At 40.7% G+C, this 143857-nt stretch overlaps 1 protein-coding gene and 1 long non-coding RNA gene across 7 annotated transcripts; one reads left to right on the top strand and one right to left on the bottom strand.

Annotated features, from left to right (window-relative positions):
* Positions 1-43441: 43441 nt before the first annotated feature.
* Positions 43442-127516, bottom strand: EPHB6 (EPH receptor B6). 6 transcript variants are annotated; one of them, XM_032207596.1, is made up of 18 exons: positions 127384-127516; positions 109622-109819; positions 100306-100370; positions 98923-99619; positions 82654-82809; positions 78349-78687; positions 68142-68266; positions 67100-67262; positions 66132-66246; positions 63270-63325; positions 63037-63156; positions 62381-62628; positions 61257-61472; positions 55296-55445; positions 54953-55146; positions 53627-53782; positions 52948-53050; positions 43442-45304 (listed from the first exon to the last, which is right to left on the bottom strand). In XM_032207596.1, exons 2-18 carry the CDS (start codon positions 109713-109715, stop codon positions 45287-45289), a joined length of 3015 nt encoding a protein of 1004 aa, XP_032063487.1. In that variant the 5' UTR covers positions 109716-109819; positions 127384-127516; the 3' UTR covers positions 43442-45286. The 6 variants fall into 6 exon arrangements, with proteins under 6 accessions (XP_032063487.1, XP_032063504.1, XP_032063497.1 ...); XM_032207613.1 differs by lacking the exon at positions 127384-127516 and adding an exon at positions 126887-126906; XM_032207606.1 differs by lacking the exon at positions 127384-127516 and adding an exon at positions 126842-126887.
* Positions 126760-129830, top strand: LOC116501970. The gene is made up of 3 exons (XR_004254532.1): positions 126760-126817; positions 127164-127352; positions 127449-129830. It is a non-coding gene; the product is annotated as an uncharacterized LOC116501970 (long non-coding RNA).
* Positions 129831-143857: the final 14027 nt, after the last annotated feature.

Genomic DNA, 143857 nt, shown 5'->3' with positions numbered 1-143857 from the left:
AAAAGGTAAAGCACTTTTGCTTTAATATTCTGCATGAATGCTCCTTCAGGATTTGATCCAGTGTTTTTCATTTTGTGATGTAGATATAAACTAAAACTCCAAAGCAGTATTGCTCCTTCTTGCTGTTGAAAGGTATCTCCCTTCTCCCTCTTGACAACATTGCAATGATTTCAAAACAAACATTCCTACCTTCCTTGAAACTGTTAACCTCAATCTATCTTCCAAACTACCGAAGTAACTTCTGAGTTTATGATAATGTATCAAGAATGAATGTTCTGATCCAGCTGCATGTATTAAAATGACAAGTATTTTGCTGAAAATAAAAAATTTAAATACATGGACTGTCTTGTCTACTACTTTGTGTCTAAAATAAATATCATGGGATATATATATATATATATATATATATATATATATATTTAATAGCAGTCACAGACATCAACTGACATAATATTTGGATCATCATGTTTGGGTCCAAGTTAAATTTTTGGATTAAATCCCTTTTTCCACAGCAATCTGCTTTGGAAATTCCATTATACAAAATCTGTGCAAAAGTTTTCACTGCAGCGAAAACTGCAGTACAAGCTCTCTTTGAAGAAGCCATGTCTTTACATTGGTGTAATGATGTATATCAGAGGGTGGTGAGGCAATAGTCCTCAAACGTATAGTGAGGGGGAGGCATAGTCCTTGCTATAGCTGCTTACAGTAAAAAATTGTTAACAAATTGAAACATATTAGATATGAGTAGAATTGTTAACAAATTGAAACCGTAGTTTAATCAGGTTTGTGTTTGCACTTTTTTTTTTTCTCATTTGCAATACCTAGCTTTACTTGCAGTAATATGTACTATGTTTCAGATTTTAATAATAAATACAATAACAAAACCATCCTTATCCATGTCTTAATAAACAAGAAAATAAGAAATAAACAAGTTAAAACAAGAAAACAAGAAATAAACAAGTTAAAACTACATGTTACATTTTTTTTGGAAACTTTTCCAAATGAGAATAAACTAATTTAGCAAATACCTGGTTCATATAAGATTGTGATAATACTTACAGCCATTTACTATTGATTTTAAGAATTAGGTTATTTTTATTTCTGTAATGCTAGCATTTTAATCAAAGTCTCCGTTGTGCACAAAGAACTCTTTGGCAAGAGTTTTGAGCCTGCCTTGAGAAAGCTTGCAATGAAATTTGAGAGAAGAAACCTGTGATGATGTAAGCAAGAATTTCTGAGATGAGCGTTATGATCAGCCTCTGGTCTTGCTACTCTTTTGTAATGGGTTGAAAATTGCAAACTGTGTAAGTTCTGCTGCTATTTTTCCCCTGCTGCAATAGAAGCATCTGTCTGCATACATGAAAAACTTGTTCTTAAGACTCATTAACAAAATACAATCTCAGTTAATTCTTTGCAAAGAAGAGGGACTTTAACCAACTAACATATCTCAGAAAGATGTGGAACTGGGAAATGAAATATTACATTGTTTCTCAAGCTCAACCTGTCTATAATATCAGAATGAATGATTTAAAAAAGAAAAACAAAAACACTCTGAGATCTCTAAGCTGATCTATGAGTTTTCATATAATATACTAATAAATTAAAGCTACCAGGTGGACAATATTTGCAACATGTCCTAATTAACTATATTACTGATAAAATAAAGCTGGAGTGACAGCCACCTGGCAAAATCATTCTGTGCATTAATTGTAGCCCCACTTCTATGTGGGAGAAGGAAGGAAAGTTGAAGAAAGTGTAGTAGTTCCTAGACTTTCCAAGGGGGCAGCTGGGAAAATAAAGCATCAACCAGATGAAAAAAGCTACACATTCTTTGTCAGAAACATTGATTTCTGTAGCATCTTGAAAAAGAAATTATCAAACTGCCCAGTTACTTAAATGCAGAATATCGAAAGCTTTGCTTGAGATGAATGAAGAATCTGCTGTAGATGTGGATTAAGGCTTTCTATAAACACATCCAGTTATAAATGTATTAGTTACTCTCTCCTCACTGTTTCTGGCTATGTTCATTTAGAAAAATATAAATTTTTATATCATAGGCAAATATGAGATACGATTCTGCATCAAAAACAATTTCATGGCAAAGGCTATGGATTAGAATAAACAATTGTGCCTTTCAGGAAATAATAGTAAATTACAGAGAGTTCTTTCCTAGTGTAATTCTCATTTCTGTTGTAAATTCTTCTCTGGCTTTTCCTACTATGTGTCCGATACATAATAGAAAATTCAACAACTTGCCATGAAAACCACTGAAAACCAGTTAGAGAGTAAACTGTTTTTTTAAATTGGTAAATTATCTCATTTCTGACCTTCAGAAATGATCATGACTACGAATGACAAGCCTATTATAAGATAAGGAGTGGCAGGTTTGCTTTGTTTTTCCCTACTGCTGTGGAAAATAATCAGTTGTGTCTTCTCACAAATCTAGTCTTTTTAGAATTATGCACAGTGAGGACTACAACAGATGTAGTTTAGTTTGTCTCTTTTTTTTTTTTTTTCTTTTTTTTTTTTTTTGAGTTAGATTCCCTTGCTTATTATTTTAAGCCTATATGTACTATTTTGTATAGCTTTTGTGTAGGGATCGGTGCATAAGTGAAGGTAACCCATAGACAAATACAGTTCTAGACTTCTGAGAACTGTATGTTATTTCAGGAGAAGCCTGTGACTATAGATTAAATTGATGAGTGTAAAGGTATGTGGAAGAAGAATACCTGCTCCTTTAAGGGTAGCTGGTTAAGGGCCTTTTCCAAGGCAGCAAGGGATAGTAAGAGAGGCAGGAAATTATGAGAACCAAGACTGGTCTATCACGCTAATTTACAAGAGCAGGTGAGAATATAGGAATGTTCATACCAACAGGGTTACCTGACTGAGGACTTCCAAGGTGGGAGACAGTCACAAGAAACAAGCCTTCCAGTCACAGTAGTTGATGGTCTAACAAGCTACAGGTGCCACTTCCAGGAAGGATGGAACTTGCAAATGTTGAGATTGCTCACAAAGGTGCCCTGGATTTGAAGGGTGCTGAAGTTATAGAACTCTGAAAAGCCCTTAGAGGGAAAAGGGGGGAAGGACACGGTGGTGATTCCAGAGGTAAGAGGTAGCAGGAGGAACAAAGAGGGGGTACAGGTAGAAAAGGGTACAAGAGAGATGGTGTGTGTAAAAAAAGACTGATCAGTATCCTTCTCTGCCTGAGCCCTGTGCCTTATCACCAGTCTGTCCTACCTTCTTATGTCTCTCATTAAATTGTTTTCCTAACTATCTCTCTGCGTATTTGTACTCTTTCCCATGTGTACACGAGCTGAAAGGATTAAGTGCCAGCTACTGGTAAGACCTGGATGTGAATGACTGAACCTCAGTGCCAGCTACTGGGGCCAGGTCAGGGAACAAACACCCTGCTGGCCTGTGGTGCCAGCTACTGGAGTGAGTGTGGGGGGTCTCAGCACCAGTCGCTGTGGAACCTGTGTGTATGTGAGTGGAATTGTTGCTAGCTACTGGAGTCAGACTAAGTGTAGGCACCCATGGACTGTGGTGCTAGCTACTGGAGCAAATGAAGGTCATAACATCAGTCATTAGAAGGACCCTGGTTGTCTGGATCTGAAAGGGGTCCTACAGACTTTGAGTCTGGAGTGCCAGCTACTGTGGGGATTGGTGTGACTGAAGTGAATGCCAGCTACAGGAGTCAGACTAGCAGAGTAAGTGCCACTGGCATATGGTGTCACTGAAGCGAGTAGCAGGGTCTCAGTGCCAGCTACTGGAATGATCCTATTTCAGCCACTGGGATGGGAGCAGCGTGTGTTCCCAGACCAGCTCCTGAGGGGAAATGTCATAAGTAAGGTGAGTGAGGGGCTCTACATTGGTGGCTGGACTAAGGCATGGGTCACAGACTGGATGCCTAGTGATAATTCCTGGCAGGGAGATGAGTGTCTGTATCTTCCACAGCCCTGGTGTATATGGTTTGTATGTATATATATATATATATATATATATATATATATATGCGTGCTAGCAAATTTCAAGCTGGACTAGCTGGTGAGTAGCAAAGGCCTGGGGTCTGGGCCAGAGTATCAGCAGGGCCAGAGGTGCTCCTTGCTTGTATGCCCAGGGGGACTTGCAAAAGTGGTGTGCATGAGTGCTAAGTGTATGCTTGTTTGCAGCATACTTTATCTCACTTAACGTTGAGATCAAGAGGCAGATATAAGATTACGAGAAGACCCAAGGGTATGTATATGAGAAATAGCTCAGAAAAAATTAGACTCTTTTTTGATTGTTTTTTGTTTTGTTTTGTTTTCTTTTTAGTTTCAGAATAATTCTTTTCTATGAAAGCTCTTTTTCTAACAGTCTACGCACATTGGTTTTATTATCAAGTTCTATATGATGAAAAAAGCAGCTTGTAAGTCATACAATAAAACTAGCAAACATCAGGATAATATATTTTCCTGTCAGGAAGTGCCCTCAGTGCTAATAAATTGTCAAAAGGTAATTTTGGATAAAAATGGAGAGTTTTAAAAGACAAGCATGCAGATTATTCAATACTTAAAAAATTATCTGGAAGTATATAGGGAAGGAACTGCTGGAGTATTAAAGAAAAAGACTAAAATATTGAAATAAAAAAAAAAAAAAAAAACTTCACTCACAATGAATAAAATGAAGATATAAAGAGGTTAAATATTAAGACATTCACATGTAGAACTATTTTTTTCTGAATAGATCAGCAAAAGGGCTATCAGAACTACTAATCACTGACAACACTGATGTGTGTTGTGAATTAAAGCTAATTAGCTATTATCAATATTGTCTGACCAGACAATAGGAAAGCTAGTCTCACATAAGTAGATACATACAAGCTAATAATAACAATAACTTCAGAATTTAACTAATTCCATGTATGTGGGTCTTTAAATCTTCATAAAAAAATGTAATTTTTAATTTTTTTTTTTTTTTTTAAGAAAAGATCTTCTCTTTAGTTATGTAGAAAATCACTTTTCATTATTTATATCTATCCAAGTTTAAATCGGTCACTTGTTTTGTATTGCAAGGAGGTAGTTCTGACACAATATCATTTGGTTTGTACAGATTTTTCTGTTAATAGGAGAAGCACCATTGTGACTGCATTTGTATTTTTCTTAGGGAGTGCTCCTCAAGCTCTTCTAGCACCCACTTCACTGACTACAGGCATTGGAAAGTCCTTGAAATGCTCTTCAAAACACTCTGAAAAGTACATCTAATGATGTTTGCTTTACCTAAGCAGTTTTCAAGACCACAGATCAGATACTCATGTAGAAAAAATGTTGAACAAAGCCATAATTGCAACTCATGTTTGGAATGGCAAAGTGTTTGTAAAAATGTCTGTAAAAAACTTTTATAAATATCTAGTCTTTGCCCTTCACAGAGAAAGGGAAGAAAACATCCAAGCTTGCTGTGAAAAGGTGGTGGCTAAAGATCTTAGCACATCCTAATAACCTGGACTGACCACATGCCTTCTTTGAGTTTGGATTCCACCAGACCATGCATCTGGTGAAACTTATGCTGTAAGTGCATATGGGTTCGCCATATGCAAGCTGGTGAGCCACTCCTTCCATCAGCCCCTCCCTAGTGAGATTAATGTTTGTTAAAGGTCACCTGCTTTTGAATTGTGATTGACATCCAGGTGTGTGTGCAGCCTGCCCAGAGCCAGTGTTGGTTGTTAGCACAATGCCATGAAGGTGACCTTTTGCACTTTGACATTTATGATCCATTCCTGATCCTATCATATGTGGACTATCATGTGGTCTTGCCAATGGGAGTTGGTGAGGCACATCCCAAATCTTGGGACATAGGAGGAATAAGCTTGCCAGTGTCCTCAGATATCTCAGCTACACCCCCATTGTATTACATTAGAGCAAGTAAGTCTCTACCACTTCCACAGTCAAAGGAACTGTCCCCAGAAGACAAAGCGAGGTAATATTACCAAGATATAGTCTTAATAAATAACCCATATCTGAAACAATTAGGTTGTGTTTCTTATCTGATGTAACAAGACGTGTTGAAGCAGCATGCAGCTTGTTTATCTCTGCAGAAGTTGCATAGATTGAGCTCTGGTGAAATTATGAGCAGCTGTGATCTCTTTTCATTGAAAAAACAGTGGAGACTTAGAATTGTAGTTCAAACCTCTTCTTGCATCTTCATAATATCTACTCAAAATTATTCTTGTAATTTTATTATCTTCCAGTTCAAGTGCAAGACAAATAATTATATTCTACTTTTTACCTTTGAAATTTTTGATTTTGTCACATTTAGTTCAAGTTCTGGCATTTGCTATGTAAGTCATCATTGTCTACAGCTAGAACTTTACAGTATGATTCTTCAAAAATCTAGTCAGAACTCACAGTTTATAAGCAATTTAAACAAATGTTTGGAAAACTTTCAGCCTATGATGCAAATTTCCCATGGATTTAGTGTGAAAATTGCTTCAGGAATTGGGTAGCTGTGATACCTTTTTTCCTTTTCTGATTATAGCAGTATTATCAAAGTCCTTCTCTAATAAGAGAGTAAAAAGCCTTTAAGGAGGTTCAAACCTCCATTTCTTATAGAAGCAAAGTGACCCTATGCACCCAGTACCCCTTGCTCCTGAGCCCTGGCAATAAGGTTACTATAACCAATGATAAGACAAATTCTCATAATATGTAACTAGGATGTTACTGTATATCCATGCCCCCTTCTCTCTCCCTGCTTCTGGTCCCAGGGTGTGGGGACACCTGTTGTCAGGGTGATGAGGGTATTGACATTATCAAGACCCAAGTGTTGGGTTGCCAGGATATGGACAGCTGTCCTGGAACAGGGAAGCATAACAGCACAGGGAGTATGGTCTATAAAGTCAAACAGATACAAGTCCCGAGTGTGACTTACACCAGAACTGCTGCTGAATGGCAAAACCTGTGATCCCATGGTGCCCAGGAATGCCTTTGTTAAGTGAGGCAAAAAAGAATGACAAGAGCGAGTGCAGCTGCCTCCTCCAGCCGCTCCAGCCAGGACTGCTCCTGTATGGTTGCTGGGGCCCAGCCTAGTGAAAGGAAACCAGGGTCTCTACCCAGGCTGTGGGACGTGGCTGCTGCTTTCACAGAATCACAGAATTTCTAGGTTGGAAGAGACCTCAAGATCATCAAATCCAACCTCTGACCTAACACTAACAGGCCCCACTAAACCATATCCCTAGGCTCTACATCTCAACGTCTTTTAAAGACTTCCAGGGATGGCGACTCCACCACTTCCCTGGCCAGCCTGTTCCAATGTCTAACAACCTTTTCGGTAAAGAAGTTCTTCCTAAGATCCAACCTAAAGCTCCCCCGGCTCAACTTAAGCCCATTCCCCCTCGTCCTGTCACCAGGCACGTGGGAGAACAGACCAACCCCCACCTCACTACAGCCTCCTTTAAGGTACCTGTAGAGAGCGATAAGGTTGCCCCTGAGCCTCCTCTTCTCCAGGCCGAATAAGCCCAGCTCCCTCAGCCGCTCCTTGTAGGACTTGTTCTCCAGGCCCCTCGCCAGCTTGGTTGCCCTTCTCTGGACCCACTCAAGCACCTCCATGTCCTTCTTGTAGTGAGGGGTCCAAAACTGAACACAGTACTCGAGGTGTGGCCTCACCAGAGCTGAGTACAGGGGGACGATCACCTCCCTAGCCCTGCTGGTCACGCTGTTTCTTATGCAAGCCAGGATGCTGTTGGCCTTCTTGGCCACCTGAGCACACTGCTGGCTCATATTCAGCCCACTATCAACCATCACTCCCAGGTCCTTCTCTGCCTGGCAGCTCTCCAACCACTCATCTCCCAGCCTGTAGCTCTGCTTGGGGTTATTGAACCCCAGGTGAAGGACCTGGCACTTGGCCTTGTTAAACTTCAAGCAGTTGACCTCAGCCCATCGGTCCAGCCTATCCAGATCCTCCTGCAGATCCTGCCTACCCTCGAGCAGACCAACACACTCACCTAACTTGGTGTCATCTGCAAACTTGCTGAGGGTGCACTCAATGCCCTCGTCCAGATCATCGATGAAGATATTAAAGAGGACTCGCCCCAGCACCAAGCCCTGGGGAATGCCACTAGTGACTGGCCTCCAACTGGACTTGACTCCATTTACCACGACTCTTTGGGCCCGGCTATCCAGCCAGTTTCTAACCCAACGAAGCATGCGCCAGTCCAAGTCAAGAGCAGCCAGTTTCTTGAGGACAATGCTGTGGGCGACGGTGTCAAAAGCCTTGCTGAAGTCAAGGTAGACCACATCCACAGCCTTTCCCTCATCCACCCAGCACGTCACTTTGTCATAGAAGGAGATCAGGTTCGTCAAGCAGGACCTGCCTTTCCTATTTGAAGGTTCAGCTGGTAGCAAAGCTGAGCACATATCATAGAATCATAGAATGGCTTGCATTAGAAGGGACCTTAAAGATCATCTAACTCCAACCCCCCTGCCATAGAGAGGGATGAATCCTGGAGACACACAGAGAGAGACAGGACACTGACCTGATTGGCCGCAAAAGTTGCCCCAGCCAAGGGTTGCCTTTTAACAGCAGCAGGACTCAAGCAAAACAGACTGAGACAGCTGAGACACCTTCTTTCTCTCTAGCTGGTAGGGGTACAAGTTCACTACTGAAGGCACACATATATCACTCTATATGTTCAGAAACATGCACACATTTTCAGATATTCAAGTAGCTGGCACAGACCTTCTGTCTGCCCTGTACCCCCCTGGATCCTATGAGCACTACCATGGCCCCTCTATACACCCTGCACACCCGCTCAGATCCTGGGCCCTCTTACTCACTTAATTCTTTCCCTACTCACCAGCTAGTCCAGCTTGAATTTCAATGTAAACACACATTTGCATCTCATTCCTCATTCACAAGTCATCCTGGCTATAACAGCATGAACGCACCACCTGTCCGATACACCAGCCCAGACCCGAGGCCTCTGCTACCCACCAGCTCACTTACCACATATATCTTGATAATAAAAACAATATGCATAGGATGTTAGAAAATGAGCTTTCATAGGAAAGCGAATATACCTGTAGAACCCATGCACAACAGGACTGTGGATATCACAGAATCACAGAACTATAGGGGTTGGAAGGGACCTTGAAAGATCATCAGGTCCAATGCCCCTGCCAAAGCAGGTTCCTCAGAACAGGCTGCCCAGGTAGGCATACAGACAGGCCTTGAGTATCTTTAGAGAAGGAGACTCCACAACATCCCTAGCCAGCCTGTTCCAATGCTCCGTCACCCTCACCCTGAAGAAGTTCTTTCGCATGTCAGTGCAGAACTTCCTGTGCTCTAACTTGCAGCCTATCCCCACAAACGACTGAGAAGAGGTTGGCTACATCATTCTGTTCCCCACCCCTCAGATATTTATATACATTGACGAGATGCCCTCTCAGTCTTCTCTTCTCCAGGCTGAACAGACCCAGGTCTCTCAGCCTTTCTTCACAGGGAAGATGCTCCAGACCCTGTATCATCTTTGTGGCCCTCCACTGGACTCTTTCCAGGAGATTCCTGTCTTTCTTGTATCAGGGAGCCCAGAACTGGGCATAGAACTCCAGGTGAGGCCTGACCAGGGCAGAGTAGAGGGGGGGGATCACCTCCCTTGACCTGATGGCCAGGCTCCTTTTAATGCACGCCAGGATCCCATTAGCCCTCTTGGCCACAAGGGCACAGTGCTGGCTCATGGTCAGCCTGTCGTCCACCAGGACCCCCAGGTCCTTCTCTGCAGAGCTCCTCTCCAGCAGGTTGTCCCCCAGCCTGTACTGATACTTCGGGTTGTTCCTTTCCAGGTGCAGGACTCTACACTTGCTCTTATTCAATCTCATTTGGTTTCCTCCTGCCCATCTCTCCAGCTGGTCCAGGTCTCACTGAATGGCAGCACAGCCTTCTGGCGTGTCAGCCACTCCTCCCAGCTTTGTGTCATCAGCGTACTTGCAGAGGGCAGATACTATTCCCTCATCAAGGTCGTCATTGAAGATGTTGAAAAAGACAAGACCCAGCACCGACCCCTGGGGAACACCACTAGTCACAGGTCTCCAGACAGACTCTACTCTGCCGATCACTACCCTCTGAGCTTGGCCAGTCAGCCAGTTCTCAACCCACCTTGCTGTCCACTCATCTATCCCACACTTTCTCAGCTTTGCTAGTAGGATGTCATGGGAGACAGTATCGAAAGCCTTGCTAAAGTCAAGGTAGATGACATCCACTGCTCTCTCCCATCTACCCAGCCGGTGATGCCATCATAGAAGGCAACGAGATTGCTCAAGCGTGGCTTCCCCTTGGTGAATCCATGTTGACTACTCCTCATAACCTTCTTCTCTTCCAATTGCTTGGAGATGGCATCCAGAACAAGCTGCTCCAATACCTTTCCAGGGACAGAGGTGAGACTGACTGGCCTGTAGTTTCCTGGATCCTCCTTCTTGCCCTTCTTGAAGACCGGAGTGACACTGGCTATCCTCCAGTCTTCATGCATCTCTCCTGTTCTCCAGGACCTTTCCAAGATGATAGAGAGCGGTTCAGTGATCACATCTGCCAGCCCCCTTAGCACACATGGATGCATCCCATCGGGACCAATGGATTTGTGTGTGTTGAGCCCACTCAGACGCTCCCAAACCACTCTCACGTCCACCAGGGGGGAGCCCTCCATTTCCCAGACCCTTTGTCCTATTGCCAGGGGTGAGGAGTCCCAGGGGAGTGTCCTTGAAGCAAAGAAAGCATTCAGTATCTCTGCCTTCTCAGTGTCCACCGTGACCAGGACACCCCCCTCATTCAGCAAGGGACCCACCTTATCCCTAGTCTTCCTCTTGCTGTTTACATGCTTGAAAAATCCCTTCTTATCCGTTATCTCTTTTGCAAGCCTCATCTCTAGGTGGGCTTTAGCCTTCCTCGTTGCATCCCTGCAGGCCCTGATAACACGTCTATACTCCTCCCAAGAGGACAGGCCCTTTTTCTACATTTCATAGACCTTCCTCTTCCTTTTGATCTTATTGATGAGCTCCTTGCTCATCCACGCGGGTTTCTGGCCCCCTTTCCCCGATTTCCTATTCTTTGGGATGCATCGATCCTGAGCATGGAAGAAGTGCTGCTTAAATGAAGCCCAGCTCTCACAAGCACCCTTGCTTTCTAGCAACTTATCCCATGACATACAGCCAAGCAGGTCCTGGAAGAGGTCAAAGTTGGCTCTTTGAAAGTCCAGGCTAGCAATCCTGCTTTTAGCCTTACTTCATTTGCCTAGTCCCATCTGGAACTCCACCATCTCATGGTCGCTGCATCCCAAGCTGCCCCCAACCTTCACATCCCTAACAAGCCCATCCCTGTTGGTAAGAAGGAGGTCCAGGAGCACCCCCCGCCTCATCAGCTCCTCCACCACCTGCATCAGAAAATTGTCCTCAATGCATTGTAGGAACCATTTGGACTGCTTGTGCCTGGCTGAGTTGCTTACCCAGCAGATGTCTGGGTAATTGAAGTCCCCCATGAGGACCAGCACTCATGATTGTGGGGCTACTAGCAGCTGCTCATAGAAGGCCTCCTCCTGATCTGGAGAGTTGTAGTAGACCCCCACCACCATGTCTCCCACACCAGCTCACCCCTTAATTCTTACCCACAAGCTCTCCGCTTGTCCTTCACCCTCCCCCAGCTGGAGCTGGGTACACTCTAATTGCTCCCTCACATAAAGGGCAACCCCACCCCCTCGATTCCCCAGCCTGTCTTTCCTAAAGAGGACAAAGCCCTCAATGACAGCATTCCAGTCATGCAAGCTGTCCCACCATGTCTCAGTGATTGCAACGAGATCGTGGCCCTGCGACCGAACACAGATCTTGAGCTCATCGTGTTTGTTTCCCATGCTCCGTGCATTGGTGTACAGGCACTTTAGGGAAGCAGCAGGTGCAGTTACCCCTGGGGGGATGCAAGAAGATACTGGATGGGGAATCAGGAATGCTACCTTCTCTGAAGAGCCCTCAGACAATCCTATGGGAGAGCTCAGAAGTTTTTCCCTGTCTTCAACAGTGACAGTAGTGACGAGTTCCCCCAGCCCTTCTCTGTCACCTTTAGTTCCCTTCCCTTCCCCCATCAAACCTAGTTTAAAGCCCTGGTAATCAGCCCAGAGAGCTTGCTTCCCAACACACTTGCACCGCACTTGCTCAGTTGGTGTCTGTCTGTAGCCAACATACCCGGCCTCTCAAAGGATGGCCCAAGATCAAAATACTCAAATCCCTGGTCCAGACACCACCCCCTCAGCCAGTCATTTACCTGCCCTGTTCTGCTCCTTCCATCTGCATCCCAGTCACCCAGCAGGGGGACAGAGGAGAACACTACCTGCACTCCCAATCCCCTCAACAACCTCCCCAGGGATACAAAGTCCTTTTTAATGTTCTTCATTTTTCTAATAGCAGCTTCCCGGGATCCAACCTGAATGACTACGAGAGGATAGTAGTCCTCCGGTTTAATGAGTCATGGCAGAGCCTTCCTAACGTCTCTGACATGTGCCCCAGGAAGACAGCACGCTTCTCTGGCTAGGTTATTTGGGTGGCAGATAGGAGCCTCAGTGCCCCTCAGCAAGGAGTCCCCAATCACCAGGACTCTCTGCTCTTTTTTTGTGGCACAGGTTACAGTGTGGTGCTCCATCTGGACCTGATCCTTATGTTTTGCACTTCCCCCAATCTTGACTCTCTTCTCGGGGTTGAGAAGAGTGCTGATAACATTCTGATGTTTTAATTGTTGCAGAGTAGTGCTTACACTAAGCCAAGGACTTTTCAGCTTCTCTCTCTGTCCTGCCAGCGGGCAGGCTCGGGGTGCAGCAGGAGCTGGGAGGGGACAGACCCAGGACAGCTGACCCAAACTGGCTAAATGGGTATTCCGTACCATCTGATGTCATACTGAACAATATATAGGAGTGGCTAGCTGGGGGGGGGAGGGGGCGGAGGCAGCTGCTCAGGGATAAACTGGGCATCGGTCAGTGGATGGTGAGCAATTACATTGTGCATCACTTGTTTCGTGCACATCATTAGTAGTAGTAGTAGTACTACTATTATTATTACATGTATTATTATTATTGTTATTGTTATTATTATTATTATTTTCCTGTCTTAATAAACTGTCTTAATCTCAACTCACAGGCTTCACTTTCCTGTTTCTCTCCCCCATCTCAGAGAGGGAGAGTAGAGGGTGAGCGAACAGCTGTGTGGTGTTTAGCTGCTGGCCGGGTTAAACCACAACAGCCTTCTGCACCCAAAAAAATTTTAGAAGTCTCAGAGTAGTCAAAATTACTTATGTTGCATACTAGTTAGCTCAACATCTGCAAAACACATTTGAGAAGCAGCTGCATGCCCTTGCCAAACATCAGCTTAATCAATGAGTTGGTGATATCTTACTATTTTGGTATCACATTACTTAGTACATATCAAACATTGTCTATCCAAAGCTTTATTTTGCTGAACTGGCAGATGTTTTTTATTGTTGTATTTTCTTCCAAAATAATATCATAGTCATGGTCAAGATCATCATCCTACGCAGCTAAGAACTCCAAAAGATAAAATAAAAGTCATCCTTCACTAAGCTAAAAATCACAGCTGCCCGTCAGGCAGGTACTTCTGGGATGGCATTGCTTAACATCTCCCATATTATTCCATGAGTACAAATCTCTGTAAAATGTGATTCATACCACCACTACCTATTTTTCTTCCAGCTATAGATGTCAGATGCAGAATTGCTCTAATTCTTATATAGTAGAGTTTTGTCATTCTGGTCATTTGCAGCTCTGCCTGGGGGGGATGAAGTGTGAATCAAGAGACTATGGGTGAGGATTAAAGGGCAGGCCAGCAGGGGTGACATTGTGGTGGGTGTTTACAGGCCACTGTAAACTGGATCAGGAACAGAAAGTGCATGAGGCCTTCTACAGGCACCTGCACATTGCCTTCCATTTGCAGGCCCTGCTTCTTACTGGGGACTTCAGCCACCCTGATATTTGCTGGGAAGACAACACAGCTCAGAACAAACAGTATAGGAGGTTACTGCAGAACATTGTGGATAACTTGTTGACGCAGGTGGTAGGTGAGCCAAGGAGGAGAAGCGTGCTGCTGGAAGAAAGAAGAAAGCATACATGATGTGGAAGAAGGGACAGACCACTTGGGTAGAATATAGGAACACTGTCCTATACAGTGTTCCTATACAGTGAGGAAGGCCAAGGCCTGGTTAGAATTAAATTTAGCAAGACACATCAAGGACAACAAGAAGGACTTCTTCAAATACATCAGGCGCAAAGAGTTCTCACCTAAAGTTAGCTATCTCATGATAAAATCCTAATTGAGAGATAATTCTTGCTAGTGTTAGTGTTAAGAGGTAGTACCATATCCCACTTAGGCTTAAATTTTCCTTGTTAACTCCAGTGCAGACTGTAACATCCACAAGACTACATCCTTTCTTCCCCCTACACACTGCAATAGTTCTTAACTTCAGAACAGCAAATTCATTATGTAGTTATTGATATTCTTTCTGTGCCTTGCATGATAACTCTTAGCCTTTCCTAGTATCACTTGCCTACAGAGAAATTACAGATGTCAGGGTCTTAAAAGCTGTTTCCCGTAAAGGTATTTGAAATTATCATTGAAGATTGGGATCTAATTTGTCAGACTAAGATTAATTAAATTTTTGTTCCCGTTTTGCATACGATGAAGTTGAGATACAGAGGTGAACTGCCCAGTGGAATAGTATCAAATAGTTGATAGCACAGCTGTAATGTTAAACTTTATTAATGTTAAACTTTAGTATAATATCTGAACTGCTATAATAAATATAGTACATTGTGTAGTAAGTAAAAAAGTGATCTTTTCCTCAATTCAACCCCCCCCCCCCCCCATATACACAATACATATTGTGTGGAACCAAATCAAATTTTTTTTTTCAGTTGCACTTGTTGGATTGGTGCTAAAGACACATAAAAATTTGAGCACTTAAATCCAAACTCTGATATTAACTGGAAGTTTAGCATAATTATCTTACAGTTCTGAGATGCACAGCTGTGAGGGGGAACGTATTTTAGATGACCAAGAATAGTACTATATAGAGATCACAGAATCACACATAGGTCATTTCATTTCACCAGTATTTTTCAGCTTGATTTTATTTCCATCATGACTTCCCTCTCACTCCAAACATTGAAATTCTCATTAAAAAGTATGCCTTCTCACTCAGTCAAATCGATTCATTAGGCTGCTGCAAAACAGAATTTTCTAGGATGAGAAATAGATGTCAGAAAAATGCTCTACAATACGGAGGAAAAGAGCTAACTGAAACACTGTAAGGACAAAAGCCTGTCTGAATTCAAATAATTAGAACATTTTTTGAAAACACTAGAAAGATATTTTAATATTCTTTATTTTTTTCCCTTCCAACTTTAGGAAAATCAGTCAAACAAATAGTCACCTAAGCATTTGCTACATAAAATTCCTGTTTGGATAAAAAATGCTTCAGCACCATCACACTCTGTAGGAGTTCAACTTTAGTATATGCACCAATGTGCTGTTTACACTATGACATCCAAACCTGTTCATATCCTTTAAGTTTGTTGTTTGTTTTGTTGGCTGTTGAACTGTGTGGAAAACAAATTTTATCTATCTGTTGTCTGATTTGACTATTCTGAGTAAAGATAATAGGCCAGCTCTTTCTAAGCACCCAAATGTCTGATAGGGAGTGAGAGAGAATTTGTCCTAAGAGGACAGTATAGAATTTTACCCCTTCTAAGCCTTTTTCCTGTCAAAAATCAAGTCCTTTATATTTAACCTCTTTTTAAAAGACTACACCTTGAAAAATTGCTGTTTGCCTGGTATCTTTAATATGTGTTCCTGAGAACAAAGGTATTACTGCTGTCCATAAGGGGAAAGCTGGTCACAGTGATCAACAGACGTTATATGTAAAGTAAGTTTGTTGGTGTTCTTATCTAGCCTGTACCCACTTGTGAGACCCTCACGTGAGAAAGATGATAGCCAACTATATAGAGTGAGTTACTTTTGTTCTCCACACCTTTAAAGCCATTCATCTGTTTGCATGAAGACAGATCACTCATCCTGAGTGTCCTTCATGCTAGGACGAAACAAAGGTTTATGTTCTCAGTCACTAAGGTTCTCACACTTGTGCATGTAGCCCCCCAACCCCTTGTAATTCCTTTTAGAGGAAAGCAGCAGTTTTAAAGCCAGCAGGGTGATGAGAATCTCTCAGTTCACTAGGGTCTATCTTCACACAACTCAGCAGACAGGCTGTACCCAGAGACCTAGCTCAAGCCAGCCTGACAAACCTGCAACAGATAACAATCATTCCAACCCATGCTTCATTGATCCTAACAAACTTTCTTTGATTTTTTGTCATGATTAGAGAATGAAGCTGCCTCCTATGGTTTATGGTGATGGCTAGATGACACTGTGGCTTATTTATGTCTATTTAACAAGAGACCTGTTACCTAACTCATCCTTACACTTCAGTTTTCATGCTGTTTTGGTTAAATAACATAAAGAAGAAGAAATAATTGTCTGATTCCTGGGCCTTCACTTTTTTTTTTCCCCTAATATCATGAAATTTTCATTCAGGGATGGCAAATACCTGTTAAGATTTTTTTTTTTTTTTTTTTTTTTTTTTTTTTTTTTGCTGATATACTTTTGGTTTAATGACTCACTCAGGAGAAAAGACTAGCTTAGGATAACCAAAAGGCATGGATAGCTGTTCTCTAGGGACTGGGTTTCAAGCATACACCTGTGAGGTTGCCTGTCATGAAAAGAAATACATAAAGTTTGCCTGAAAAATAAAGCTGAAGACCTTCAAGCAAACCTTAACCATTCAGGATGCTGTCACAATCATTCTTCTTGTCACAATCATTCTAATGAGAAACAAAACATACCTGAAAGAAAAAAAAAAAAAAAAAAAAAAAAAGGAAAAAAAAGAAAGCAAGCAATCTTCTCACAGTCTTTGATATTCTCTTAAATTTCTCTACTGTTTCTCTTAAAATCTGTTCTTCAAAATACTGAAAGTCCCAAGTGGAATATAAGCAGAATACATCAGACTTCACATATCTTTTGAACAAAGCCCTTTCTTTTTAAATCAGGAAGCACTTTGGAAGAGAAGGTGGTGGTGTCTGTCACTCAGCAACTCTGCTGCAGGTTGTCTCTGGAGTGCAGCCAAGTCACCTTCTTTAGCCAAATGTTGCAACACTCTGCCACTCCCATATTGACCTTTTCCACAGAAGCATCAGCTTCCCTCTCAGATTGTTTATTCCAGGTGGAACAAGGAAAGTGCCATTTAGAGACATACATCAGAAGGAGAAAGATGGAAGTGGCACAGAACCATGGAGATGGCCCTGCCTGAGGATCATGGGTTGCTTCTCTGGCTCTGGAGTTCTCTTTTGCACAACTTGCAGGGTGAAAGAACCCAGGCCAGGTTCCTGGATGAAATCAACCTATTGCAGGGAAAAAAATAAAAATAAAAATAAAAAATTATGGCCAGTATTTCCATACTTTCCTGTCTTTTATTTCAGTTTTTGTTGTTGTTGTTGTTGTTGTTTGTTTGTTTGTTTGTTTTTTCCCTTCTTGTCTGTTGTCCTCACCTGGTGTTTAGCTGTTTTCTGCTGTAGGCTTGGATGCAGAGAATAATTGCTGTCTCCAGGCAGCCTGGAAACATTTCAACATTTCTTCATTTCATATATCATTGGTTATTTAAAAATTGGCATTCCAAAGAAAGTAAGGACAAACAAAAGGGCACTACAACAAAATAACACATATGATTTGACTTCAGCAGCTTGAAATTGTCAGGGAAAGCACAACAGACAGTAGTCGTCTTCTGACATCATTAATAGTCTGTGGTCTTGAGGTAGGCATCCTCTAACCTTTGGCCCAATTGCAACCAGAACTTTCATGTGTCACACCCATGATTATTTCATATCCTCTCTGCTATGTCTCTTCTCTGCTGAAACATTTGTGGAGAGGGACATATTTTTAAAATGCTTGTACTTTGTTCCGACTATGCATAAGAAGATTACAGGCTAGCATTAATCTTCTACCATGAACATATAAGGTCCAAGGGAAAAAAAAAAATAAATCAGCCATTGTGAAATTATATAATCTCTTCAGTTAGGCTGAGTTTACGTGGTCACAGTAAACTGACATTATGTGCTTGGCTACCGCTGAAAGTAGAAATATTCCTCTCCCTCTTTTTTCAAAACTTTGCTCTCTAACACCTTGCTTGTGTAAGCACTAATGCTAATGTGACTCTGCTGTGAGTTGGAGGACAAAAAAATGATCTTGCTGAAGACTAGAAACCTGAAGAAAAGGTCTGTTTCCAGCTGGATGGGTTCTTGATGTGTTTGCTGTGTACTGAACAAGCATTAACACATGCAAAAGAAAGTAGGAGCAGAGAGAAGGGTGGTTCAAAATGGTTATGGAGCTGCAGCCCAAGACACTACATGCTAATGTCTCCCTCCTCAGACACTGATGAGGTGGAGGTTAGTCAGCTAGTCACTAAAGGGGTTCCACAGGGCTCCATTTTGGGACCAGCTATCTTTATTGTTTTCATAAATAACTTGGATGCAGGACTTGAAAGAATACTAAGTAGGCTTGCAGATGATACTAAATTGTGAGAAGCTGTTGACTCTTTTGACAGCAGAGAGGCCTTGCAGAAAGATCTTGACAGATTAGAAGGCTGGGCAATCATAAACAATATGAAGTTTAACAAAAGCAAGTGTCAGATTCTGCACCTGGGACAGGGCAACCCAAATATATGTTAAGACTATGGGACAAGAGGCTGGAAAGCAGCCCCACAGGAAGGCATCTGGGAATTTTGGTCAACATCAATTTGAACATGAGTCAACAGCATGATCTAGCAGCCAAAATGGTTCCTGGGGTGCTTCAAACACTGTATTGCAAGCTGGTCAAGGGACATTAGAAATGGTCCAAAGGAGTGCTATGAAGATGGGGAAGGGTCTTGGGGGGCAAGACATATGAGGAGTGACTGCAGTCATTTGGTTTGTTCAGACTGGAGAGGAGAAAATGAAGGGTAGGCCTCATCATGGTCTACAGCTTTCTAATGGGGGGGAGCGGAGGGACAGGTGTTGATCTCTTTTTTTCTGGTGACAGTGATAAGACCCGAAGAAATGGCTTGAAGCTGCAACAGGAGTGGTTCAGGCTGGGTATCTGGAAAAGGTTCTTTACCAAGAGGGTGGTCAGGCATTGGAACAGGCACCCCCAGGGAACTGGTCACAACAACAAGCCTGTTGGAGATCAAGAAGCATTTGGACAGTGCACTTAGACATATGGTCTAATTTTTGGTGGACCTGTGTGGAGCTAGGATTTGAACTTAGTGACCCTTGGATGCCCCAACCCTGGAGGTATTCAAACCCAGGTTGAATGAGGCCTTGGGCAACCTGCTCTAGTGTCACGAGGGTTGGAACTAGATGCTTCTCAAGGTCCCTTCCAACCCAAGCTATTCTATAATTTTATGGCTCTATGATCCTTGTGGGTCCCTTGCAACTCAAGATATTCTGTGATTCTATGATTCCACAATAGGCTGGCAAAGGTACTACCACTTCAAACCCTGGTATGCTTGCTGAATGGATAGCATTTTTTGAATTTTAACTGAGAAATACCTCAGTACTTCCTTGCAGGGAGCTATAAATGACAACAAACATTGTTACAAATGTTAAGGGGCCACAGCATCAATGCTACTTAAATGATATTTAGAACAGGTCATATTCAGCATGACCTGTTGCTCTGTAGGTCAAAATACAGTGAGAGAGAAAAACAAAAAACAAAAAACTTTTTGTCAGGGAAGAAAGCTTTCACAATGCAAGCATAGTAGCCATGGTGGACTCTTGTGAGGTATGTGAGTGAAACAGAGTATTGCACTGTGGATGATAATTACCAAATAGGTAAGTCATAGAACTGGCTTGATCAGTTATTTATGGTACTAAGTCTTAGAGTACACACACTGAAATTTGGTTTGCCTTAACCATGATGGCTTGCACCTAAAGAAATTCATGATCATGAAGTCAATGGACCTCAACCTGAGAACTGAAGTATAAAGGGACAGTAATTATACAGTAACTAGAAGTAACTGCAAACCCATCCTATTCTATTACCTAACAATGTTAATCATCACCTATTTGAAGAATGGTTCAAAGAAAAAAAAAAAAAAAAGTAAAAATTAATGGAATGTGTTTTAAAGCAGGAAAAATATGAGATAATAGACTATTTTAATTATTATTAACTTCTCTTTAAAATTTTAGACTATGTAAAAGTAGGAATAGCACAGCAATATTCTGAAGTTTAGGGCCAGAGGCAGCAGCAGGCTGAATGAGAGGAGTGAACAGTCACAGAATAGGTGGATAGGTAGGCAGGTGTGTGCAGTGTACATAGAGGGAAGATTTCCTAAAATAATGAAATGAATAGAGAATAATGACCCAGTCCTTCATATAATGGAAGAAATATGAGATGTTGCCAACTGAAAATAAGTGATTTTACATAGTGTAATTAACTTCTGGAACAGGATATAGTGAATTAAAAAGTGCAGCATGATCCCCCCTCACCCCCCCCTCCCCCCCAAAAAAAAAAAAAAAAGAAAAAAGAAAAAAGAAAGAGTAGAGAATGTAGATAGGTAGATTGAATTCATAGTTAATATCATAAACCTATTGTTTACCTGTATACAGTCAGAGATGCAGGAGACTTGTTTAATGGCATTCTTAATGTGAAACAGTACCAGGAAAGGGACAATTAAATTTGGTGCACATTCTCCCATCCTCAATACTGTTACACTAGTTTACATGATGCCACCCTCAACATGTGCACTTAACTGCCTCATATATTTCATCGCTGTATCTGATCCTGATACTGGCCTTCAAAAAGCCTCTGGCATCTTTCTCCATCATACATATCATTGTCAATGTTATCTAACAGAACAATGAATTAGTCAGCTGTAATTGTGTCACAATATGGTGTTATCCTAGTTTAACACAATAAAAAAGGAAATTACTGTTCATTGTAAAGAAGTTTATGTTGCACAAGTGTCATGTAACCCTGATTTTTAAACGTGATTCATGAACTTGAATAAGTTGAAATAAGAACTTTCCTCTAGTAATTCATGTCTTCCAGTAGGTCAGTGTTGATTAAAAACTGACTATAGCATAGGGAATAACATATTATAAATCTTAGTTAAATTAAAAATTGGAATGAGTTGATCTTCTAAACATCTTAATTTCTTTATAAGCTGATATACCACTTGATTACGCATTTTTAAATGATTACATATCATTAGATTATGCATATATTTTTGGAAAATACATAGCATTTTTTGACAATATGTGTATTCCTGTTATAGGTAAGGCCACGGGCTATCAGTGGTGTGTTCATGTTTCATGTTAAATCAACTTTGTTTGGTCAGATAGTTAAAAGTGCCCAACTACCTAGCAGGAACTGGAATTTCATGTAGAACTGTCTGGGACATTCTTTTAGATGATTACATAGATAACATGCTGAGGAATGCAGCACTGCTAGCAGAGTATTAGCAACGTAGTCATTACTGTAAAAGAATGACTTTTTCTAACTGGTTTATCTAAAGGTTTATTATGTAACACAAACAGCCCAGAGCCATTGCATTTTTATGAGCTAATTCCTACTGTCAGTGACGCTGTCCAACCCCAATGACCTCAGCCAGCCTGTCCAAGTGGGCCCAAGAATGTATGACCTTTTGACCAATACTAATCTCCCTTCCATTGCCTCAGAGAACTACATAAATTGTTGAGTTTTTATGTTTAAATTCCAATTTGATTTTCTTATTAAATTGTATAAGGTAAATAGAAATATATAGTAAGTACAGTGAATTGAAATAAATAGTGGGGGGAGGGGGGAAATCTGTTTTGTCCTCTGCTGTGTATAAGTGGTGTCTTTAGCAGGTCTAATTTCCTAGCAAAAGTTGAGGGAGAGCTTTATGAGCACCACGTAGATAGTCTGCCGCAGTGATATGGAAAACATCTAATATTGTAATTCTAATATTCATTATCCTTGATTTAAAGTAGAGGTGTGTCTTTCCTTTCAGAACACTTCTTTCATTACTGAACTCTTGGATTTTTACAGATGCAATGGTTCTTCATCTTTTTACCATTTCCATATAATTAATACCCCCCCCCAAAAAAAACAAAACAAAAACAAACAAACAAAAACAACAAAAAAAAACAAAAACAAAACAAACAAACAAAAACAAAAACAAACAAGCAAACAAACAAACAAAAAAAACAGGAAGATTTTTCCACATGGATATTCTGAGAACAGTTAAAGATGGAATACCTAGGAGTCTGGCACAGCCTTTTCCTATGACTGTGATTTAAATCCTGCTTTATGTTATGTATTATATGGATTTAAATTCAGTGTTGCCAGAGTAGGTGAATGAATTGAAAGACATAATTGAGTACTGTTTTCTTTTTCTTTTAATTTTTGCAAATTATAGTTCTGTTTGTTTTTGTCTCAGTCTGAAAGGATAAGTGATTCATACCTTTCAGTTATAAGATAGTTGTAAAATTAGTTCCAAATTTCATTTTCCTTTAAATAAAATATTTGCCAGAAATAACAAAACCATCACCAACAAATAATACATTTCATTAGCTTAAGTGGAGTAAACTCACATATGAAATTAAGACATGTAGAGCATTTTAGTTCTGATAGATTTCAAGTATTTGATGTACCTCAGTACCATCATAGTCAAAAGTTTCTACGAAAGGATACCACAGTTAACTGCAATGATATTCTCTTAATTTGCAAAGCTGCTCCAGGTTCTTTCTGTGACATTCCACCAAATTTGCTCTAGATTACCTTGTGGCCAAAATTAACATAAGGTTGAGTCCTGATTTTAAAAGTATTAGGTGCCAATCTTACCTAAACTAAGGTTTACTCTTAAAAATGAATGAACTCTCCAGGATAACAAACCAAATATCTTAAGGGTGAGACTGTTTTATATGATAGTAATTTGCTCCACAGATTTTTTGTATGTTCATATGTTTTCTTTACTGAAATTAGCCTGATTATAATCTCAAATATTTCCACATCTTTGTTGCATTTATGCATTAGAAGTTCAGTACATGCAAGTACTGAACCCAAAGCTCCATCTTTTGGGGCAAAAGGCAACATTTAAAGTTATAGACACCAGCACTTTATGATGGCATGAAATCCACATTCCTTCTAATAGAACACTCTTTAGCACATTTCTCAAAGCACTCACCCCCTAAAAATTTTAAAACCAAAACATATAAGAGGTGAGATGATCTTCCAGGGGAGAGAAAATCCTTATCTCCTGAGTTACCTATACCTACAACAGAGCAGTATATATGTTTCAAGCCTATCCATACTGTATTTTGGAAAAGAACTCTAGTCTAGCAAAGAAAGAACATGTTTTATTGGATGCTTTCCAGACTGCCAATTTTGATATCCATCATTAAGTGTTATTAGTACCATTTGGTATTATTCCTCAAAATAGCTTTCATGAAATAGATCTGAAATCATAAATATTTTAGTGGTTTTTAAACTTAGACTGTGTCTGGAGTGTTTGAAGCTAAAGAGGCAAATATTCTCTCTGGAAAAGAGAGAAAGCAGGTCTTAGTGGTTACATCAGGGTGCTGAATAACAGGATACCACAGAGGTAGGCATTTTTATTTTTATTTTTCACTTTTATTGGCTTTGGGAAACCTGCAGCATATTTTTTGACTCTCAACCTTTTTTTTTTTTTTTTTTTTGATTATTATTACATAACAAATAGAAGAAAAAACATAGCTTTGATTTGGAAAAGCCTTGAGATACTCTGATGTAATCAGCAACATGAAAATGAAATATGTAATTTCATACCTAGAGTTGAGCTAGAAATAGAAAAATGATAGCTTTCACTGCAGTCTCACAGATAGCAGGACTTACGCTGAGATGGCATGAGTATAACTTGTTTTCAAAAATGTTTAACTTTTTTTGCTCATTTGTGTATGATGACAGCTATAATGGGGATAATGAAGAATGGAAGCAGCTGAGGTAAAAATACAGAAATTGGATTGTTGTAAGTACATCCACACTGATAGTACATTAGGAAAGTAAATGACCTTTCAGCCTATTTGGAAGTGTAGAAGAGTAACTAATTTCAGAATCTCTTTTATTTCCCTAATTTCTTCAAAATTGAGGTTTATTCATTTCACATTTTTTCCTTCAGCACAGATTTCACTATTGTTATCCATATGTTTGTTAGCCTTTTTCTCTCCAAATAATATAAATATTTTGTGCATGTAATTATAGGAGGGCAGATCACTTCCAGATGTACATATATATAGTCTATTTTTATGTTTTTCATTCTTTTCTAATGTCACATGAAAAAGAAAGTGACAGTAGGTCTTCATAGCAAATACATGAGACATGCCATGCTATCAGTCTGTATCCTGCCAAATAATACACAACAGTACAGTTGGACTTTGAGAAAACTGAGGTAAGGGTTCTGATGAGAGGCTCTGATGATACTCTGTGTTGTATGATTCTGAAGAAGGTAAAAGAGTACTCATAGTTAATACCTTGGAAAATAATCTATTCACCTCTGACTATTATTTTGAAACACAGGCTGTGCTTTTAAAGTTTACTGAAATGTCCCTAAAGAATTGCCCCAGATTCATTATTTTCAATAGAACATTGAATATAGTGTGCTAGCAATTATAGTTCCTGTAGAGGTGAAGAAGAGGATGGTAAAAATCAAGTAAATACTATCTTGCTTGGTACTTTGTTCCTTAGGAACTGAAAGGATGAAGTAACAGCTTGGTCATGCAGGGAATTTGACTAAAATAAACACTAATGGATAATCTGCTCTGCACTTACTCTTGAAAGGCTCCTTTTCTTACCAAAGTATGTGTACATTTCCAAAAAAGAATATCTATTTACTCAAGAAAAAGACCTGTTTTAAATATAGACGCCAATAACTGAACTGAAAATAAGATTTTTGATGGGATTAGGTTGATTATTGTAGCAGTGTGTTTAAAAACTGAAACCTAATTCAAATGATTTATATTTAGTTGATGTCACGCATATATCTTCTCTAAACATAAATATGCATTTCTACAATTTAACGTGTGATTATGTGCTAGTTTTATCAAGTCAGTGCAAATAGGTATGGATAATATGATGTTCTCCCTGGCAAATGCAAGGTACATTTCTAGAAGCAGCATTAAACCAATAAAAGAGCACATGTATAAAGGTTTCAGGATATCCAAGGCACTGTTAACATAAGCACCTAAGTGCCACTGTACAAATTAGACTGGATATCACATCAAGTTTATTTACAAATAAAAACCAGCCTACCCTAAGTGTCAGCCTGATATATTTGGACTATATTCTGAATATATCTGAGATCTCTCCCGATTTTCTGTCATTAAAACTTAGCTTTTAGATCCATTTTCCAGGCCAACTGTATGCAGACTGGCAGTTCTTAACAAGCTTATTTAGAGTCATATATGGAGCAAGTCTTCATAACTGAAAAAAAATGACTTAAAGCAGATAGGAATTTCCTCAATGCCCTTTCTGTTTTCCACTTAGATCTCTGCTGCTACCTTGTGATCATTTAGTTTCATTGCAGTAGAATACATAACGGTTTTATATTATATCCTTAACACGAAACTGTTCAGGAATCTTTTAGTAACAATACAGATTGACAGTTTCAAGTCCAGAGAAGCATCTGAGGTAGTTAAATGAGGTAGATCTTTAGTTCTGAGTGATGCTAGGCTTTTCTTAGCTCAGCAAATTCTTTGTAGATTTTAGTGTTAAAAAATAAAATACAACAGATTAATGTTCCTGTCTCAGACCAAATACCAAATTCATGACATTTACTTCCTAAAAAAAACAAACAACAAATAAACAAGCAAACAAACAAAAACACACACACCACCACCACCACTAACAAATTCTCAAAACCTAAATCTTGAGCTAAATGTAAACTGGCATGCAGGATTTCTTTTTGGAGAGTTAGTAAAATAAGGTAGATTTATTAGTATCAGATTTATTCTTATTCATCTTAATTTTTGCTTATATCTTTTAATTCTGTAAGGTGTTTCACATTCAGGCCAAGAAGCCATTAAATCAGACCACATATATTTCCCTGGATGTTATTTCTGCTTCTGTAGCATGGCATCAAATTTATCCATGCAGTCTCCCCAGACCAGTGGGATTCCTTTCTGGGAATACAGGTTTTGTGCAAATTAAGTATACTCCTGTGAAGCTCTCAGGTTAGGTTTTTGCAGTCCTGAGAAGTGCACGTCCATCTACCTGCATCTGATATCTATTCCATCTGGTGTCAGATTTGCTACCATTTCAATGTTGAACTTGTTTTCTCAGGGATAATATTACTAAGTGTTTAAAGAAACCAGATTAAAGCACTGCAATAATATGCTGGTTCATATACATATCCTGCTGCACTTCTTCTGGCAAAATCCATCCTTCTCAGCTCTGTATCCTGGACAAAATTATATGTTTAGCTTTTGCAGGCCACCTAACACACCTGTCAGAACTGTTCTTACCTAAACTGTCAGCTTAGAGTGATGACAGGCCAATCCTTCCTGGATGTCAGGAAGCAGCTGTTTGGGTGAGAGATGGGTGATTGAAGCAACACTACTTCTGAGACTACCACTGAAGTGCTGTGTAGAAAGATGCGACATCTACCAAGGGGAGTAGATCTCCTCTGAACAAGTCAGACAAAAGCAAGGTTAGTCTGTGCAACTCTGGGGGCCTGACATTCTACCACTGTGACCTTGTGACTCTATTTTTGTCTTACAATTGTTTGTACCTGTGTTTAAAATGCTATTCTTTATTCTCAGCAAGTTTTCATAACACTAAAATGTCTAAAATGAAATTTTAAAGTCTATTATTACAATTTTGTGAAATGCAGTAAATGTAATGTGTTTTAATTAAAATGTTAATGAAACTGCTATAAAGTATATTACATACTATTTGGAAAAATTCCTAAAGCAAATTTTCCTGTTTGGATAAGTTCATGTGGGGCTGGATAGCCATACAAATCTGTCGCATGTGTCCAACAGGACTCCATCAGAATAACTGTACTGACCTCATCTGTAAAGAGTCCAGGAATTAAGAAATTACTTTATTTTACTAAGGAAGTAAGCTTATTGTTAGCATGCTAAAGTTTGCTCCAAAGGATTTCATCTATCCTCTCAAAAATAGAAGTGAATGATTGGAAAAAGTGAAAACACAGGGTTTATTAGCTACGCTTCCTCAAGGTTTCTATTCCCACCATTATTCTAGAAGCTGCAGAACCATCGGTGAGAATCTTCACTCTTCAGTGAGAGAGAAAAATTACTTGAACAATCTTCTGACATGCAACTGAAAAGAAAATTTGTTCTGCTGATGAGAGGATTTCTTGCTGCTTCTACCTCTGACTAATACATATATTATGGAAGCAAATGGCTTGGTTATTACTTATATACCAAATAGTCCAATTCCACAATTTTCCTTATGTTTGACATGGTGATCTAACTTTCCAGAAGGGCTAATTGGTCTAACAGCCCTAAAAACCACTGCATTTGTTGAGGTAATTTTCAAATGCAGAGAAAGAAATACACAAGTGTTAATCAAATTCTCTGTGAGAAGACACCAGAAGTTGTCCTATGTTAGCTAAGAGACAGTTCCAGCCAGCTCAAGAAGGTACCTGCTGCTGGCCATAGCAGAGTCAGGGTGATGCTCATTGCACCTCTGTGACAGCATATTTCAGAAATGGAAAAAAATGCTGCACCATATCATCTGGGAGTGAGAAAATGTAGAGAAAGCAATCCTGCAGACACCAAAATCAGTGAAAAATTGGGAGGAGTTGCTCCAGGTTCTGTAGCAGAAGTTTTCCTGCAGCTCATGGAGATGCCCATGGTGGAGCAGCCTGTCCCTCTGCTGCCCATGGTGTACCACACTGGAGCAGATCTCCATGCTGCAGCCCATGGAAAAATCCACAGTGAAAGGAGGTTTCAATACGGTTTCTAATAAGGTTTCCCCCTTTATTCTCTGACTACTGGGGGACACAAAAGCTTAACAGTCCTGTGTGGGTAAAAAAAAAAATATTTAAATAGGTCAAAGTAGAAGATCTGTTGCCTTGATAGAGAGAATATTAGCTAGAGAAGAAAGCTTTTTTTAGTATTTTTTTTTTTTTCTTTTCATTGTCCTCTTTGCATTTTCAAAGCGAATTATATTTGATAATGTGACCTATTTTTGAAGAGTGAGAATTCCCATTTAGGAGATGAATTGGTCTGGGACTGCATTAGTTTTGCAAATACTTTATAATGTGTTCAGAGACTTCTTAGAGTTATGTCTGGAGAAAGCCTAAAAGCAACCTAAGCAGCAAAGACAGTTGGCTCTTGGTCAGCTCTCTGTTATTTCTCACTCTACTTTTAGATGTATAGCAACCTAACGTGTTCGATGAGCCATCTTCCTTCCATGGATTTCAGCCAACAGCCTTAAGGTGTTTCATGTGCACAGTCTGAATCAGGTATTACATTGCTGGTAAAGCTTGAGTAGCTAACAGTGGTATCTAAAATGTTATGGAGTATCAGTGAATGTTAAACAAGTATTGAATCAAGAATAGCCTAGTCCTCTTCTGTACACTTCCTCTTCTTTCATCTTTGGTTTCTGCATTCCATTTTGCAGATGCTGGTCAGCAGACAGTAGTCTAATCTAGTTCTTCAACCCTGTACAGCTCTGGCGTAATACCTATTGGGAAATTATTCTCTCTTACTCCAATCTTGCCCTTCTAGCATGTTTGCCAGTTTGCCATTTGCTTTAGTAGAGCCACTGCACTAAAAGCACGTGGAAAGATTTTCATTCTCTCCTTACAAAAAGCAAGATGCTGCATGTCGTTAGTACATTTCCTTAGGGTATCACCGTCTTTTACTTTAAATCAAGAATCTGACGAGGATTCTTTTTTTTTTTTTTTTTTTTTTTTTTTGGCAGATTAATCTGGCTGGGTATGTACAGACAGAACCCCAGTGGCTCTTGGCATCAGAGATAATTATAATGGGCATGCAGCCAACCTTTATTTCATGCTTAAAATTATTTATTTCTGTTAACAATGATGTCTTTATTTTCTAACTTTCTGGAGGAAACATTATGTATTGTATTCAGCTGAAACCCCCATGTGGAGATGGAACAAGATGAAAGGTTTTAATATTTAATTTGGATTATTTTTCTACCCAAGTTTCCTTGTTAGAACAGAGGGCTGGGAGTCAAAGATACAACATTGTGTTCTGCTAGTGTATTTCCATCTGTCAGAAAGACAGTGTTAAATTACTGAATTTTATATTTTGATAGGAATCTGTGAATCTGAAATGGGAATGAAAAGTCCAGAAATAATGTAGGCAATATGTGCAATTCCTGCATGGATCCCAGATGTCACCTGCAGGAAAATGCTGAAGTCTAAGGTAATCTGAAACCTTTTACAAGTTCTAGTCAAGTACAATAAACATGCAATTGCCATAGAATCGTAAATTACCACCTGAGTCAGAACTGTATTTCCTTTGTGGCATTTTCATCACCTCTCCACTTTAAAAATGGAATTGTTGATCTTCTAGTTATGCAAAATAACTGATCATTAAAATGTACCACTTTCATTTATGTGTCTTGACAGCTCTCAAAAGTGGCTGTTACCTTAACAAAAAACTCAAACCAATATTTTTCCTATGACCACTTTATTTGTTTCAAGACTATGATTGGGCATTTTTTATTGTTCTAATATCTGTGAATTTCCCCTGCTCCAGGCCTTGAATGATGATATTGTGCAAGCTATTCAGAAACTTCTTGCTTGTAAAGCCTGTGATAATCATCAGAGAGGTATCTTTGATAAGAAGAGATAGTGCCTTCATGTGCTACCCTTGGTTGAACTACTTTTGTGAAGAAAACATCTAGTCTGCATGTTTGGATTATGGGCACTGGGCTGTAGCTGTACCAGAGGATAAACTTGTCAGGGTGGAGTGCTGTATTGGGCTTACGTGGCAAGGTTTTGGTAGCTGGGGGGGCTGCAGAGGTGTCCTCTCTGAAAAGAGTCCAGAAGTTGCCCCATGTTAGATAAGGGCCTGTTTCAGCTGGCTCGAAAGAGACCCACCACTAGCCAGAGCCAAGCCAATAATCAATGTTTGTTGCACTTCTGTGAGAGCATATATAAGAAAAGGAAAAAACAAACAAACAAACAAACAAACAAACAAACAAAACCTGCTGCACAACAGCATTTGGGAGAGCAAGGAGTGAGAAACAACCCTGCAGACACCAGAGTCAGTGAAAAAGGAGAAGGTGCTCCAGGCACCGGAGCAGCAGTTCCCCTGAGGCCCATGGAGAGGCCCCTGGTGGAGCAGGCTGTCCCTCTGCAGCCCATGGGTCCCACAGTGGAGCAGATCTCCAGAGGTGGAAAGATCTGGATCACCACCAATATCTACAGTATTCCAACAATATCTCTTGTCCATTCCCTTTGGTGTCTTCAACAGTGATGGTTGCACACACAGCCCCCTCTGAACTGTACTATTTATAAACCAGTCCCTGCCTCCACTATGCTAATTACTTCATATGTGTAGCCTGTGTTCCAGAACCTTCTGGAAAGGGTGTGTGTGTGTGTGTCTGTGTGTGTGTGTGTGTGTGCGTGCACGTGCACGCTAAGGTCTTCCCTTCCCCCATGACCAGACCCACAGATGCAAAGATGTCTCAGACGATTACTATGAGGTTGGTCCCACAAAAGTGCTATCCTTCCTTTGCAAGATCCTCCTTTCTGAGCCAACTTAAAATGTGGCAACAACCATTTCTGCCGAGTGTTTGAGACATCACCCTTTTTGGCTTCTCAGTCTCTTACAGTTCTTGTAATATATCCCATTACCAACTCTTGCTCTCTGTCTCAGAGTGCCGTTTGATTTGTATAGATTGATAATTGAGCAAGCTCACTTTCAACTTCTAAGAAATGTATCAGTGCTGCAGAAAGCAATATGGATATAGATGATGCTTTTTCAATCTGAAACTCTTTCTCACAGATGTTGCAAAACAGAGACATGGTATACATGTGTCTCTATTGCTAAACAGAGACATGGTGTATCAGTCTGGGGCAGGAGTCTCCTCCCTGACCAAACACAGTGAATGACAAAACATATCTGAAACTCCTGTACATTCAGGAAGCCGTCAGGAGCAGCAGGATTGATTTCACTGTTTTGCCTAAATTCAGGCCAAAAATTACATTTAACCCTGGATTTTTCTTTGGAGAGGTCACATTTCTAGAATGCTTTCATGGCAGTTCTGTACATTGTTTGAGAATTGCATCCTTCTATTGCAGAGAAACACTGGTGAAAAAAAAAAAAAAAAAAAAAAAAAAAAAAAAAGTATTATAATCCAGTGATTCATGTGGAAAACCCAGATATAGTAATTTCCCTGTCCCTGAAAAGTTCATTTCCCTGTGCCTCAGTTTCAGTTTCTCCATCTGTAATATATTACAAATTATTTCAGAGCCACAAACAAGGGCTGATTTGGTGAATTAACAGTTGCAAAGTGTTTGAGATACTCACATAGAGGCTGTTACAGAAGTGTAAAAATGTGAGTAGGAATATAACTGGAATGATCAAGGATCTGAAACACTTTAACAAGAGGTGCTGAGACTGAATGTTGCTCATTTTAAGTGACAATTCATTTCACAGTTGTAGAAACTGTCTTTATATCAAAATAAATAAAAGTCTGCAAGGACGAGAAACTAAGATGGATGTTTCCACAGGAAAAAATCTGGAATGCTTTCTACAAAGTCACTGCCAGCATGTGAATTGTATGATAGTCTGAGTTTAAAATTTCAGGAGAATCTAAAAAAATATATATACATTTTGTGTTCTTAGTTACGTGTCTATTCATTGTTGATTCCGATGGAAATCTGAAAATCCTGTGTTTTCCCAAGCATCTCTCTCAGTTTTTCACTAATAAAATATCTGTGGCTGTGCTGTGGGTGTTTAATTGTTGAACTGCTTCTGGCACCGTTGGTGTGATATGATGGACATCAGGGAAATTGTGTGTGGCAGGGGAGACTGCTTTTCATATTGCTGTGGTGAACAAAACCACCACTGGTAAAGGCAATAGTGGAAAAGGGAGCTGATGTCACAAATCCCCTAGCTACTGAACACATTTTCAGATGCAACACTTAAAATCTAATCTACTTTAGTATTTACATGATGGTTAAACTCATGTGATGACTTTATCTGACATGCTAGCTGAGTGTCTTTGTATCTGTCCTTCTTTTCTTCCACTTTCCATCAATAGCTCTACCCAGTAGTATGTCTATGTGTCATCCATAAACCCTAACTTCAGAACTGCTGGTGGAAACAATTCTTGTCAACGTACTCTGCTCCAGAGATTTCATTATTATTAAAAACAAAGAAACAAATAAACAAACAAAAATGGAAGTAGTATTTAGTCCATTTACTAAAATTTCCTCTCTGGAATGAATTGTTAGCTATAGGAAATGTCTGTCTGAGCCTGCAGACAGCCTGAAATGGTACTTATAATAAGTATAATCCTAGGTAATAATTTTAATTTTCTGCAATATAATGGTACTGACAAGAACCAGTAATTATTTCACTGTCACCAATTACAGCACTAATACAAATAAGCTGAAACTTCATATGATGTTTTCTCATGTGCCCAAGAGCATCAGATCTACCCAACTATTTAGTTATCCAACTACAAAAGCTGCAACTTTTGTAGTTATCAACTCCAAAACACTTCAGCAACTTCAACTGTCATAACAAAAAGCAACTTTCATACTTGCATACATGAAATTCTGATGTGTGTGGAAAACAATGCCAAACCAAAGCCAGCATAAAAACACTCTGAAGAACAAAAGCACATATTGTATAAATATATCCCTTTTGTAAAATAATATTCTAATCTCATATATAACTATTGTTATGTGTACCCACATAGATTGCATGGAAATATTTGATATCAGCCATAGCTTCACTGTTTGCCCCTTAAGATAATGTAGATGGGGCTGTTCAGCCTACAGAAGAGAAGGCTCCAGGGGGACCTCATTGCAACCTTTCAGTACTTAAAGGGGGCTTATAAATAAGACGGGGGGCAACTCTTTGCTCAGTCGAATAATTACAGGATGAGGGGGAATGGTTTTAAACTAAAAGAGGGGAGAATTAGATTAGAGATTTGCAGGAAGTTCTTCACTCAGAGGGTGGTGAGGCACTGGAACAGGTTGCCCAGAAAGGCTGTGGATTCCCTGTCCCTGGAGGTGTTCAAAGTCAGGTTATAAGGTTATATGAGGTCCTGAGCAACCTGATCTAGTGAGTGGTGTCCCTAGGATCTCTGAGGTCCCTTCCAACCCAAGCTATTCTATGATTCAATGATTCAGTGACTCTATGATTCTATGATTCTGTGATGGCTTTGTGTCAATTATATTCATTCAAACTATACCTGTCCAAATGTATATGTATGAAATTTACCAAATTTCTTATGTGCTATTTTGAAACTGAAGATCACTCCCTCAAAGTGCACAGAGACTTACAATTTAGTAATCTGCCTTTTTTATTTCTTTCTCATGTGAATGCATTTCTGTCTCTTTTTCTCTCTCAGTGTTCATCTCATCTCATCTCATCTCATCTCATCTCATCTCATCTCATCTCATCTCATCTCATCAAATTCTTCAAAGAAGCATACAGCAGCCTGGGAAACCAATTTCTCAAAAAGATCCCAGAAAATATAAAAAATAAAATAATTTAAAAAAAATTAAAATGAAAGGACAAAATTTAATAAGCAAAAGCATGGGCTGAGCATCAGGAAATATTTCTGATAATCATTAATTTGTGTTATGAAGTATTTCAGAAATTCAAAGGAAAGGAAATTCAAAGCACTAGTCACTTAAAACTAGAGCAAAAGAAGTTCCTGTGTGGGTGTGTGTGTCTGTGTGTATGTGTGTGTAGAAAAGAGGAATTATACATTTGGCTGACAGTCATTGAGGTTCTCTTTTGACACAAAATACTGTCTGAAATGATGAAACACCACTTCTGCCAATATCTGGCAAAATAGAGAAGATGTGATATCAGTGTAGTTGCAGGAGAGAATCATCTTTTCATTGTACTATTAGCTGAATTACCCCTGAAGAGCGGAAAACCTCTGCAGGACAGGTGGAAAAGAATGCAAAACCAGAACTGTATTTTTTCATCTCCAAGTTCTATCAACTGCTTGACATATTTTTTCTCTCCATGAATTTGGGTTTTTACTTTAAGACATAACTGGACTGGGTTGTCATTTGATAAGGACCATAATAGTGCAGTAAATGTCGTTAGTTGATGTAATACTAGACAATGACCTGTCCACTGTATTTGGAAGTTGTCCATGTTACTATCTATTAGTATAAGCAAATATGTTTATGAGAGAAATTTATTACTACTTTTTATACTGGCTCTTCATTTATTTTTCAGTCAGAGATCTCTGCTGTGTGTATATACTTTTGGTTTATATATAATGTGTGTTTTGTGATTATACGTATATACATATATATTATATATATATGTATTTATTAGGCATACACTTCAATTTCTTTCCTGATAATGTAAAAATGTACTCCTACTGAAGGCAATAGTGGTAAAGGGAGCAGATTTCAAGAATTCTCAAGCCACTGGATGTATGCGCAAAATTAGAAATTAGTACCATAGGTCTTTCCATCCTATTGATGTTTCAGTATTTGTTTGCCTCTAAAACTGCTGCTGGGCCATCATTTAATTACAGATTGAGAAAGCATGGAAGCTTTAAAAAGAGGTCATTAATGTCTCTATGTGTTTGCTTAATAAAAGCAGCTTCTCAGAGAGTTAAATATTTTTTTCAGACAAAATCTGCTAGTGAGGTTGGTCTAATCTTTTTCCTGATTTCATCACTATAGCGATACTTCATTGAAGCAAAGACATTTCAAGGGAACTAGTTTTATCAGGAAAAATCACCTTTGGGAACAGAGCCAGTATGAGGCTGATACACTTCTTTACATCATACTCACGCTATAAAATAGGACTTAAGTGGGATGTAGGCACTGAATTTTTTCTTTGAGCATGATGAACTTCTCTTACATGAATGATAAGCAGGTACATCCACTCAGGTTCTATTTTGGCCTGTTGATAGTGATCTTATGTAGGAAAGAAGAGTATAAACAAGAGTTAAGTTTAAAACAAACCATTCTTCTTCCTTCTCTTTTATTATTCCATCCCCTAAAACCCGGGGGGGGGGGGGACGACAAATCGGGGAGGAGGGGGGGGGGGGTAGAGAGGGAGGGGGTGTGGCTTCTTCTGCTTCTACACTGAAATGAAAGCTTGAAAAAACACCTGTCTTTGTCTCTGTGGCTTTGCAGAAAAGGATCCTGGGTTCCTGGTGAGTGCTAAATTGGAACATGAGCCCTTATTGCTAAGAAGGCTAGTGGCATCAAGAGCTGCAATAGGCGAAGTATTGCCAGTAGGTCAAGGGAGGTGATCCTTCCCCTCTACTCAGCTCTAGCAAAGCCACAAATGGAGCACTGTCTGGTTCAGGGTTCCCCCCAGTGTAAGAAAGAAACGGAGCTTCTGGAGAGAGTCTAGTAAAGGGCCATAAAGATGATCAGGGGACTAGACTTCTCTCATACAAAGAAAGGCTGAGAGAGCTCTGACTGTTCAACACGTACAAAAATATGAAGAAAGGGTGTAAAGAAGACTGAGACAGACTCTTCCCAGTGGTGTATAGTGATAGGATGACAGTTAAGGGACACAAATTTAAACATAGGAAGTTTCCTTGAACATCAGAAAACAGTTGTGAGGGTGACTGAATCATTGCACAGGTTGCTCAGAGAGGTTGCAGTTAGCCTTGTTCTTCACAGCTTTGCTTCATTTTCAGTCGTTTAGAGTTATGGGTCCAAATCTACTGCTTTGTTCTAAGATTCTTTGTGTATTTTCTCCACAGTGTTTCAAAATGTTTGATTCTTATGTTTTCTTTCCCAACCTAGAAGGTCCACCTTCTCTTCTGAAGAACATCTTCCATTTGTTCTGCTTTTATTATTTACTCTGTAATCTGACCTGATTCTTATCAAAATTATATTCTCAGTTTCTCAGGCAAAATCTCAAGATTACTTTCCTGCTTTTACCTTCAGAAAATCCTTTGGGGATGTTGTTACTATGGGAATTTCAAATGAAGTGGTAGTATGTAGATGGAGCCATGTTTTTGACAGAGATTTTCTGACTTTCTAATTACTTTTGTTTAGTTTCATGTTATTTCCTGCATTTTTTTAACTGCTCTTCAAGGTAAGATATTTTATCTTTTGCTGCCTGTACTGGGAGTGAGGAAATTGTATATTTACTCATTGAAAATGGAGCTTATACCAGAGCACAAGACTCCTATGAGAAAAACAGTTCTATAACCTCTCTCAGTTTTACTTAAATCATGTACTGTCAGTGTATCGCATTTTCCCAGACTGTCTCTGACTGCAGTCACTTTTCTTTGAGAATGGTAAAATATAAGTTTCCAACAGTCAAACAAAAAGTAGTGAAGAGAGATGAGCCTGAATTCTACACGTTATATGGTTCCTCCATGAGAATATGGTACATGGCATAATTTATGATGATAACTATAAGACAGTACTGGAAAGCTGATCTCTCCAGTTTCCAGAAGTCTAAGTTCTGCTGATGAACTTTGTGAACAACTAATTTCATTTCAACAAAGTCTGTCACCTATGACAAGACAAAACACTGTAGGGATGTGCATGTGAAAAATGATGTCAAAGAATGTAATTGCAAAGATATAAACAATACCAACTGAAATCCTGAAGGAGAAAATTATCTGTGCTGGAGAGGTTGTGATCCTAGAGCTACCTAGTCAGAGAAATGCTTTATTGCAGATTGACTACTCCAAAATCTAGGATCTAAGAGGCTCTTGCGCAGATAACCTTTCGCACCCACTTCAGATCAGAAGCAAATTATACTTTTTTTTTTTTTTTTTTTTTTTTTTTTTACTGAACAGCTTTACCTGGACAGCTGATATCTTAAGTTTTTAAAACAGTACATGAATGTGTCTGCAGTGCACTGGGGGGCTTCAGGGTGTTAATAACTTGCTTTCTCTTACTGAAGCTGAGTGGGGACTACCTGAGAGCCTCTCCTATCTAGGAGATGAAGTTTATCTAATTGTTTCACAGAAGATCTCATTTTCTGTCTGACCTCTACAGGTAACACTTTTCTCCATATCTTTGTTCTTGAATCCTACAAGACCTTTGACTGTTTTGCCCGCACAATGTCATCTTTTCCTATGAAAAAAAATATTATGGTGTGGGACCTAAATTAACATCCTTAGTTTGAGAACCTGATAACATCAGATTCTGATGAATCCACTTTCCCTTTGCCTACCTGTGTATAATATGGAGAAGAAACAGAAGCAGGAGAGCATGGCAGCTTGGAAATCTGGGGAGACGAAGAAGACTAGTTTGAGTAAATACTTCTATTGTCTCAGCTGTTCCCATCTCAATAACTACATTCCAGCACCTCATGCAGAAAATAAAACATGTCTAGTGGACTTTTGGTCTTTAACATTCACTTTGTATGACCTCACTGAGACAGACTCAAGGAAAGATGACTATTCAGTCTTGGAATTAATCAATATGACAAGGAATAGAGAAACATATTACTTGATTTCTAACTCCTTCTTTTACTGAGAAATTTGGGATGAATGCCCAAGGATGCTCTGGTCCCAGAGTCATCTTTGGCTCCTAAGTTTCCCCTTATTCTACTGTATTCCTCTGCTGTCATCATGGCAGTGTTTATTTAGTGAATGTGCTGGGTCTTTGTCTTTAGAAAGATGCAGTGTCAGTAATGGAGTGAATAGGTCAGTGAGAAAATTTGTTCCATTTTCCATTAGTTTTTCTCTGCCTGTGGTACTTCAGTCATTTGTTTGCGTTTGATGGGAAGAATGTGGTACAACAAAGACTGGAAGGCTTCATCTTTATGAAGGCAGAGGGTGTGGCAGCAACAGCAGCAGTTGTCAGGTGCTGAGAAAAGGGTAAGGCTGTCGAGGTCCCAGGGGAGTGCCTGAGGGTGTTTCTCGGTCCAGTCAAGCTGTGTGCGCTGTGTGTGTGGAGATGCTAGCAGGCAACTATCTTGCTAGAGAGCTGGGAGAGAGCTTGGTGGCGATGGCTATCCCGTAACCACTTTAAATCTCAGGAAGCCACATACAACCCACCGCTAGGGAGGGCCAGAGGCCAGAATGTACAAAACAGGGACAGGGCAGTCTATGCAGCAGTTTGTGCGGAAGGTAGGTGAACCTACCTCTGTCAGTAGGTGAACTGCTCTGCTCACCTGCTCTGCTCAATAGCAGGAAAGAGCCGTAGCCCTGACTGCCTCCTCAGACAACATCAACATATTAAACAATATTCTCTAAGTAACAGTAGGTGCAAACATCATGACCACCTGGCAGAAAGCCATGCTGCCTTCTGCTCCTCTTGCACCTAGTAATATTAACACAAACACACAGAAAAATACACACTTAATGTGACCACCCATCTTTCAGGCTGTAGCATGTGCCTGAGGATATTCCCTGAGATGTAGGGTGATAGCAAGCACACTTTTGGAAGGTGTGCCAAAGTGAATGAGATGCTCTGCTTTATGGCCAAGCTTCAGAAAGCAGAACATCCAGGAGTCTGAGAAGGTAATAGGTCAATGGAGCCTTCTCTTGGATGCACATGTCAACCTATCATGGCCAGTACTAAGGCAGGTCCAGTATCTGATCTGTGTAAAGATAATGGCAGCAACCTGGGTGACACAGAGGAGTGGAAGCAAGTTACTACATGGAGCTATAAGAGGAGTCCCTGTCTGCCGCCTAGCTTCCATTAAGGAACAGATGGGAGGCTCTAGACATGGTAAACGAGGTATGTGAAAATGTGAAAGAATCACAGAACTATAGGGAATGGAAGGGACCTCGAAAGGTCATCGGGTCCAACCCCCCCTGCCAAAGCAGGTTCCTCAGAGCAGGCTGGCCAAGTAGGCGTCCAGACAGGACTTGAATATCTACAGAGAAGGAGACTCCACAACCTCCCTGGGCAGCCTGTTCCAATGCTCCATCACCCTCACCGTGAAGAAGTTCTTTTGCATGTCAGTGCAGAACTTCCTGTGCTCTAACTTGCAGCCATTGCCCCTTGTCCTATCCCCACAAACCACTGAGAAGAGGTTGGCTACATCCTTCTGTCCCCCACCCCTCAGATATTTATATACATTGAGGAGATCCCCTCTCAGTCTTCTCTTCTCCAGGCTGAACAGACCCAGGTCTCTCAGCCTTTCTTCATAGGGAAGATGCTCCAGGCCCCGTATCATCTTTGTGGCCCTCCGCTGGACTCTTTCCAGGAGATCCCTGTCTTCTTTGTACTGGGGAGCCCAGAACTGGACACAGTACTCCAGGTGAGGCCTGACCAAGGCAGAGTAGAGGGGGAGGATCACCTCCCTTGACCTGATGGCCAGGCTCCTTTTAATACACGCCAGGATCCCATTAGCCTTCTTGGCCACAAGGGCACAGTGTTGGCTCATGGTCAACCTGTCACTTTAGACAATTATTCCACACCACCCACCCATAATGATGGCAGGATTTAGCTATTCTATAGCCAGTTAGGGGGAGTCTCATCATCAGTTGCTCTCATCCCTATGGGAGACTTCAATTTCCAAAACATAACATAGACTTAACATACATGTATTGTCACAACAAGAAAGTCTGGAAAACTCCTAAAGTGTGTTGAAGATAATTTCTTATCACAAGTTCTTAGTGAGCCAGCTAGGAAAGGTACCCTCCTAGATATGTTATTGGAGAATAAGAAGGCCTTGTGGAAGAGGTGATAGTATGTGGCTGTCTAGGCCACAGCAATAATGAAGTAGTTGAGTTCAAAAAATTTGATATAATAAAAATGTCAGCAGAGTTGCCACCCTGGATTTTAAGGGAGCAAACTTTAAGCTACTCAGGAAGATGGTTAATTGTGTCCCTTAGGAATCTCCTGTTTAGGGAGTTTTAGGGGTCCATGAGAGCTAGTTACTTTCCAAGAACCACCTTTTAAAAGCTGCGGAGCAAGCAATCCTATTGTGCTATAAGTCAAGTACATGGGGCAGGCCAGCTTGGCTGAACAGGGAATTCCTCCGGGAACTAGGGCACAAAAAAGAAAATATTTTCTCTCTGGATGCAAGGTCAGGCTTCACAGAGCTGTAGTTTGCATCTGCAGGGAGAAAGCAAGAAAAGACAAAGCTCACATTGATCTGACATTGGCCAATGTAGCATCAGACAAACAAAAAGGCTTTCTCAAGTATGTCAGCTGCAATAGGAGTTCAAGAAAAACAAGGTTTTAAAGAAAAAAAAAAAAAAAAGAAAGAAAAAAAAAAGAAAAAAAAAAAACACAAGGTCAGGGAAAACATTGGACTGACATTTGGTGAAGATGGTCACCTAAAAAATAAGGATGAGGAAATGGCAGAGGCTTTTAATGACTTTTTCTTCTGCCTCAATTTTTAGTCTTGATTACAGATCTTGGGCTGCCCAATTGTCAGAGTTGGAAGACTATGGTTAGGGGATCAGTGACTTTCCATTTGTGACCACCAAAACTGGAAAGGACTGGTTTTATGTGCTGAAAGTTCTTAGGTCCATGGGTCCTGAGAGGATTCACCCCAGAATACTAAAGGAATTAGTGGATGTTAGAGCTAGACACCCCTCAACAAAGGCTGTGGGAATCTAAGGAGGCCCCTGCTCACTGGAAGCTAGCCAATGTTAAAGTGATCTACGAGAAGGGCATGAGAGAAGACCCAGGGAATCACAGATGTGCTAATTGAACTTCAGCACATGGAAAAGCTATACAAATTAGCCTGGGTGCCATTGAAAGGCATTTAAAGAACAAAGATGTTATCAGACAGTCAACATGGGTTCTTGAAGGGAAAGTCCTGCCTTAGTAATTTTATCTCCTTCTATGATTATCACCTGCTTAGTGGGTGAAGGGAAGGCAATGGGTGTAATCTTTCTGAATTTTAGTAACGCCTTTGATAGCATCCCTCACAGCATCCTTCTGGACAAATGGTCCAACTATGAGATGAACAGGTTTTATGTTAGGCTCGTAGTCAACTGGCTGAACAGAAGAGCTCAGAGGATTGTAGTGAATGTGGCTGCATCTGGCTGGTGGCCAGTCACCCATGGTGTTCTTCGGGGATCAATTCTAGCGTTAGTTCTAAAGTACATTTATCAACAACTTGGATGCAGGAGTTGAATGCATCCTTAGAAAATTCACTGATGATACTAAACTGGGAGATGCCGTTGTCTCTCTGGAGGGGTTCTGCACCTGGGACAGTGCAATGCTTAATGCTCAGGAATAGCTTGTTGCCAGATTCTTCTAACAAGGAGGTCCAGAACAATTACAAAAAGTTGTGCCTTATGAAGATGTGGCTGACACTGCTAAATTTTATTTAATTCAGGTGGTTCTTGTATATAGTTTGAGATGTGGATACCAAAGCTCTCATAAAATGGAGAGCTTTGAACCTATGTGGTTCAAACATGACTTATTGACTATGGTCTGTTATTTTGAAGAATAGATTGATAATACTGATTAAAGACAGACAAGCATTGTAAAATAATCTAATGCCACTCCTTGACAGCTGGAAAAAAAAAATAGTGCATATTCTTTCTACCTATAATGGATTTTCTGAAAAGCATTGACCTCACAAGGTTTCCTAGTGGCCAAGGAAATCGATTGTAAAAGCCTTACTGTGGTCTGTGGATGGATAAAAAGGGAATAGAATCAGTGTAAGAGGCTAATTTTCTTTCCATGTATGGTATTAGTGAGACCAATGGTGTCTGGTCTTGATATTCAATTAAAAACAATATCCAAAAAATACGTCAAAGAATTGAACCTTAATGATAGTATGTGGGCCAAATGATCTGTGTGACAAGGAGCCATCTAAGTATTTCAATTTTTTAGAGTATAGAAAAGGAAGATGGGACCTGATAATGGCAAGAAACACAGAAATACCATATTACAAGTAGTTCTTTATTCTAATTTGGTAGCACACAAACAGTGCAAGGCAAATTGCAGTTAAAGATTACCGTAATAATAAAACTGTGTAGCCATGGGAAAATCAAGTCAAGGTATCTGGTAGAATTATTATTCCTGAATTAATCAGGATTAGATGCCTTTCTAGCAAATAATCCTTCAGTCAAGTATAAATTAAACTCAACAGTGGGTAAAAGGGTAAAATGTAATGTCCTGAGGAGTGAAGGAGATCTGACTAGGAGATCTGACAGTGTTACTTGTTCTGCACAAGGTGCTCATGATTCTTTGTGAAATGCCTTGTCCTATTGCTAGTACTTTGTCTAACATGCAGATGATACTTGGAGATCTCATTCAGTTCTGCTAGCTCATGGCAGGCATGATCCTTGCATATGTCAGCTAACAAGGTGCTACAAACAAGCTAGAAGATATTAAAGGCTAAAGTAATTTTCCAAGAGGTAGCATATTTTAAATATTCATCAACAGAATTATGTGGAATATATGTCTGGAAAGGCAGTATTTCGTTCTCCAATATATGTGTAAGTCAAGTTCGAACACATAGATGAAACTGTACAGCATACATGCGTATGACTGTGCACAAATAATTTGTTCTTTCTCTTTTATTTTTTTTTATCACCTTTCTATCCTCCACATTTTTCCTTTTCTTTCCTTCTAATTTTTCTGTCCTTTCCTGCTCACCCAGTCCAAGAATTTATAAGTGACCTAATATAGCTGCCCACATAGTTATTTTGACTTGGTTCCATAAAAGGAAAGATTATCTAGTGGACCTAAATTCAGGGTACGAATTCAGAGGAAGAGCAGAGGACTGCTGGAATTTGATTCAACTTCTGAAAAAGTACTGTACCCCATAGTAAGAGAGAATCTACATTCTTCTCATTCTTCTTCAGAGACAATATGGATTTACTGTGTTATTGATGTGTTCCCTAGAATTTCATAAAATGTATGAACAAATACAGCAAAGCCAGGCATTGTGGTTGTCTTTCAATAAAACCTCTGGATGATGTAGCCATTAAATTTATTTTGTTCCAACCTGTTTGGATAGATCAGGAAGTAACAACAGAAGATTGGCCCATCAAAAACAAACATAATAGAATTTTGAACTCAGGAGCACCAAAGATCCTAAGAAGGGCTTACTGAGGTAGTTACAAGTAAATAAACTTAAACATAGGCATACTGCTGTCATTTGACATGGGAGGCAGCTAAGCACCACACAGCCATTCACTCACTCCCCCACAGTGGGATGGGGGAGAGAATCAGGAAAAAAAAAAAAAAGAAAAAAAAAGTAAATAAAACTCATGGGTTGAGACAGGACAGAAAAGGAAGGGAAAAATAACAACAACAACAACAATAATAAAGAATATACAAAGCTAGTGATGCACAATACAATTGCTCACCACTTGCTGACTGATGCCAGCTTGTCCCCAGGCAGTGGCAGTCCCCTGGCCAACTCCTCCATTTTTATTGTTCAACATGATGTCATGTGGTACTGAATATCCCTTTGGCCAGATTGGGTCAACTAAAACATCATTGTGTTATCAACATTATTCTCACTGTAAATCCAAAATATAGCACCATACCAACTACTCAGAAGAAAATTAACTCTATCCCAGCCAAAACCAGAATATTCACTCTCTTTTCTATGCCATCCACATCATGCTCAGGTCCCACACTTTCCAGTACATCCAAATTAATCACCACCACCTTTCCTGTCTTTTGATGTATATACACAGACATCATTCCCTTTGTCTATGGTCCAGTGCTCTAAAATGTCCAATGAGTTCATTTAGTCCATGACTTTGGGTTCCATCTGCCATAAAAGTCCTTCAGGGCAGGAGAGATAGTGTGTGGTGTTGGATTGTTGCTGCTGAATTCAAGTCTGGTTCCATCACTGCTGCACTTGTCTGGTTCTATCACTGCTACACTTTGCCTAGTTCCATCTAAGTTCATTCTTCATTAATCTAGGTGATTCTTACTTTAATATTGTTGATATGTCATATAGCCATGATAGTAGTGATGATATGCAGCATTATACAGCAATTAACATCATAAAAATCAAGTCATTGGCTATTCTCGCCCAAAATCAAATCCCCCTGAAGTGTACCTCAAGGTAAATCAGAATTCCCCATCCTTCTGCATTAACCTACCAAGTGCACCCAGGTCCCTGAGCAAAAGCAGTCCCAAGGATGAGTTTGCTTTTGCCTGCAGAAGAAACAACCCAAACTGTCTTCCCCATCACATTTTTTGTGTGCAGTCCAGGGACTTCATACCCTTGTACAGTCTGTAAGGGTTTTGAATGAGCAGGGGCAGCTCAATTGGCGGATCCCCTAGCGTTGACTAACCAGGTGACTTTTGCTAAATGTGTATCCCAATGTTTAAATGTCCTAGCACTTGTTGCTCTCAGTGTAGTCATATTATTTGATTTTCCAAGAGGCTGGTTTGTGATAAGGGATGTGATATACCCATTCAATGCCATGTCATTAGATCCCACTGGATGTGATAAAGAAAAAAGAAAGTAAGATATTACATAACACAGCTCTGAGAACAAGCAAATAACTCCAAAAGAAAAAAAATCTTGATTGTGACCAGCTTTTGCCAGCCATTTTATTCCTAAAAACAGGATCTCCTGTGCAGGTCCTTTGTTACTTTGTTTTATGGCAAGATATTTTTCAGAAGGATTTTGACAATTTCCTTCCCTTTCTCAAAAGCTTCTTTTGCTGTGTTGCCCCACACATATTGTCAAAGTATTACAATTGTTCAGGAACTTCATTCTGTTCCATTGCAGTCTGTAACAGTCAATTGCAAATGATAGGACTGTGTTTTCACCCCTGGTGCAGTCAATGTACCGGTGCATCCAGTACTCTCTTGAGCAGAGGAATGTTTGCTCCTAATAGCTGATATAGTGGTTCATACAGTTGGGAAGGAAAACATTCTCTGTGAGTTGCTGAACCTTTTGGGAAAATTTCTCCTCAGTTAGACGCAGGCCTGCAGGGAGAGAGAGACTTTCTTCATGTTGCTGGAGTTGGCCATCCAACTGCTAATGAATTGGCATACAGCAATGGTGTGCTCTGTACAAACTTCTGCCACATGGGTCACCTGCACTTGACTTCATCTGAATCTTTGGATAACAGGTTGTTGTCCAGGTCACCATAAATCACCTTCAGCATGGCTAATTCCCTCAAGTACTGGATACCTCTCTTTATGGAACTTTAGTTGCCTGAAACATATAACATCTTCCTTGAAGGGGTATCTTTCCTTCACACCTGACAGGAGTCACTTCCAGTGACTCAGGGCTTGTGCCCATTTCCCTAGAAAGGGTTCCCAGACACTTGGCTTCTTTGAACTCCAGTTCCAGACTACTGGCCCCATTATCCCAGCATCAGAGCAGCCAGGTGACAAAGTGCTTGTCTGAATGACAGATTAAATCTTTTCACATATCTTTACAGCTCATGGGGATAGGGATCAGGTGGTTACTACCTCATTTATTAGTTCTGCCTCTTTTGTTCTTGTGATGGCCCTGCTTCAGAATAGCCTGCCTTGTCAACTCCTTCCTCCTTTCCATTAGTAGAAGTTTCTTCCCTTTCTAAATAAGTTGATTCGCATCTATTGTTTCTTCCTGAATATAGGGGTCAGTAATATCAGCACAAGTTGGTTCTCTGGTTCAGCTGCAGTACCTGTCACGAAGGTTGGGGTAGGTGCTTTGCCTGTTGTTATGTCATAAGATTTAGAGAACTTCTCTTCCCCTTGAGGATGCTGAATACTGTTGAACAGGGCTTAGTAGGGCATGGGCCAGGCCCAAGCATGTTGCAGTGATTTGTGTCTTTCTGGAACTACCAGGGTGACAGCATAGTTTTTTACAAATATTTTACTAGTTTTTCAGGATTCTGCATTGTTCAGGGGTGATGTTTCAAAGCACTGTAAGTGTCCACTGTTCTAGGAGCCTGCCCACAGCTTCCCACACTCCCTGCCACTCCTAACTATCCTGCCTCAGGGCAGATCTCTGGGTGGCATTCTTAAATAGTATTTTAACCTTAAACAAAATCTGAAACATATTCAGGAGACATAACAATAGGACCATGCTGGCTTGAACACCCCAAGGATATTCAATATTCTCAAGAGCTATTGTAATCAGATTAGTCTAAAGACTTGTAATTTTATCATATCATAAGCTGGTGTTACACAGTACAGCAAAATTATAACCTTAAACCAGTCCCCAGAGATGATCAACAGCATGACAGGGAGCATAGAGAGAAAGTAAGGGATTACATAACACAGCTCTGAGAAAAAGCACAACTCAAAAAAAAAAAAAAAACACCTACAAACCTATATTGTGACCAGCAACTATTTAATTTATATAACACTGATGACATTTTTGTTTTAATACACTCTGATCAGATCTGTCATTATCATAACCCTTCTTGCCACAAGTTAGGTGCCAGAAGGACTGTTTAGGTTTAACCCAGCAGGAAGCTAAGCACCTCACAGCCATTCACTCACTCCTCCACAGTCAGATGGGGGAGAGAAATAAATAAAAAAAAAAGGTAAAACTCAGGGGTTGATAGACAGTTTAATAGCAAAGGAAGGTATAATAATAATAATAAAGAATTTACAAAACAAGTGATGCACAATGTAATTGCTCACCACCTGCTGACTGATGTCCAGCCAGACATTGAGGAGCAGTGGTCTTCCTCCATTGCCAAGTCCCTCCCTTTTTATTTTTCAGCATGATGTCATATGGTACAGAATAGTCCTTTGGCCAGATTGGGTTAGCTGTCCTGGTTCTGTCCCCTCCCAGCTTCTTGTGCACCCCAGCCTCCTCGCTGGCAGGGCAGCATGAGAAACCGAGAAGTCCTTGACTGAGTGTAAGCACTGCTCAGCAACAACTCAACATCAGTGTGTGATCAACATTATTCTCATTGTAAATCCAAAACATAGCACCATACCAACTACTAGGAAGAAAGCTGTCCTAGCTGAAAACAGGACACATACATAGGAGACAAGACTGACTGGTCTTACTGTTTGGGCTAATATCTGATGCTGTAGTTTACAAAGACGGCCAGATTATGCTGGTGAGGCCTTGATAATACTTCTCTTCCCCCTCCGTCCCCACTTTCTTCCCCCAGTTCTTCCTCTTCTTTCTTCTCTGTTAGCTTTTTACATCATCTGCAAGACCCAGGATCCTGATGAGGGCCACTTCTACAACTATCCCATGGCATTTTTCAGTACCTTTGAGCTTTTCCTCAGCAACATTGACGGACCTGCCAGCTATGAAATGGACCTACCCTTCATTTGTGGCATCAGTTATTTAGCCTTTGCTGTTATTGTCACTCTCCTTATACTCAGCTTGCTCGTTGCCATGATGGGTGGCATCCAATGGAGTATGGTCATAAGCAGGATGAACTTTAGAAAGCACAGGTGAGAATACTTTTCAGTAACATAATTTTGAAATTTGAAGAGTGTGTTGGAAAAGACAGACTGCTTCTAGTCCTGGCAGGAGTAGAATTGGGGTCCGATTGACACGTGAGGCACATTTGGTTGATAAGAGTTGTGGATTTTCTGGCAGAGGGAAGAACTGAGTATTTATGAGCAATGGTATGAGAAGTACATTTAGATGTTTTTTGACTTCTAAGGTAATTAGAACAGGTGGATTTTATTTTTCCTACATTGGTCTTATAGCAGCTATGGAAATACTCACCTATTTCTTCTGCTTCTGCATCCCTCAATGCCTGTAAACATTTACTCATTTATTTATTTATTTATTTATTTAATAGTTTGTTGCCACTGCTGTAATGCTGGAGAGGAAGCCTCCATGATGCTTCTGTCCTCACTCTGGAATCTGTGGTCAGAGCTATTGTCTAGAGAACAGATGTATACCTCAGATAAATTCTGTTAGATTAGACAACTAATCACAGTAAATTCATGTGTGTACACCTATCAGGAAGGACTACCCTGTTCTAAAAAGTGAGACCCAGTGAAAGAAACAACATAATGCAGGATTGGATTATTGGGATCTGGTGTGGAGTTCTGAAATCTTAGGCTGAACAAGAACCAGGAAAAAGACTGAATCAGAACATTAAAAATCGTGTTCCCACTCCCATGCCCTGAGTAGCTTATTTTTATCTACAGGTCATGATGATGCAAGGAACACAACTTAAAGGGGTCCTAAGTAAATGTCTTTGTATAGTCACAGCTCCATAAACCTTCCTTGTTAGAAAGTGCCTCTTCATGCTTAATCTTGAATATCATCCAGTTCTTTTCCATTCACACCCACTCCTGAATTATATTCCTTTAAATAATGTGTCCCACGTAAGTATCAAGATGATAACCAGGTGGTATGGAAATCTCACATTGTTAGACCTTATCAAACAAAGATTAAGGGTGGATATTATTACTATCATACAAAAGGCATAGCAAAAGCATACCTGCATACTTTCTGAAGGGAAGGCATCATCTCTCAAGCATAAGAAAAGGGACCACACCTAAGTCTGTGGTACTGAAAACTGAACTTTCAGTTCAGCTTGCAAATTGTGCTGCACTGCCTGTGTCCGGATAAGAACTGTGTCATAAACTTTTCATTGATTTTTAGATAAATATTTGTAGGAAGCTACTCAACCTAATATCCTCAGCCTTATCTTAACAAACTAGTACTATTTTCCAGAGAGATCTAAAAAGCATCCTAAATTTGAAAAAATCAATCTGTCTATCAATCTAACAATAAATATTCCATTCCAACTAAGTTCTGAGTGCATGCAGTTAAACAGCTGTTCACATGATCCTATGTCCCTACACTGGCATTTATTTTGCTAACTGACAGATTTGATTGACAGATATTTCAGTTTGCAAAAATATTTAATAAGTAAAAAAAAAAAAATGGTTCTCAGCTGTTCGACTGCTGTTATTTCTACTGTAGCTTTCTTCACTGGGAAAAAAACACATTTGTTTATCATAATCATCATTATTATTGTTCTTTCTTGTTATGAATCTGCAGGGACGGCAGGTTATAGCAGTAACAGTTTTACAACTTAGCTTATAGTAGAGACATCAGGATATATTACAAATATTGTCTTTTTTTTTTTTTTTTTTTTTTTTTTTTTTTTTTTTTAACAGGCACTAGCAGATCTATTTTAAAATAGCTTATTTTAGGTAGTGCCTTTTCATTCATATCTGTCAAAATATCTGATTTCTCTGAATAAAACTGCTTTTCTTATTTTTTAATCTTCTGTTCACTTACAGAGCCCCAAATGTATGGCCAGTAATAGGTTTCTTTAAGTTTCCAAAACACAGTGAGAAAGAGTTGCTTGGTTATAACTAAAAATCTAGTTTTAGCCAGCAATAATTTCTAGTGCCACTGCAAACTAGAAAAAATCCAAGTTTTTGGAAGCAAACAGCTTTATCCTTGTTAGGTAAGCACACTTAGTTGTGTATGAGACATAAATAACAGTCCAAACTCAATTAATTACTTGAGACATAAATGTCAAGATGCCACTCCATTGTACTCGTATTTGGGACCTGCTCTTACAGCAGTTGACCAAAAGACCACATTGTTCAAGGAACAAAGGTCACGGCAGAAACTAGAAAGAAATCTTGATATGTCATCACGAATCTGAATGTTTCAACTGCGGATATTTCAGGAAGAGTTTTCTGTTTTCATCACCCAGAAAAGGGAGGTAGGGGACAAGACTGTTTAAGGGCTGCTAAGCCTTCTTCCGTGTTTCAGGAAGCAGAACAGCAGGGGGAGCAATTCCTCTCTGAACAGACTACAAAACAACAGGCTGTAAAGGTGGACACACAGTGATTTCACAGCTCCCGGCAGCAGGAAGGAAAAGCCCGGAAGTGAAACAGCTCCATACAAAGAGCATAAAGATGCTGAATGTCGTCGTCAAAAAAAAAAAAAAAAAAAAGTAAATTCTGAGTGAAAATGACACAGGAGTGTCATTATTTCTTCCATACAGAGTTGAAAAGTGAAGTATTGAAGGATTAGACTGTAGTTCTTTAGTAGGACATGAGGTTTGTTTACCTGTGCTTCATTTTAACATCCAGAGATTCAAATTTGCATGCAATCTAAAATCCTTAGGCTGCTTGATAGTCATGTATAGTTGCAAGCATGACATAGATTTGAACAGCTCATTGCCTTCAGTATCAGCTGGTTTCAGTGAAGAGAAAGAACTGGTTTTGTTGCACCATCTCAGTTGCACCTGTATGCATAAAAGCTGTGTAGTGACTGCTGAGAAAGCATGCCAAAGGCTGGCTGGCTGGAAGCTGGATGCATTCATTTATACTAGCCCCAACTTAGATTAATTGGCTGAAATACCTGAACAAAGAAGATGCAGCAGGAGGGATGGCCCCACCTTTGTTTGCTTATTAAAGGCAAATAAATAGGTAAATTCCCTGGTGTTGTTCCACACTTCCCACCATATCCAGAGGTTTCACTGAGCTTAACAACATGTGAATTTTCTGGGACCAAGGAAGCTACAGCATCTTCTTTCTTTCTAGATCATCTCATCTGCTGAACATTTGTACTAAGGGACAGCCTCTTTTCGCTCTCCTTCAGTAGTATTAAGCAGCCTGTGCTCCCTCAGCTAGCCCAAGTATAGTGCTGTCAAAATAAGCACTACACCCTTGAATTTCAAAAATCAAATAAACAAAACAAAAATGGAGTGTGGATGCCATATCATAATGCACATACACTGAGGATACTTGGGTGCCAAACACTGTGGAAGTCACACTGTCATGGAGCCTTTCCTCAATATCAAGAGGTGAGCAGAGCCCACTTACGACATAAAAAAGCCATGGCTTAGTGAGATAGGAACACACAGATATATAGCTCCTGGCTGAGAATTCCTTTACCACAGCAGAACAGGTGGGAAATAGCTTGCCTGATACCCTCTTTGACAGGACAATACATTAACTGACATACTGGTGCTGATTGTATCTACTGTAAGACTGTCAAGCAATGGAGAACACAAAGGCAAATGCAAGGAACCTCATCAGGAATAACTATGAAACAGCTTGCACTGAAGTGAAGTTGCTTTCTGTTTCCAGATTGGAAAAAGGTGGTGGTCAAGCAGAAATGCTATTGGGCTTTGCAACATATTATCACCTCCTTTATGTGTAACTCTCTGAGTCCTCACAAAAGCCTAATGCCCTCATGAAGGTCTAGGCATTGCTACCAGTTACTCAGTCTTCTTATGCACTCCGTATTATAAATATCATATGGAGAAATCTGGGCAATAACTTGTGTGTCTGGGGGAATTCTTAAAACCATACAGGAGTTAGTCCTGCAGAAGTTGTGCTACTCTAACCTTGACAGCTAGAAAAATATACTAAGTTGATGACTAGTTCACAGTGAACCAACAGACACGCACAGATCAGAATAGCTAGGGCAATTCCCTCTCTAGACACAAAGAAGGCATCTTTTTATGCAATGTCTTCATTGGGGTCTTGCTTAACAATGCCATTTCCATTTCCTTTCCTATGCATTGGTGAAGTGGACAAGTGTTTAGTTTACGAGTTTTACTCTCAAGCTCAGCTTTCACACTCCTGTATAGGGACAGACACAGGACAGAGTCCTAAACCCTGACACTTAGCCCCTGTCTGAAGGCTTTCCTTAGTACCTGCTTTCCTTAAGCAGGTACTAGTCTACCTGAATGGAGAGAACCCATCTCTTCTGATCATTCTCATGCACTACCAGTCAGACAGCATGGTTGATCCTGAGAAAATTCAAATTCCTGTTTTAGGGACTGAACTTACTGCTGGGACTAGTACCATTCCATGCTGACTCCTGAAAAGAACTTGTGAAAGAGTTTCATATCCCTTGATCCAATTGTCTATTTGGAGTTGACTACTGCAGGTCCACATTTTCTTCAGAAAAAAAAATTTCAACCAATATCTGTGCCAACTTTTGTAGCTGGTGAGGATGAGGAAGGGAGCAAGCATTTTTCAACAACAAAGGACTTTTGATTTCTTTCTCTCATTCTCGTCAATGTTTGTAAGGAGGTCAAAAAGCACTGAAGCTCAAATTCCAGTGCTCAGGATATCAGAATATTGCAATTTACACCTTTTCTCTCAGGAATGGTTTGGCGAGAATCAGAACCTACTTGTTTCCCTCTCCACTTGCAGATCCAGCAGTATGGATTATAGGAATCCTTACTGTCTGATTCCATTGCAGTGCCATAAATAAAGCTGCATAGCATCGAGGACTCACTGTGGATTAGTAAATTTCCCTCCTGGATCATGGAATAGACCCAAGAACTGCACATGAAATGGCATAGAATTTTGAGCCCTTCACTCTCAACCTCTGTAAAAATTACCAGGTCTCATTGCTTATTACATGTTGTGCACTAAGTGGAATTGATTTTCCCATAAATCTGGCATCACAAGTGATGCCCTCTCTCACATCAAGATGACATTCTTTTGGAAAAACGGTACTGTTTGTAACCTCTTACTATGTCTTTGCAGCCTTGCTGGACTCCCAGCCACAGATAAAGCCTGCTAATGGCTTTGTAAAGTTATCTGATACCTTTAGTTAGCAGAGAAGAGCTAACAGGTGCTTGTGATCTGTCCAAACTATTATTCCAGCTCCCCACTACGTTATTATAACGTTCCCTCCCCCAATCTACTCCTAACATATGATGTCAGCCACATTTAAATGCCACCAGTTATTTAGCTCTGCTTTCAAATCATGGCAAGATTCTGTTTTTGTTGATGAAATGGGACACGTAATGTCCACTCTCTGGGTGCATTAAGTCTTCAAGGAGCATCTCGCCATCTCTTTTTCTTACTGTGAAAATTCCTCTGAATTCTCTTAGAACCCTTCCAGAATTTGAGACCCATGGAGTAAGGATGGTTTAAACATCATACTTCAACTCGTTCAAGCTGATTCAAATGGACTCGCATGAGCTGAATGCTGTTAAGTATCTTTTTCTGGTGACCAACCAGGGTGATTCCAATATGCTGGATATCTCTGCAAGAGAATAGAGGGTGCAAAAAGTGTTAAAACAAGCTTGTTACTCTGCACATTCCCAGTCCCTTTCCCTGTAACTACATATCAATATATGTGGATTTCGCCATTGTCTGAGAAGCACTTAACAAGACTTCTGCTTCTGCTTGGAAAATGTGTGTGGGTAGAAGGGGTGTGGGCATAACTCTGAAGGTTATGATACAAAAAGAAGCTTTCTCATGGATCCTGTCTTCTGCATAACACTTCAACCTAGCAGGGGCATGGCTACTTCTACAAATCCCCTGTAAGTGCTTATTGCCTATGTCAGCTCTCATGAACATTCTGATGTTACAGTCTCTCTATAACAGTGACAATATGTTTTGTAGTCTACATGGGACAAGTTCTAATGCTAATAGAAACAGATTGCACATATACAGTGGTATGGAGGGCATCCAGGGGCCCTAATAAAATGCAAGAAAGAGTAGCTACTTTTCTCTGTAGTCTCTCTCCCTTTATTACGCATATATATTTTCAGATAGCCCTTATTCCATACCTCTCACTTTCCGCATAGTATCTCCTTCTTTCTGCCTCTATACTTACTCCAGAGTCATGCGTGATATGACATCGAATGTAATCAGACCAGCCTGGTCAAAATTTTCCTTGTAACGACCCATCTTGATGGCATCCAACCACTCATGGGCATTGCTGAGTGAAAGGAAATCTGGAGGGGAGTTGCTCAGGAGAGGCTGAGATGGTCTGCAAAAGAGGCAGATTCTAAAAACCCCAGTTACCAACATCAGTTGACAACACTTGTAAGGTCAGAGTTATGAGAGGGATACCATACAGTGGAGCAAAATTATTATATTTGTTCTTCATGACCTGATTCCTAAAGTCCCACCTTGATGGCGGAATGTTTCTAGATTATCTGTCTTCCCTATTCTGTCTAAAAACAATCCATCCAACTTAAGCAATTGATCTTTCCTTCCCATTTTATACTCTCTCTGGCATGAACACTTCTTGCACCAGATCTTTCCACACTTCCTGGGTCTAGACCTGTCATCTGGGTTAAGAGCTGCAGTGAGGAGGTTTCCAAGGCACAAAGATGAGACCCTGTACCTTTATCTCTGTGACTAGCTACCCCTCTCCAGAACGTGCTCTTTGGCTCTGCAGGTAACGTAGGAGACAGGGTGTCATTTGGGCTCCAATACAAACCAGGTGTAACAGAGCAGTAGAAAGCCAGATAAATCACTAGCATTTTCTACTTTTCTTGGCATCTGAATCTGCCCCAAAGCAACTCATAACTCGCTTTCTGTGCTGCTTCTAGTAAACTGGGCATTACCACACACTTCTCCTTGCCCTTGGATGTAGTGTGTTGCAGTGGGCCAAGTTTTATAACCATGGCAGAAGTCCTCCAGGCCACCAGGATTAATTCCATCATCAGTCCAACAGCTATATAATTGTGGCTCCATTTACACCTCTACCCCAAGACTTCTCCTTTGCTGACCTCCTGCCTCCATCAGGCTGCAAAATGCAGATGGGAAAATGTGGGATGCAAGCTGCAATTTTCATTAGTTTTAGCTAGAGAATTTCGTTTCTCCACAATCTAAGGTCTTCTCATCCTTCATCACCTCTTGCAATCACAGAGTTTTGTGAAATCATTCATCCTCTCCATCCCCAAAGCTCCCTCACCATATCAAGATCTTTCTCTCTCTTCACATTCAGCACTTACAACGCCTAATTCATCCTCATCACTCACTAAGTGTATCAAGATATACAGTTCTTCCAACCATCCCCTGCAAATTTTCCTTTCTTAATTGATCTCAGCCTCAGAAGAAAGGATTGGAAAAATGTCTGATTCACTACCTTCCTTTCCGTATGATGCCTATCCAGAGACATGTATTATTTTACACTAAATCATCATCTCACCTGCTGCTCCCGGTTCCGGTGGCTTTGAGAGCAGATGGCTTGCGGATCATTTTATCTAGAGCACTAACTATTTGTTCAAATTTGGGTCTCTGGACCCGCTCCTTCTGCCAGCAGTCAAGCATCAGCAGGTGCAAAACAGTTGGGCAGTCCGGAGGTGGTGGCAGGCGATAGTCCTGGTCAATAGCATTAATTACCTGCAGGAAAAGAAGAACTAAGTTTTATCACAGTTGGGAAAATAAAAGACAAACAAGCTTCAGTCACTTGGCAGTGTATGACTTTTTTTTACTCAAATTGAAACAGAGCAGAAAGGTAGATGCACATTCCCACCATTTCCCAAACTTACATCCTGATTGGACATATCCCAGTAAGGTCTCTCACCATAGGACATCACTTCCCACATGACAATGCCATAGCTCCAGACATCACTGGAGGAGGTGAACTTGCGATACTGGACAGCTTCAGGGGCAGTCCAACGGATGGGAATTTTGCAGCCCTAGAAAGCAGACAGGGAGTAACCAGAATGTTAGTGAGATAAGAACTACCAGGGAAAATGACATCACTGGCCTGGTCAGAGGCCAGTAGCATGACACAACTCTGAAACGATGTGCCAATTCAGTAATGTTGCCTTGTAGAAATTGATAGTTTAAATTTAAACTATGCCAAAGGTTTCTACCTTGTTCTACCTACACATGAAGATGAAAAACAAAAAAAAAATAAATAAAACAACAACGACAAAAAAAACACACAACCAACCAACTAACCAAAACAACAGAACCATGCCCCCTGACAACTACAAATCCTTAGCGTAATGGAATTTGACTCTTATAGCTCTTCTTAGCAGCGTTAGAGAAGTGGCAGATAGTCAAATCCTCCTGAAAGTCTCAATGATTTGGAAATCTAAAACCATGTAAAATAAAATAGAACAGAATAGAATTGAACAGTTCAGCTGGAAGGAACCTACAAAGATCAAGTCCAAGTATCAGACTATTTCAGGGCTACTCCAAAGTTACAGTGTATCACTAAGAGCATTATCCAAATGCCTCTTGAACACTGACAGTCATGGTGCATCAAACACCTTCTTAGGAATTCTGTTCCAGTGTCTAACGACTCTATAGGTAAAGAAGTTTTTACTAATGTCTAGTCCGAACCTCTCCTGACAGAGCTTTGAGCCATTGCCACACGTCTTGTCACTAGAAGCAACGATGAGCACTTCCCTTCCACCCCTCCTCAGGAAGTTGTAAAAAGCAATGAGGTCACCTCTTAGCCTTCTTTTCTCCAAACTAGACAAACCAAATGTCCTCAGCCACTCTTCATAGGACATGCCTTCCAGAGCTTTGATCAGTTTTGTTGCCATCCTCTGGATCCATTCAAGTATCTTAACATTCTTTTAAAATTGTGGAACCCAGAACTGCATACAATATTCCAAGTGAGGCCGGACCAATGCAGTATGTGGTGAGATAATCATACCACAGAATCATAGAATGGCTTGGGTTGGAAGGGACCTCAAGAACCATCTAGTTCCAACCCCCCTGCCATAGGCAGGGATGCCACTCACTAGATCTGGTTGGCCAAGGCCTCATTCAGCCTGGCCTTGACACCTCCAGGGATGGGGCGTCCACAACTTCTCTTGGCAACTTGTTCCAGTGCCTCATCACCCTCTGAGTGAAGAATTTCCTCCTAACCTCTAATCTAAATCTCCCTTCTTTTAGTTTAAAGCTTTTACCCCTTGTCCTGTCAATATCCGATTGAGCAAATAGTTGCTCTCCATCTCTTTAATAAGCCCCCTTCAAGTACTAAAAGGTTGCAATGAGGTCACCCCAAAGCCTTCTCTTTTCTGTAGGCTGAACAGCCCCAGCTCTCTCAGCCTTTCTTTGTAGGAGAGGTGCTTCAGCCCCTTGACCATCTTTGTGGCCCTCACATAATAATTAGAGGATATCACATCTTTTGACTGTCTGGCTACGTTGTATGTAATGCAACCCAGAATACAGTTTGCCCTCTTGGCTGCCAGGGTATACTGCTGGCTCATAGTGAGCCAACTGTCAACCAGCACCCCCACATCCCCTTCTTCAGGGCTTCTCTCCAGCCACTCATCTCCCAGTCTGTGCTTATGTCTGGCATTACTCAGTCCCAAGTGCAGAATCTGGCATTTGTTCTTGTCAATTTTACAAGAATCTCCCGTCTTATAGCATTTTTATAGCATCTTCTCATAGTATTGTGATGGTCCAATGTTCCAGTCTATCTAGATCCCTCTGCAAAGCTTCTTGTCACTCAAGAGAGTCTGCAGCGCTTCCAGGTTTAACACTGCCAGCAGTTTTAATAAGGATGCATTCAGCTCCGGCATTGAGAACACTGATAAAAATACTGAACATAACTGGACTCAAGATTGAGCCTTGGGGAACAGTTCTAGTGACTGGCTGCCAGCCAGATATAATTCCTTTCACTGCAGACATTTGAGCCCTACTGTTAAGCCAGTTCTTCACCCAACATACCATGTACTAGTTCATCTCACAATTGAACAATTTGTCCAGAAGGGTACTGTGAAAGGCAGTATCAAAAGCCTTACTAAAATCCAGAAAAACTACAACTGCTGCCTTCCCTTCATCTGCTGAGCAGGTGATCTTATCACAGAAGGAGATCAAATTAGTAAGAAAGGACTTTCCTTTCATGAACCCGTGTTGGCTGGGCTTGATGATTGCCCTATTCTTTAAGTGTCTTTCATTGGAGTGGAGGATAATTTTCTCCATAATTTTCCCAGGCACTGAAATTAAACTAACAGCACTGTAATTTTCAGGGTTTTCTTTCATGCCCTTCCTGTAAATTGGGATAATGTTGGCTAGTTTCCAGGCAGCAAGGATCTCCCCAGCTTCCCAGCATTTTTGGTAGATAATTGAGAAGGGTCCTGCTATAACATCTGCTAAGCAGGTGTAAGTACTCCAGGATGAATCCCAGCAGGCCCAATAGACTTAGAAACATTCAACTGATACAGCTGGTTCCTTATAATTTTGGTGTTAACAAATGGAAAGTTGCTGCTTCCCCAGTCATGGTTGTCCTGTTTTCAGCTGGGATAGAGTTAATTTTCTTCCTAGTAGTTGGTATGGTGCTATGTTTTGGATTTACAATGAGAATAACGTTGATCACACACTGATGTTTAGTTGTTGCTGAGCAGTGCTTACACTCAGTCAAGGACTTTTCAGTTTCTCATGCTGCCCTGCCAGCGAGGAGGCTGGAGGTGCACAAGAAGCTGGGAGGGGACAGAACCAGGACAGCTGACTCAATCTGGCCAAAAGGCTATTCTGTACCACAGCACATCATGCTGGAAAGTAAAAAGGGGGGGACTTGGCTGTGGGGGGAAGACCGCTGCTCCACGAGGTCTGGCTAGACATCAGTCAGTGGGTTGTGAGTGATCGCTTTGTGCATCACTTGTTTTGTGATCCTTGCTTGTTAAGTTACTAACTTCATCCAGTAATAGTCCAATATTTTCATTAGACATCCTCTTGCTATTAACATACTTGAAAAAGGACTTTTTTATTATCTGAAATATCTGTCTAGTTTCAACTCTGGTTGAGTTTTTCTCTTTTATGTTTTCTTCCCACAAATGTAAATTGCTGCTCTGTAATCTTCCCATATGGCCTGACCTTGCTTTGAGAGATCATACACTTTCTTTTTCTACTTGAATTCCAAGAGAAGTTCCTTGTTCAGTCAAGCAGGTCTTCTGCCCTGCTTACTTGACTTACAACTCAGTGGGATTGCCAGCTCCTGTGCTTTTATAAGGTGGATCTTAAGAAGTACCCATCTCATGTGGACCTCTAAGCCCTCAAAAGCAGATTCCTAGGAGACCCTGCTAAATAACTCCCTGAGCAGTTTGAAATTTGCTCACTTAAAACCAAAGGTAACAACTTTACTGACCATTTTCCTCATTTCATCAAAAATTTGGACAAGGTCCATAAAGACAAGACCTACTGTTCCAGAGATTTCTTTAATTGCCTATAAAATTACTCATCAGTACTATCATCCTGACTGGGTGAACTACAACAGAAACCTATGATAACATCTGCTTTATTGTCCATGCCCCTTACCCAGAGGCTTTCGACCACATCATTCCTAACTGAAAGGGCTGTACTATCAGACCTCTCCCTTACACACACTGCAACTCCTCTATCTCATCTGCCCTGCCTATCTCTCCTAAACAGATTATAGCCCTCTGTCTCAGTACTCCAGTAAGGGGACTCCTTCCACCAAGTGTCACTATTACCAATGACATCAGAGATCTGGGAACAGACTGAATTTTCAAGTTCCTCCTGTTTGTTTCCCATTTCTCTTTCAAAGAGTTCTCTTTGTTCTACATGCATTGCTGTACAGGCATTTCAGATGGGCTCCCAAACCCTCAGTGCTCTCTGGACAGGCATAAATGCTCCCATGACTTGCCTACAGCATTCCTGGCAGTATAGCTTTCCCCCATCAATCCAATTTAAAGCCCCCTCAATCAGTACTGCTAGCTTACAGGCAAATAAACATTTTCCCATCTAGATAGATGGATCCTGTCAGGTCCCAGCAGACATTGTGTCTTGGAGAATCTGCCATGGTTACAAAAAAAACAGAACTGTAGCAAAGGCACTAGTGTTGGAGACAGATGTTGATATCCTGAGCTTGCTTGTTCCTTACAGTGTCTTTCACTTTACTAGGAGGATAGAGAAAAACACTACCTGAGCACCTGAATCCTTTTAGTAATCTTTCCCTTTTGATTGACCTGAAACTTCTTGATGCACCACCAATATGATGGTACATAAGCAAAAGAGCAGGAGTGGGTAATACTCTGAAGGCTGTACTAAGTTCTTCAGTACTCTAGTGACCTCCCTGAGTGCTGGAAAGGCAACAAAATTCTCTGAAAAGACTATCCTGTCTGCAGATGGGTGCATCATTTCCCCTCAAGAGGGAGTCCACTACAACCATAACTCATAATGTAAACAATCAAAACCTGCAACTCCAACAACAGACAAACTGAGTAGGTTTTCATTAAGTCTTTTTTCTTTCTATCTCAACCTTACTGACTTGCAGGTATAACCTGACAAATGAAATGACTGAAGTGTTAGTTCTTCAAAACACACAGATCTAAAACATGTCTCTCCTTTCACTGACTGAATTCTTCTTAATCCCCTGCATATTAAATGGTAGTTTCAACCCACCTGTTACTCTCCCCCATCTGCCCCCCACTTTTGTAGTATGTATAACAGGCACCTTAATTTCATAGGCAATAAGTTAATTTGGTGGTTTGTAGTAAGCCCATACATATTTACACTGGTTATCTTTTCCATACAACAAAAACCACCCCCCTTTTTCCTTTAAAGGTGGTAGCACAGGTTTCAGTCTCTCCTTCAGTCCTTTTAATTTCCTGTAAGAAGCCAATAAAAGGGAAAAGATAACCAGTTTATGTAGTTTGTCCTATTCACCATCATTCCATAAAGAAATGCACTGATATTCCATGCTTGCAGCCCAGAAGTCCAACTGCATTCTGGGCTGCATCAAAAGAGGTGTGACCAGCAAGTTTAGGGAGGTGATTGTCTCCCTCTACTCTGCCCTTGTGAAGCCCCACCTGGAGTGCTGTGTCCAGGCCTGGGGCCCCCAGCACAAGAAAGACATGAACCTGTTAGAGCGAGTCCAGAGGAGGGCTACAAAGATGATCAGAGGATTGGAGCACCTCTCCAGTGAAGAAAGTCTGAGAGAGCTGTGGATGTTCAGCCTGGAGAAGAGAAGACTCCAGGGAGACATCATTGCAACCTGTGAATACTTAAAGGGGTCTTATAAAAAGATGGAGAGTGAGTTTTTGCTCAATTAGATAATGATAGGACAAGGGGAAATGATCCTAAATAAAAGAGGACAGATTTAGACTAGACCTTAGGAATAAATTCTTCACTGTAAGGGTAGTGAAGCACTGGAACAGGTTGCCAAGAGAAGTGGATGCCCCATCCCTGGAGGTGTTCAAGGCCAGGTTGGATGGGGCCTTGGCCAACCACATCTACTGGGTAGCATCCCTGTCTATAGCAGAGGGTTTGGATTTAGATTGTCTTTGAGGTCCCTTCCAACCCAAGCCATTCTATGATTCTATTTCACATGGCAGAGTGGATCAGATACTCAGTTACAGTTCTCTGATGGTTTGGAATAGACAGCCCACAAAGTAGAAGGCTCCATCCTACTGGTCTCTCTGGTCTCAAGATGGACTAAATAGGGTGCACCAAATCAAGGAGGAACACAGAACAAATTTATAGACGACAGCACTGCAGTAACTCACTCCACAGTAGGAACTCACCAGAGCTCCAGTATAGGTAGGATTTGAAGCATCATCCTCCAAAAAGCGGGACAAACCAAAGTCTGAAACCTTGCACACGAGGTTACTGTTGACCAAGATGTTACGTGCTGCCAGGTCACGATGCACATAGTTCATGTCTGAAAGGTAGCGCATGCCAGATGCAATCCCTCGTAGCATTCCCACCAGCTGTAACACACTGAACTGTCCCTCCTTTTGCTGAAAGTGAAGAGGTAGACACAGGCTTTCATGACCACAGGAAATGAAACCAACAGGGAAGACTAATAAAGAGCACATTAATAAGGTGGATTTATGAAGTTAGAGAACATACATCTTCAGATAAACTCTAAAGGTTCAAGAACAGCAAACAAGGAAGGAAAATGGCCTTAAGGCAATGAATCTCAAAGTCAGGCATTGGTGATCTACTTCTGAAGACAGATCTCATATTGTAGACATATTATCCTTTAGCATCTTATATCTAGTCTCTTATTAACTACTAAGATGGCTAAATAAAGGGGAGCAGGCAAACCTGTTCTTACTTTTTTGAGATCTTTACAATGAGTTCTATTTTTTATACAATGAGTTCATGTGCTCTTCAAAATGTACCTGCCAAAGTAGTTGGGTTGAATTACCATCTGAATCAATAAAAAAAGAAGTGAAGCATCTATACTACAGAAATGTTGTATTTTTGTTTCATTATTAAAACAAAAACAAACAAAAATAACATGCTGGAGACTCTGAGTCCAAGAATAATGACGAGTTTATTTACTTGAAGTCACCTGAAAACATTCCATGGAATTAAGCCTGAATAGTAGACAAATTTTGGAGTATGTACATACGAACTAGAAGGCCATGTACAAAGATAAACAGTTTAATATCAATGAGTTTGAAAGGTCAAAAATAATGCAGAGATCTTATATGATGCGTGAGTATTTGGAATATTTTCATCATTTTGGTACAAAACCACTTAGCCTGGTAATTTGCTTTTATTTCTATTGGACCTGCAGAGGGCAATTGAGAACTTGTAGTGATAGGGGAAGAGGAAGGGCAGTCAAAACTATCAGAATCAAGAATGGCACACCGCAAGGTGAAGAGGTAACAGTTGTGGGGGACTCTGGTTGTTGTACCCTGAGGAAGGAATCCAGTGATCCATTATCCATGAACTCTGTAACAATCATGACTGGTCGGCTCTTGGTGACCACACCCTCCAGACGGATGACGTTGGGATGCTCAAATTGCCCCATGATGCTGGCCTCACTCAGGAACTCTCGCCGCTGCTCATCTGTATAACCTGACTTCAATGTTTTAATAGCTACTGTGCATTCACGTTTCCCTGGGTGTTTTAGGCGCCCAAAGCACACCTCTCCAAATTCTCCTGTCGGGGGGGAAGAAACACACCTCAAGTAAGGAAACAGAGCAAAATGTTTAGTCAATTGCACTAAAACATTCTAATATGGAAGGCTCCAAGCACCGCTTGGAAATATAGTTACCAGGACAATTTGGGTCAAGGTAAAGTTCTCAATAAAGGCTCTGAATTCAGTCTGGTCAGGTTCAGGTTCAAGGTTCAAAATGAGGAATTCAAATGAGTCTTTGAAGGGTGTTTTTAAATTTGATTTGGAGCCAGCATCTGAGTTTAAGCAGGTTAAGATGAATTTTGCAAAAATTAATGTTAGCTATCCTGAAACACTTGACATGTCATGGTTGGGTACACTTCAGGACAGTAATGTGTCAGGTATCAAGGAAGGCAAGAAGGTGCTTCAAAATCTGGAGATGCTCACACTACCTGATCCAATGACCTCCTCAATCTTGATGAAGGACACATCAATTTCCTTGGCAAACTCTCGAATAGCTTCATTGGGATCCTCATAGGTTGAAGGATCAATGTAGTATTTTACTCCAAGTCCTGCAGTAGAGGAGACAGCCCAAAACATCACCAGAATAAGACCCTGAGAGAAATGGGTGTTAGTGACTCCTGAAGAGATAGGCCTTTGGCATCTGTTGCTCAAGAACACTTACCTCGTGTACTGATATACTGCTGCAGGCGGTCTGTATATGGAGTCTCCCGTCTTTTACTGCAGGACATAAAAGAAAGGAATGTCAAAACACATGCAAGTCTCTCTTAGGATGTTAGGGGAAGTTTCTCAGTGCAAGACTCAGAGAATCTTTGAATTCAGCAATATAATATAAGTGTTATGATCCCGCCCATCTCTTCATAACCAGTGCTAGCTTGTTTTCTGTCTGGTAGTTTTTACACTATCGTGTAACACTTTAGACATGACAAATGATGTGGAATTCAGCAGTATCCTGAAAAAGAAAATTGCAGTTTAATGTTACTGTCTTGGAAGTCTTCTTGGTATTCAGGTTAAATTCGTATTTTAATTTCATTTAATTACTACAAATTATTCTTTTCAATACTAATAGAAACTATTTCCTGTGATGTCCTTTAAGTTCTTCAGAAACATTCTAAGAACCATGTATTCAAATGACAACTGCATAAAGCATATAAATTCCATCCCACAAGATTACTTCTTCATTTATCTTCCTTCTCGCCTAACAGCATTTACTTTGACTATTCTTTTATTATGGTACCCAAAACCAACCACGCAAAAACAGATGGACAGAAATCTGTTCTGTGATCTATACACAAGCAGATCAGAATAGGTACAGTCTTTATTGCTGTAATATTTATTGCAAATAAGCATCTAAATTACAGTAATCATACGTGATTCTCAGCACTGGCACTTCTCAAATTTTGTTATTCCTTTAAATATGTGTTATTCAAGTCATTCTTTCCCACATGATCTAGATGTTTTCCAACTTTCACCTTATTCTTCTTCTGCTCTTAACATTGTCTATTTTTCAGTCACTTCCTTTGTTCACAACAATATTTATAAGCAGCTTTTTTTCTCCCTGAAGATGTACAATTCATGCTAGTTTACAATATTTTTAAAATCATGTTAATTATACCATTGATATAATTATGCCATTGATATACATAATTCATTGTAAATCAAACCCTGTTTTCCTATAGTATTCCTGCTGTATACAATAATTCTTGCCCATTCATATACTTTATAATTTCAGCACAAGATCTTCAATCTGATTCAGTTAGCAACTGAAGTCAGAATTTCATGAAAGATAATGTTATCTGTCTTTACTAAGAGATCTAATTCTATCATTCTATAAGGAAGCTATATATTATTCACACATGTGGAGCTTATTTCTTAAAATTCTGCTACAATTCCCAAACCACAGATATTTCTATCTTCAAAGTCTGTTCTTTCTGCTGTTGAAAGAAATTGGCTTTACTGGGGACCCATACCTACAAGCTGTAACTGTGCTACTCTGTCAGGTCTACATTCAGGTTTTTATAGGTCACCTGACATGTTAATGGTTTGGTATCATAAAAACAAAATAAAACAATTAGCTAAAATAGGTGTTTCACATTGTGTATTGGCTGGACAATATGCACCAAAACTAATTTATTGTATTTGTTTCCACATATATTCTGTCTTTTCTGACATTTCATATGGACTTCATTTCCTACATCATCAAACTTCCTTTTCTTGTCAAAGACAAATTTTAAGTAGAAATTTGATATATCTACTTTTTCTGAATCACTATTACATAATCCTTTGTGTATAAATTAAACTATTTTTATGACTTTTCTTATTTATGTATATACATTTACAGAAACCTATTAATGTTGTCCCCCAACACAGATTTGCTAATACTAATTTGCATCTTTTTTAGAAAATATATGCTTTATTGAGTTGTGCACATAATATCACATTCCCAGCTGTAAGAAATTGTATTTTAACAGCTCAAAGCTACAAAAGGAGGCAACAGTGCAAATATAACAATATTTGGTAATTTTCTCCTTTCCAGAATGAAAAATATTAACAGTAAATACACACAAATGGAGAAAACAAATTAATATCAAAAAAAAAAAAAAAAAGAAAAAAAAAATGAAGAGAACAAAAAAAGAAATTACTAAAACTAGATGTCACTTTCTAAAGTATTTATACCTTTCTTTAGTTCAACAGACAAATCTAAAATGTTCCACTTGCGCAGAGGCAGAGTAGACAAGACACAGAAATCCATTATGGACAGTCTGGGAGATTAAGTTCAAACTTCAATAAATTCATGAAGTAGGTGATGACTGTTTCTTTTCTTTCCCCTCCACCTCCTCAGCCATTGTTTACTTTTGTTCGTCTAGGTATCTCTGCTAGCCACCTTTACTTCTCTTTGTTTTTAAAACTTCTGCCCTGCTCTCCCACTGTGACAGACTATTTTTATATTGACTTGTCTTTTTTTTTTTTTCTTTTCTTTCCAAAATGGAAAGTGGTGTTTGATTTCTTTAACACATATTTCATGAGTCTGTGTTCCATGGAACCATGTAAAATGTACAGCTTTTATTCTTCAGCAAATGAACTACAGACTCTCAGTCCTTGGTTAAAGAATAGTTTGCAGTTCCTCAGCACCTTCTTAATTAATGTATCTAAATATTTACTCCACCAATGCTTCATCACATCATTTCATTCTTCACTTGCTTGATTACAATGTAATTTGCAGTCACTTCTTGACAGTGATGCATTTAAACACCTTTTGATCACCAGCTTTATAAAGCTTCCATTGTGTTCTTAGTGCTACCTAGACAAATCTTAGCTAAGTACATGAGCGGTTTACCAAAGGAGAGGCTTCTGACAGGGGTGCAATGGGGCAGGATTTTTCCTTAATTAGAAAACGTCATCTCAAGGACATCTGAATAAATGTAGATTGGGCTGTTTCCCATGGGAATGGATTATGAAGCCACGGCAAGAAAGTTCCACTGTCTAGGGTGCAGGCACTGGCACATGAGAAAATCAAGGAATTCACCTCTTGAAGATGATGGCAAGGATGGCAATGGCAGCAATTACCAAGAAGGCTAGACCACCAAGTGCTGAGCCCACGATAAGTGGCAGTCGGTCCTGCACCATCTCCGAGCGCTCCCCTAGCAAGGAAGACACACACATACACACACAAATGCAGAAGACAGGAACAATTAGAGTTTCCCATCTGGTCACCTAGGAGTCACCCATAATTCCAACCCTATCAGACCTTTTGCTTCCAGGCTAGTCCTAGTAATTTAGCAAATGTTTGTCTTGATTATTGCTCTGCCCCTGCAATTGTGCTTCTCCAGTGCTTTCCTTCCTATTTCTGAAAAGCTAGTACTCCATCTCAAAACACTTTTCCTTGTCCACTGACATGTGACTAGCAATTTAAGTGTAAGCCAGTTCTAAGCCTGGGCTTTGATCTTATTGTCCCCTATTGCTTTAGCTTTATGAGTACAAACGAGTGTATTTGATACAGACCAAAGGGCATCACAAGGCAGTATGTAGGTCTCTGCATGAATAGATGGTGATACTATTAGATAGATGGTAAGGTTCTGTGTATATGTTCTGTGTACTACTTGCCTTAAGACTTTCAGAGCATTCATCTGTAAGTTGTGCTGTGACAGCTGGAGACCAAACTAGAGCAGTATATAGTGCTATGCACTCTAATACCCTTGTAAAGAGAGTTCTACTGACACACTCTGCTTCCTGCTGATCAGAAGCATGGAGGTATATGAGAACAAGGAGTAGGGCAGGGGAATATGGAAGTAGCATTGGCTAAGGGAATGTAAACAATATGCTCTGACACCATGAACTTTCTTTGATAGAACAAATCCATATATGCAAATTCCAATATACAGACACACAAGTTGAGTAGTAATGTCTGGTAGCAGTCCTCCCAGAGAATATGCTAATACAATCAGTGACATACACTAGTGAAAGACAGGCATGTGCAGATCTGAGTACACTTACCTGCCATTAGAGTTTGAAAATACATCTTTCCACTGTATGGACCATAGCCCACTGCTGTTCTAGCTCGTACTTGGAAGGCATAGATCTTGCCTGGGCTCAGATTTAATATGGTGGCCATGTTAGTTTCACTAGTCAAGGTGAATGAATTATCCTCATCTTCTGCCTGTGAATGTCAGTGACCAAAAAGGAATGTGAGACTTTTGCCCATTAAGCTGGCTTTTCTTATCAAGGAATGCTAGTTTCCATGTGGGTCCAATGATATTTGAATCCATTACAAAGTATCCCAACCCCACTTGATATTCTAGACCTGACTTCCTCACACACTATTCACTGCTTCTTACTGCTACTTCTCATTCCCTTATACCTAGGTTCATATATTTATAATCATATATTCACATACATTTATATGAGAAATCAGATATAGGGAATGGGAGCTTGTCTTAATGGTTCTATGGACCTCTTTCCCTTAAATCAATTAGGAGTCATGAAAGATGTGAATAGAGAACAACTATATATTTGTCATCCTGTAATTTCAGCACATAAACATGTAACTTGGATCTGCCACTTAGTAAATGAAAGAGTGCATTCCTCCACCCAAAATTTCTTAGAGATGTTCATCCAGGCATAAATTGGGACACAGAATTTCCCTCCACAAATAAAACACAGGATGTTGCAGTGAGTAGAATTTTAATATAGACATCTGGAAACTTGATGTCCTTCCACTATTTTCTGTATCAGGTGGTACTAAACTTACACAGTTGTTTCAACTACAGCTTTTTAGCTTAGCTACATGTGTCTTCTCCCTTTTTAACATCATCCCCAGATGGTCCCAAGCTGGGAAATGCATATGGACAGATGTTATAACAATATAACTATGTATTGTGGACTTCTGTGCTTGCTATAGTTTGTTCTTCCCTCATAACTGGAGCATTTTATCTGCCTTATCCAGTCTGATCCAAGAGTTCATCTACCAGAAAGACTTCCCCTTTTTCTTTTGCATAACAGCTATATAACAATCTGCACTGCATCACTCTCTTCTCACCTTGTCAAAATAGCGTAGCTGATAATCCAGGATAATGCCATTGGGCTGGTCTGGCTGAGGCCAAGACAGTGTGATGCTACTGGTAGTACGACTCACTTGATGCATCATAGGGACTGCAGAGGGGACTGGAATGAAAGAGAGGAGAGATTGCAAAGAGAAAACGTTAACAAAGACCTGTAGTTGAATATTTATTATAATGAATTCAAAAACTTAGGTCAAACTCTCCTTTAATTTCCCTTATTTTGCATTATGAAATATTTCGTAACATAACGAGAAGAAACCCATCTACAATTTTACTCTACTGAGAGATACAGTCAAAGACAGCTCATGGAAAAAATGAAGAAACTCACATCTAACTGATCATGATCAGGAGTTTTGATGGTATACAATGTAGCTGGAACATTATTTTGGGCTTCAAAATTTGAAAATTTTACATGCAAGATGAATCCCTGATTGACCATTCAATGCCACTGCCTTGCTCAAGGATCATGCTTGAATAAACAATATGATAGAGGCAAGAGCAAAAGCAGAGCACACCACTTCTTTTAAGCTTCTCCCCAAGACTGCAAGTCTTTCCTGGGGGGTGGGTGGGAGAGGAAGAAATATGCCTGCCTGAGCAACAGAGGTCTTTCACTTCCACATCACTGTTACAAACTAGAAGATGTCAAAGGATGAGGTGACTGATGAGTTAAGGAACAGACTTTGAAGTATTCCTCCATTCAGTGGTTCCAGTTCAGTTGCAGATCATAAAGAATGAAAACATCTAATTTTCACAGCCTGATCTAAAGGCTAGTTCACACTAGTTCCTGAATCTCATGCCAATTCCCTGCAGGACTGTTACCTAGATGGCAAAATTACTGTTGTATTTGAGACTCTTGGTATCCCTGCAAGTCATTAAGCCACAGAAGTCCAGTCTGAATGGGCTTCTAATCAACACTATGGGCTGGAACCAACAGCTCCAGGGCCAGAGTCACTGTTAAGTGTGTATGTATAGAAGCTTCACACGCGGTTTTACTGTCTGTTCTTAAAAAGCATGGTAAATTTCTGTTTTAGTGAACAGGCCAGCTTGATATACTACACAGATGGAGCTGTCAACCTTCTATATTCTACTAGGATATTTAGTGCATAGAGTCTGTGTCAGATACTAATTATAGTAGGGAAAATTCAACTTTCCTTTTATGGTGGTTTTACTCAGCATGGCAACTGAGCTTCACCACTACTGCTCACTTACTTCCCCTCGTCAAAGGGAAAGGTGAAGAAAATATGATAGAAGGAGCTCAGGGGTTGAGATAAAGATAGGGAGATCACTCAACAATTATTGTCAAGGCCAAAACAGACTCAGCACAGGGAGATTAATGTAATTTATTAACTATTACTAACAAGCTAGAGCACTGAGAAACTAAAAACAAACTAAAAACACTTTCCCCCCACGCACCTTCTTCTACCTCCACCCCACAAGTGGCGAAGGGGAACAGAGCAGAGAACAGGGCCTGTGGTCAGTCTATGACACTTCGTAACTGCCGCTCCTTCACAGTCACTCTCTTCCCCTGCTCCAGCATGGGGTCCCTCCCACGAGATGCTGTTCTTCCCAAACTGATCTGTACTGGGTTTTATGTGGCAAGGTTTTGGTAGTGGGGGGCTGAAGGGGTGGCCTCTGTGAGAAGAATCCAGGAGCTGCCCCATGCTAGATAACAGCTAGTTTCAGCTGGCTCCAGAGGAACCTGCTGCTGGCCAGAGCTAAGCCAAGAAGTGATGTTTGTGCCTCTGTGAGAGCAGATTTAAGAAAGGGAAAAAAACTGCTGGGGAACAGCAGCTGGGAGAGTAAGGAGTGTGAAACAGTCCTGCAGAAACCAAGGTCAGTGCAGAGGGAGGGCAGGAGGTGCTCCAGGTGCTGCAGCTGCAGTTCCCCTGTGGCCTGTGGAAAGGCCCCTGGTGGAGCTGGCTGTCCCCCTGCAGCCCATGGGTCCCACATGGAGCAGATCTCCATGCTGCAGCCCCCCCATGGATGGAGGAGCCCCCGGTGGAGCAGGTGGATGTGGCCTGGAGGAGGCTGCAGCCCATGGAGAGCCCCCACAGGAGCAGGCCCTAGGCCGGAGCTGCAGCATGTGGAGAGGAGCCCATGCAGGAGCAGGGAGCCTGGGATGAGCTGCTGCCCGTGGGGTCCCGTGCTGGAGCAGTTTGCTCCCAAGAGATGGACCCCGTGGTATGCATCGATAATGGAGCAGTTCTTGAAGAACTGTTCGGTGCTGCCTTGTCTAACATGGGGTAGCTTCTGGACTCTTCTCACAGAGTCCACCCCTGCAGCCCCCTGCTACCAAAGCCTTGCCACATAAATTCAACCCACCTTTATGTACAAAGCAAGGATCTGGTCATCAAACATAAAAGAAGGCTTTGGAAGCATGAATCTAAATGAGAAAGCAAATATGAGCTTGTGTCTACTAACTTTAGAAATATTCTGATAGGTTGTTCTAAAAGTCAGCTCAAGACTTTCAGATTTGCAGAACTGCCATTACTTATCACTAATTTGAAACTCATTACATTAGAGGAAGGTGTTGGGAGGAATTGGTTAAAAGTGGAACATTAGGGGGGCAGGATGGGATCAGAATGGAAGACTGGTGAGGAGGATTGTAAATATGATCAAGTGTCCTTGCAGCTGGGAATGCTTAAAGTCTAGGTAGTAGTAATGTAGTAATGATTCTACCTTGTACTTGCTTCCACCGAAGTGCCAAAAGAGTATTTTTCTTTGCATGCAAACTATCAACAGTTTTGTTAATGAAACACTGGTTTCAGAGCTTGTTTCATATATATATGCATCCAGTTCTTTGTTGATTTATCACTTTTACTAATTTTGCTATTTTCACATAGTGTTTATAAATGGAGACATGCAAGATTAATGCCTAATGACACAATCCACTGGCAGCTGAAATCATAGGGCCTGATTGAACCAACTATTCACTGAAAGCAAACATTTTTTTGAGATCAGATTTTTAAGGAAGTCTGAAAATGACTGTTTTTTTGTTTGTTTGTTTTTGTTTTTGTTTGTTTATTTGTTTGTTTTTGTATTTTAGCATTACTATTTATGAAATAGCAAGTGTATGGATAAATTCTTGCACAAGTACCACATATAACACCTAATGGAAGATATAATGCAGTCTAACCATTGGGTAAATACGGCTCCCGGATTCTATTTTTCATGGGCTGTCAACTGTAACTCTCCTACATGTCAGGACAATATTCTTCCTGGTAACACACAATGGTAGATTTAAAATATTTAGAGCACCATGAAAATGCTACATTCTCTGAGTTACTAACGTTTGGCAAGTTTCTGCTGTTTCCTTATAATGCTGATGTCCTTGACAAGCAACATGTGCCTGCAAGCCTAAGAATTTTTCTACATCAGCAGACAAGGTAAGGAAGGAATGTGAAGGAAAGAAGGATACCTCTTCTGCTTCTCAAGTGTTACTCAAGAAGAGCCTGTTGATTCAGATCTCCAAAGTCCTTTTTTGAAAAACAACAACAAAACAACAACAAACCTGTCTTCCCTTGATTTAGGAAGTGGACTGGAAGAGATCTCAGTTTGGATTGATATAACCTGTTGCCAACTAATGTTCTTGAGCATAGTGAGGTGTCATACAACCTAAGTTTTCTTTAAAGGATGTGGTAAGCTCCCACAGCATTTTCTCTTCTATCTCCCAGAGACGCCATATAGCTGGGCTTGCAAGCACCAAGAAAGAAAATAAGCCCATGGCAGAACTGAGTTTTTGATGAGCAGCAAATAGGAGATTTGCAAATATCAAAGGAAACTAGGTCATCACCATCACTTATTTTTTAGCTTCATACATGCAATTCACCAATAAATAGTGCTTATGATGCATTTGCTTGTTTTATCAAGGTATACCGAAGATACAATGGTAAAAGATTTTATGAAGAGATTCCTTATCTATCAGTACACATGATACACAAATGCTACTTGCCTGTAGGCCTGACAGACATGGCTTTTGGAAAACAGGAATCAGGATATCTTTATTGCCTATGAGCTACTATAACACTGAGTCAGATCACAAATCTTAGCTACTGAAAAAATAAATCCAAACAAAAGGTCAGAGGTTCATTTATAGAAATCATTAAAAAAAAAATTAAACTTGCCCTCAGCTATGCTTTCTTCTGTAATGCAAGCCCCAAATCTACCTTTCTCATATTGTCGTTTCTCCTCCTTTACTTCTTCAGGTATCCTATTTTCCTCACATTCTCAGCAAATGGCATTAAACCCAAGCTTTGTTGTACACCCCATCTTATTTATAATCTTCAAGGAAGATGTCTGAATACAGAATAGAAATCACTTTATTCATGTCTTTAACATCTTCTTCTTTTGAAAATGCCCTATGTCTTCTCCACAGACTTCAGTTGAGTTCTGACCCTTTCTTTAAAATATCTGAAAATACTGAAAAAGTATCTCGTGTTGTCTTCTGTCATAACCTTGTACTAAAATTTCTGTGCATGAAGAGTGCTTTAGAAAGGCAAATTGTTTAGTTATTTTCACCACCTGTACCTGTATTATTACTATTTCTTATAAATGGGTTCCACTCATGCCTAATATGCAGAGAATTTTCCTTTATATCACAAGGTGCCATGTGACATATGGACCTCCTATTTCTACCTTCTCAGAAAGCTTCCATCTTCATTGAAAGAGTTGCTGAAACCTGCAATGTGAAAACAAGCATATTCATTCACTGCTTTTGCTGAAGATAATTAAATCCCAATCACACCTGGCCAAATCTGCTGAAGACAACAAAGTTGAGAAATGTAAAAAAAATATTTCAAGAGTATTTTTCCTATACAAAAGGAAGACAATAGAGTTGAATTCTTAGGGAACTTGAGTGCTCAAGGTTGGCAATTAGGATCATAGATAAACAACATGTTACTTTGGGAATTAGTGTAATTCATTCAGAGGATGATGAACACAGAGCTCATATATTGTTTGCTTTACCTGTTTGTTTTAGCCTGGCAAAACACAATAGTATTTTTATTTACTTATTTATTTATTTTTTGTCCACTGCACTCTTCCATATGTCTTTGGAAAAGCAGACAACTTCAAGCAAATTTTCCTGATCAACTCATCCATTTGCCCTTGTAAATTCAAAAACATACTCAGAGTTTAAGTCTTTCCTCCTCTCAACCATAAAATCTTCTGTCGGGTCCTTTGAAATTTCCTTGCATTACCCCTAACTGTCCTTTTCCCCATGCAACTTCTTACACAAACCTTCAGACTGCTTTTACTTATGCAGTTCTACACATTTTTGCCAGGTCCCACTGCTCTGAATCCAGCTCTTGCAGAAGGCTGCTACCTATCTTTTCACAGGTACAAGGCAGCCTCATCACATCACCTTTATACTCATGTATCTGTTAGCTCTTATAATGTCCAGATTCCATTGAAAATTCTACTTGCTTTTAAAAGTCTGCAGGGACAACATTTGAGTCTCTGCTGTCTTTTTCCCTTATCTTCTTGCTAGAAATGCAACAACTGCCTGAATGAATAAGTTCAGAACGGTATAGCTCTGGCAACAGACATTATTACATGCCTCAGTTGAAGGTATAAGAAAAAAATGGACAGGCAGTTACAACTGTGCACAGAGAAATTTTTTTCGCAGTCCTTTAAATGAAAAACTTACTTCTGTTCTAAGGCATGAGATGAAGCAGTTGAAGTACTTGAAGATGTGTTTTATTTTTACCATTATGAACATACTTGAAGATGTGATTTATTTTTATTTTTTTGATTTTTGAATAATAAGGTGTTGTTTTTTTTTTTTTTTAAGTTCTGTGGTTTCTCTTTGTCAAGTTCTCCTCTGCAAAGAGGCAATTTCATAGTAGCCTTTCTTCATGCAGTTTGTGCTATCTGGAACGGCTTCCTAACATCTTTCCACATATCCTGACACTTCTGTAGCTATTCATCCTCAGCACTTCAAACATGAGCTGAAAGTAATTCCTTTTTCTCTTGTCTCACCTGTGGGATAGTTTTTTCCTTCTGGTAACTTGCCTCGGTGAATATGTCATATTATTACTATCCTAATTCAGGTAATTTTTGCTATAAAAGGTTGTCTTATTTAAAAAATGAAACCTTATATTAAGGAAAGTTTTTCTATGCCAGCCCTTGTTATTCTATCTTGAAATACATAGTCACTGAAGGGTAGGAACATCATAATCAGGCCATCACCAAAAATGTGATTGTGTTAACTAGAGGATTCTATCAAACTTTGAATCAGGGTTAGCAGACTGTTAGGGATAAGGAGAGTGTTAGATCATCAGTGCTTTGGAGACAAAAATGAAGAGCAAATAGGTAGCAGGGAAAAAAGACAAGAAAATAAGTAATAAAGAAAATAAAGAAATAAAGAAATAGAGGGAGGGGAGGGGAGAAGGGGAGAAGGGGAGAAGGGGAGAAGGGGAGGGGAGGGGAGGGGAGAAGGGGAGAAGGGGAGAAGGGGAGGGGAGGGGAGGGGAGGGGAGGGGAGGGGAGGGGAGGAGAGGGGAGGGGAGGGGAGGGGAGGGGAGGAGGAGGAGGGGAAGGGAGGGGAGAAGGGGGAAGGGGAAGGGAGGGGGGGAGGGGAGGGGAAGGAAAGGGAACGGATGGGAGGGGAGGGGGGGGAGGGGGAAGTGGGGGGGAGAGGAGGAGAGAAAATAACTATTCCAGGGCATAGTATTGCCTAAGGTATCTCTAACAAAGGGGCAGAGTGTGGGGAAGTGTATTTTTTTAATCAGAAAAGGAAGGAACACAGAGAACTCTGACTGCTGTGTGAGTAAGTACAACATTCAGAAGCTGACAGCACTGAAAGGTCTTTCTTTTGCCACCTTTAATTTAATAGAAACAAAATTTATGATATGGCCATCTTTCTCCAATTTGCTTTCTTTCACCCTCCATGCCCTCCTGTCCCCTCCTTGTCTCTTAAAGAACATTAAGAACCTGAAATGTTCATCTTGGCTTGTACAATAATAATTGTTAAAACAATAATAACAACAAAAGTAACCTAAAGCTGAAAAAAACAACAAAAAAACAAAAGATGCTGAGGGGATTGAAGGGAGGGGGCAGGGTTGAGAAAAGGCCACATGACAAAGAAAGCAGGGCCTTGTTAGTATGAGCTGTCACTGTGAATTGAGGGTGGCTCATCTCAAGCACACTCCTAGCGATTTCATGGAAGAGCAAGAAAAAAAAATGCAAACACAAAAGCAAGCCTTCCATTACACACTGCTGTTTCAGAACTCTGGCCTCCTGTCATTGAAGACTGCTTCAATACACAAGAAACTCATCTTGGAGAGAAACATCCAAGAAACCTAACATGCCTAGACACACTAAGAGATGCCCGGAGGAATAGGAGTGGTCTGAAAAGTCAGACAAAACCAAAAGAGAGCAGATTGGCTGACTCTAGGCAGGAGAAGAAATAAGTTGCTCAATTGAATTACCCCAGAAATAGATGAAGAAGGCATACATGAGAAGCATGAAGAAAATGAAATTTTCAGGGTGTTAATAGAACACTTGCCTATCTGCGGCAGGAGCCAAAGCATCTGTCTGAAATTACCATATGAATTACCAAGCCATATCTTTTACTGTAAACAAAAATTGACCACCCACTTGCAGCCAGACTCCTAAGGGGACCAGGTATCCTATCATATACATGCTAATTGTCTTTCAGGTAATGAATGGCTTGAAGGGAAGAAACAGACTTTGTTAAACCACTGGCATTTGCTAGCAGTAGGAAGTTATTGGGGTGTGTATATGCTCCCTTACTTTCCAGAGCAAAGAAGAAACAGAAATCAAAAGATGAGATTTAACCAAGATCGCAATCTCATGTCCAACCCTGCAGCATTTCTTTTGAGCTTTACGGTTTTTGCAGGGGTCTCTGCATCTTCAGTGTGGAATCTAATTAGGTTTTTATTTAACATTTACACTTCTTTAAATGTTTACAGACATTTTCTGTCACTCAGTTCAAATTGTTCCCCCTTTTTCTCCTCCTTACCACATAACTCCTCATTATATCCTCTTAACCAAGCTGTATACAACTCCTCTCCATACATGCTTTTACGTGCTTATAAAGAAGAATGCATGCCCAGTCCCTCACTGTTCACATTTAGCAGAACCATATGCATGCAGTTCTCTCCGGCTGCTTCTGTAAGTCAGTCTGTGTACAGGATATTTACAGAAATACAGAATTCACTTGATGCTATTCTTTTTTGTTTGTTTGTTTGTTTTTCCTTCCATATACAAATCTTCTGTATTCTATCAATCAGTCTGGCCTTCTCTACAACCCTTTTATCTCTCCCTTTCTTCTGACTGCCCACACATACTATTAGTACTTTAGTTCTTAGTTATCCTTCTGACTTAGGTCCTAGCTACAAGGATCACAACACATTTGTGAAAACTGTAAGATATTTAAAAATTTATCCCATATAAAAACAAAAAAAAATCTTTGTTCCCCATTGACAGAAGAAAAATATTTCAAGACCATTTATCAAAACAGCAAGGTTAAAAAGGCAAGAACAAAGTACAAGTAAACACAAAACATGCAGAAGAACCTAGAGCAGCTCAAATAAAATAGCTATGGTGATTGTTTGTCATCCTTTGTCATCCATTTGTCATCCATTGTTTGGATCCTTTGTCAAAATTCAGCTTAAAATCTCCCTAAGAACTGTAAGAACTGTAGTTTTCATATTCATTTATGACTCAGCTATATGGTTTTAACATGTGCTATCCCAGGGTCATGAGTATTTAGGTGATGAGTAAATATTATTATGTATATTCTTTCTTGTTATACAGTGCCTATCTTTATTCTTTATCTGTATTTTCATCTTTAGACAGTGCCTATCTGTCAATTTTCTACCTCCTTACTTTAATAAGCAGGAATGCAAAAGGTGAACAGATTTGATGAAACACAACGCTACTTTTTGGAGTATGAAGTTTTGGAATAATTGCTGGAAGTGACATATTGAGACTAAAGGTATGTGCACATCTTAAAGGAAGGTATGGCATTGAGGAAACTCCCAGGGTGAGATATAGTAGATATACAAAGGACGTGTTCTGTGATAGTCCCCTTGGCAACACAACCTGCAGCCTTAGATACTGGCAACAAGAGTGGAGCTTGGTTTGCTGTCTCTAAAAGAAAACGCACGGAGGGTGGAGTAGAGTGGAGACACTGTGTCCAGGCTCTGTGGTATCACCACAGGGATAAGGACTTCATGGTACTGTGGAACTGATAAATTGCATAGCCAGCCCAGAGCCAGCTGTTTTCTGTTGTTTTTTTTTTTTGTCAAAATTATGTCTTCTAGGTGAACTTTGCTCATTATAATCTCATTATTATAGAATCTTAGAACCCAAAGGACCTGTGCTCCTGTTGCTTCAATAAACTTCACTGGTCATTAATCTACTCGACTGAAGGTCTATCGTACTATTTGTGCAGCCATGATCATGGTAATTCAATATATGGAATGTGACTGGACTTAGAGTGCCAAATTGGGCATCACTCAGAATCTAAGCCCAGATGCCCCCAGTCACTTTGATATCTGACGACAAGCTGGAATGCAAGGTGGTTTAGTTCCTGCCAAACTTCTTTACCCTTTAATGAACCAGAACTGAAATGAGGGAAATGGAAGGTGGTGTATGGGAACAATAGAAGGTGGAAAAACAGAGTAACTCAGAACACAGACAAAAAAGAAAAGTGAAGAGGTGAAAAATGCTAGAAATGCTCTATAAGATGAAATGGAGAAGAGTAGGATGCAGAGAAGGTGTAGAGAAGATGAAAAAAAAAAAAAAAAAAAAAAGAAATGCTCTCTAAGAGCTGCTGTGGCAAGCTAATGCTCAGAAAATCTGCATCAAGCCCTGATAGTGTCTCCCATCTTGCACAATGAAGATACATGCTTTCTCTGATCCACAGAGCTACATCTCCCTTTGCTATATTCTCCAGGGCAGATTCTGCCTTGACAGCTCCTCTCCATTTACAGGTATATCAGCTGATAAACTCATTATTTTCTGCCAAGAGGAAAGAAAGGAAAGCCCATTCAACAGAAAGCAGGAAAGAGAAGGGCAGAGGTGAAATCATGGAACTGGCACATTAAGATAAAAAGCAGGCACAACACAGAAAGATTCAGGATGTAAAACATAAAAGCGAATCAAATGAGAGACAGACATGGAAATTTTGGTTCTCAGATAGAAAAGGTTCCTCACCTGACTGGCTGGTGCTAACATTGATGGTGGCATAATGGGGTGCTTCTGAACTCAACTCAGTCACCAAGTTGACAGCCTGGATCTCAAAGGTGTACTGCACACGGGCCAGCAGGTTGGAGACCTGCACACGACTTTCTGTCAGGCCCATCTGGCGTGGTTCAAATTGTACACTGTCTCCACAGCGCACGCAGGGTCCTGGAGAACCTGTTGGGCATACTTTGCAAATGACATTGAAGAAAACATCCTTGCGGCCACCCAGGTCCTTGGGAAGGCGCCAGGTCAGGAGAACGTTGGAGCCAACAATTTCATAGCTAAGGTCACGGGGAGCAGAGGGAACACCTGGAAGACAGAATGAAAGGTAAAAATCCTATGAAAGAATGAGAAAGAAGTGGAGGAGGGAAGAAGACAAAGAAGGGAGGGAAACAAGTTACTTTTTCTTCGTTCTCTTCTCTACCTGTTTCTCTGTACAAGGTTAAGAAAAACAAGTTCTTTGCTACGTCACACACACACATGCTGGAGCAGCCACACTAACACATTTTAGGGACACAAAATTGACAAGAAAGGTCTTTGTTTCAAGAGTGTGACTTTAATTTTTCCCTAAAAGAATAGCCAGTGTTTAGGAAACCTTCAAGCCTTTGAAATACTGAGTTTTGCACCTTAGTAAAGATTTGTCTCTAATGAGACCTCTAGATCTCTCCTTTGGCACCTAATACCTCTGAATTCTCTCAGACCTTAGATTGTTCCATCAGTTGTGGGAGCTGAACCCCACTTACGCTATAGTTACTCCTGCTACCAGCCAGGCATCAGGAATAAAATCTGGCAGCAGAAAAAACAGCTATGCATTCGCTATTTGCCCTATTAGAGACAGTGAAGAGAAGGCAGAAAATGCAGAGGGTGAGAAGATTATGCGGAGATAAGAATGGGACGAGACACTGGAAGGTAGACAGTGAAAAGCTCAGAAAGTTAGAAATAAGTCGCAGAGTTGCACTGCTCAATTTAGGCATGAAGATGATGTGATTGCCGAGGTGATCACCAAGGTGATTGGCTCCAGGGCAGACATGTTCTGCAACGGAGCAGTGGGCCGCAGTGTGCAGGGGGTTCCCTACATCCAGGCCCCTTGAGGTAGCCAAGAGCACCCCTCCTCTCTCATACAAAGTCAGCCCCCCCGGGGAGTGCAAGTGACCAGGAGTGTGGCAGTGGCATGGCTCTCTATATTACAGTGTTTCAATGTTATTGAGATCAGGGTTGGGAAAGATAAGGTAGAGTCCCTTTGGCTAAGGATTAGGGGGTGGTCAACAAAGCGGACATCCTGTTAGGGGTCTGTTATAGACCGCCAAACCAAGATGAAGAAATGGATGAGGCATTCTACAAGCAACTGATGAAGTTGCGCAATCACCAGTGCTTGTTCTCATGGGGAACATTAACTTCCCAGACATATTCTGGAAAGAAGAGGCAGGTAACTCAGGGAGAGTACAAGGACATTGGTAGAATATGCAGAGAGAAAATCAGAAAGGCTAAAGCCCAGCACAGGCTCAACCTAGCCACTATGGTTAAGGATAACAAAAAGTGTTTTTGCAAATATAATAATGGTAAGAGGACATCCAAGGAGAATCTCCATCCTATACTGGACATAGGGGGAACATGACTACTGTGGATAAGGAAAAGGCTGAGGATCTTAATGCCTTCTTTATATCTGTCTTTACTAGCCAGACTGCTTATCTTTGGGAGTGCTCAGCCTCCCAGCCTGGAAGTCTGGAGTGGGGAGCAGAAGAGACCACCCCACAGTTCATGTGGAAACAGTTAGAGACCTGCTGCTCCACCTGGACTGTCACAAGTCCATGGGGCCAGACGGGATCCACCTGAGGGTGCTGAGGGAGCTGGCAGATGTGATTGCCAAGCCACTTTCCTTCATCTATTAGCAGTCTATCAGCAGAGAGGTCCCAGAAGACTGAACTCTTAATAATGTGATGCCCATTTATAAGAAGGGCTGTAAGGAGGAGCTGGGGAACTACAGGCATATCAGCGTGACCTCGGTGCCTGGAAAAGTGATGTAACAGTTAATCTTGAATGCAATCACACAGAATAAGATGGACTACCAGGGGATCAGGCCCAGTCAGCATGGGTTCATGAAAGGCAAGTCCTGCCTCACCAACCTCATCTCCTTCTATGACCAGGTGACCCGCCTGGTAGATGAGGGAAAGGCTGTTGATGTAGTCTACCTAGACTTCAGCAAAGCCTTTGACACGGTCTCCCATAGTATTCTCCTGGAGAAGCTGGCAGCCCATGGCTTGGATGGGTACACTCTTTGCTAGGTTAAAAACTGGCTGGACAGCCAGGTCCAGAGAGTAGTGGTGAACGGAGTGAAATCCAGCTGGTGACCAGTTGTCAGTGGTGTTCCCCTAGGATCGGTGTTGGGGCCCATCCTCTTTAATATCTTTATTGATGATCTGGATGAAGGAATTGAGTGCACCCTCATTAAGTCTGAGGACAACACCAAGCTGGGGGGAAGTGTTGATCTGCTTGAGGATAGGAAGGCCCTGCAGAGATACCTGGACAGGTTAGATCCATGGGCAGAGGCCAGTGGGATGAGGTTCAACATTGCTAAGTGCTGAGTCCTGCACTTTGGCCGCAGCAACCCTATGCAAATGCTACAGGCTTGGGGCAGAGTGGCTGGAAAACTGTGCAGAGGAAAGGGATCTGGGGGTGCTGGTCAATGCTCACCTGAACAGGAGCCAGCAGTGTGCTCAGGTGGCCAAGAAGGCCAACAGCATCCTGTCTTGTATCAGGAACAGTGTAGCCAGCATGACCAGGAAGGTGATTGTTCCCCTGTACTATGCTCTGGTGAGGCCGCACCTCAAGTACTGTGTTCAGTTTTGGGCCCCTCACTACAAGAAAGACATTGAGGCCCTGGAATTTGTCCAGAGAAGGGCTATGAAGCTGGAAAAGGGCCTGGAACAAAAGTCCTATGACGAGCAGCTAAGGGAACTGGGGTTGTTTAGTGTGGAGAAGAGGAGACTCGGGGGAGATCTTATTGCTCTCTACAACTACCTGAAAGGAAGTGGGGAGCTGGGAATTGGCCTCTTCTTACAGATAACTAGCAATAGCACAAGAGGGAATGGCCTGTAGTTGTTCCAGGGGAGGTTCAGGTTGGAAATTAGGAGAAATTTCTTCTCAGAAAGAGTAGCTGCTCAGCATTGGAATAGTTTGCTCAGGGAGGTGGTAGAGTCGCCATCCCTGGGGGTGTTTCAGGAAAGGTTGGACGTAGTGCTTAGGGACACGGTTTAGTGGGTGACATTGGTGGTAGGGTTATGGTTGGACCAGATGATCTTGGAGGTCTTTTCCAGCCTTAATGATTCTATGGAGACAAAGACAGAAAAGGCAGGGATATAGATATTGAGCTCTGTAGTAGGTAGGGGTAAGGGAGACGCGATTTACAGGACACTTCCCTCCAAAGGTTTCAATGAAATCCACGAATCCTCATTCTCACTATACCCTTATTAACAGCAAACATCTATGAAACCTACAGTCAAAGCCTTTTGTCTGTTTACTATTGATCAATGGAAAGGATTATACTTTTTGTATATTTCCACTAGTTGTATCTTCCTGTGGACTCTTATTCCCCAAAAATATCCCAGAAAATTGCACACAAAAGACTGGTTAAAATATGTATTCATGACAAGATGAAGCAATTTGTATTGTGGTATAGTATTTAATAGTATAATCACATACTAGTTTTCCCCGAGGGTTCTTATTGTGACCAATGCAAAGGATATATAACTGCTCAGGAAGAAAAATTCCTTTGAAGTTAAGATTGCTTGATGTTGTTGAGGATGGATTCTGTGCAGTGTACAAGCAAGGGATTACACAAAACAAAACAAAACATATTTCCTAATTTCTGAGTGTTTAACTTCACAGATGTAGAGTGACTGTAAGTTGCTTTAGGACATGAATTTATTCCCTGTCACTTTGACAAAATTCATGAGTGATTCTTGATGTATCATTTAAATTAGATTTTGAGTGCTCATCATTAACCCTACTTAATTTTCTGGGGTTAATTACTTGCTTGACCTATTAATGTTCATAATCATTGACGGTGAAAAGTTATAACCGATAAGCCAATGAGAAAATGAATCATTTCCATAAGTACAATTCGATTTCTACATAGTAAATATGGTCTTCACATCTCCAGTGTGGTCTATTGGTCATGAAAAGAGGTGATTTGGAACTCCCCTGAATCATTCAGGCAAATTCTCCCTCATTAACAGCCCTTTTCCCTGCGTTCAAACGCTCCATTCAAATACTTACCAGTGCAGGGAGCATCAGAATTGTCAGAAGCAGATCGGTAGTAGTGGTTCTGACACACACATTCACTGGAACCTGGCAGTGGAGCATGACTGTGGGCAGGGCAGAGATGGCAAGGGTCGTCTCCCACAGACATTTTAAAGGAACCAAGGAGACAGGCTAAGGGGAGGAAAATGAGACAGTCAAGAGCAGGAAACACATTTTTTCAGATTTCAAAAACAATGCAATCTTATTTACATTTAACTCATGCTGCTGCTGTTGAAAGAATTTGTTACACAGATTATTTACTGCAGGTTTCCTTGCTGCATGGCTATACAGACAATACCAGCTCTGGGATGGAGCATGCGCTGTTAAAGTTGCAATTTCAAACTAGTTTATTTTATTCTACACAATAGGTACTTAAACTGATTCACTGTCAGATGAAACAGAATCAGTCCAGAGACAGCTTTGGCCATCTGAAATAATTGTCTTCTCCTTACTCACCCAAAGAGCATTAGCATTGGAGAAGCCAAAGTGCACAGTCGTGTGATCTGTCTGGAAACAGCCATAACCATCCACATCTCCTTTCCCCCACCCAATACAGCCACAAAAATGGATTTTTTTTATGCTGCCTTAGACAGTTTAATTGCTTAAACTAATGTAAGGTACCATGTTTTTTTTTGATTTTGCATCAAAATGAAGAGCCAGAATGAAGATATGCAGTCCTAATTGTTTTTCTGTAGGTCTGGACACTTTCCAGTAGTGGATAGAAGCTTCTTAAAATAGTCAAGTTTAATCTGCAAATGCATAGGACCACGCCTGTGGAAAAAGCTGAAACAAGGGGGGAAATCCAACATTTGGGGAAAGAAAATTAAAAAAAAAATAAAAAAGGGTTAACAATAAAGGAGTATAATACATTCGAGGGTCAGCAAAGATGCTGTGCTGAATAACATAGCAGAAAGTGCTTGGATCTTGCACTGAAATAGTAGGATAGAGGTTTTATAATTTTAATGCAGGTTTTAAACAAGTTTTCTATAGCTGCTTTTCTATATAAATAGACACAGAATTTTTACATGCTATGGACTAACTAGCTCTCGTGAATGTTCTTTCATGGACTGACATTTGTTTAGTTAGTTTCACAGTAAAACACATTTCCAGGGAAGGGGAAGCTTTCAGATAGATCCCAAGTGAATGTTTGATTTCAGAAGACACATGGTAATGCTGCTTTCTCCTTTCAAGAGAAGAACCGTCCTAGTGATTGCCATAAGGAGAAGAATCCAAAGGATCATGAATAGCAAAAAACCATATATTTCAAAGAGAACTGTGTAAAAGAAGAACATTGTGTGCAGATGTTAACATGAAGTTAGGATATCTTAATGAATATTTTGAAATGGAACACCACACCAGAAGCTGAAGAATTAATCCATCTGGTAATTACTTACTATGACAAAGGAAAGCAGACTTCCACCTCCTATACCAATTATTTGGAAATTATTTCTAACACATACGTGTTGAGTGGCCCTTTAAGCATCTTCCTTAACAAATAAACAACTTCAGAAAAACTAAGTAGCTTGCTTATCTGTCCTTCTCATTTGTGTCCAATTCCCTTTGCTTTGGGTTCTCCAAGTCTGTTTGGGAATTTCTGATGTATACTTTAGGCCTGTGGGGATGCAAACCTTAACAAAGCTGAAAAGGTTTCAGACACATTCTGGACATAACAGCCAATAAACAATATCTATGGAGTCCTGTTCGCTTTAAGACTCATATTACTTCATCTTCTCTGTTGGAAGTCTTCTGGCTGCAGAGTAACGTCCATGTGTATTGTGACAGAAAGTTAAGTCCTGGAACAGTCAGACCATAACAGGGACTTCAATAATGCTGAATGATAGCACTGGGATAGGAGGACACTGAATCTTCCTAACACATTGAAAATGACAACATTCAGTGTGTAATACATTGTCATATAGAATGAAAGGGAGAAGAGATTGCAATTTTGCATACAATGGTAAGTCTGCTCAGCCCTGCTGAGGCCACACCTGGAGTACTGTGTCCAGTTCTGAGCTCCTCAGAGCAAAAGAGGCATAGAACTACTGGAGTGAGCTCAAAGGAAGGCTGCTAAGGTGATTAGAGGACAGGAGCATCTGTCGTACGAGGACATGCTGAAAGAACTGGGCTAATTTAGCCTGGAAAAGAGAAGACTGAGGGAAGACCTCAGCAATGTATACAAATATTTGGGGGGGAGGGTGTTGAGAGGATGGAGCCAGTCTCTTTTCAGCTGTGCCCAGCTACAAGATGAGAGGCAAGGGGCACAAACTGAAGCACAGGAGGTTCTGGCTCAATATGAGGGGGCACTGCTTTACTGTGAGGGTGACAGAGCACTGGGACAGGTTGCCCAGAGAGGTTGTGGAGTCTTCTTCTCTGGAGCTATTCAAAACCTGCCTGGATGCCATCTTGCGCAACGTGCTCTAGGTGATCCTGCTCTGCTGGGGGGATTGGACTTTATGGTCTTCAGAGGTCCCTTCCAACCTTGGCCATTCTGTGATTCTGTGAAAAGAGCAAGTGCCTTTGCCTTCAGACCTTTATCCAGCAGAAAGTCAAATTATTTTCATACAGAAAGTTCTGTCCCTATGCTCCTATGAGAAAAAATACAAAGGAAATAAGATTTTTCCACTTTATGAAGCGTATCCCCTTCATTCGTTCGTTCGTTCGTTCGTTCATTCATTCATTCATTCATTCATTCATTCATTCATTCAGTTTAAGACTCTGCTAACAGTCACAGATGTAGAATATAATTTTCACATTTCTTGGCAAGTACTGACACTATGAGCATTACCAATGGGCGGTTCTCATCCAACATTTATGAATAAATGGTAAATAAAAATTTACCATTTTATTGGGTCTTCTGTATTTATTTCAAACTTGAGAATGCTAAACTGAACATGATTTTTTTTTTTCTTACAAGTAATTCTCATCCATATTTTCTTGCAACAAACTGCTTGCGCAGGGGGGTTAGATATGATGACCTCCAGAGGCCTTTTCTAAGCTCAGCCATTCCATGATTCTGTGATTTCTCTTGAACACAGGCAAATTAAAATGTCTGGTCAGATCACTCTGGTCCCGGCTGCCCCACTGTCAGAGTTTTCACCACATATACATGATTGTCAGAGGATGGGGAACAGTGAAAGGGAAAATTCTTGCCACTAGGAAACATCTCATTTTAGATGTTCAGAAGGAAAATGGGAATAGGATTGACAGGACCCCTCTGAGGGAGGAATCTGAAAAAATACGTTCAAACAAGATAAACAAAAAAGCGTAAAAAAAATCAGTAGGGAAGAGACTCACATGGTCAGTTCAACCCATATAACAGAAATGGCAGCTGGAGAGCTATTAAGAGTAGTACAGAACAACTTTGGAGGAGAGATCTCTCTGAAGTGGTTATATTGTCTGGTGAAACAAATTAATCACTACACTGCTCTACATGAACCTATGATCCTATGATCTCACGCTGGTCTTTCCAGGAGAGAGGGCAGATAGTGAGAAAGGATCATGCTCTGAAAACCTTTTTTGTGTCCCCAGGGATTTCTACTGTCTACAGTCAAGAACGAAACAAAACAAACAAACCCCACAGAAAATGAAATCATATAGCATACTTGAAGCTAAGTTGATTTCTAAAGATTAAACATGATTCACATTTCCCCTGCATTCCTAATGAAAATATAATTAGGGTAAAAAAAACAAAACAAAACAAACAAACAAACAAAAAAAAACAAACAAAAAAAAAACAAAAAAAAAAACAAAAAAACCAACAACAAAAAAAAAAAAAAGCAAACTATGACCTAAAATTTCTAGTTACTTACATTTTGGCCAATATGGCAGAGACTAACTTGTCTCCATGGTCTCCATGTAGGTAAAGAACAGCCTCCCATGGTCAGGGCCTACAGCTGTCACACACCTGCTTCCATCTGAACTCAGACCCCTGCCTCTGTACCCAATCAGGGAGATAGTTAAGTTTGTGGGCATCTTCATCCCTTTCCAAAATTGCCTAAGATATGCTGTCTCACTTCATTCAGCTCACAGATAGCAACAACAGTCATTCCCATGATATGTAGCATTTCCTGGCACTGCCTCAGTCCAGTCACTCTATAAATAAGATATAAAAGTTTCAGGGGAAGGGAAGGGAAGGGAAGGGAAGGGAAGGGAAGGGAAGGGAAGGGAAGGGAAGGGAAGGGAAGGGAAGGGAAGGGAAGGGAAGGGAAGGGAAGGGAAGGGAAGGGAAGGGAAGGGAAGGGAAGGGAAGGGAAGGGAAGGGAAGGGAAGGGAAGGGAAGGGAAGGGAAGGGAAGGGAAGGGGAATTCCTGGCAATCTAAATAGGTAAAAGACACCTTTTTTTAGTCCAGCAGTTATAGTGAGCCTAGGGCTGTCTTTCCACAGTGTTCAGCTCTATTTTGTTTCTGCAGGATTGCCTTCTTCACACCATGAGATTTTTCACTTTTCATGCACCTTACACTCCCCCCTTAATTGCAGATCATGACATCACATTCATTTCCTGCGGTCCTACAATCTCTGCAGATAACTACTGTGCTCACTGGAGGCAGTCATAATGAATACCCAAGTTGAAAAGAACCCACCATCACTAAGACTGACATGCATTGCTTTAATGAACATCACCTTCTTAGGACCATCCCAAAGAAAGCCTGAACAAGAGCAGCTTCTCCCGAAACACCTCCACTGAGTGCCTGTGGAAAAACTTCACAAAAAACACAGGCCTTGTCACTGTGCCATCCCAAAGGCACCAGTACTTTCCAGGAAAACAGAGATTTAGTACTAATTGATTGACAGTGTCTAATGTAAGGACAGAGGGTAGCAGAGCTAGAACCTCAAGGGATAGAAAAAGCTGTCACTTCCCATTAAGTCAAGGCTACTGTGAAAGGTGAAGGCAGAGTTTGGACTATGCAAGAGCTTTTCTCTCAGTTTGTCTCAGCTATTTTTCACATCTTGGCACTGTGTCAGAATGCCACAACAGTTTAGTTGGTCACAGCTTGTCTCAGAGATGCTGACCCAATTTCCCTCAGCTCCACCCTAGAGCACTCTCTTCTGCTTTGTCTGCATTAGCCTGAGTGCTCCATGGGGAAATGTTCCACCTGGAAGGCTGGAGAAGCAGTTTCTGACAGACTTCTAACATCAAAACAGCAGAGAAAAGCTCTGGGATCATGGGGTATGTGTAGGAGGGGATAGAACAAGAACCAAAGAAGACGAGAGAAGAAAAGGCATAAAGAAAAGCTGACTTGGACAATAAGAGCTGACAGTAAAGCTTCTGAGAGCATAAAAAAAATACAGCAAGGAGAAGGACCAAGGACAGAAAGAAACTTCAACAGAGCTATATGTACCCCCAATACAATTTTTTAGGGCACGGGATAGACGTTAGGGTAACACTTTGACTTTTTGCACCCAGACCTGATTTGGAAATGAGATGAGATTTAAGAGAACATTTAGAAGAGCATAATATCACTCTCCTTTTGACTGAGGCAGTCAAACAAGAGTTCTGTGGAGATCTTTTCTCTACTCCTTAGGAGAAAATCTCCATTCTCCTTAGGAGAAAGTCTCCATTTTAAAATGTGTCAGTTTTTTTGACTGTTCTAAAGCAAAACAGACATGTCTGGGAAAGACTGTCTTTGACTACAGTGCAGATAGAGGATTTGTCCAGGTACTAGATTAGCAAAGCTTTTTGGACCATGAGAGGAGAGAAAGTCAATATACAAAAGTAAAGAAAAAGGCTAAAGGGTCATGCATCCAGGGTGTTGTTGCTGGCCCAGAAAACAAGATATACAGGAAAAGCTGCCCAACTTTTTCACACACATACATAATTCCCACAGCCACCTTTTCAGAACTGACATAGCAAAAGACGTTTGTGTTGCAGAGTAAGGTAAAGTCAAAGAAACATTATTGCATGGGATTTACCAGTTTTAATCAGATCATTCTCTCTAAGTTGCCAATTTGCTTCTTGTTTCTGCCATACTATGAAAGAGAGCACAACAGTATTACAAGACAACCCCTTGGGGAGGTCAGGTGAAAGGAACTCTTCTAAGGCCAGAAGGGATCTATTGGCTTTGATACTGTCAATAATCTGAAAATATTTGTCATTTAAATTGCACTTGTAGGACTGAATGAAAGAAGACAGGCCCCTAGAGTTATGGCAATATCTAGCAGAGATGCAGTTTTTAGGATTGCATTGAAATTACTGTATCTGGTTTTGGATCCCTCAATGTTGTTGAAAAACTGGAGCAAGCTCAGCAAAGGGCCACTGAAATAGTTACACAGCTGGAGTACTTGCCCTGTGAAGGACCTGGAGAACATGAAATCCAGAAGTAGGCTTCCAAAATCTACAAAGACCTTATTAGAAAGATAGAGCCAGGTTCTTCACATCCGTGCACAGTAGAAAGATGAGAGACAACAGGCACAAATTGAAACACAAAATTTTCTGACTAGATATAAGGAAGTCTTTACTACCATGAGGACCATCAAGCACTAGGAAAATTTACTTGGAGAGGTTATGCAGTTTCTATTCCTGGAGATTTTCAAGACCATATTGAAAAAATGCTCTTGAGCAACCTGTCTGACCTTTTTTTTGAGCCTGTTTTGAGCAAGAGGTTGGAAAAGAGATATACATTTGTACCTGCCCAGATGCTACTTTCTTCTCTAATCACTTGGAATATTTACACAAACATTTTATGTCTGTCCTGTTACTTCAGTTTAAAACAGCGTTAGTGAGCCTTAGGACATGGTTTTGTTATCCGAAGGTTTGTTCCCAATACACCTGTCCAATAGGCACTGCGAGTTGGAATCTACATGAAAGTCTATTAAATAATGAATTCTGCAGAATCAGGTGCTTGGCGATCTTTTGCAAAGAAAGCACATTTCTTACTTGAAGTGCCAATATTTATACACACCTAACTTGTGAAATCATCTCTCTAGCTACTTCTGATTGGTTGTTTTAGTTCACCTAACTTATCTCTATTGAGCATGTGTGTTACAGAGGACCGGAGGGGCGAACACCAAATCCCATATTTCCATACATTTCCATTTTGGTGGGTGTGGTTTTAAATATACTGATGACCTTTAATGAGCAAAAGGTCAGTCTGTAATCTTCAGCTGCTTTCTTAATTCTTGTTTTCTTGCTTTCATCCCTCATCTGCTTTGCTTTTGCTAGCTCAAGACTACTAGTCTCCCTGTTTTCTTCAAGGTCTTGTTTTCTCAGCTCAGGACTACAGTTTCACATTGCTAACTTATCTAATAATGACTAATCCTTGAAAAATCAGACCCTCACCCCTTTACTTGCATTGGATCTATTTTGATTGTGTGGTTTCAAAGTAAGTCAATTCACCTGTCTGATCTGTTGGTAAAGCAGTCTAACAGATAAACAGAGGAAAAGAAAAAACATTATTTGGCAATTGTCTATGCTGTCACCCTCTGAGGTTGTGCAGTCACTAGATTCTGAGAGAAGGGGTGATGGGAAGCCCTAAAGATAAGCAAAGTGTCAGCATGGAATGGACATTCAGAAGATTATAACACCATAATAATCACAGAAAATCATTACATATTTTTAGGGTTTAGACATATAAACTGTGTTTTACACTAGTATGTCATCAAACCAATGATACACTGTGTGTGCTTGGCTACTATCAGTAAATATAAACTATTTTGCAGTACACTGAATTAAAGCATAATATGCCTATTAATAATAAAAGCTAGGCATCTTTAAAAACATGAACAATATAATAGATTTTAGATTTTGTTTTTTAATTTTCACTAATAGTAACCTCATGTCAGTAAGACAAATGCCAAGGACCAAAAGAACACTCAAAAACATTGTGTTTTTTGTTTTTGTTTTTGTTTTTGTTTTTTTGCAAGTAAACAAAGGGACAGCCAACTGCCTCTTATGACAGTACACAAAGTATCTTAGAAAAAAAAAAAGCACAAATAAGCAGGTTTCCCAAGAAGCTCAGAATTCAATCAAGACACAAAGAGAAGAGTAACAAGATTAAAAAAGAACAGTGGAAAAAATTTAAGTATGGTCAAGAATACACATATCAGAAAGACGATTCTTTTCAGTTTATTTAGAAACAGTTCACGAGTTCAAACTTACTTTTAACAGCATAGAATAATTAGATTTCAGGAGAGATTTACATTAGGAATTATCTGTTTCTACAGCAAGAATGAATACTAGATGTGAGAATATGAAAAATGAACAGAGCATCAAATCTGGCACTGGAGCCAAACTTGGAGGAATAAATGAATATAGGAATATTTGAGGCATAGTATAGTAATAGCCCCCTAGGTTGATCTAGAGATTTATAGTTTCTACAGCTGGTTAGGTGGGGAACAGACAGTGGGAAGTGAAAGAAACATAAGGAGAGAAGAGTGTGGGTTGTTTTGGTTTTGCCTTATTGAAAAAAGGGGAAAATAAAATCAACTGAGATAAAACAGATTAAGTGACTGAGAACTGTTTCCTAATGAACTGCTGGGATGAACTAGTTATACATTGTGAAGACCATTAGGGAATGGACTGTGTGAAGCAAAAAAGGTGAAATGAAAGGAAAACTTGGGCTGGGAAAGAAGGGAATATGAGTACAGAGCAATCACTGGACAGAAGGAAAATCACATGAAAAGAACCAAAATGTGTGCATGTAGCAGAATAAACTTCAGAAGCTGAAGAAAGAAGCAATAAAGAAAAATAATATATAAATACATAATCTAACACAAGATGCCAAGCAGTATTACCAAACATGAGTTTACTTCAATGAAGTTTTCTCACTCAGGAGAGACTAAGAGCACTGGGTTTGTTAATTTCAAAGAAGAAAAGGCTGCTGGGGGAATGCTACTGCTGGGGGAATCTTACTGCTGGCATTAGCCACCTAATGTGAGTATATAAAGACAGTGTAGGTGATACCAGTCAATAGCTAACTCTGTTTTGTATGAAAGAGATAAAATACGTTCTTTGAGGAAAGGGAAAGATGACCCAGGCATTGGAGATGTCTAAAGGATGATTAACTGAGGAACTGCTAATCAGGAAGACTATTATCACAGAATCACAGAATTTTCTAGGTTGGAAAAGACCTCAAGATCACCGAGTCCAACCTCTGACCTAACACTAACAAGTTCTCCACTAAACCATATCGCTAAGTTTAACATCTAAACGTCTTTTAAAGACCTCCAGGGATGGTGACTCCACCACTTCCCTGGGCAGCCCACTCCAATGCCTCACAACCCTCTCAGTAAAGAAGTTCTTCCTAATATCCAACCTAAAACACCTGTGGCGCTACTTTAGCCCATTCCCCCTCATCCTGTCACCAGGCACATGGGAGAACAGACCAACCCCCACCTCACTACAGCCTCCTTTAAGGTACCTGTAGAGAGCGATAAGGTCGCCCCTGAGCCTCCTTTTCTCCAGGCTGAACAAACCCAGTTCCCTCAGCCGCTCCTTGTAGGACTTGTTCTCCAGACCCTTCACCAGCTTTGTCACCCTTCTCTGGACTCTTTTGAGCACCTCGATGTCCTTCTTGTAGCCAGGGGCCCAAAACTGAACACAGTACTCGAGGTGTGGCCTCACCAGAGCCGAGTACAGGAGGACAATCACTTCTCTAGACCTGCTGTCCACAACTGCTTCTTATGCAAGCCAGGATGCCGTTGGCCTTCTTGGCCACCTGAGCACACTGCTGGCTCATATTCAGCCGACTATCAACCAATACTCAATAGGACATGATGCCACAGACACAAGTTGCAATAATCTCTTATTACATCTTATTACAATCTCCTGCTATATAGGAAAAAGAAATTTCACCATGTCACAAAACATTGGGAACAGTTGCTAAAGGATGTTGTGGAATCTTCATCTTTAGGAGTAATGACAACTAGACTAGAATAGACCTTGAGTGACCTAACACACTTTGGTCCTGCTGTGAGAGTGGGGTCGGAGCAGAGGATTTCCACAGGTCCCTGCAACCTAAATTATTCTTTGGTTTTGTAGAAAGCATCTTTTAAGTGACTAAGATTTGAAAAAGGTTTATTGTATATATTTTATACTAGCAGCACATGCATATTTCTTAGCAGATTATTGAAGTTTATGCTTTAACATAAATCTTAACATTTATTTAGGATCCCATATTTACAAAAAAATAAAAATAAAAATTAACCAGGCTGGTAAGGAAGGACATCTTTTTATAACACATAAAATAATCATTCAATATTCTTCCCATACCAGCCCTCAAACAACTCTGCACAGTTATTTGCTCCTCCAACTATCAGTAATACAGTTGTGATTCCTTCTGCAATCAGAAGGGTCTGTATGTGGTCACAAGAGACTGTCAATTTTATCCTCTCCAGCTGACTTCTTCATATACTCCTGCATCCTATGAAAGAAGAGCCTATAGCTAATACAGAAGCCAGGCAGAACTATTTCTTCCCTAATACTTCTAGAAACATACAGGGAAAGAAGAGAGGAGATAACTGTGTGTGGTGGGTTAATCTTGGCAAACAGACAAATGCTCACCCAGCCACTCCCCTTCTTCAGCAAGACATGGGGAGAAAATAGGATGTGAATGCTTATGAATTGAGGTAAGACAGAGAATTGCTTACTGATTACAATCACAGGCAAAACTGACTTGGCTTGGGGAAAATTAATTTATAGCTGATTAAAAGAAATTTGGGTAGTGAGAAAAAAGAAAAAAAAAAAAAAAAAAAAAGAAAAAGAAAACAAACAAACAAAAAAACACCAAACCAAACCAAACCAAACCAAACCAAACCAAACCAAACCAAACCAAACCAAACCACATTAAAACGACACCTTTCCACTCCCAAGCTTAACTTAACTCCCTCACTCTTCTACCCCACGTAAGCAGCACAGAGGAGAATGGAGGGTGTGCAGTCAGTGCATAGCAGTTTCTCTCTGCAGCTTCTTTCCTCGCACACTTTTTCCCTGCCCCAGCATGGACTCTCCACAGGCTGCAGTTCTGTGAAAAAATACCTATCTGCTCCATCACGGAGTCTTCCAAAGGCTGCAGTGTGGGTATCTGCTCTGGCATGGATTCCTCCACAGGCTGCAGAGAGTATCTGCTATGGTGCCTGGACTACCTATCTCCTCTTCCTCCTTCTCTGACCTTGGTGTTCCCTCTGCTATTTCTCTCTTTCTAGTCCCTCCTCCTCTCTCTGTCTGTTGTTTTCTGACCTTAAATATTGTTTGCCCAGAAGTGCCATACATATCTGATCAGCTCAGCTCTGTCCTGCAGTTGGGCATTGCAGAACCAACTGGAAACAGTTGTCTGGCATGGGAAATCCCCTAGCCTTTTCCAACAGAAGATACCCCTTCAGTCTCTACCACGACTAAAACCTTGCCACAAAAAGACCCATACATTATGATACCCAACAAGGATATTTAGATCTCATGATCTACATAGCTCCCTCCGCTCCATCCCTTTCAAAATATGGTTCAACCTGTGTTCCTTCCTGTACTCCAACAATCTTTCCCTCAGACATCAAAACTGGATAAAGGGATAAAAGTCGATCCCCTGAGCTACAGAAACAGCAAGTGGATAGTCGGTTGGTAATTACAGATGTAGGGGTACACACATAGCAATAGCACATTTTCAGTGATACGGGGCAGACATCATATTGGATACTACTATGGGACAGGAAAAAACAAACAAACAAACAAACAAACAAAAAACAGACATAGAGCTTGATTGACAGAACTGCACTGGAATTAATTTGTATTTTGGACATGAAAAGGAAAAAAGAGAAATTTCATATTATTAAACTAATAGTTTTATTTCACTGACCTCAAGCTCACTTTACTTCTTTTAAAAGTGTCAGCTTAGCACTTTTATCAAGTAGTCATTTCTCTTTTTTCCCCACATTCTCATTTTTGAAATATTTTAAAAAAATGTTTTAGTTGTGAATTCTGAGCACTATTTGCAAAAGCATCTGGTAACTTAAACACCACATGACTTTTAGCTAAAAGCCCTGGATAAGCAGTGGGTACTGAATACCAAGAAATGTATCACATTGTAAACAGGTTTGTGAGGATGGAATTCAGGAACAACCATTTTCATTAATGAATCTGTCAATTTGAAAGAAGCCAATCAATCCAGAATTTTGGGAACCAATAACCTAGGATGGCCCAATCACCTAGAACTTTCCATACTAGGCCCTCTGTATGGAAAAGCCCTTAGAGTTGCAGGAAACCCTGCAAGGCAAGGCACCCTGTTTATATACACCTACAGGAAGAAAATAAACCAGGATTCGAACCTTCATTTTCCTTCTGTAAACTGCCATTCCTTTCTCTGGCTGTTGAGCATGAGAAGAAGTTTACTTTGATACAGTAAAAAGTGAATCCCCAACACACACTATATCCTGTATCACCTGGAGGGTTAACTGCTCATGGATGTTATTTCACTTTTCTGATTAGCTGGATAAATTTGCCATATAGTAAGAACCAACAGACAGTCTTATTAAACGAAAGAAAGAATATCTTAAGTCATGGTAGGGGTCAGGAGAGACAAAGTTATCTTGGAAAGGTAGCAGGAGAGACAAAGATATCTACTTTGAATGCTTCTTGTCAGATTCTTTGTACTAAATAAAGAGGTAACAGCTGGTCCAGAAAGGACTCCGCAGGCTTCCATATGGTGAGGAGGAGGGAAATGCCCACACACTCCTCTACTACAGCATAAGAGAACTTGCTTCGCCTTTCTATCCTATAGTTCACTCTCTAGTCTTGATAAAAAGAGGTCTATGCAGGATGTTCAGTAGAGATCTGCTCTTAGGCTACTGCTTTTGCTATGTATTTCATAAAGAACACTATATATATATCCCAGTGTCCTTTTGTTCACAGGAAGAACTGAATATACACAGAGAAGTACTGGAAAGGACTCTGTGCAAAGATAATAAGCAAGCAAGAGTACAAAGTACACTAGCAGAACGTGGATCCATTCAGACAAGACAGCAACGTATTTTTAGCAGAAGAGGAGATGAGGAATGGCTGTCAAGCCAGAAAATTTTGCGAAAACCATGAGGAGAAAAATTATCTTCTAACATTCAAGTTGACTAGTTGGTTCTTTTTTCTAATTTTTGCCTGTTCTAAGCTGAGGAAATGACTAATGGGTGTAGTGTTCTGTAGTTTGATAGACTGTCATTATTTCAATTGTAATCCTTAAAATATTTGTTCATTCTTATATATGTTCAGCTCCTGCAATAACAGGCTGCAGAGGAGTATCAGCATTCATTGAAGACTAGAAAAAATGGAACCTTCAAGAATATAGAAAAAAAAATCCTCATTTTTATTTGGCAAGCCTAATTTCAATATTTTTGGAGTACTTATGACTACTGTCTGATACTGAATTATTGACAGGCAGTTTACCTGGATTTTGGAATAGTCACACTACTGATAAAGACAACAGTGCTAGAGCCATATAGAGATGCTATATGACTGGCTGAGCTTTCTGTCACAGGAGCAGCACTGTATGAATGTAGTGACGTTTCTTTCAGGATGAGCAAAATCAAAAGGCACACATTTTAATTGTTCTCAAAGAATAAACAATAAAAAGTACTAACCAACTTCCTTTCATAAGTGTCCAACATTCATTTCATAAGTGTCTAGCACAATTAGCTGTGTTTTAATAATGTTATTTTGCATAATCCCAATCACTTAATGAAACAGGAATTAGGTAACACACTGACAACCATTAACTACCCACTGCATTTGAACTCAGTGTTAACCAAAATGTTTGTACTCTCAATGTCCTAGACAAACTCTTGAATAAGTTACAATCCAACATTAAAATTGTGTCTGCAGCTGAAGCTGGGTTCCACATTAGATATAATTTTTAGAATACTAACTGTGGTGCAGCAACATTTTACATTATTAAGAACCCGAATATCAAAAACAAGGAAGCTCCACAATAACATTATACAAAAAATTATATAAGTAACATAAGCAGCATTTTGGTTTAATAGATTGTCTTAAGGTTGAGGTGGGAAGACATTCATGACAATCATGACTTTCAGATTCATGTCGTGGTTTTGGCTGGGATAGAGTCAATTGTCTTTGTAGGAACTCATACCATGCTGTGTTTTGGATTTTTGATGAAAAGTGGTGATAACACACTGATGTTCTTAGTTGTTGCAGATCAGTGCTTACACAGAGACAAGGACTTTTCTGAATCTTATGCTGCCCTGACAGCTAGGAGACTGGAGGTATGCAAGAAGTTGGAAGGGACACTGCCAGGACAGCTGACCCAAACTGAATAGAGATATTCCATACCATATGACATCAAGCTCAACAATAAAAGCTGGAGTAAAGAAGGAGGAGGAGTGGTAATGGTGTTTGGAGTAATGGCATTTTTCTTCCCAATAAACCATTATGCATGATGAGCCCTGCCTTCCTGGGCATGGCTGAACACCTGCCTGCCAATGGGAAGCGGCAAATGAATTCCTTCTTTTGTTTTGTTTGCATGCATGGCTTTTGCTTTACCTAGTCAACTACCTTTATCTCAATCTACAAATTCTTGCACTTCTACCTTTCTGTTTATCTCCCCCAGCCCACCTGGAGACAGTGCATGAGTGGTTGTGTGGTACTTAGCTGCCTGCCAGGGTAAAAACACAACAGTCCTTTTTGATGCCCAATGTAGAACTCAAAGGTTCCGAGATGATGACAGGTTTGATTACAGTATGCAAGAGCAAATTTTAGATATTACAGCTGTTTAGCTTCTAATTGGCAGGTTCCTATAATTGCCACAGAGCTTGCTTGCTGTATGTTAGAGTCTAGTGTTTGTTATTGGTTGCTTTTGCTTCTTTCACATGCTCTACTCCTTATTATCTTGTTTTCTGTACTTGGGAGCATTTTGATAAGAACTGTGGACATGTGCCTGGGCTAGCAGATGACCAGGGCATCACTGCTGTTCCTATGCTCCTGTACTGAACAGGCTGGAACTCCAGACTGAACATGAGTCAGATGGATTTGTGGATGAATCCACATGGGACCACATACATCCCAAAGCATCTCTGGCCACAGATAAGTCCACTCTGGAGCAAAGTACACTTTGAAGCATCTGTGGCCACAGAGAAATCTGTGCCACAGCAGGTACACCTTACAGTGTCTCTGTCCATGGAGAAGGCCATGCCAGAATACTTCGGAGTGCCTGTGGCCGTGGATAATACCACAACACAGCAGGTATCTGTCTGAAGGGACCTCTGGTCTAAAGGGACAAGCAGTGGAGATTGTGATGGATATACCTTTAAATTGTTGTAGCCCATGATCTGAGTTGCATGTTATAAGGAGTCCTATAGAAGGAAACACTCAAAACAATGGAGGACAAGCCTTACAAGACAGTACAAGTACAGCAGTGACCCAACCTGAGCTGGCTTTGGCATCCAGTAACTTCACACAACACACCATCTCTCCTGTCCCAGAGTGACCATCATAACAGTCAAGGAGTAAAAGATCTCAGTGGACATTTTATTAACATTTTACGGACATTCCATATGTGGTGATTAATGAGGATGTATTGGGAAGTGTGTGACCTGAGCATGACACAGGTGGTATGGAATTAAATGTCATGACAGTTTGGCAAGACTTTGGCCAAATACCTTTATTGGGTGATAGGCAATTTATTTTACTTCCTCCTACAAGTATTTCACACAAAGTAGCATTGGCCTCAAGACAGAGAGCACATTAGAAGTCTAATGATAATACCATTATCACTGTTCCTTACTGAATCAGACTCACAGACCCCAGCTCCATGCTCCCTGTTCCATGACCAGGTTGCTGCTATTTCCCCTTTCCTTTCTGACCACTATTTTCAGTAGCACTAGCAAGAGGGCCCAAGCTAGTTAAGATGCTAGAGTGTATTAGATCTGGTGTCAGCTCTGCTCCATGTGGCATCTCTCCTTCAATACTGTTACACATCGGTAAAGAAGTGGAACTACATTTTAGTTGGTTAGTTACAACTTCTCATTTTTCAGACAGAACCCAAAAGGCAGCTTGAACAAAGGCCTGAATGGAGTTTCCAGACATGTTCTTAGCACCAACAAGTGGTCCCTCCAATAGTAGTCTGAGAAACTGGAAGCATAAAGAGAAGAGACTGCTAGTAAACACTTTCTTAGACATTATTGATGAGAATTATCTCATCTCATAGCTCTGTGAACTTCCAAATATGCAAACAAACTCCCAGGCAAATGCCAAATATGCAAACACAGGACCAACAAAGTGACCAACAAAGTGGGGTAGAAAAAAAAGCCTCTCACCTTGGCAGGCTCGTTCATCATCAACAGGTTGGTAGCCAGCCTTGCAGGTGCATCGTCCAATGGCCACCATCCACTCCCCTTCTCCATTGCAGTGCAATCGAACACCTGAAGACCCAGTTGTGTTTGTCTCTTCAGCATTTGCTACACATTTCCCTGGTGACTCCACCAGTGAGGTTCTTTCCCCTCCAGCAAAAGTTTCAGGGAAAGAGGCAAATCCTTTCACTACAGCTGGGCACTTATAGAAAAAGACCTGGACTGCCACCAGGGACATGCAGGCTCCTGAGTCCTGGAAGGCCAGGTAAAAGCCATGCTTAGTGAGTGGCCCAAAGCTGCGTACTTTAATATTCATCTTTACCACCTTCCCAGTGCTGTCCACCTGGGAAAAGCTTTCATCAGCTGCAATAGTATCCACCTTGGTCCAGGGGCCTTCACGCCATTCTGGCAGTTCCTGAGAGGCAATGTCGGCATCTGACTGGTGGTAATAGAGTGTGAAAGTCTCCTTGCAAGAAGAGGCCACAGTGCGCATGCTGGCACAGTCCCTCACTGAAAAACGGAGGCGGACATGGACTCGGTGAGCTCCACGTCGTTCTATGAAACGAGTACGCAACCAGTTATTCTGACCTGGTTCACCCACATTGCAGACTTCAAAGGTTCGGATCGGGCGCTTCTTGTCATCCAGGACACTTACTTCATCCCACTATAATGGATGTATGGAAGAGAAAAAGAAGAAGAAATAGTATAAAAAATAGGGATTCAGTGTTCAACTGTGCCAGAAACACAGGATGGGCTTTCTTCCCTTCCTTTTTTTCTTTCTTTGTTATGTTTATGACAAGATTTGAGCCTGCTGCTGTCATGTGCAGCACAGCACTACAGACAGAACAAAGTATTACCTTGTAAAGAAAAGCTTCTAAAGCCTGTAAGAAAGAACTGTGGCAAGACATAACTCATACAAAACTCATACAGCACTGAGTATCTTTAAGTCACAAAGTCACACCTTTCCACACTACTTCCCTATCTCTTATATCCACAGACATGCACAACACAAGTAAGACAGAGGAACAAGAGACCACTTTTTGAAGAAAACATTAAAGCAGAAGTCCCTCCTACACAACTCCACCACAGTTAGTCTGTGTAGAGGGTTGGCTAGAGATCTTATAAATATTTTTGAAGGAGGGGGTAAGGAAGAAGGTAAGGAAGAGGCAATAGTATTATATCAACTATCCTCTTCTCTTCTGGTTCTGAGCAACAGACTATGTTCAAATTGTTCTTATGTCCAAAAATATAAACCAAGCCTCATTGGCTCCAGTCTCCTTTTCTTTATCAACTGCATGCACATCATCCCAGCAGAGGTAAGGTCAAGGAATGGACAAGAGAAATGCTTACCCCATCAGAAGGGTGAGTGGTCCAGCCAATCTCTGAGGTTTCTCCAGTTGTATCCAGAAGTATTTCTGTTTATATTTAAAAAGATTAAATAAAAAAGTACTTTGTGCTCTTCTGAGTCAGGCAAAAATCTTATCTGTCCCTCACAAGATTGTCTTTGAAAAAAAAAACAAAAACAAAAAAAAACAACTTTTGTAGAGGGCTTCCACACACCCAGAATATACATTCATATTTTGAGATTAAATACAATAGGCTACATCTATACTAGGAAACTAAGCAAGACCAAGACAGAGGCGCAGGGAATATGATCATGCTTATGCCATCATTAGTAAGTTGTTCTGAAATATTCTTGCCAGACAAAACCTCTCCCAGGCAAAGTTTAAGTATACTCACAGCACTAAACAATTATCATAATGAGCAGTAATGGTGAGGGCACCCTGACATCAAGCCATTGACTACAACTCCAGCAAATTCCTTATCCACCTAGTGGTCCATCCATCAAGTCATGTCTCTCCAATTTAGAGACAAGGATGTTGTGTAGTACAGTGTCAAATGCTTTGCACAAGTCCAGGTAGATGATATCAGTTGCTCTTACTTTATCCATGAACACTGCAACCCCATTGCAGAAGGCCACCAAACTGTCAAGCAAAATTTTCCCTTAGAGAAGCTATGGTGGCTGTCACCAATCACCTCTTTGTTTTCCATATGCTTTGACAAAATTTCCCAGCACATCTGCTTCACGATCTTGCCAGACACAGAGGTGAGACTGGCTGGCCTGTAGTTCCCCAGATTTTCATTTTTTTCCCTTTTTAAAAATGGGAATTATGTTTCCCCTTTTCCAGTCTGTGAGAACTTTACCAAAATGCCACGACTTCTCAAATATGAAGGATAGTGGCTTAGCAACTCCATCCACCAGCTCTCTCAAGATCCTTGGATGCATTCATCAGGTCCTATTCTACCACACACTTCCCTGAAGAAGACAAAGTATGCTCTCCTGAAGTCCAGTTCAGCGAGCTTGCTGGGCACCCTCCTTGCTGCCCTAAGGATCTTGAAGCCTACCACTTCATGGTCACTGCAGCCAAGGCTGTCTTGAACTTCACATTCCTCACAAGCCCCTCCTTGTTGGTGAGAATGAGGTCCAGAATAATAGCACCTCTCCTCCTTGGCTCCTTTATCACCTGGAGAAGGAAGTTATCATCAACATATTCCAGGAATGTCCTGGATTGCTTATGCCCTGCTTTATTGTCCCTCCAACAAATATCATGGTTGCTGAAGTCTTCCATGAGGACCAGGGCTTGTGAATGTGAGGCTGCTCCTATTTGTATAGAGGGACTCATCTGATTGGTCATCCTGGTTGAGTGACTTGTTAGAGACCCCCACCAAAATATCACTTGTCCCTGTCCTCCCTTTAATCCTGACCCATAAGCTCTTGTTCACCTTCTCATCCATCCTTCGGCGCAGCTCCATGCACTCCAGCTGCTCACTGACATAGAGGGTGACACCCCCTCCTCATCTCCCCTGCCTGTCCTTCCTGAAGAACCTGTATCCTTCTATTCCAACACTCCATTCCAACACTTAGAGCCATCCCACCATGTCTCTGTGATACCAGTAAGATCATAGTCTTGCAGGCATGTGTATGTCTGTAACTCCTCATTTATTCCCTGTGTTATGTGCCTTTGCATAGAGGCATTTGAGTTGGGCCCCTGATGAAGCTGACTTACTGGTTGGGGTGGCTGAAATTCCTTCATGATGCTCTTTGGGTGCTCTCCTGCTGATCTGTGATCCTTCTCTAGGCTCTGGGCATCTATTGTTGGCACTAGCATCAAACTGGTAGGAGTTGGATGGATTGAGGTTATCCTCCTCTAGCAACTTTAGTTTAAAGCCCTCTTCGCCAGCTTGACAAGCCTGTGACTGAAGATCTTTTCCCCTCCTGTTGCAGATAGACACCATCATCCCCAAGTAGATGAGGTTTCTCAAAGTGAGTCCCATGGTCTGAGTAGATAAACCTGTGGCTGTGATACCAGCAGCCCTGTAACTGTTTTGATTTGCCAGATTTGACTGGCTCTCTCAAATCCCCTTCTTTTCACCAGGAGGATTGATGAAAAAATACCTGTGCTCCAGAGTCCTTTACCGCTGCCACCAGTGCTCTGTTATCCCTCTTGGTACTTATCAGACTTCTGGTTGTTATCACTGGTGCCCATGTGAAACAACAACAGCTGTATCAGGGGGCTGTATGAGGTTTGGTAGTCTCTGAGTGACATTCCTTTTAAAAGCCTGTGAAGCAACACACCTCTCTAGAGAATGCATCAGGTTGGCAAATGGGTGCCTCTGTACCTCTCAGAAAAGAGTGACTTACTGCTATCACCCTTTGTCTTTTCTTAGTTGCTTTGGTTGTTATTCAGGAGCAGATTGGGTTGGCTTAGTCAGCTCCAGCATTTCTCCTTATGTGACAGGTCTTTCCTCATCAGTCTGCAGACTGGTGAAGCGGTTCTGCAACGGCACACCTTGCTTCAGGGGAAGTCTCTTCCTCCTGCTGCTCCTTGCTATTGCAAGCTTCAATTTTTCTGTGTTTTTGGCCCTACTCCCTTCAGTGTGTGCCGGTGGGGGAGTTTTTGGCTCTTTGGCCGTGGGCTGTGGGTCCACTGTAGACTGTGTTCAATCTAACTCCATCTCAGCCTTCCTAATGTTATGCAGTCTTCTCACTGCCTCCTGCAGTTCAGCCACCTACTGCAGGAGGTCCTCCACCTGGGCACACCTTCTGCATGCAGGTCTGCTCCCTGTCCCTGCCCCAGGAAAAAGGTCTAAGCACTCACTGCAGTCTGAGCACAGCAGACTCTTGCTTCAGCAGCTCTGTCTGGGTAAAGGCTTTGGCCACTGCTGTGGTAGATTGTGCAGATGCTCCAGACAGAGAGCTGCAGTCTTTGCTCTCCGACAAAGTCCACCACTGTACTTTGAAAGTCTGGTAGGATGAGTGCCCTTGACCAGTGCAGATTTGATATAAAACAGTTCCAGTCGCTGGGTTATGTGTACTCCAAGTACCCCACTTAGCCAGTGGAACAGCCCTTCTTTGAAAGGGAAGAAAACATCAGAAAGGGCAGAGTAAACCCATCCTAAGGTAAACATGATCAAGTGGTCATGGTTAATCAGGCCTCAGGTTTCAGCATGGGCCAGAACTTATGTTTCCTATATTCCTACATGAGATCTTATATTTCTTAGGCTTTCCTGAGGAGCAGCTGCAGTTCCCAACTTCAAAAGCAGTGCAAAACATCCCAGACAAATTGCCAGAAATAGGAAGACCAGTTGCCAGTGGTGTTCCCCAGGGTTCGGTGTTGGGGCCAATCCTCTTTAATATCTTTATTGATTATGGCCTCCAACTAGACTTTGCACTCCTGATCACCATGCTCTGGGAACAGCTAGCTGTTCAGCCAGTTTTCAGTCTACCTCACTGTCATCCCATAGAGCCCATATGCTCACAGCTTGTCTATGAGGATCATATAGGAGACAGTCCAGGAAGACAACAACCATGACTTCCCTCATCTACCAGGCCAGTCTTTTCATTGCAGAAACTTGTTGGTCAAGCATGATTTCCTCTTGCTGAAGCCATGCTGACTACTCCAGATGACTTTCTTCTCCTTCATTAGCCTGGAAATGGCTTCCAGAATTAGCAGCTCCATTGCCTTCCTCAGGATCAAAGTGAGGCTGGCCAACCTGAAGTCCTTCTTCTTGCCCTTCTTGAACACAGGAGCGACATTTGCTTTCTTCCAGTCTTTGAGCACTTCTCCCAGTTACCATGATTGATCAAATATTACTGAGAGCGGCCTTGCAATGACATCTGCTATGTCCCTCAGCACTCATAGGTACATCCCATCAGAGCCAATAGACTTCTGAAGGTCCAGTTTGCCTAAGTACTCCCTGATCTGATTCTCCTACACCAAGGGTACGTCTTCCTTGCTCCAGCCTTTCCCCAGGCTCTTTGGGACTCCTGAAGGCTGGTCTTGCTGGTAAAGACTGAGTCAAAGAATGCATTCAGTACATCAGCTTTTTCCACATCCTCTGTTACCAGATCCCCCATCTCATTCACCCACATATTTCCTAGTCTTCATTTTGTCACCAATGTACTTACAGAAGCTTTTCATATTGTCTTTGGTGTCCCTGACCAGATTCAATTCCATTTGGGCTTTAGCTTTTTTAACTTAATTCCTTGGACAATGTCTCTGTATTCCTTCCACACCACCTTTCTTCCATCCTCTACAGGCTTTCTAATTGTGTTAGAGTTTCTCCAAAAGCTCCTTGTTCATCCATACAGGCTTTTTTGCCTGACTTCCTATTCATTGGGAAGGAGTACCCTTGAGCTTGGAGGAGGTGATCCTTAAATATTAACCAAATTTCTTGGGCCCCTCTTCTCTCCATGGCATTATCCAACTGGACTCTTCAAAGAATATCCTTGAAGAGTGTGGTAGTTTTACTCAGCTCAGAAGCTGAGCTCCACTACAAATGCTCTCTCACTCCCCCTGCTCAAAGGGACAGAGGGAAAAAGTACAATGGAAGGGGCTCAAGGGTTGAGATAAAGACAGGGAGATCACTCAACAATTATTGTCAAGGCCAAAACAGACTCAGCACAGGGAGATTAATGCAATTTATTAACTATTACTAACAAGCTAGAGCACTGAGAAACTAAAAACAAACTAAAAACACTTTCCCCCCACGCACCTTCTTCTACCTCCACCCCACAAGTGGCGAAGGGGAACAGAGCAGAGAACAGGGCCTGTGGTCAGTCTATGATGCTTCGTAACTGCCGCTCCTTCACAGTTACTCTCTTCCCCTGCTCCAGCATGGGGTCCCTCCCACGAGATGCTGTTCTTCCCAAACTGATCTGTACTGGGTTTGTGTGGCAAGGTTTTGGTAGTGGGGGGCTGAAGGGGTGGCCTCTGTGAGAAGAATCCAGGAGCTGCCCCATGCTAGATAACAGCTAGTTTCAGCTGACTCCAGAGGAACCTGCTGCTGGCCAGAGCTAAGCCAAGAAGTGATGTTTGTGCCTCTGTGAGAGCAGATTTAAGAAAGGGAAAAAAACTGCTGGGGAACAGCAGCTGGGAGAGTAAGGAGTGTGAAACAGTCCTGCAGACACCAAGGTCAGTGCAGCAGGAGGGCAGGAGGTGCTGCAGGTGCTGCAGCTGCAGTTCCCCTGTGGCCTGTGGAAAGGCCCCTGGTGGAGCTGGCTGTCCCCCTGCAGCCCATGGGTCCCACATGGAGCAGATCTCCACGCTGCAGCCTGTGGAGGAGCCCCCGGTGGAGCAGGTGGATGTGGCCTGGAGGAGGCTGCAGCCCATGGAGAGCCCCCGCAGGAGCAGGCCCTAGGCCGGAGCTGCAGCATGTGGAGAGGAGCCCATGCAGGAGCAGGGAGCCTGGGATGAGCTGCTGCCCGTGGGGTCCCGTGCTGGAGCAGTTTGCTCCCAAGAGATGGACCCCGTGGTATGCATCGATAATGGAGCAGTTCTTGAAGAACTGTTCGGTGCTGCCTTATCTAACATGGGGTAGCTTCTGGACTCTTCTCACAGAGTCCACCCCTGCACACTCAACACATCTTTATGTAAAAAGCAAGGATCTGATCATCAAACATAAAAGAAGGCTTTAGAAGCATGAATCTAAATGAGAAAGCAAATATGAGCTTGTGTCTACTAACTTTAGAAATATTCTGATAGGTTGTTCTGAAAGTCTGAAGTTCAGCCCAAGACTTCAGATTTGCAGAACTGCCATTACTTATCAGTAATTTGAATCTGCAACACTCCAGTCATGGGAGCCATCCACCACTTCTCCGATTCCAATAAGGTCATAGCCCTGCAACTGTGCACACATCTCTAACTCATAATTTATTCTATATACTGTATGCCTTGGTACACAGGCACTTAAGAGAGGCACCCCAATGTGTTGCATTCTTTAAAAGGGTCTGAGGGATTTCTGAAAAATGTTCCTTATAGGAACTTTCTTGCCTAAAAGCAAGTGCTGGAGGTGACCCCACATAAGACTTATTTTGTTGATTTTGTGATTCCTTCCCTGTCATACCACTGCATGTCCTTTGTTCACTGCCTCACAGGGCTGCTGGTTGCTCTCTCCCTCGCATGTGATTCCTTGTTTAAAGCCTTCCTTTTGAGATCAGCCATCCTTTTTTTCAGAAAATATCTTTGCTCAGTTTAGTGAGGTTGATCCTATCTCTGCCAAGCATTTCTTACTCCAAAGATTACCTTTGAGGAAAAAAAATAATGTTTTCCTTCACTTCATGTCAAGTCATTTTGAGCAATCTAAGCTATTTTCAATAAACCAAGTTATCAACCAGTTAGTAGAAAAGGTAGGGGAAAAATTAAATAAGAATACCTGATCTCACAACTTTTTGTGGCCATATTCCCTTCTGCTAAGGAGGTACACTAATGTGAAAAGTTGTTAGCAAAGCAGCACAATTAACCTCTCTCTGTCTTGAACTTCCAGAAAACATTTAGAAAGACTGTCCAGCCATTCCACAGGCTGGACCATTTGCTGTAAAACAGACATAGTCATTCATATGCAGAACACACCATTCTTTTTGCACATATTTAATGAGTTCTGCAAAATGAGCTACACTTGTGTTTATAGCTGTACGCATTTATAACTCTGTTGAAACAAAAGTAACATTCCACAGAAAATTTAACTCTGTCTTAGTAAGAGCTATTTAATTAGAAAGTTTTGACTTGCTCTCCTACATTTTGACTGTAGCCCATCAGGCGTTCTGAAATTCTATGCTACCCTACCTTTTATGATTAATAAAGTTAACTTGCCAAAAATCTTACATGACAAACTGTAAACAATAATAACATACATACATAGCTACTGACAGAAATATAATTTCTGTGCATTTTTAGTTAAGGATTTTTCAAAAACAAGGAAAAAATCTTTTTATCATCCAGTGTGTAGCTTAAAAATAATGCTTCCCAAATTAAAACCTCAAAAACTTTTGAAGTGCTATAAACATTGGTAAACACAATCTTAATGAGAACCATTGTGCAATCTTGTTTCCTTTTAAAAAGTTGAAACAATAAGTTTACAAATGCCTTCTGTTTCCAAAACAGTTTTGCCTTATGCTTCCCATGCAGATTGTTCTGTACTCTAAAAATCATGTCTGGAAAATTTTGGACAGACGCTATATTCTATGACTGTATCAAATGAATTCAGCCTGATAATTCCTTTTTATGCATTAAAAAAACCACACCACCACCAAGAATAAAATCATTCTAAATTGCATATAAGAACTTCTTCTGAGGAGTCTTAAAGTTCCATTAGGTCTTGTAAAAGGGTACTGCCTTCATTATATTTCAAAAGCATTTTGCCTAAAAAGTGTTTGCTCTCTTTAGGATGTATAGAAAAACAGTGTGAATAATTTGGCTATTTTTCTATTCCACTCTCCAGCTTCTCCTTTTATTTCTTAACCATTTATATCAAGGTTTTAACGATATTGTTTTTCCACTGATAGAAAATTTTAAACATTAGTTTGAAACAAAAATGCTGATAAAAACTTGAAGAAAAATTATCTTAATTGATTTTACCTACTCAGTCAATCCTCTTCTGCTAGTGATGAGTCATATTTTAGTTATGATTTAAAACTTTTATTTTTCTTTTTTTCCTTTTTTTTTTTTTTTTTGGTAGGTTTCTTAAAGACAGAAGGGCTTTTTCAACTAAACCTCTAATCTGAAGTTTCAGGTTTCTACTATATATAATCATGAGTTACAAAATGGCCATGGCTCTTTTCCTTCTTATGGATAACTGCAGCAAAACTTTTTTACATGTCACTCATCACTTACTGTCCTTCCCCTAATGTATATAATTCTTTGTGTTTTGACCAAAACAAAATTACTTACATCTGTGATACTAATTAGCTTTGGGGAGTAATCCTAGTTCTAAATAACACTGTCACTACACAAGGTCTGTCTCCCTGACTGCACTGAGTTGCATTTCAGCTCCTGAGCAGCTGTACTTCTCCATAGGCAGAATTTTACTGTCTTATTCTGATACAAAACATTTAAATCATGTGATCTGCGTGGTTGTATCAAAGAGCATTTTCAAAATTCTTTCATGACTAGAAACTTTCAGGGAGATCACTGAATTCTGAAAATGTTTCTACAGGCGTCCACTGAATTACTTCATATTTGGGGAAGAAGGACATTTTCCCCACCTTCTGTATCTCATTTACACAAAGGAATAACAACTCTTAAAGTACTTAATTTAAATATCATTAATGAACGGTTTCAGAGACTTAGGTATTAGTGTACAATGTTACATCAATTATTTTCCCTCTGAACTTCCCTCACTCAATTCCACTATGCTCTTCTCCCCTCCTATTAAGTGAAAGAATGCTTTCCTCTTCACTATTAAATAGAAAAATCATTTTTTTTTTCTTTCCATTCTTCACTCACTTTTTCTTGCATCTCCCACAGTTCTTTTTTTCCCTCGCTCCAGGTCTTTCCTGTCCTGTCTCCCTTTGATTCCCCTTCTCTCCTCTCCTTTTTCAGAGGCTTTCATGTATGCGAGATGAACATTCAGCACAATGCAGTGCAGTTCAGTGAACAAGTGTAGCTGCAAGGATATTTCTTTGAACAAACAAGAGGATGGTTTACAATATCTCTGCCCTTCTCCAAATCACTCTCATAGCTGCCATCTCATCTCCTGTTCTCATTATCCTCCCTCCTATCACCTGTTCTTTCTTATCCTCTTTTCTTGGCCTTTCTTCTCCCCTTCCTGTCTTTACTCTATCATCTCATCACTGCTCTGTCTCCTTGCCTCCTCCTCTGCTGGCTCAATCCAAACTGCCTCTTCTTGTTAATGCAAAGTATTCTCTCCATGTCTGTTACATAGGACAAGTTGTTCAGATGGTGGAGGCAAAAATTCCTGTAGCCCACTGGATGCTGCCTTGTAAGACAGCATAAACCTTTAGAGACTTTCTCAAAACAAACATGGTGCAAAAACGTTAACACAGGAATCAAATACATACAAAGCATAAACAAGCTTATTCACGGGGCACGAAGTTTAGTATTTGAGAATGTCACTCCTGAAACAGACAATAGAAGTATCCATTAACGGGACTAGTTCTTCATATGAGGTGTTGTTGCCTGTTACACTAGAAACAATATTAGTATCTTTTATATCTCAGGAGACAGTGTAACCATCAAAAAACACAAAGGCATTTGCTTAATGCTTATCTTTACTGTGATAAGCATGCTGGAGAACACACTTTTATTTTTTTTTCCTCTGGAGAAAAACCTGTTAAGTTCTTGCATTTCATAAAATCTACTCTTACCTTCCAGAGAGGTGACTAGATGAAAGAAGCAGACCATCCAGAGCCAACCCATTCCCAACACTCTTCTTGCATTGATGCCAGCATTAGAATCCATGAAGATTCTCTGTAGTTCCCACCATCTCTAATAGACACTCTTGAAATGTTCAGAGGTTGCTTGAAGTGTTTCAGTATCAAAGCATAGGCCTTCACACAGTAATGCTGGTTAAGGACAGAGAGAAGGTAGAAACAGAAATGAGGTCACAATAATATAGACCTGGCAGTTTTTATACACCTACTCATTTACTACTTCAGAGGTATAGGTGAAGAGAGTTGCAAAGACACAATATGTACCATGTTTCCATAGCATTCACTCCTCAGCCTTCAATCCCAGTTGTTTTGTACACTGCTAGTGAACACAGATTCTGAGACATTCATGGCATCGGTGAGAGTGGGGTTCCCAGATCATTGTTAATTTCTCACACAGTATAGGCTGCTTTAAGTCCTGACCCTTTGCGTCTTTGGCAACATCCTTTGGAAGGTCTCTATTCCAATTCCCTTGCATTGTTTCCAAATTCTGTCTCATAATTACATTTCACTTTTGACAGTAGCCATGACAGGAGTTTTCACCATTTGTGACAATTCAAATCTGCACTGCTGACACACTTTGATGCTAAAAGTAACTACATTTCAGATGCAGACAATTGTCCATGTAAAGATTGTGCTGCACCACACTACAGAAGCTGGACAGTACTATTCCCACAAATGTGTTGCAGGTGAGGAAGCAAATACTGTGCTTTTTAAGGTCAAACAGGGAGTCTGCATTACTGCCAAAAAAAATGAACAAAATTCCAAATTTATTATCTAAGGAAAAAAGCAAACAAAACAAACAAACAAACAAACAAAACAAAAAACAAAAAACAAAAAAAAAAAAAAAAACACACACAAAAAAAAAAAAAAACACCACTACTAAGAACCTGACATCAAGGCATCAAGGCCATTGTCACAGTTTGGAAACAGCACAGAGCCTAATCCAGCACTACATTAAATCAACCCAATATAATAATTTTGCTAAGGAAGGTGTTTCTGGCCTCATCCGCCCAGTTCTTGTACCACAAAAGAAACCTCATGGTACAATGTAGGTTACATGCAAAGAACAGTATGTTTTTTTTTCTTTATGTGCTCTTTGTGCAGAGCACTGAAAACACTTCAGGGAGACACTGAAGCATGGCTAAGGAGGAAAAAAAAATGTCTCAGGCAATATAGAGAAGAAATGGCTCAGTAACTTGGCTGAAATAGGGGACAGAAGAGCTGTAATTTAAAGGGACAGCCTCACTGCAATTATCTGAAAACCCAGAAAAGGGAAAATTGAGCAATTTTAGAGTAGCATAGAACTAGCAGCCTGGGAAGCATGAGATGAAGCAATGGAGTGGAATTTCATTTGCTTTGCTAAAGAGGGGCAGAAATTACTGGACAAAATGTGATAGTTCTGTCTTACACTGTCCCTGATGAGAAACTTAAAAAACTAAAATAAATAAACAAAAGACAGTAAAATGTGACTGAGGAAAAATGAAGATTAAAAAAAAAGAAGATAGCAGTAATACAGGAATCAGTTTAGGAAAGATGTAGACAGCACAGAAGAAAAACACCACACATGAAACTGAAAAGGAGAAAATTTCAGGTTGAACGATGAGCATACCCTTTCTTACAGAAAGAAGCATATAGCAGCATTCTCCAGGTAAAGGGCTGAAGACTATTGCTTGAGACAAGAAGGGATCTGGGGGTGCTAATCAACAGATGGTTCAACACAAGTCAGCAGTGTGCCCTGGCAGCCAAGAGGGCAAAACATTTTGTGTTGCCTTTAACATAGCATAGCTAGCCCGTCTACAACAGGCATCTGCTTTATTTAGTGCTGGTGCATCCTCACCTAGAACATTGTGTGCAGTTCTGAGCTCCACAATACAAAAAGGATATTAAGATACTTGAAAGCATCCAGAAGAGGTCAACAAAGCAGGTAAAAGGATTGGAAAGCATGTCCTATGAGGAGAAGCTGAGCGCAATTGAGTTGTCTAGTTTGGATTAAAGGAAGCTAAGAGGTTACCCTATTGCTCTCTACAGCTGCCTGAGCAGGGGAAGTAGAGATGGAGGTGCCAATCTCTTCTCCTTGATAACAAATAATAGGGCATGCAAGAATGACACAAAGCTGAGCCAGGGGAGGTTCCAACTGGATATTAGGAAAATTTTCTTTAACATAAAGGTGGTCAAATACTGGAACAGGCTTCTTAGTGAGTTATTGATGCCCCATGGATGTCAGTGTTCAAGAAGCATTAAGATAACACCTTCAATAGCAAGCTTTAACTTTTGGTTAGCCCTCAAAGTGTCAGGCAGTTATATGGATTTGTGCAGTCACTTATCCTGCAGTACCCCAATGACATACGCCTTGAGTCTTGATGACGTGGTCATGCAAATGGCCCATCTAGGAGGGATTTCCTCAGAAACGACTGTCTTTTCTTCTGGGTTTATCTGACCCTCTGAGACTTATGAAGAACAGTCACAACTAGAGATACTGTACTGTTTCACCCCTGGCCACAGGATCTACTGAATCTAAGCTTTGAAGAAAAACCCTCACTTTCTAATCCTTTTGATTAAACCCATAAATCGCAGACCTTCATTGAAGTATAGTCCAGCTTAGTAGGTTACAGCTTGTAACTACAGATCAGTAAACAGTACACACTACCACTCTAACAGACACCACCTGCAAAACATGCATAAAAATGGCAGTTAAATATGCACCTGAAACATGCTTCTATCTGGGTTCTACAGAATGAATTTGGACATGCCTTTAGTATTAAGAAAAAAGCAAGATTATTCAAGCATTTCAAAAGCCCTCTAAAGAAGAGATGAGGGCCTGATAGGTTCTTCCTATCCAGAAATGGAATGTATCTGTTTCTTTGAGCTCTTTATTTCACAAAAAGTAAGAGACCAAAACAGAGGCAGCAGGGAGAACTGCCAGTCCTGTAGTCCCCAATTACTACAGGAGACCGAAGGGTCAGTTCCATTATTCCATTTTATGAAAGCTGACAGGAGTTTGATCCACTACTCCGAAGAGGTTATCATCCTGCATTACTTTGCAGAAATCCCACCTCTAAAATTGGTCCAAGTAGCTTATTCACTGGAGCCAAATGTAAACAATGGGTCTGTCCACACAGTGAAGGAACTGTCCATTCTTAATCTAGAGTTATTTTCTTGACGGTCTTCCTTACTGGAAGAACACTTATGTGTTCAGATAAGCAGTCAGCAGAATAACTATTCTTCATGATTTAGTGCAAACCATGTTTCAGAACACAAGAATGAACACTGAAGCAGATCAACAGTCTATCTAACACAGTTTTCTATGTGCCTCGAGTGGCAGGAAGAGATTTAGAGCCAGCTTGCAAGCTTGGCCTCTCTCCGTTGCATTCAGCTACTACTTCTCTAGCATCCACAAAACTACAGTTGCTAAATGGTAGACACCAAACCATTCCTTCTAATATATCTGTATGAATTTATCTAATCCCAATTTTGAAAAATTGCTGATACTCTGTACATGCTTCTATGGCAACAGATTTGAAAATGTATCTATCCCTTTGCAACAAACTACTTTTACGTATTTTAAATTGATCTACCAATAGGAGCTGAGAACCTAATAATGTGAGATTTTTTTTTTTTTTTTTTTTTTTTTCTGTTCCCATTCTTCCTAACTGTCCCAAGAGCTTTTCTAGATCATCTTGTTTTGTCCCACTGGAAAAATGCTTCTTCCTTAACTGACTCCTCTAAGCCGGTATCACAGTAGAAATATTTATATCGGCATAACTTCCCTCTGCTACACTTTATTCAACAAATGTCCCTCACATTTGTCATACTTCTACATAAAAATCATCTAGATGCAAAGGAAATGCAACTTCAAAAATTCTTCAGGGTAAAGCAAATACCTTAAAAATTTTGGTAGCAGTCTTTTTCTTTTATCCTTTTGCACATTTTGCACTGTGACTCATAACAGCATAATATTATCTCTCAGTGAGGAGATAAATAAACACAATCATGGAGAGTCAATAAACTACTGCATCAATTAATTTATAGTACACACACTCATTCATCATATTTAGGTAGAGAAGAGTACAAGAAGTGAAGCTAACACTTCTTCCCATTCATGTAAAATGGGAAATCATGATAGTGTCATACATCAAGTCAAAGGCCTATCCCTCTACCCCCAGATCTCTCCTACTACAACTACTTCTTTAACAATTAGATGCCCTTGTGTCTATGGTCATGCACCTCACTATGAAAAACTTATCCATCCAGCTCACAACGCTGTTGTGAAAAGCTGTCAATTCTTCACAACTGTGTTGCCTGTGCAACACTTTGTGCATGACATAGTACTGCTTACCTTCGTTCTGTGACCATAATTACAGTAACTGCTATTCATGGAAATCTTTCTACATCTCAAACAGGAAGTGAATAGGGGTACAGCAACACATTATTTGTCACCCAGGGTTCTAGTATTTTGAAATTAATGTGATTTTCTACAAAAGTCATCACTGGTGCACACATAGCAGCACAGAGGATGTTTAATTCAATTTATAAATCATTTCAATAGTTCTTATATATCATTTTATCCTCTTCTTGAAATTATTTTGATGACAACAAAGTATTTTTAAGATATCTGAGAGAAGAATGGAATTTGTTACAGACTCTTGTGGGGTTTTAATCATACATGCAATTTATTAATTTACGTTAGAGATAAAAGTTCTAGGTGTTAATGTATAACTAATCTTGAAATTATTTCTCATATTTCTCATATCAATGAAATATTTCCTCTAGCTGGTTTGATCAAGCCTAAAAAACTGGCTAGAAGGTTTCACCTTGATCTGCAATGGAATGGGGCTGTGTCTACATCTTTTGGGATTCTTTAGTTTTCAAGAAGCCAAAGGTTGATATTGAATGCTATCCAAAGACAGCAATTTAATTCCTTGTTTGCCATTGAAATATCAGTAGTCTTGAAGCTGAACTTCTGTGCTCTGACTATACATTTCCTATGGGGATCCAATCCAAGAACTTTCATAGGCCTTAAAGTAAATGGATTTTATTATTATTATTATTTTTATTAAGCTCCTGAGGCTTGGATTTACCCCATCAAATTGGATGTACAAATTACGAGCATCATTCCTCAAACAATATCTAGAGTAAGCAGACTGAGCTCAAATATCTCTATCAGATATCTAATATGTCCACTAAGTAAAAAGCGAGCTATGCATAGCTCAACTCTCCCCAGCAGGCTTCTCAACCTAAAGTTATCTGGGGAGTTATCTGTGAAGTCTTGCAACCTGTCCCATACACAGAATTGACATATTACATATTTCTTTAGCTAACCACATAGCTTTCCTTCAAATCTCTCTTCTTTGCTTACCTGGCTAGGCATATGCATCACATCTTTGTTTGTCACCCTTCTTTTTCTTCCTGACCAAAGTTCATTCACCTCTGTCCTATCTTTCCTCAAATTCTCACAATGCCTCCCCATTATATTTCTACCATGCTTTACAAGATGGATACTGACCTCTTGATATTATTGCAATTAAAAAAAAAAAAAAAAAAGCAATAAAAAGCAATAAGGTTTCCCTAATTAAAGATACAAAAGCAGCTCCTTTCTTTGCTTACTAGGTACTTGAATTATATGCATACTAAATACCACAAAACATATTTTAAAGCTCCTGAATAAATTTCTTGCCACCTCACAGGATCTGACTTGATTTTTATAGTGATTCATGAGTGCCTTGTGCCATTCACGGGCTTTTAAAGGAACACTGGTAATCATACTCAAGTTTCTAACACTAAGACCTGGAAGCAAAGCTCCAGCTTTGGTCTTTTAAACACATTATAGAGTGAAAATTAACAAACACTTTCTTGTGCACATTACCCATCACTTGTCTGATATAAACTTTCCTAAGAATAACAGAAATTGCAAAAGCATAGAGGTTATTCCATTTAATTTTTACTCAGTAAATGAAGGAGACTGTAGAAAGAAGAGAGGTAACAGATCAATAAATAATTATAATTTTGCTCTGCTTGTCTCAAATTTCACCTTGTTTTTCTGGAAAGTTCTTGCAGTACAACTATGCACAGACCCTTGCAATACACTTCTATCTATGTGGAAATAAACATGTTTTTTTTTTCTTCAATTTCAGGTGTGGTTTACCTTTTATAGGTTTTATCTGTATAAAACCAGGATGATCTTCAGTTTTTAAATAATAGAATTAAACATTTCTCAAGCAGTGTGTAAAATGTTGTATTTCCAAGAACTTAAACAAAGCATTTTATGTTTAAGGGATTTGACTTAATTATCCCTGAGGGTGGCCATATGTACTAGCTCTGGCTGGGATGGAGTTAACTTTCCCTGCAGTGTCCCATATATATTGCAGTGCTCTGCACCTGTAGCTAGAATAGCACTGGTATCACACTAGTTTCGTACAATTTCGTAGTGTTTCTCAGGGTACTGAGAGAACTGGCAGAGGAGCTGGCCAAGCCACTTACCATCATTTATCAACAGTCCTGGCTATCGGGGGAGGTCCCAGTTGACTGGCGGCTAGCAAATGTGACACCCATCTACAAGAAGGGCCAGAGGACAGACCCAGGGAACTACAGGCCTGTCAGTTTGACCTCAGTGCCAGGGAAGCTCATGGAGCAGATTATCTTGAGAGTCATCACGCAGCACTTGCAGGGCAAGCACGCGATCAGGCCCAGTCAGCATGGGTTTATGAAAGGCAGATCCTGCTTGACGAACCTGATCTCCTTCTATGACAAAGTGACGTGCTGGGTGGATGAGGGGAAGGCTGTGGATGTGGTCTACCTTGACTTCAGCAAGGCTTTTGACACCGTTTCCCACAGCATTCTCCTCAAGAAACTGGCTGCTCTTGGCTTGGACTGGCGCACGCTTTGTTGGGTTAGAAACTGGCTGGATAGCCAGGCCCAAAGAGTCATGGTAAATGGAGTCAAGTCCAGTTGGAGGCCAGTCACTAGTGGTGTTCCCCAGGGCTCGGTGCTGGGGCCGGTCCTCTTTAATATCTTCATTGATGATCTGGATGAGGGCATTGAGTGCACCCTCAGCAAGTTTGCAGATGACACCAAGTTAGGTGCGTGTGTCGATCTGCCCGAGGGTAGGAAAGCTCTGCAGGAGGATCTGGATAGGCTGCACCGATGGGCTGAGGTCAACTGCTTGAAGTTCAACAAGGTCAAGTGCCGGGTCCTGCACCTGGGGCGCAATAACCCCGAGCAGAGCTACAGGCTAGGAGATGAGTGGTTGGAGAGCTGCCAGGCAGAGAAGGACCTGGGAGTGATGGTGGATAGTTGGCTGAATATGAGCCAGCAGTGCGCTCAGGTGGCCAAGAAGGCCAACAGCATCCTGGCTTGCATAAGAAACAGTGTGGCCAGCAGGGCTAGGGAGGTGATCGTCCCCCTGTACTCAGCTCTGGTGAGGCCGCACCTCGAGTACTGTGTTCAGTTTTGGGCCCCTCGCTATAAGAAGGACATTGAGGTGCTCGAAAGAGTCCAGAGAAGGGTGACGAAGCTGGTGAGGGGCCTGGAGAACAAGTCCTATGAGGAGTGGCTGAGGGAGCTGGGCTTGTTTAGCCTGGAGAAAAGGAGGATCAGGGGCGACCTTATCGCTCTCTACAGATACCTCAAAGGAGGCTGTAGCGAGGTGGGGGTTGGTCTGTTCTCCCATGTGCCTGGTGACAGGACGAGGGGGAATGGGCTAAATTTGTGCCAGGGGAGTTTTAGGTTGGATGTTAGGAAGAACTCCTTTACCGAAAGGGTTGTGAGGCATTGGAACGGGCTACCCAGGGAAGTGGGTGAGTCACCATCCCTGGAAGTCTTTAACAGACGTTTAGATGTAGAGCTTAGGGATATGGTTTAGTGTTAGGTCAGAGGTTGGACTCGATGATCTTGAGGTCTCTTCCAACCTAGAAATTCTGTGAATTCTGTGAATTATGAAAATGTCTGTCCTACATAATAATGGCTACGGGTATTGAGGCCCTGCTTCCTAGAACGTGTCCAAACATCATTTGTTGATGGGAAGTAGAGAATGTAGTTTTTTCCTCTCTCTGTGCTTTTGCACAGACTTTTTTTTTTTTTTTTTTTTTTTTTTCCCTCTTCCTTTTCTTCCTTTTCCCTTTAACTAAATTATTCTTATCTAAATCTGGAAGCTTTTTTTTTTTTTTTTTTCAACATACTTTCTTCTTCCCCTCTTCTGAGAAGGAGAGGTAGTAAGAAAGCAGTTGTGGTGGAGTTTAGCTGTTCAAACAGGTAATATCACACCACATCATCAACTTCTAGATGAAAAAATTCTGTGGTAGTTAAAATTCTTTGAAAATTGAAATTTCCTTCTTGTGTAATACTAGCACTAAGTTTATTTAAATGCCTGAAGTTTCACAGTAATTTTAGGGTAGTGACACCTACAGTTTATAAGGACAACTCTGAAAAAATTGCAGAAAATGATGCATACTATTTTGTCATTAGAAAAAAAGAAAAAAAAAAAAGAAAAAAAAAAGGGAAAAACATTTTTCACAAGCAATATTCAAGCAAAGTATGTCTGACATAAAGAGTATGTCCCTAAAATCATGTTCTCATCTTTTAAGCAGTGCTGATTTTGCTTCTTTTGCACCTTAAATTAATTTGATTGTTAATGGATGGAAAAATATGATAAAGATGCCAAGCACAGTGTTAATAATGGTAAGACAAGCAATAGCACAAATCAGGCAAATAACCTTGATATTTGCTTCCCATATCTGGGAGATCATCGGCAAATCTGCATGGACAAACTAGGCACAGAGCTGCAGAAGGGCCTTAAGGGCACTGTCAGGATGCTGTAAAAGAAATCAAGTCCCCGAAAGTTTGGGTGGGGGGGAAATGGTGGTCTTATAAAAGTAAGATATGAACAATGAAAGCTTACAAGCCTAAGAAAATGAATTTTTTATACTAAAGTTATCTTCCATTTTAAGTTAAGAGTATTTCCAGCCATGTAAGGCTACACATGAACCAAAATATATGTATAAACACTTAAACATTGCAATGGGGAGGGAGAAAAAAAAAAAAAAAAAAAAAAGAGAGAATATCTTTCTTTTTAAGAAAACTTCTAACTTTAACTTTTTAACTGTTAAACTGCTTAATTCTTTTTAACCGTTATTTGTGGACAAAAGTTTGCAAAGCCCTTTATAAGGATTAAGATTTTTTTTTTATCTGCAGTAAAGACTTTTTAAAAATATATTTACTGTCTTCATCTCTGATTTTGCTTTTGACTTTTTTTAGGGTTTTTCAGCAAGGAGAATTTGGCATAAGCAGAAAATGCATGCTATTCACAGTATTCAAATGTATGTTGTTCATTAGGAGACAGCAGCAACACTGACAGCTGGTAAAATAAAAAAATAATTAAAAAAAAATCATTAGTCTTCTATGGGAATTCCTTCCATTTGAAATTGCCTTTCATTCCATGAGAGAATCTGACATTTCAAATTGACTACAGAAAGAACTAATAATATTAAAACATCCTCATTTAATTGCTGCTGTCTTTATCAACCTAAAAAACCTCTCCTTTCTTGCTCAAAGTATGCAATTTTGGGTTTTCAGATAACATGCTTAATGATTTGAGCGTTGATTATAACTACTTTTTCCATTTTAATCAGCCTTGTTCTGTCATATATCTTGGCTCTCAAAGTGTTGGCTGCAAGCATTTTCAGATAGAGGCTACTTTTAAAAACTATTTAATTATTAACACTATTTATCACTGGTTTTATTCATCTTAAGAGAAGCAAGCACAGAATGGTTCTCTGCAAAACACAAGACAACAGAAGCACTGAAACATAATCACATCACTCATCTTTTTTTTGTTGCCCTGATCTTGCCATCCAAACCTTAGTCCCCAGCCCCACTCCATGTGATCGTTTACCAGCTAGCTTCCATCCAGTTATACCGCCATATCTCCTATTGCAAAGATCAGTTTTCTAGTTCTAGGATATGGAACTGGGGATTAAAAATTATCTTCAGTCATGCTGATTCACTTAAATGTTGCTGACTGCACCAACAGGCTGTACAATATACAGGCTTTAGTTGCAGCATTTCAATTAGAGTGTTGGATATGGAAAACATATGCACAAAACTATGGGGGAGAGGGAAAACAGCTCAAAGAAGAGTTAGTTCCACGATGCATCTTCTATGCTTATTTGACCATCATTTTTCAAGATAGGAGTTTGGTCTATTCCACCACTCGTATGAGCCTCACATTCCCATCAGGCAGTAAAGTGCCACAAAATCCTATACTGCACTGATCACACTCAACAGTACTATACACAAAAACTAACTTTAATCTATGTCTAACCATTTTTGGATTAGGTGCATGGCACTTTGCAGTAACATGCAAACAGAGACTATCTTGGTAGCAATCCCCCAAGGAAATGTAAGAGCACAGAGCCAGGGATTGTGAAAACTAGAACTTATTCTGGGAATTAGAAAATTGCTAATTTCTCTATTTTTAGCTCTCTCCAGTTCCAGCTTCTAAATCCAGAATCTTCAGACTCAGTCCCCTTCTCTCATGGTATGTTGGTCTTACTATTAAAGTGACTGAAACCAGCAGCAACAACAGAGAATGTAACAGTCCCATTCAACTTCAAAAACATCTTACTTTTGCACTATTTTTTTTAAATCTTTATCAATTATATGTAGATATTTATTTAGAGGACAACAGTAATGATTTATGCAAGTTCAGAGCTCAGACTAGGCCCCTACTTTGATTTTGTCAGTCTGGTTACTCAAACTTGGCTCTTGTTTAGGAGACAGCAGAGGCAGTGAGGCAGACGGCAGTTCAGAGAGCAGTGAGGCAGAAACAGCAGCTTGAAGAGATCTAGGTTGTAAATAAGAGACAGATGACCTGGAAGGGAATGACTGGGTGGAATGATTAGATGAGTTGAATGCAGCATTCCAGGAAGCCCATGAGCAGTGAAGGTAGGTTAGAAAGCCCCACCAAAAAACATGAACTTGCCACTGGCCAAGCCTGAAGAGCAACTAAGTCCATTGCCAGATCCTTCCCTCGTCTTCCTCCATCCTGCATTTCCAGCTCATTGTTTCCATACTCAGGAAATGGGAACATTATGTGCCACTAATACTTAACGAAAATAGAAAAGTCTTAAGAGGAAAAGGGAAGGCCAAGTGGATTATGGTAGAAAGATATTTCAGACTCATAAGATTTCTTTCTAATTACATGTGTACTATTTTTAGTGCCAGAGATGAAAGCAATCACATATAAGCCTCAGATCTCATCCTGCCTCCTCTGTGTCTTAAAGGCTTACTTATATTTCACTGTGGATGTTGGGGCTCATTATTCTTATTAACAATCATGTTCAATAACAAAAGCAAAGGACAACACTCAAAGTGAAGCAAGGACAACACACCACTTCCTTTCCTTCGATACTGGTCTCAACTGTAACACAGCAGATCCAAGACACATTTTCTGACATGAAGGTTGTCTCCCTCCCCAGTTGCCAGAGAGAGTGTAATAATAAGAACTAAATAGGTAGTTAGTCACTATTTTGGTTCCCTGAGTTGCAGGAACCTTCAGCTGTCTGAGACTATCCAGAGCCACTTCTAATTAAGGATGGGTAAAATTATCCATGAGGAACAGGCAATTTTTAACATGATTCTTCAAGTCAACGTTAGGATGACTTCTGACTGAAATAAGGAACGCAAGTCATGTATCATTCCTATTACGTTATTTCACCAAATTTGTTTCTAGTACATAGTCCAGGGCCCTGAGCAAATGGGTGCTATAGTAAAGCACCAAAAGAAAACTAATTACTCCTCAGCATCTGACTCCCAGATCTGTGTGTCACAGAAGAACACAACACCAAGATGCATGCAAACTACAGAAAACTCCCTCTATCAAGTCTCTGTTTAGCTGCTAGATCTGAACAGACCACTGACTTATACCAGGTCAGCAGAATTTGTTGTCAAATCATGTTGTAGTACCAGGTCTCTGCCAATTCCCAATGCAGAAGTATGCTTAGCGAAGTATATAAGAAGGCCACTGAGATGCTCTCTGTGCTAGTAATTAAATGATCATTACTCAAGAGAATTATTCCAGTCCTGATATTACAGTGATGGCAGTGATAACTGCTGGTGTGACTGCCCCTTTATAAGGACCACATGCTTCAAATGGGATTAGCAAAGTCACTGAAAAGTGAAAATGCATTCCCATTGCTACTGGCACTAGCTCAAAGCCTACTGACATTAGAATGGGAAGGAGCTGTCTCAGAGAAAATTGCAAGCATCCCAGTCCAGCTGTGTTTCCATCAGCAATTCTTCCTGGTTCAAAGCCAGGAAGGAGTAAATCCAAATATTTTCCCTGGTGCAGAAGGTATTTCTGATCCTGCTTACTGGGATCAAATTGAGCCAAGCTGTGTGTAAAGCAACATTTGGAAGTTCAATTTTTATAAACAGTCCAAACCCTGAATTTCCAAACTGAAGTTATTCAAACCCTATCCAGAGGTCTCCACAGCAAGATCTCCTTTGTGATATTCCATACACTTCTTAAATAATTTTTAGGAAGATAAAATAGCTCTGCCAAGGAACCCTATTTCCATGTGTAGACATCCTCAGGATCTGCGGAAACCTGTTGTAAGCATGATGCTAAGAGCCCCCACACAGGCGTCTCCATCCCACACAGTGCCTCTGAAGTGGTCAGCTGGGTCAAATACATTCATATCATGTGTGTGTTTTATATTAAGTGGGAGAGAGATTAGGTAATTTAAGGAAGCTTTGAAAGCTTTATAGAACTTGGTGGAACATCAGTGTGCCCCATTTTACCTTTCAAAATCAAAAGCTTGCTAAAACAGAAATAAACTAGACAGAGCTAGTAGTTCTCAGTCACTACCTTCTAGGGTTTAATTACATGATTTAGACACACAGAATGTTTTCCGGAGACATGACACAGAGAAAAGCTGCATTTGGAAACTCCAGAATCAGCAGAGGATTCATTTACATGGCAAGCCTAGGGGGGGAAAAAAAAGTCTGTCTGAAAATGAAGTCATGGATGTTTCAATCCACACGTCTGGACAGGACAGAATTTCCATCCTGAGGTGAACCAAGACCTTAAGGATCTAGCCTTCACACGACTAGTTTTCAGACTGGATAGGCTGTGTTCTGACACTATCCACCATCTTGTCTAGCCCCAGAAAAGCACTTTTATTCTCCTCTTTTATTCTCTTCTTGCGTGCATGTGTGCGTGTATGTGAACACAGATACATGTGTGCACATGTGCATGTGAAATATCTGAATACAAATTTCCTTGACAAACAAGCCCTGAGTAGCAGAATGCAGAAACACGGAAACATGGCAAACTGAAAACAGTGACTAGACAAGATTGATTCCCAAAGTTGCCTCTTATCTCAGAAGTGGTCTCTAGAACAATCAGGTATCACCTTCCTGACAGGAGTATCAGCCTACTCCAAGGTGACCTTTTTTAAGAGAAAAGACAGCATTTTCCATAAAAATAATGTGTCAGTACTTCCACAAAATATACACTTAAATAAAAACAGGGTATGTATCAATAACACACACAAAATTCTGTTACTGATGGCAGAGGAATATTTCCTGAAAGCAAAACATATGCTTCTGAGCAGAAAGTGCTAGTGTAGTTCTTCTCTTTGTTAAATATGAAACTCCTTGTGTAAATTGAATGTAATAAGAGTGATGATATAAAATGGTATCTTCTTACTCAGCAGATTTACACCTCACATGTCAGAGCACAGTGGCTGACATAGGAAATTAGGGAGTTTTCATCCTTTTAGGGGTCTGCATGCCTAGTACAATTGTCAACAGAGATAGTTTTCTGCTATACAACAACTACAGAATTATAAAAAGTTGCAAAGATAAAGTTGCAAAAATGTGGAAACTTGCTGAATTTGTTAGTAGCTGGAATTAGTAGCTGAGTTAGTAGCAGGAAAAAGTGTGTTAGCTGTATTGCTGTAAGATGATATACAGCTTTCTTACAAAACATACTTTCCTTTTTTAGACAGTAAGACATACTAGTAACATAATATTAAAGACTTTAAAAAAAAAAAAAAGACAAAATTATAACAGGATCATCAGTTTTCTCCTAAAGCTTTAACCATCTTTTCTCTTCACATAAAAGAGTCTTTTGGCTTTTTGAAAAAAATAAAAAATAAAATAATAAAAAAAAAAAACATTGTATCATTGTATGTTTATGAAAGAAAGCACTCTAACTGACACATTCTTCACAAACACTCTCCCACAATAGCACCCTTTATGGTGATACTGCCAACCTTTTTGGTTGTTAAACTACATTATATAGGTCTAGCTTGACCATACGTACCAGTTTCTACTTCTTCCATCTTCTATTGCTTGTGTATGCATTGACCATATATAAATATGGCCACAAAAATGAGTAATAAACTGTGAAACCTTAACAGTGCACTAAATGTACTTTACACTAATTTTCAGGGACTTTTTCCCACAGAAGCTACTAAGGCATAATGCATGCATAACACGGAAAAGCAGGTTATGGGGGAAGCAGACACAGATGGGAAGCATTCCTGATGCCAGAGAAAGAGCATGCGCAAGTCTCAACAATGCAGAGGAAGGATGAGTCGGCCACAAAGCAATTCTGTATTAATGGTGGTACACAAAATAAGGGTTGAGAAACCATAGTGATCTCTTATATGATTCTCTGCTTATGGCATATGCTGTACTACTGGGGGAAAGGGGAAAAACACCTTGACCTGGTCACAAAAAGGACTGTACACAGTGAATTTGTATAGGCGTAAAGAAGACAATTCTCAGTTGAGTGAGGTATCAGCTCTCTTGTCAAACACATAGCCTACAGGAGCAAGCCATCCTGGAGAATAAGCAGCTGTCTCCTTGGGACAACTTGCTGCCTCTCCCCAAATTAGCATTTACACCATGTCAGTGGGTCAGCCTGCAAGTGAAATACGGAAGGTGAAGTCAGTACTAGCCTTGGTCAAAAGAAAAGAGGCATTTCTTGCCCAATCCCCTCTAAAAACAGTGTCTATAACCCAAGCTGTTCTTGCCACAGTTAATAGCGTGGAAGAGCTGAGAACCTCAGAACAAAGCAAGAAAACAAGTCTTTCTGCATGGTTTCAGTGATTATAGAGGATAAAATCTTACTTCATACAAGCTCCAATGCCCCAAAGCACTGGTCTTTTCTAGTATCAAAATATATGGCCATACCTAGTATTCTGTGTAGCTCAGTCGAGGAATTCAAATAAGGGTGAACTCAGAAGGCACAGTAAATACATTTAAAGATTGAAGGGGCACCAGTCCTTGACAATGAACTAAAAACTGCATATATATAATTCAGCTAAGAGCACATACATGCAAAAGTCAGTACAGGAGAGAATCAATTACCTCCAGCTATACGAGGTTTGCAAAATAACCTTAAGTGGCACAAAGAGTTGAATTTAGGGAATGAAAGTTCTAGAGAAAAAACAGGTTTTTTGTTTGTTTGTTTGTTTGTTTTGTTTTTCAGTATAGAGATCAGGTAACATGTAAGAAACAGGATTATTAGATTGTGGAGCATCTCTTCCTTCACTGTTCAGCTGTACGTTTACTTTAAAGCACCTCAGCACTGAAGTAATCTCAAACTGGGAATGAAGAAAGCCCTAAAAACAGTCACTGCAATCCTGTATTAGTAGGTGAAGGTAGGCAGATAAGTTGTGACTAAAGAAGAGGTGCTCCCTCATCCAGTATCCATGTTTCTGATTAGGATCTGTGTAGCAAGGAAAAGGGGAACCTCCCTTGCTCATCCCAGCTGAGGCAGCAGATCCGTTTCTGTAACAAATGTGCCTAGTAGCAGTTAATCATTCCCCCATCTTAACTTTGTTCTTTTCATTTGCCCTCTCACTCTCCTTCCTCATCAGCTGATGAGCTGATATCGTTCCTAAATGAGGGATGCCCGTTGGGAGATTTGCTTCACTATCTTGACTTTATTTATGTAACTTGTGAGGGAGGCAGGTGAAATTCACTGCTCTCTTCAACCAAACAAGTGGGGTAATAGCCAAAGAGACTTCAGACTAAATAAAATTATCTCAGTGGGTCACAAAAGGCAAATTTAAAATACCCAACACAGCAACAGTCACATCATAATTTAATGAGTTGTACTAACTATTCTCCATCTTGAAAAATACAGTAGCACAGCTTTCCTCTGCCACACTTATACAGATTTCTGTCCCCTGCAAGAGCATTCAACAACCCTATCCACAGAAAAGGCCACAAAGCCTTCCTTATATTGGTCCACCAGAATCAGGAATCAGCACCAATATCAAGCTACCTTTGCCTCCCTGCTTCAGAGACTTCTAAGGCAAGATTCAATCATAGCTCTTAAAGATGGGGGGGGAGGGGGGAAAGACAATAACGACAACAAAAGCACATAGGATCAGACCACACCAACCATGCATGTGTTAAAAGTATCTGATTTTGATACTGATTTCCATGAGAAGAGAAACTGTGACATGATTTCATATGGCTTTTCTCTCCTTGCCCACACACAGCATCTGACATAAGTGAGCTTGGGGGTCTCGGGACCCTCCCAAGTCCCAGTAATGCAGACTTCCATACAGCAAACACTAGGATATGGAGGGATAAAACAAAACCAACCAATGAACCACCACCAACAATGAAAAAAAACAACACAATTTTTTGGAGTCTTAATCACATTCCGAAGTAGTACTTCATTTGTCATCTTTCTTCCCCGCCCCACCCCCACCCCCAATGGCAGAGACCCAATGATATCTTAGAAGATGGCTCTCTTCCTCCGGTCTCTTTGGACAGGTTCACAACATCCTTTCCCGCCAGCCTGCTCGCCCGCCACAATACCTTTTGTAGGACTCCAGCAACACCCCCTTCACTTCCCAGAATTACTCAAGAGGAGGCCTTCCCACCAAAGCTGTAAAGAGCTGTCTCGTGGCATCAGAAAAGTTGGACAAAGGCTGTTTTCACCGTGTAAATTACACCATCTTGGTGGCCAGCGCTGGGTCATTCATCCCGCTCTGCGCCCACTATCGCTTTGTCCCCAGCCCAAGGGCACAGCCAATGGATGTCTTCAGGAAGCCTGACGTTTGTGACCAGGCCCAGTTCTCGCACTCCTCTCCTGGCCCTTCTCGGGTAATGTTTTTTCATCTACCCCACCCGGGTTCTCTCTCTCCCATAGACGCCTCTCTTCCTCCCGCTTACCAGGATCTTTCTCTTTCTCTCTCCCTCCCCTCTCTCTCCGCCCTCCCCTCCCCCCTTTTCCCTTTCCCCCTCCCTCTCTTTCTCCCCCTTCCCCCTCCCTCCTCTCTCTCCCCTCTGCTCCTCCTTCCTTCCTTCCTTCCTTCCTTCCTTCCTTCCTTCCTTCGTTCCTCGCTTGCTTGCAATCCTTCCTTCCTACTTCCTTCCTTCCCTCACCTCACCCCCCGTACCCCTCCTCCTCTCTCTGTGCTTTACCCCCTCAACCTCTCTTCCTCTCCAGAGGCCCAGCCTAGCGCAGCACTCGAGAGTACATGGGGATGGGGAGCTGCGCGACTGAGACGGCACGCTGCGAGTCAGTGGCCACTGCTGTCACCACCCCTCTCCACCACTGCCTCGGCCCACCCCCTTCGCCCACCTCCAGCATAACGGACTGTCCCATGCAGGATCGTGTAGCCCAAGCTCACGCAAGGTGCAGACCCCCCCCCCCCCCCCCGCCTTACACCGGCACTGCTGGGCGACACCAGCTTCGATCCTCGGTTAAAATCACGGCTGTTCCCTCCCGCAGCCTTCAGCCAGTGAGCGCCTCTCAGAGGGAGAGCCTCCGGGTGGGCTTCCCCCGCTGTCCTGTCTTCCTGCGGCATGCCCGAGTAGGACTGCAGCACCGGTAGGTCTGCCGCTGCCGCCTCACGTGGCAGCCAGCTTCATGCTAGAAGTCAAGAGTTGCAGCAATACGGGACTAAGAGTACGAATTAGTGATTCTTGGCTGGTTTCTCTTTGAAATTAGCGTTGCTGTACGGCATCTGCTATTGTTCTGTGGAACCCTAGCTTCAGGCTAGCACAGGCTTGCATGCTTGCACTCCGCGTCCAAATGTTGAAGGTAAAATGTCACAGAGGCTGTGTGCTTCCTTAATTCTACTTACTAGCAGACCACCATTCTGCTTTAATTCCCAGCAGTGGCCTAAATAATCCAATGCGGGGGGGGGGGATCATCAGTAAAGAGCAGATCCCAAAGGAGAATGTCAACATCAGATATGGAAAAAATGGACTGGAAGCATCTTTCTGGATCACTCTTTTCTCCTAGTGCAAGAACATAAATGAGAGTCTGCCTACTCAAACTGGAAATGTAACTGGCTGAATTTGGAAAACGCTAGAGGACTAGGCATGCTGCACAGCCCTCAGATTTTATCTACCATCCACCTGAGTTACATTCACAGCAAGTTACAGAGACAAGCGGCAGAAAATTAGGATGCCATCAGCTACAGTGCAAACAATGCGCACTCATTAGGACTGAATGGAAAATATGACAAAAATCAGTGGCTTACAATTTCACAAATACTTGTGTGATAATAGAGTGGAATATTGTGCTTCTGCTCCCAAAGTAAATTCCTTTTGGTCTGAAATATAAGCCTCACATTACATGCAATACGAAATGACACAATACAAGGAAATCATATGAATGATTCCCTTAAACAGCGGGACACATATAAAAGCAAAAATGCACATTAGACACCCTATTTCAGGGAAAAAAAAAGTATAGGTTTCTTCTTAAAAGAAGTACTGTCTGAAGCTAGTGCTACATCTCTGAGTTCAGAAAGCTAGTGCTAGTTTCCACACATTGCAGTCTTCTCTAGCACTTCCATATATAGATGGAATAGCACAAGTACCTACATCCTCATAGGCAGTATAGGTTCTTTCTTAATTCTCTCTGTGGGGGTTTCTAGACATGAGCTAGTGTAGACCTCTTTCCTTCTGACTCCTTTCCCCTCCCCCAGCCTGATTCTAAAAGAAATTGACTTCAGGAGGAATTGCAGGTACTCAGCTTCTCTCAGAATCTGGCCCTTACTTGGTTCAGTGGTAAATTTTTGCACGTTTTTGATGCCTAGAACAAATGCTCAGCTTTATCTCCATAGTGCTTGAGACCACCGATACATTTAACAGGGCATGCCCAAAAAGGGGCAGACACTAAGTAAATGATTTGGGGTAAAGTATTGAAAATATATACATATGCCTTATGGGAAGACTTTGGCATATGTAATGCCTGCAGTGTACATAAACTGAACAGGTTTTTTGAACCAGTTATGCACAATAGGAGGAACTATCCCCTGTGCATCCAGTGCTGCAATAAAAAGGATGCTTACTTTCTCAATCTCCATAATTGAGTCTTAGAGAGTTTCTTACACTGGCTTTTACAGTAACATTTTCCTTCTTTCTTAACTGTAGTAATATATGGAATTTACATCTGGCCCCTAGAAAGGAGCAGTGAGACTCTACCATTGTATTGGGGTCAGGAAACTGGGTAACTGGAAATTTTGTTCAATAGCTGAACTAACACTTCCTCCCCTTTTTGATAATGGAATATTCCAGAGAGAGAGAGACAGAGATCCAACCACACCCCCACATCCCCTCACACACACACCCACCACTCCCCAAACCTCCTCCTCCTTCCTGTGAAATGAAAGCCAAGCATGAAAAGTGCTGCCTTTCTGAATGAAGTCTAGGCAAAGTTCCCACGTTCCTGTGATACAGGGACACACACATGTACACAACGTCCACACCCTCTATTTTAAGATAATCATTTACTGGAAGGGAAGATGACAGTCAATTCTTTACTAGGGGTTAACTTTAAGGTATTGTTAAAATATTCTTTCTTTGATGCTACATCATTTTGCAATATATACATTTATATCTTTAAAAACACTTCTACTTCATGAAACCTTCCAGTATTAGGCAGATTGTCACATGCCAACAAACAAACAAACAAAAAACAAACAAAAAAAGTCCCACTCCTCTCTAAAATGTAAACAGTCACAGCCCAGATGTGACAGGAATGGAGAGACAAAAGCTCTCCATCCCAAACTACCACAGGTGGATCAGATTCTTAGGACGGTCTTTAAATGTAGCAAAAAAACTTTAGGTAAGAAGGGGGATGGGGCTGAAACAAGGATTGTTGGAGCTGTGCCAGGGGGAACAATGGCAAGGCCGGGGGATAAGGCAATGGCCCAGCTGAAGTGCATCTACACCAATGCATGCAGCATGGGTAACAAACAGGAAGAGCTGGAAGCCATCGTGTAGCAGGCAGGCTACGACTTGGTTGCCATCACAGAGACGTGGTGGGACCACTCTCATGACTGGAGTGCTGCAATGACTGGCTATAAGCTCTTCAGAAGGGACAGGCAGCACAGAAGGGGTGGTGGTGTGGCTCTCTATATTAGAGCATCTTTCAATGTTGTAGAACTCGAGGCTGGGAATGACAAGGTCGAGTTCCTTTGGGTTAGGATCAGTGGGAAGGCCAACAAGACTAGCGTCCTGGTTGGGGTCTGTTATAGACTGCCGAACCAGGATGAAGAGACGGATGAGGTGTTCTACAGGCAGTTGACAGAAGTTGCGGAATCGTCGGCGCTTGTTCTCGTGGGGGACTTCAACTTCCCAGACATATCCTGGAAGCACAACACAGCCCAGAGAAAGCAGTCTAGGAGGTTTCTGGAGAGCATGGAAGATAGCTTCCTGACGCAGCTGGTTAGTGAACCTACCAGGGGTGGTGCCCCGCTAGACCTTCTCTTCACAAACAGAGAAGGACTGGTGGAGGATGTGGTTGTCAGGAGCTGTCTTGGGCAGAGTGACCATGAAATGGTGGAGTTCTCTATTCTTGGCGAGGCCGGGAAGGGGACCAGTAAAACCACTGTATCGGACTTCCAGAGGGCTGACTTTGTGCTGCTGAGGACATTGGTTGGTAGAGTCCCTTGGGAGGCGGTTCTGAAGGGCAGAGGGGTCCAGGAAGGCTGGGCGCTCTTCAAGAGGGAAATCTTAATGGCGCAGGAACAGTCTGTCCCTATGTGCCCAAAGACAAGCTGGCGGGGAAGAAGACCAGCCTGGCTCAACAGAGAATTGTGGCTTGAGATTAGGAGAAAAAAGAGGGTTTATAATCTTTGGAAAAGTGGGCAGGCCACTAGGGAGGACTATAAGGATATTGCGAGGCTGTGCAGGGACAAAATTAGAAAGGCCAAAGCTCATCTGGAGCTCAATCTGGCTACTGCCGTTAAAGATAACAAAAACGTTTCTAGAAATACGTCAACACAAAAAGGAGGACTAAGGAGAATCTCCATCCTTTACTGGATGCAGGGTGAAACTTAGTTAAAAGAGATGAGGAAAAGGTGGAGGTGCCTAATGCCTTCTTTGCCTCAGTCTTTAGCAGCAATACCAGTTGTTCTCTGGATACCCAGTACCCTGAGCTGGTGGAAGGGGATGGGGAGCAGGGTGTGGCCCTCACTATCCACGAAGAAATGTTTGGTGACCTGGTACGGCATTTGGATGTGCACAAGTTGATGGGGCCGGATGGGATCCACCCAAGTGTACTGAGAGAACTGGCAGAGGAGCTGGCCAAGCCACTTACCATCATTTATCAACAGTCCTGGCTATCGGGGGAGGTCCCAGTTGACTGGCGGCTAGCAAATGTGACACCCATCTACAAGAAGGGCCAGAGGACAGACCCAGGGAACTACAGGCCTGTCAGTTTGACCTCAGTGCCAGGGAAGCTCATGGAGCAGATTATCTTGAGAGTCATCACGCAGCACTTGCAGGGCAAGCACGCGATCAGGCCCAGTCAGCATGGGTTTATGAAAGGCAGATCCTGCTTGACGAACCTGATCTCCTTCTATGACAAAGTGACGTGCTGGGTGGATGAGGGGAAGGCTGTGGATGTGGTCTACCTTGACTTCAGCAAGGCTTTTGACACCGTTTCCCACAGCATTCTCCTCAAGAAACTGGCTGCTCTTGGCTTGGACTGGCGCGCGCTTTGTTGGGTTAGAAACTGGCTGGATAGCCAGGCCCAAAGAGTCATGGTAAATGGAGTCAAGTCCAGTTGGAGGCCAGTCACTAGTGGTGTTCCCCAGGGCTCGGTGCTGGGGCCGGTCCTCTTTAATATCTTCATTGATGATCTGGATGAGGGCATTGAGTGCACCCTCAGCAAGTTTGCAGATGACACCAAGTTAGGTGCGTGTGTCGATCTGCCCGAGGGTAGGAAAGCTCTGCAGGAGGATCTGGATAGGCTGCACCGATGGGCTGAGGTCAACTGCTTGAAGTTCAACAAGGCCAAGTGCCGGGTCCTGCACCTGGGGCGCAATAACCCCAAGCAGAGCTACAGGCTGGGAGATGAGTGGTTGGAGAGCTGCCAGGCAGAGAAGGACCTGGGAGTGATGGTGGATAGTCGGCTGAATATGAGCCAGCAGTGCGCTCAGGTGGCCAAGAAGGCCAACGGCATCCTGGCTTGTATCAGGAACAGTGTGACCAGCAGGGCTAGGGAGGTGATCGTCCCCCTGTACTCAGCTCTGGTGAGGCCGCACCTCGAGTACTGTGTTCAGTTTTGGGCCCCTCACTACAAGAAGGACATGGAGGTGCTTGAGCGGGTACAGAGAAGGGCAACGAAGCTGGTGAGGGGCCTGGAGAACAAGTCCTACGAGGAGCAGCTGAGGGAGCTGGGCTTGTTCAGCCTGGAGAAGAGGAGGCTCAGGGGCGACCTTATCGCTCTCTACGGGTACCTCAAAGGAGGCTGTAGCGAGGTGGGGGTTGGTCTGTTCTCCCACGTGCCTGGTGACAGGACGAGGGGGAATGGGCTTAAGTTGTGCCAGGGGAGTTTTAGGTTAGATGTTAGGAAGAACTTCTTTACCGAAAGGGTTGTTAGACACTGGAACAGGCTGGCCAGGGAAGTGGTGGAGTCACCATCCCTGGAAGTCTTTAAAATATGTTTAGTTGTAGAGCTTAGGGATATGGTTTAGTGGAGGACTGTTAGCGTTAGGTCAGAGGTTGGACTCGATGATCTTGAGGTCTCTTCCAACCTAGAAATTCTGTGATTCTGTGATTCTGTAAAAAATAGCATAACTTAGGCAACTGTGAGGTCCCATGATATGGATCTGTGGTCTCCAAAGTGGGGTGCATGCATTCCTGGGAGTGCATGAGATGACCCACTGGGGTGTAGGAAGAAAATATTAGAGTTTCAGTAATACACGTTATAAATAAATATTGGAGGTGCATGCTCAAAATATTTTTAGTGATAGGGGTACATCAAAAAAGTTTGGAGAGTACTGATACAGACAATCATGTGAATGGTCACATATGCAATTTATGGACACAGAATTACACACAACAGCACAGCACAAATGTCCAGACAAACAAACAAAAGTGCAAAAGAAGATGCACTTCTTAATACAAAGGTCAGAATAACAAAGCATAATCCATTTCAAAGTAATCTCTGTACTGTGTGGAACATGTTGGGTCCTGAAGAGAAAAGAGGTGGAATGTACAGGGGAGACCACACAATGAGAGAAGAAAAAAACAAACATCCATGAAAATGGCTGAGGAGGATAAAAGGGAAGACTGTGTCTAAGACATGGGGAATAGAGTTTCAAAAGAAAAAGGGAGGGTGAAAGTGAGAGAGGTAAGAGACAGCCAGAGAAAACAAGACATACACAGAGTAACCATAAAAGGGAAGGAAAGGGAAGCAATAAATAAAGGGGAATAGCAAATAGAATAGCAGGCAGAGGAAAGAGTATGAAGGGTAGTAGTTAAACATAAAAATAAAAACAAACAAACATTTTACAAGCTGTTTTGAAGCAGAACTATTTTCAGTGGATAAATTCTTCTTCAAGAAGATTGTTTTCAAGATCAGATTTATCAGAAGTTTAAATAACACAATTTTCCTAACAATATTTCTAAAAAAGTATCATAAAGATGAAGTTATTAGGTGTAAATTGAAACCTTGCAATACTCTTCTGGATACAATGTATTTGTGGCCTTGTTTTGTCTGTTACTGTGTCTGGTGACAAGAAGGTATTTTCTCTCTAAGAAAGCCTAGTGTTTAAAAGAAGAAACTTGAAGAAAATTAACAGGAGTTAATTAAATAGGATTTAGAGAAGCTTGGAAATACAAAAGGACTACAAGGCAAGATCAAGTGTGAAAGACCAGAAGCTACAGAGTCGCAGTCTCTACACTGGCTCTTGGTAGCCATGAACATCTGGTCATAATTTTTTTTTTTTTTTTTAATCTTTATAACAAATAATGAGATTTTCCACAAACAAGAAGACTTCTGAAGGGTTTCATTTTCCCCTTGAAAGAAGCAGCATGTTTCTGCTTACAGAGCAAACGTTGTCAACTTTGATCCTTTTATTCTGTCACTCACTTCTGCTTAGAGCACTGTTTCCTGAGGTTTAATGGAAGTAAAGTTAAACTAGAAATGGAAAATAAAAAAAAATAAAAATATATATATATATTAGCTGAATATGTACACATTTGTAAAGTATGTGTATCAGTCTCAAAGGTGAAGAGTTAGACTCATATCTTTGCAGTGGAGCCTATAATGTAAATGCTTGTACTATCTATCCATTTTATAGAAATCTGCCTATATAATCCAACATTTTGACATATTTATCACAAAGGTTAAACACTGGCATTCAAAATGCTAATACCAAAAATAAAACCAACTATCTAAGCTGTATACCAGGATCTCCTGGAAAAATTTTACAAGGAGAAGCAGATGTCTGGGAATCCATGCCTGGTTTTATAGTAATTCTGGTTCCATGCTGGGACTGGACTCTTTGGGTGTATTTAGTCAGTTTTGTATAGACTTGCAGTCCAGTTGGGTGAGTTCAATACTAGCTGCTGGCTTTTTACCTGAATACCTAGACCTAGTAAATTAATTTGAAGTTCACTGGGACATGAGACACAACAGGGATTCTGAAGCTTCAAAAAAATAATATATATATATTTTTTTTGAAATAAAAAATATATTTTTTTTGTACAGTTATATGACAAATAAATGTATATTTATCTTGTGCATGTTGTTAATAAAGCCTTATGAACTCCCAAGAAAGTATGAATGTGTATCTCTTAAAAGGCACATATTGCTCCTGTAATCTTCTCTGTCTACTCTTGTACTCTTCATTGTCTTCTATCAAGCACCTGAGACTAGCCTTTTTTATCTGCTGATCCATGTTGATGCACATTCCAAAGTTCCCTAGTAGTTTCTGGTTTTGTTTTGCCTTTGGAAGTGTGTGATGTCCCTGATTATTGTCCTAGTGTGAGATTTTTAATTTCTGCTGGATTTCTGAAAAACAGGAACTCCAAACTCCGGTTGGAATAGGGTAGACAAAGTACCACTGTACTTTTGTCACTGTTGTCTGTTTGACTTGGAAAGAAGAGGGGCTCAGGCAAACTGCAATTATCCCAGTGTGGTTTTGCTTCAAAAAGATTGTTTGGAAGTATTCCATGCTTAGAGCAGATCTGTGCTAGATTCAGGTGGTTGTTGCAAATCTAAAGGATGATTCTAGAAAACTGCATAAGATTTCAAAAAGCTCTGTTTTGTGTTGCATGCTTATGCTCAAACAGAGCAAGCAAACGGAGTAATGCAGATAGGATGGAAAGTTACTTTTCTTAAATACTTGGTATTTAAGCAAAATTATTCTGCTAAAAAGGTTCCAAAACATACAACCTTTTTTTCTTGGAAGCCCAATAGAAAACAAGGAAAATATATGACTGGAGTTGAAAGGCAGATCAGAGGAAAAGTATGGGAAAAGTTACGCTTAAAATAATTCTTTTTGTTTAGTATGAAACACTCCATTTAGCTTATTTATTTCAGGGTCTCTTCAGAGACGGAAATGATTGGCTAAACACATAAAGCTGCTGGCAGAAAAAATATTTTGTGAACAGAACAAGTCTATAGCCTGGTAGTTGGCTACCTGCATCTCAGTCCCAGTCTTTTCCTCAAGGAATGCCTAATTACCTGTAAGGCATGGAAACATCTCAACAGGAAGCATTAAGAATTTCTCCCTTCACACATTCCATCTCACATGCACTTACTGGCATGCTCAGAAGCTTAGTGGTGATGTTTTTGTAGAAAGTTTAAGTCACCAAAGTGCAAAAAGGGGAACTGCTTCCAAAGCTGTGGTCCCCAAAACATTTCAACTCCACAAGGGTACAAGCTTTTTCTGAGATAAACAACATTTCTCTCTCCCTTTTCTGTCCTGTTTCATATGTCCTCATCACCTTCCTTGTGCTGGCAGCAAATGTTTGTGTAGTGTCTGGAGCAAGTAATTAATCTAGCTGAGAACTAATTAAAAAAAAAAAAAAAAAAAGAGGAAAATTTTGTAGCAGGTGTAGGAGGCTTTATGGAGTCTGCTATAGCTGGAAGATGGAAGTCAAAGGATGTGCAAGCAGGAGAGAGATTGGCAAGATTGCTCCCTTTAGCAGCAACCCAACTGATTTATGGTTAAAGTGTATTTATGCCAGTCACCAGAATATGAGTTCTGTAATAAAGAGAGAACTAAGAACTGTGAAAAAGTTAGGAAAAAAGAATTAAAGAATAAAGGAGAATACTCTGTAGCTGGAGCTCAGGGAAAACCAGTGCGCATCCAGTGGGGGGGGGGGGGGTTGAGAACGAGTAATATTTTTTTTGTTTGTTTGTTTGTGCTAAAGTCTATAGTTCAGAGGGACTAATATTTGGAAGGTCTAGCATTCTCCAGTTCTTTAAAGAGAACATGGACTTCTAGTTCGCTGTAGGTTTAAAATCACACAAAGCATGTAATTTACTAGTGTAATTTACTAGTGCGTCTTTCAAAAATCACGTGTTCAGGCTAGAGGATTGTCTACGTTGTGTCTGTGTAATCGAACAGTTCCACTGAGTGGACAAAAGCGGTATTGCTAGCTAAGAGAACAGCATGCTCCTTAACATGCAAGCATGACAAAGCACACCAAAACCTGAGAGATACGGGTATCGACTTCCAGTGTACTTTTTTTTTTAATTCCGTAGAAAAACAAAGCTCAGAAAAGTGCTAACCTAACCTGCTTATTTCCTTTGACCAACTGAACTTCGTGGAGAAAGCATTTTGAAAATACCTATCATGTCACTCAGGAACTCTGTGTGGCTATTATTAATCATTAACGACTACCCTACTCAGCTTCTCTGTGTGGCAGAAAGTGTCTTTAGGAAATGGGTAAAATGGGTATTCTCTGTTTTAAGTCAGCACTGTCTTAGTGACACAGTGTAATGGTACAATATAAAGAATTAAGTTCATTTATAAAGTGTTTTTATTTTATTTATTTATTTATTTATTTTTCTGTGAGTCTAGGATTTCTTCTGTGATGCTACTAGAAGTTGTACTGATTTAACCAGGACAGTCATGGTCCCAAGTGTGCCAATAAGCCTTAATTGTCCAAACAACCTCACCTGTGCCCTACAACACTGCAGTTTCAGTCCAGTGACCATGGAGCTGTATGTAAACTCAAACCTAGGCATCCACTCCCTAAGTTCTGCTGAAGGTAGTCTTGTGCATACTCTTAACCTCTGTTGTTTCTGGCTTGTTGATTGTGTTCATGGACTGAACATGAACTTGACTTTTTACTTTGCATTTATCTGATTGGTATTTATCATTGACGGAACATGTAATTGTCACCAACTTTGACTGGCTACTCTAGGATTTTACCAGCGAGGATGCTGTTTCTGCCTGTCTTGTGATCTGGCACTTCTTCCCCTGCTCTTACTACATGCTTCCTGACAAACTCAATACCAGTAACCACACTACAAAGTTTTTAAAGTTATCTGTCATGTTTTTTCTTAAATCCAAAGTTGGCAATAAATTATGTAGATAATTGAATTTTTTCAGCAAGTGAAATTCCTTTCCTGGGATATCTTTGTGCATGTTACTCATTGTGTAAAATAGCAGTGGCAACTGGTGAAACACAAATAAATAACCTCAGAACGTTAAAACACAACAGACAGTTCTTATTCAGTGTATGAAATTGCTGCAAAGAAATGTTATCCTGATTAATTTCATTTGGTACTATATATGGTGAATGAAGTAGCATTAAGACTGTCAGGATGGCCTAGCATAGATTCCACCCTTCCCTCTACAAGACATACTAGTAAGTGGTCTTTCTGCTCTCTGCCTGTGATTTTAGAGTAAGAAATTTTCACTCAATCACTTGGGGAGGCAGTATAGAAAACTAACGTTTTCAAGTGGCATACTCACCATTGGCAGTTTACAGTTGTGGCCATTTATTTGGGGAAAACAAACAAACAAACAGAAACTTTTAATAGATGGAGCTGGGAATTTACAGATGAGATTCTTTCATGTACAGAGCCAGAAAAGTTTTGCTCTGCAAGTCTGTGACCTGTGAGATTCATATTGCTTGATCTCTTTATTGGGCTTTCCTAGTTGCTTCAGAAGCAGAAACATTCAAGCATGGGTAAACGTGTTAGGACCTGGGAATGTTGTCTTGCTCCTGGGACTGAGTGTATGCTGACTGTATCCTAACTCCATGTGCAAATGAGATCTGTGTTTCTACTATGCCTCTCATTCAGATCTGGATTCCCTATGAAGGAAATGAACAGTGAGACCTAGACAGGATGAGAGCTGGGCAGGAAGAAATCAAGTGAGGTTTTAAAAAGCAGGTGTAGAGTCCTGCACATGGGAAGAAACAACCGCATGTATCAGTACAGGCCGGGGGATGACCTGCTGGAGAGGAGCTCTGCAGAGAAGGACCTGGGGGTCCTGGTGGATGACAGGTTGACCATGAGCCAGCAATGTGCCCTGGCTCCTGTGTCACTACCAGCATGTGAGGAACCCAAGGATCCAGGTCTAGCTCCTAGACAAACAGAAAATCTAAGGCCAGCTACTGGAGGGATCCATACTGTATATCCCTCCTGATCAGACTTTTACCCTGATCAGCCAGAGGGGAACAGAATGAGGCTGCAAGCACATCATTGTTTGTGCTTGTATGAGTGCTGAGTGTTTCTGTCTGTGTAGATTTGTGGCTGGCTCTGTGGATGCGTATATTTGTATTTTGTGTGTGTTTGTTTATATGCCTGTTGGGAATATACACTCAGCCTTGCTAGTGGATGGATGTGGGGACAAGGAGCTGCAGCAGCCTTCTGGGCCACTTGATTTTTCAGCTTCTAACGGGTACCTCCGTAAGTGGCTATATAGGTCTCTACATTTTTTCTTGTACTGTGATTTAACGTACATTAAGATAATCTCATGTCTTGTGCTATATGAAGCAATATTCAATGCTTAATTTGATAGGGATAAGTTTTGTGTAAGTTGTAATAGTGTTTGATTATATATATCCATGACTAAAGCATTTGTCTGCCCACGTTTTTCCTGTAGCTAAAAAAAAAAAAAAAAAAGGAAATTAAATAATGGTCTCTATTTTGTAGGTATTAAAAGCACTTTGAGACCTTGCAGCAACAGTGGGTGAAAGAGAGATCAAGCCTATATGATTTCACGAGGAACCTCAATGTGAATAACTCAGGCCCTTATATATAGCAATGATTTGGACTTTGGTTATCTGGCATTAAGCCTGGAACATAATTTTGCTTCATAAGATACAGAGTGAGAGAAAAATGTATAACAATAGTGTGTGTTAATTTGTCTATTCCTTTTGAATATAATAATGTGTATATATCTTATCTGAGTGTATATTTTTGTTTGTCCATACACATATATATATGGTTATATATATGGATATATATTTACACAGAATGGAGAAAGTTTCTAAATTTACAGTCACTTATTAAACAACAATCACAATTAGTTATCAAACTCTCTGAGTACTCCTACTCCTCTGTCATGCCTAGGAGAACCACCGCTCTAGGCTTAGTAGGGTACACTACTCCTCTCCTGTCAGTGTGTGTCACACTTGTGCCATTAATTGTTCACCTTCAGCCTTCTTAGGTTGAAAGCAGCTTCAATGAACAAGTTTGTTCAGGGGGAGCCTGAGTTAAAATGCAGCAGACCTAAAGCTTCCACTGCTAATAGCACGATTCTGTGAATGTTCACATCCATTCATTGCTACACTTTCATTGCTCTTCCATGCAATGCATTATTGTTAAAATCCCTAGGGATGTTAACGTCAGAAACACCTTAACTGCCAGCTCAGAATGGCTTATAGGGATACACTGTGTCAGTATAAGTGCAGCACCTTGCCTTTGAGGACTTGTGAAATCAGCCAACAAGAAGGTCTTTGTTCACCTCCCCATTTTGCAGCTGAACACAAGATTCTGGCTTCTCTGTGCTTCCATCTCCTCATCTGTAGAGCAGATAAATCTTCAAATGTCTACTGTGAGAATTGCAGCTCCCTCTTGGTGCTGCTGTGGTTCAAAGCAGTAGACTTTACCTGAAAAAGGAGTGAAAACATGCTTGCAATAAAACTACAGAAGTGGTTACTTAAAAATGGGTAATTTCCTGATCCTTATTTCAAGATGTATTGCTTTGGTAAGAAGATCCTGACAAACAAGTTTTTGCCAATATCTGTGTTCAAAACAGTCTAAGCCTTGAGAGTAGTATGCAGCTTGTTGTGTCAAGACTTAGCTGGGTTTGTCTTGTAGGTGTTTACAAGTCCAGTTGCTTGGATGTATACAAGAGGTTCAATCTCCCTCAAACACTGCCTGAATTACGTGATGAGATCTCTCCCTCCAAATGACCACACTTATTGTCAGTAGTCCAAGAAGTAAAATGCACACCTCAGAATTAGCAGACTAGTTTTGATTCCTCCCTTTGCTTACTTTGGACTTGATGTACTCACTGTTGTGTAACAGGATACTGTGAATCAGATTTTTCTCTTGAAATCCTTTTACTTCATATTAAATACTTAAATATGTATTAAAAAGACATAGAATCTGGCTTTCTGTGCAAAAAGTCCAGGCTATAAGTTTCTGTATTTTTTTTTATAGAGTAGAAAAACATTTGTCATTAATCACTTTGAGATACCCTACAACACAGTATGCTCTGGAGAGCTGGGTTATCTGGCTTCGGATCCTGGCTTGAAGCAATAACTATGGAGGATTTGAATCTAGATATTCTGCTTGAGTTTCACCTGTTATATTTCTGTAAACTGCCCCTCTAGCCTCAGTTCCACATAAACCCAGAAGAACATTCTGACTATGTGTTCTGAATAAAAGGAGAGTTCTCTTTCCAGGCCAGGTGCCTGTATCTTAAGACAAGTTTTACACCTTATCTACCTCACTAGGTATATATTTTTTCAGCTATTCCGCACACTATCTCCCTCAGCTGTTGTATATTGGCTTTGTGAACTCATGTTCTTAATATCAGCTCTGACATCTTTCTCCTATAGAGAAAAAGAATGTGTGTATTTCTGAGTCAGCACTTCCAATGCAGAATTTCACAGTCACAAGTGTAATGACAAGCATACATATCTGGCTGTTACATTAGTTCCAGCATCTTTTTCATGCAGTTCTGCCAATGTAAAAATAGAGAAATGTGGGAAATACAGCCCAAAATGTTCACTGTAAACATCCATTCTTTCCTTTCACATAAATAAGAAAGAATATTTTCAGTAGCACAGCTGTTAGGTTGTTTGATTTTGGTGTATTTGTCTCTGATATTAATTTCTGGCACCTCATCTTTCAACTATAGATCACAAATATGATGGTTGCAATTGCTCTCAGTATGCATTGAAAATACCAAGGTGTGACAATAATCAGTCTTCTTAAAACAAGATAAAAGATTGTTTTAGCAACTACTGTGCCACTCAGTCCTGCTGAGATACTGCTAGGACACCTAAGGGAAAAGAAGTTGTAAGATGTTTGCTTCAGGGGCAACCTAGGTTTCTTTATTATTATTATTTATTTATTTATTTATTTATTTATTTATTTATTTATTTTGGTTTGTGCTTAGGATACAACAAGGTCCCATTTACAGTGATCCCCCCCAAAAGATCATGAATGCTGGCCTAGATAGGTGTAGAAGGAAGAAAAATAATTAAGGAGCATATGTGTTTGATTTGCTCATAAAATAGCTATTTTCTTGTTGTGCTATGCCAAGAAGACCCACCATGCTCTGTGGACCTTGAAAATATATTTTTTGTTCTTCTCACTCTGTTTAGGTTCCACTGAATGTGTAGGAAGTCAGAAATCTGCAGCCATAGGAGTACAGAGTGACCAGAAATGGCTGAAGTTTTCCAGAAAGAAAAAATCCATCATTCACCAATATATAAAAAAAACCTCTTTACTTCGTTACACTAAAGTCTTTTGGTTTCATTCTGGAAGCAAATCATCAAAAGCTAAAAATAAGATATACAACTTTAAATAAAAAGACAATTGTTGTGTATGATACTATCCTGTCTGATAGAAAAAACTTCTACTAGAGCCAGTTTGAAAGCTTCTGTATGTTTTCAACAGATACACTTAAAACAATACATTTGCTTGAGATTTCATACAGGAAGAAGCTTGGTTTTCAGCATAGATGTGGCTGCTACAGACGTCTTTGCTATTGGTTTAAGAGAAGCATGTGAAACAGACCTACAGAAGTCCCTTATTAGATCATGCTCTCTGCCTACTGAAGCAGAAATGGGTATGTGGACAGCCTGGTGTGTGGTCACGTTCTTCTTTGGAGCAAGTAAGGCATCAGCTGTGCCATGATACCTCTTCTGCTGTGGGGAGAATGTAGTTTACTTTTCTTACCTTGTTTATTTTTTTGTTGTTATTTTGTCTTATAGGAGCTAAAATAACCCAAACATCAAGTCTGGTACTGAAAGAAGATGGAGAAGCTACTCTGAAATGCAGTCAAAATGATAATCACAATTATATGTCCTGGTATCTGCAACAGCCAGGGAAGGGGCTGCAATTACTCTACTATTCCATCGGTGCAGATCAGGAAGCTGTGGGTGATACTCACCCTGGATACAAAGCTAAGCGGTTAAATCTCTCAGACTTCCATTTAGTTGTTAAACCTGTGAAGATGAACCACTCAGCTGTCTATTTCTGTGCCAGCAGTTTGGACACAACACTTCAAAGTCACTTGCTTTCTTTACATAAACTCTTCTCTCCCTCACCTTCCCTCAGGAGGGAGCAGCTCTCAGCACAGGAAAATGGCATGTAGGCAAATAGCCTATTCAAAAACCATATGTTGCTGAGGACTTGGACTAAAACAGGTAAAGTAGGTGCAGCTTAATTTTTGAACTCTTTCTGGATCGCCTGTTGATTCTCTATCACATTAGATCATTAAATATTGTTAATCAAATCCAGCCATAAAAAGAAGGAAATGGAAATTGCCATCTTCACATAGACAAATTATTGTCCCACAGACTATTTTCTTCCTGATGTAGAACAGTTAATTGAAATATCCATACTTACATACAAGTCAGAAATACTTCGGAGACAATAATTTGTATGACCATTCTAACACCACTCTGGATATTATCATGCAGTGAGAGTCACAGTGATTTTCACTGTGCTTGGTAAGGTTACCCTAAACAGAATAAATTAATACAATTAAGACTGTCAAAAGTAACGAGGACATCTCTGAACAAAATATGATATAAGAAATGACAAAATATGATATAAGAAAAGAAGCTAAGTAGAACTAACATGCTGCAGATTGGCCTGAAATGGCAGAACAACCATTACAGTGTTTGATAGGTGTAGACACATTCCTGATAAGTTACAGGTGCATGGAGGCCATAAAGAAAGAGATGGCGTAAAGTAGTATACAACATAGAATGAATTCACATTCAAGAGAAATTCAGATTTCTGTTTATTCAGCTTACTGCCAGCTATATTCTGAAGTACATGCTTTATGTGTGTTACATCTGTCCCTTTATTCCTCATACTTATGTTTTGTTACAAGATACAAGACAATCTATGTTCATTTGGTTTACTCCTTATTTGTGGATGAGTTGTGAGTTATTGTTTTTTTCCCCTCCCAGGCAACTTTGTGATTTCCCATGTTCAAAGACCCTAAGTTGTTTTGAAATTGAGCTAAGCCCTAAGCATCCATATTTTGAAGAAAAAAAAAAAAAAAAAAAAAAAGTAGAAGGATGAAGAAGCAGAATGTGAATGTAATTTTATCTACTGGCAGATTTCTCCCTGATGAAATATTTCATACCTTCCACAAAGAGTCTTATGGCTCCCACACACAAAGACTTACCAATGTATTTCCAGTTAAAACACATAAAGCAGCACCCCTCTCC

The sequence above is a fragment of the Aythya fuligula genome, chromosome 1, assembly GCF_009819795.1.
Source record: "Aythya fuligula isolate bAytFul2 chromosome 1, bAytFul2.pri, whole genome shotgun sequence".
Lineage (NCBI taxonomy): Eukaryota > Metazoa > Chordata > Aves > Anseriformes > Anatidae > Aythya > Aythya fuligula.
This window is presented reverse-complemented; position numbering and strand designations above follow the sequence as displayed.

What these genes read in the sequence shown, in the direction of transcription:
- EPHB6 (XM_032207596.1), bottom strand. Translation starts at nt 109,715, where the DNA reads ATGGATTCTAATGCTGGCATCAATGCAAGAAGAGTGTTGGGAATGGGT. An exon ending in TGATGAACGAGCCTGCCAAG is followed by an intron (nt 82,810 to 98,922) that starts GTGAGAGGCTTT and finishes TCCTCCCCTTAG; the next exon opens with CCTGTCTCCTTGGTTCCTTT. An exon ending in GGGATATGTCCAATCAGGAT is followed by an intron (nt 55,147 to 55,295) that starts GTAAGTTTGGGA and finishes CTTTTCCTGCAG; the next exon opens with GTAATTAATGCTATTGACCA.